Below are 144,179 nucleotides of genomic sequence, written 5' to 3'. Positions count from 1 at the left end.
TATAAAATACTACAATCAAAAGTGATATCTATATGAGTTCGAAGCACCTGTTCCTTCTCAGACAATCACTGAGAAAAAATGAATGAATAGTGAACAAACTAAAATATATGAACTAAACGTGATGGTATGTTTCAAAGAAAAAGTGAGTACACCTTAAATATACAAATGACTGAATAAGTCAGTGAGCATGACACCATAACAGTGTTTAAGGAAAAAGTCTTTTGAAAGCACACATATGATCTTCAATTGTTGAAGTGGAGCCAGAATCTTCAAAATACATAACACTCTTCACACATGGGCATTCATAAAAGGGTGGGTACTCTTACCAGAAAAGGTGGACCCTCAACCTCACCATACGGTGGGAGGGTCGTTCGAGCTTGTACAGACTAGCGTCTGGATCTGGGAGTCTCCCCTTCAGATGGTCAGAACCAAAGATAGCCTCAGGTGGTCTCGATTATCCAAGATAGAGTGTTAGGCAGGAATCAGCTCATCAGATATGCTCCAAACATCCCAATTGTTATGCAAAGGAAAAACATATAGAGGTGCTCCTCATAGTGTAAAAAAGTTTTTTTATTGCACTCACATGGCAAATTTCAAAAGTAAAAATAGTGAAAAGGCTTGCAAAGCCACACTGAAGGTAAAAAGCAAACAACAAGCTAAAAAAATCAGGATAAAAAACCACAGCAAGCTGGAAAAATAGCAGCAGATACTCCCACCTTAGGTAAGTATGGGAGAGTTTCCAATAAGTCAATAAGTCAACAGTGGAGTTACAATAGAACTATCACCCTACCGGTTTCGTCTCTATAGGACTTCAACTGGGGTTCTGACAGTCTATCAACTCCACTGCCATAAATACCTGTTTAACCAGATCCGTGACCGCCAACACCTGGTCCTCCTCGTTGCGATGGCGTGCGTTCCATACACATTAACATATCCTCATTGTGCGTTGCAGAGACCGGAAGTGGTCATAGGCAAGCGCTGATAGGACTAAGAGGATGTCTATCACTGTCCTGCCAGCGGATAGGAAGACGTTCCTATCTGGATTAACCAATAGGTATCAGTATACGCAAAGCGCAATGACGTCAGAACGTCAGCGCTGCGTTCCAGGATCATTCACAGACTGTGTGGGTTTCCAGGTCTCTCCCCTCTCCACCAATAGAAATGGTCCGGAGTTGGAGGTGTGTCAAAACCGTCAGCAGCACTCATCAGCTTTCCCATGCTAAGAGAAGCGTTAAGCACGTCAGCGCTGCGCTTCAATATGCGTTCCAGGGAGTTATTTTTCAAACAGTGTAACCTGTAGAAAATATATTGAATCATTTGTGTGCTAACGGAGGACATTTATTCCATAGGGGGGAAAAAAAAGGCAGATCATTCCAGGTCATCCTCACAGGCTAAAAGGTGAAATAAGTCCATAAATCAAAATTTGAATAAGTATAGCGCCATAGGGGTTGGAATTGGCTGACACGGAGATGGATTAAACACAACATCTAGTAATCTTATCCATACATAAACATCTATAAACAAAGAAAATATACATGTACAAATTGGTAAAGTAGTCCAAAAGGATGAATACATATATTGGAACTACATGTAATGTATATGCATCAAAAGTAAGGACAAAACATCAGTAAAAAAGGTATAACAATTTCTGATGTGTAAATGGGTGCCTTATTGTCCTGATCAGGACTGGTTTATAAACGCATTTACGTCCCATTCGACGCTGAGTCCGAATGGTGCGTAACTTTTGAGCGTATAGATCCAGAAGACCTCTAATTTAGAGACCCCCCTGGTGGAAGGCTCGCCTCTCCAGTGGGGAACAAATTTCTCAATGATGGCAAAGGTGGTACCCTCCAATTTTTTATTGTGTACCTCAAGGTAATGTCTTGGTACCGTATGCTTGTCACATCCCTTAAGGATCTTCGCAACATGCTCACCTACCCTTGTGGAAAAGCTCCGTATGGTCCGACCAACGTACTGTTTTCCACAAGGGCAGGTGATCAAATACACTATGTGCATAGATGCACATGTGGAAAACTGTTTCATAGGATATGTCAACCCTGTAACAGTGGACCTAAAAGAGACTACCTTCCTACGTCCATGTGTGTTATTCAGACATACCCTACATTTCCTGCAGGGATGAAAGCCTTTGGATAAAGGAAAAAAGGACGGCTTCACTGGTGGATCTATGACATTCGGAGCTACTTGATGTTTTAAAGAGGTGGCCCCCCTATAAATCACCATAGCATTGGTGGGTAGGGTTGGTCCCAGTAATTGGTCTTCCTTAAGAATTCCCCAATGTTTGTGAATGATGTTCTTAATTTGTTTGTACTGTCCAGAGAATGTGGTGAAAAAAGCATTCTTAAACTTTGGATTTTGAGCTATTTTAGTTTTTTCCACTGTAAGTAAGGTACGGTCAACCTTCCCAATCTGTTCTATTTCTGTATCTATCTTTACTCTTGAGTATCCCTTGTCCAAAAACCTCTGTTTCAAAACATCTGCCTGGACAAAAAAATCTTTGACATCAGAGCAGTTGCGTCGAATACGCAACAACTGACTTTTGGGAATGGAATTGAGCCAGGCCGGATGGTGACAGCTATCACTGGGAATATAGCTATTACGGTCCGTGTTTTTAAAGAACGTTTTGGTAGCTAGACGGTAATTCTGGACAAAAATTTCAAGATCAAGAAAATTGATGTTGCTAAAACTTGCCTCAACTTGCAAGCCTTTTCACTATTTTTACTTTTGAAATTTGCCATGTGAGTGCAATAAAAAAACTTTTTTACACTATGAGGAGCACCTCTATATGTATTTCCTTTGCATAACAATTGGGATGTTTGGAGCATATCTGATGAGCTGATTCCTGCCTAACACTCTATCTTGGATAATCGAGACCACCTGAGGCTATCTTTGGTTCTGACCATCTGAAGGGGAGACTCCCAGATCCAGACGCTAGTCTGTACAAGCTCGAACGACCCTCCCACCGTATGGTGAGGTTGAGGGTCCACCTTTTCTGGTAAGAGTACCCACCCTTTTATGAATGCCCATGTGTGAAGAGTGTTATGTATTTTGAAGATTCTGGCTCCACTTCAACAATTGAAGATCATATGTGTGCTTTCAAAAGACTTTTTCCTTAAACACTGTTATGGTGTCATGCTCACTGACTTATTCAGTCATTTGTATATTTAAGGTGTACTCACTTTTTCTTTGAAACATACCATCACGTTTAGTTCATATATTTTAGTTTGTTCACTATTCATTCATTTTTTCTCAGTGATTGTCTGAGAAGGAACAGGTGCTTCGAACTCATATAGATATCACTTTTGATTGTAGTATTTTATATATTGACACTAATCTTTTGGCACTACCATACAGACCTATATCTGATTTATTTCTGGTCTATGTGGTTGTATTCACCTCACAGGTTCACATACTTTGCGACTAGAGTAGTCGGTGATGCCGATCATTTGACTATCAGGTTCACTTTATTTATATTCTTTTAACGGTTTATTCATTCATTTTTGGCGCTACATTTTTTCACAACATTTTCACCTAGTATCCACTTTGGCATGTTGGCAGCCTGACTCACGACACCTAGTGGTTTGCGCAATATTATTTTATTACTGTTTTTTCTTATTTTTGGATTTTTATATTGCAGCACCCATACATTTACACCCCAATGGATATTTTTGATTATCGCAATAGTCGGATTTTGAACACCGATGGGGTGTTTACAATCTCAGATAACAACTCAGAGATAGGAGGTTTATTCATTAGGTTGAAAAACTTGATGACCTCAGAACTTCACCTACAGTGGGACCTAGCGTTCCTACAACAGTATATTAAGGAACGGATGGTCCCTAGAGGACTGAGATGGGATATTCACCCTCAGCAAGGTGAAGCCGATCTTACATCTTGGTATCAATTTTTTAATAATCAGGGGATTTCTTTACTCAATTTTTTAAATGATAAGAAAAAACTTAAAATGGAAGTTTTAGATAAAGAGATCAAAGATATTAAAGAAAAATTACTAAACTCAAAAACCACACCTGAATACAGCACCCTTTCCTTAAGCTTGAAAACCCATCTAGAAAAAGAAGAGCGAGACCAGAAGACAAAAAAACAAAAGAAATACACAAGAGATGTAACAGACTACAAATCAGGTGTAGTTTTTAGGTGGCAAAGTTCCATTAGTGGAGGTGAAGAGGCCGATTCCCAAAATCTGGAAATGGAAGTATCACAACCATCTTCCAGGGAAGGGAAAATTTTGGCCCTTTCCCAACCAGGTCCATCCTCTGACCTTTTGGGTAGGAATGATAGTTCAACCTACAGAGGAACAGGTCCTAGGACCCCTAATCCTCCTTTAAAAGGACACCCTAACAGAGGTAAAGGTAAGGGACCTAGAGGTAGGTCTAAGAATCCAAGAGATACCTCTCAGGATCCGCGCACTTATGATTCACCACCTTGTGGGAGTCGGAACTACTATGAGTACCCACATGGATACTCCCAATCCACTCCTGGTCGAGGTGGGAGACCTCCTCCACCTAGAATGGATTATTCGTATAGACCATTGAATCATCCATATGGCTATAATGAAAGAGAGGAATATCAACATGTGAGATCACCCTATACATACAATCAGAACCAACCTAGGTCTGAATATCAAGGGGATTTTCACAGGGACCAGGAAGACTACCCCAGGGGAAGAAATCCAAACGGGGATCGAGAGGGGGGCGACGAGCCCGGACGAAAAAAGAGAAAGGTCTGAGGGGAACAGGTATTTTTAACTTGAGCAAAGTGGTCCTTACTGACACTGAGAAAGCAGTGTTAGATAAGGGCCTCAAATATGTCCCTCCCAAAACTTTAAACAAATTCCACACGTTTATTGATGTACAAAAATACATCAGGAAATTAAATATACAACGCTATTTTATTAGCAATCCATGTAGGTCCAACCTTCCAGATACATCTTCTCGGATTGTTCATACAGGACTTTCCAATCCTTCTGTTTTCAATCCTTCTTGCCCTATGGCCCCCAACGTCCGGATATTTAGAGATATGGTCCTTAAAGACTTAGATGTATTGCCCTTGAAGAAAACTTTTGTTGATCCACATATCAAACTGGGTTTAAAAAGTCTGTGTGAACATAAGGATTTGGTTATCCGTCCGGCGGATAAGGGGGGAGGGATTGTAGTATTGGACAAGTCGGCTTATCATGAGGAAATGTTACGTATTCTTGGAGATAGTAACACATATATGAAACTACCCTCAAATCCCACCTCCAGAATTAAAACCTCGCTGAGCAAAATACTCACTAGAGGAGCTCAAAGTGGGATTTTGGACAAGAAAGAACATGCATACCTCATGCCGAAGGTCCCCCGTATCCCCACCATGTATTTTTTACCAAAAATACACAAGGATATTGTCAACCCTCCCGGGAGACCCATCATAAGTGGGATTAATTCTATAACTTCTCGAATAGGGAAGTATATAGATTATCACCTGCAACCCATGGTTAAGAGCATTCCATCATATTTGAAAGATACTAGGCACACTATAGCTCGCCTAGATGAGGTCGTGTACAGTGGAGACATTTTGCTAGTCACAGCGGACGTGTCTTCCCTGTACACGAGCATTGCCCACCATTTAGGGTTCCAGGCAGTGGAGACTTTTCTCCACCGTAACACCAGCATCCCTACTGTGCAGAAGTATTTTGTTATGGACCTACTTAGGTTTGCTACCAGTAATAATTACTTCTGGTACGATGGAGACTTCTTTTTACAACTAAAGGGAGTGGCTATGGGGGCCAAGTTTGCCCCCAGCCTTGCTAACATTTTCATGGCCAAATGGGAGGAGGATGTCGTCTATGCCTTCAACAGGCCGGAGATTCTTCTCTGGGCCAGGTATATAGACGACATCCTCCTCCTATGGAAAGGCGACTTACAGTCGTTGGATCTCTTCATGGCTACCTTAAATAGAAATGAGGTGGGGATCATCCTTACTTATGAGGCAAGTTTTAGCAACATCAATTTTCTTGATCTTGAAATTTTTGTCCAGAATAACCGTCTAGCTACCAAAACGTTCTTTAAAAACACGGACCGTAATAGCTATATTCCCAGTGATAGCTGTCACCATCCGGCCTGGCTCAATTCCATTCCCAAAAGTCAGTTGTTGCGTATTCGACGCAACTGCTCTGATGTCAAAGATTTTTTTGTCCAGGCAGATGTTTTGAAACAGAGGTTTTTGGACAAGGGATACTCAAGAGTAAAGATAGATACAGAAATAGAACAGATTGGGAAGGTTGACCGTACCTTACTTACAGTGGAAAAAACTAAAATAGCTCAAAATCCAAAGTTTAAGAATGCTTTTTTCACCACATTCTCTGGACAGTACAAACAAATTAAGAACATCATTCACAAACATTGGGGAATTCTTAAGGAAGACCAATTACTGGGACCAACCCTACCCACCAATGCTATGGTGATTTATAGGGGGGCCACCTCTTTAAAACATCAAGTAGCTCCGAATGTCATAGATCCACCAGTGAAGCCGTCCTTTTTTCCTTTATCCAAAGGCTTTCATCCCTGCAGGAAATGTAGGGTATGTCTGAATAACATACATGGACGTAGGAAGGTAGTCTCTTTTAGGTCAACTGTTACAGGGTTGACATATCCTATGAAACAGTTTTCCACATGTGCATCTACGCACATAGTGTATTTGATCACCTGCCCTTGTGGAAAACAGTACGTTGGTGGGACCATACGGAGCTTTTCCACAAGGGTAGGTGAGCATGTTGCGAAGATCCTTAAGGGATGTGACAAGTATACGGTACCAAGACATTACCTTGAGGTACACAATAAAAAATTGGAGGGTACCACCTTTGCCATCATTGAGAAATTTGTTCCCCACTGGAGAGGCGAGCCTTCCACCAGGGGGGTCTCTAAATTAGAGGTCTTCTGGATCTATACGCTCAAAAGTTACGCACCATTCGGACTCAACGTCGAATGGGACGTAAATGCGTTTATAAACCAGTCCTGATCAGGACAATCATTTAAGGCACCCATTTACACATCAGAAATTGTTATACCTTTTTTACTGATGTTTTGTCCTTACTTTTGATGCATATACATTACATGTAGTTCCAATATATGTATTCATCCTTTTGGACTACTTTACCAATTTGTACATGTATATTTTCTTTGTTTATAGATGTTTATGTATGGATAAGATTACTAGATGTTGTGTTTAATCCATCTCCGTGTCAGCCAATTCCAACCCCTATGGCGCTATACTTATTCAAATTTTGATTTATGGACTTATTTCACCTTTTAGCCTGTGAGGATGACCTGGAATGATCTGCCTTTTTTTCCCCCCCTATGGAATAAATGTCCTCCGTTAGCACACGAATGATTCAATATATTTTCTACAGGTTACACTGTTTGAAAAATAACTCCCTGGAACGCATATTGAAGCGCAGCGCTGACGTGCTTAACGCTTCTCTTCGCATGGGAAAGCTGATGAGTGCTGCTGACGGTTTTGACACACCTCCAACTCCGGACCATTTCTATTGGTGGAGAGGGGAGAGACCTGGAAACCCACACAGTCTGTGAATGATCCTGGAACGCAGCGCTGACGTTCTGACGTCATTGCGCTTTGCGTATACTGATACCTATTGGCAGGGATGGACTGGCCATTGGGACTACAGGGAGTTTCCCGGTGGGCCGATGGCTCAGTGGGCTGGCTTCAGTGACAGCGGAATGCCGCGTCCCTCTGCTCCTCTGTCTCTCCCTCCCCACAGCGCTCACCTGGGGGGAACAAAGAAGCAGGAGGAGGACTAGAAGAGCAGGGACGACGACAGAGGTGCATGGGGGGAGGGGACAGACAGCTGACTCAACATCTATGGCCTGGGAGTTTCTCATTTCTGCCTAATCTTGTCCCATAAGGGGGGGGCACCAAACTGATTCTTTGCCCGGGGTAAAATAATGTCTAGCTTTCCCACTGGTACTGCCTATAAGAGTACTAGTACCAGACATTCTACTCTAATAAAGTAGAACGGCTAGTGGCTAGTGAAGAGGAGGCTTGGGTGGCGGGAGTTGTCCGGCCGCCATGGGAGAGACCTGTCAAAGTGGGCCAGTCTGGATGAAGTCCAGGGCCAAATTTCTGTCCCAGTCCAGCCCTGCCTATTGGTTAATCCAGATAGGAACGTCTTCCTATCCGCTGGCAGGACAGTGATAGACATCCTCTTAGTCCTATCAGCGCTTGCCTATGACCACTTCCGGTCTCTGCAACGCACAATGAGGATATGTTAATGTGTATGGAACGCACGCCATCGCAACGAGGAGGACCAGGTGTTGGCGGTCACGGATCTGGTTAAACAGGTATTTATGGCAGTGGAGTTGATAGACTGTCAGAACCCCAATTGAAGTCCTATAGAGACGAAACCGGTAGGGTGATAGTTCTATTGTAACTCCACTGTTGACTTATTGACTTATTGGAAACTCTCCCATACTTACCTAATGTGGGAGTATCTGCTGCTATTTTTCCAGCTTGCTGTGGTTTTTTATCCTGATTTTTTTAGCTTGTTGTTTGCTTTTTACCTTCAGTGTGGCTTTGCAAGCCTTTTCACTATTTTTACTTTTGAAATTTGCCATGTGAGTGCAATAAAAAAACTTTTTTACACTATGAGGAGCACCTCTATATGTTTTTCCTTTGCATAACAATTGGGATGTTTGGAGCATATCTGATGAGCTGATTCCTGCCTAACACTCTATCTTGGATAATCGAGACCACCTGAGGCTATCTTTGGTTCTGACCATCTGAAGGGGAGACTCCCAGATCCAGACGCTAGTCTGTACAAGCTCGAACGACCCTCCCACCGTATGGTGAGGTTGAGGGTCCACCTTTTCTGGTAAGAGTACCCACCCTTTTATGAATGCCCATGTGTGAAGAGTGTTATGTATTTTGAAGATTCTGGCTCCACTTCAACAATTGAAGATCATATGTGTGCTTTCAAAAGACTTTTTCCTTAAACACTGTTATGGTGTCATGCTCACTGACTTATTCAGTCATTTGTATATTTAAGGTGTACTCACTTTTTCTTTGAAACATACCATCACGTTTAGTTCATATATTTTAGTTTGTTCACTATTCATTCATTTTTTCTCAGTGATTGTCTGAGAAGGAACAGGTGCTTCGAACTCATATAGATATCACTTTTGATTGTAGTATTTTATATATTGACACTAATCATTTGGCACTACCATACAGACCTATATCTGATTTATTTCTGGTCTATGTGGTTGTATTCACCTCACAGGTTCACATACTTTGCGACTAGAGTAGTCGGTGATGCCGATCATTTGACTATCGGGTTCACTTTATTTATATTCTTTTAACGGTTTATTCATTCATTTTTGGCGCTACATTTTTTCACAACATTTTCACCTAGTATCCACTTTGGCATGTTGGCAGCCTGACTCACGACACCTAGTGGTTTGCGCAATATTATTTTATTACTGTTTTTTCATACTACAAGAGCTTGTCAGAGACTGCGGGCATACTACAGGAGCTGGTCAGAGACTGCAGGCATACTACAGGAGCTGGTCAGAGACTGCAGTCATAGTACAGGAGATGGTTAGAGACTGCGGGCATACTACAGGAGATGGTTAGACTGTGGGCATACTACAGGAGCTGGTCAGAGACAGCAGGCATAGTACAGGAGACCGTCAGAGACTGCAGGCATACTACAGGAGCTGGTCAGAGACTGCAGGCATAGTACAGGAGATGTTCAGAGACTGCAGACTAAGTACAGGAGACTTTCAGAGACTGTGGGCATACTACAGGAGCTGGTCAGAGAATGTGGGCATACTACATGAGCTGGTCAGAGACTGTGAGAATACTACAGGAGCTGGTCAGAGACTGCAGACATAGTACAGGAGACGAGTCAAAGACTGCGGGCATACTACAGGAGCTAATCAGAGACTGCGGGCATACTACAGGAGCTGGTCAGAGACTGCGGGCATACTACAGGAGCTGGTCAGAGCCTGCAGACATACTACAGAAGATGGTCAGAGACTGCAGACATAGTACATGAGACGGTCAGAGACTGCGGCATACTACAGGAGACGGTCAAAGACTGTAGACATAGTACAGGAGATGGTCAGAGACTGCATACATACTACAGGAGATGGTCAGAGACTGCAGGCATAGTACAGGAGACGGTCAGAGACTGCAGACATGGTACAGGAATGGATATTAAGGGGAACCCTGTGCCAAATAAAATAAAATGGCGTGGGGTTCTCCCCAAAAATCGCAACCCTGCGGCAAAATAAAAAAAATGGTGTGGGGTTCCCCCCAAAAATCCATACCAGACCCTTATCCGAGCATGCAACCTGGCAGGCCGCAGGAAAAGAGGGGGGGGCGAGAGAGCGGGCCCCCCACCTGAACTGTACCAGGCCACATGCCCTCAACATGGGAAGGATGACCCCATGTTGATGGGGACAAGGTCCTCATCCTCACAACCCTTGCCCGGTTATTGTGGGGTCTGCGGGTAGGGGGGTTATCGGAATCTGGAAGCTCCCTTGAACAAAGGGGACCCCCAGATGCCAGCCCCCCCATGTGAATTGGTAACGGGTACATTGTACCCCTACCATTTCACCCAAAAAAGTGAGAAAAACTGAAAAAGAAAAACTGAAAAAAAACACACACACAAAGTTGGGACAAGTCTTTTAAAAAAAAAATTCCACAGCTGTAATCCTTCTACGAGTCCGACCCGCCGCTACGAACGATACCGCCTCCATAGGAGGCTCCCGGCCGAATGACAGCTGTTTTATAACCGAGGGCCCACCCGTGATGTGGACGGTGACTCCGCCCCCTCTGATGCAATGGGAGTTTCCGGCGGTTTCCCCCTGGTGTGCCCCCTCTGACGCGCCACGGGAACCCCCCATTGCATCAGAGGGGGTGGGATCACCCATCCACATCACAGGTGGCCCTGCCCTCGGTTATAAAACAGTTAGATCTCCATGCCAAAATTAAAAAATTGGTGTGGGTTCCCCTCAAAATCCATACCAGACCCTTATCTGAGTATGCAGCATGAACCTCGGTTACACCCCACGGCATTTTTTTTTATTTGGCACAGGTTTTCCCTTAATATCCATACCAGACCTGAAGGGCCTAGTAATGGAGTTTGGGGGACCCCCACGCATTATTTTTTTTGGTTCGGGGTTCCCCTTAATATTCATACCAGACACAAAGGGCCTGGTAATGGACTGGGGGGGGGACCGAGGGCATACTACAGGAGACATTAGACTGCGGGCATACTACAGGAGCTGGTCAGAGACAGCTGGCACAGTACAGGAGACCGCCAGAGACTGCGGGCATACTACAGGAGTTTTTTCAGAGACTGCAGACATTGTACAGGAGATGGCCAGAGATTGCAGACATACTACAGGAGACGGTCAGAGACTGCAGACATACTACAGGAGACAGTCAGAGACTGCAGACATGGTACAGGAGAGGGTCAGAGACTGCAGACATAATACAGGAGACGGTTAGAGACTGCGGGCATACTACAGGAGATGGTCAGAGACTGCAGACATACCACAGGCAATGGTCAGAGACTGCAGTTCCTATGAATGCAAGTGTATAATGGCTGACTGGCCCACTCGCCTGACCCAGCGATACAGCAACAACGGTTCCTCTGATTAGGAGTCGGCTCACTCTGGGTTGCCTGTGGCGACTCTGCTGGTTAGCGCTCAGATCTAGATTCTGGCAATGACTCTGTTCCTTTCTTCACCAGGGATGGCGCTAGGGTGTATGGCTTTCCCTCTGGTGGCGCAGGGCAGCGGGGTTCTCTCTCTATGTTGGCATCCCCTCAGCACTGTCCTCTCCTTATAGTCCTGGGTGCACTTCCCTGAAAGATTTCCCGGGCTCCTGGCTCTCTTTCTCTCCCTCTCCCATTCAGCTGGGCATGCTGTGTGGTCTGCAGTTTCTGGTTTACAATAGGGCCGGAAGTCCTTGGGACTATATGTCCCATAATCCTCTTCTATGAAGGAGGGAGAAGAAACATAGTGGGAAGCTGTGCTGGCAAGCACCGCTCACTAGTACAGCAGCGTGTGGAGGAGAGGGGGGGTGAGAAAAACCCATGGCTGCACTCGCTCCACTCAGAAACACGGATGCTCTGATATCTGCCTGCTTCGCTCTCCTCCTCTGACAGGAGGAGGGAGGGGGATGGGCAGGAAATACAGAGCATCCTCTTCCTGTTCATAACAGTGGCGGCAGCACAGTCTCTCCTCCTCTGATATTCTCCTGTTAGTTGCCGGTGGAGAGAGCAAGCGGGATGGGGACCTGCAGCACATGTGCTCTGAGTCTGGACACAAGCAAAGAGAGAAGACGGGAGGGGGGGAACTCTGGAGCTTTGGTACCCCCACCTCTACGGCGCCTGGGTGTGCTGCATCCCACGCACTAGCCCAGGATCGGCCCTGTGGAGGACTGCCAGCAGAGTTACCCAGTGTGCCGTGAAGGAACCGTAATGTCCCTGCCCATGCCTGCTGGACCCTGAGTCAGCGGTAATATGAACCTTACTGTTAACCACCCTGTCGAACAAGGCCAAAACATTGACTTCCGCATGATGGTAAAGAGCCGCAATGGCCTTTCGTTAAAAGAAATGCCGTTTTGGAACCTGCCACTGTGGTACAGCACATTCCACAAATTCACATAAGGGGACAGAATCTACCAGCTGAAAAGGGAGAAGTTGTCATGCTAGAAATTTGAGCAAGCTAGCATTTAGATGCTGAGCATGTGGATATTTCTTTTTTTGTGGTTGAACTGGATAGACTTGTGTCCTTTTTTTCAACCTGACTAACTATGTAACTATGTCTGGGACCAAATTTCTTTTTAAGGTTCAGCAACTGGGGTAGGGAAATTTGACTACTGAAACCAACTGGTGGTGTACTGCTAACAGATTGGCTGCAAGTACTTGTGACACCTATTGCTATACCATCACTCCTCTCAGGTTTTTAAGAGGACTGGAGGAATAGTAGAGTTCGAGATCCCAGATGAGGAACAAGGAGAAGTTTGCCTTTTTCTATGATGAGGGTCTTTCAAGTGTTGTTGCCAACGAACTGCATGGCAGGTTGTCATATGTCTGGTCAAGCATGTGGTGCCCAAGTGGCTGCTGTTCTGGCCACGCTTAATCCGCTTCAGACATAGCTTGCAAACAGCAATGGTGCGAACTGGTGCACAGGTGTTGAAAATGGCCCACACCAAGGAACTTTTAGAAGTCAGCGGGCAGTCAGCCATTCCCTGCACCTGCTGAGCTTTGCGGTGTGATGCAATAGGGTGGCTGCCCTTAAGCTTACCAATGGAGGACATTCTGCCTCGTTGGAGTTGTGCCTACTCTTCCTCCTGCTTCTCACTTTCTTCCTCTCTTCTCTGAGGCACCCAAGTACAGTGAGTGACCTCATCATCCCCTCCCTCCTCGTCACTGGAGCAACCTTGGCAGTAAGCTGCAGCTGGGGCAACATGACTGCCAGTTTATTGTCCTTCTGTGGCATCCCCTCTCTCTAGGCTCACATTACTCCCTTTCTCAACTTGGGAACCAACATCGGAGCCTTCAAATCGCTGCACATCCTCCAGCAGCATGTAACCGACACTGTGGTCGAATAATTCTGGGGACTCCTCCATGCATGATGGTGGGGCTACAGAAAGTAACTGTGGACAAGGAGCCGGTGGAATAGGCTGCATTGGCAGCTTTGGTGGAAGGCAAACTACTCTGAGCCTGGGTGACAGAGGATGAGGAGGATGAGGACGGGTTCGTTATCCACTCCACCAACTCTTCTGCATGTTGTGGCTCAATAACATAGCCAGCAGCAGAAAAAAAGGACAAGCGTGCCCCACGGCCACCTGCAGAGGATGCACCATGTCCATGACCACCACTATTGACACAGAGGCTGCTTTTCCCTCTTTTAGTGGCCTGTGAGCGTCTGCCTCTCCTTTTTTTTCTAACACCGCACTACACTGTATTATATACTGTGTACACTGCCTGAAGTGTATTAGAAACTGTACACCACTGAATGCACTGTATATATAGGCTACACTGAATGCAGAGTATATATATATATATATATATATATATATATATATACATAAGAGTCCGCTTGATCACTACCCTGTTCTCTCAAAATCTGGACTTAAAAACGAAACTTGCACAGATTCTGAATAAGTGCTCATTTAATATTATGACCTTGACGGTGCACTTCCTGCAACAGGAAATAATCACTATTAAACAAGAGATTACTGAGTTGGAGAAACAACTGAAGCAATGTTCAAACCAGGATGAATTGACTGACTTTAAAAAAATCAATAGTGAAAAACTTGATGGATTTCAGAAGAATCTCCATTTACGGAAAAGAACAAAACTGGAGCGAGATCGCGCTGCGAGGCTTATAATAACGATAGTAATTCGGATCAGACCGGTTATAAACTCTATCGAACCAAAACATTCAGGAAAGGCCAACGGAAACAAACTTCTAATTCCTCCTTATCCATTGCCTCTACTGGATCATCAGCAAATGTAACAACTACTCATTTTTTACCTCCGGAATAATTGATTTTGGACCAGGAGAGGAAGTAAGAGACGCAAGAAAGAGCATGGCCAGAGGAGTGACTACAAGACGACAGAATCGTCAGAGACGGTGGACGATAATGTGGTATATAAGGTTTCTTTCATTTATCTAACTGAGATTGAAATACAGGTTTTAATCAAGGGTTTGGGATTTTGTCCTAAGGAGAAGATGAATGATTTCGTTTTAAAACAGGATCTTTATTGTTTTTACATACAATTAATATTTAAAGCGGGAGTTCACCCATTTGTAAAAAAAAAAAAAATTCTCCCCTTAGCTTCCTGCTCGTTCGGTCTAGGGGAATCGGCTATTTGTATTAAAATATGAGCAGTACTTACCCGTTTTCGAGCTGCATCTTCTTCCGTCGCTTCGGGAGCGGGCGTTCGGGAGCGGGCGTTCCTTCTTGATTGACAGCCTTCCGAGAGGCTTCCGACGGTCGCATCCATCGCGTCACTCGTAGCCGAAAGAAGCCGAACGTCGGTGCGGCTCTATACTGCGCCTGCGCACCGACGTTCGGCTTCTTTCGGAAAATCGTGACGTGATGGATGCGACCGTCGGAAGCCTCTCGGAAGACTGTCAATCAAGAAGGAACGCCCATTCCCGAAGCCCATACCCGGAAGCGACGGAGAGGATGCATCTCGTAAACGGGTAAGTACTGCACATATTTTAAAATAAATAGCCGATTCCCCTAGTAAAAACGAGCAGGAATCTAAGGGGGAAAAGTGCCCTCTAAGGGTGAACCCCCGCTTTAAGTCGTATTTTGCATGTCAACCTGCTATTATGAACAAAAAGAGTTTACCATTATCAATTAGGAATTTAGGTTTAAAATCTAAAAGTACTAAGGTACCTGCTACCTCCTATTCTGTTATCGAAGTGTTAATTGATAAAGTTGATAGTGAGATAAAAACATTTTTAGATACTAGAAGTAAAATTGATCATAGACCGAACAATCTGAGTCGGGAAGAAATTACGGCATTAACCTCCTTGTCGGCTCGGCAAGATATAGTTATTAACCACTTAAGGACCGCCGCACGACGATATACGTAGACAGAATGGCAAGGTTGGGTACAAGGGCGTACATGTATGTCCCCTTTAAGAAGCCCAGCCATGGGTCACGAGAGCGCCGCCGCCGGCGCGCTCACGAGTCGGTCCGAAGCTCCGTGACCGTGCCCGCGGGACCCACGGACCCGATCGCCGTTGGTGTCCCGCGATCAGGTCACAGGAGCTGAAGAACGGGGAGGGGTGAGTATAACAAACATTCCCTGTTCTTCTCTGTGGCAGTGTCAGTGATCGTCTGTTCCCTGTCATAGGGAACGACGATCAGTGACATCACATGTACAGCCACGCCCCCCTACAGTAAGAAACACACATTAGGTCACACTTAACCCCTACAGCGCCCCCTGATGGTTAACCCCTTCACTGCCATTGTCATTTTCACAGTAATCAGTGCATTTTTATAGCACTTTTCGCTGTTAAAATTACAATGGTTCCAAAAATGTGTCAAAATGTCGGATGTGTCAGCCATAATGTCACTGTCATGAAAAAAATTGCCGCCATTACTAGTAAAAAAAAAATATTAATAAAAAATGCCATAAAACTATCCCCTATTTTGTAAATGCTATAACTTTTGCGCAAACCAATCAATAAACACTTATTGCGTTTTTTTTACCAAAAATATGTAGAAGAATACATGTTGGCCTAAACTGAGGAAAAACATTTTTTTTTATATATTTTTTGGGGATATTTATTATAGCAAAAAGTAAAAAATATAGATTTTTTTCTTAAATTGTCGCTCTATTGTTTATAGCGCAAAAAATAAAAACCGCAGAGGTGATCAAATACCACCAAAAGAAAGCTCTATTTGTGGGAAAAAAGGACACCAATTTTGTTTGGGAGCCACGTCGCACCACCGCGCAATTGTCAGTTAAAGTGACACAGTGCCGAATAGCAAAAAGGGGCCAGAACCTTAACCTGCATAATGGTCCAGGTCTTAACCGGTTAAACCAGCTGACAAGGGGGGAGCCATTGTGATTATGGACACTTCGAAGTATGAACTGGAAGTATTGAAACAATTGACAGATGTTGGCACTTATGCCCTGTACACACGATTGGTCAATCCGATGAAATCGGTCTGATGGATTTCTCCATCAGTTATGCAATGAAGCTGACTGATGATCAGTCGTGCCTACACACCATCAATTAAAAAAACGATCGTGTCAGAATGCGGTGACGTAAAACACAACGACGTGCTGAGAAAAATGAAGTTCAATGCTTCCAAGCATGCGTCGACTTGATTCTGAGCATGCATGGATTTTTAACCGATCGTTTTTTTTCTATCGGTTAGGTATCCATCAGATAATTTTAAAACAAGTTCCAATTTTTTTAACCGATGGATAAATAACCAATGGGGCCCACACAGGATCGGTTTGGTCTGATGAAAACGGTCCATCAGACCGTTTTTATCAAACAAACCGGTTGCGTGTACGCGGCATTATACGAGGAGGTGGAGACTCAGCTCCTTGCACAGATGGAAAGGGCTGCAAGGGCTGGGACGGTGATAATAATGGGGGATTTTAACTACCCAGAAATTGACTGGATTACTGGCACTTCTGGGACAGTTAAAGGACAAAAATTTAAAAACCTATTGCAGGACAATTTTATGGTGCAGTTTATTGAGGCCCCAACTAGGAATGATGCTCTGTTGGACCTGATAATCTCAAACCATGCAGAGCTTATTACTAAATGTTCAGATAAAGGAACACCTGGGTAGCAGTGATCATAACATGATTTCATTTAATGTTAACTATAAGCAAGAAATACATACAGGAAATATTAAAACACTAAATTTTAAGAGAGCAAATTTTCCAAGGATGAGGGCTGCTCTCCAGGACTTGGACTGGAAGGGACTATTGGCACAGATGAACACAGAACAGAAATGGGAATTCTTAAAAAAGACTGTGTGGAACCTCACTGCAAAGTATGTTCCCATGGGCAATAAGTTTAAAAGGCTAAAAATAAAACCTATGTGGCTCACAGTCAAAGTTAAAAAAGCTACAGTAGGTGAACCCGATTTTGTGTCAATCTCGCTCTCTTTCTCGGCGAGATTGAGCACCTACGAGCCCCATCGCGGGAGCCAGCGCCGAGCTGGCTTGCCGCGATGGAGACAGAGCCGTCATAGAAGCGACGGGAGATCCGACTTGGATTCCCGCCAATTCTACACGTGTGCGGCGTTTGTTATGAATCCTGAGGGGGAAGTCCCCGCCGTATTTTAAATAAAAATCCGGCATGGGTTCCCCCCTCAGGAGCATACCGGGCCCTTAGGTCTGTTATGGGTTGCAAGGAGAGCCCCCCTACGCCGAAAAAAACGGCGTAGGGGGTCCCCCTACAATCCATACCAGACCCGTATCCAAAGCAGAAGGGAGTGGGGACGAGCGAGCGCCCCCCCCCCCTTCCTGAGCCGTACCAGGCTGCATGCCCTCAACATGGGGGGGATTGGGTGCTCTGGGGCAGGGGGGCGCACTGCGGCCCCCCCACCTCAGAGCACCCTGTCCCCATGTTGATGAGGACAGGGCCCCTTCCCGACAACCCTGGCCATTGGTTGTCGGGGTATGCGGGCGGGAGGCTTATCGGAATCTGGGAGCCCCCTTTAATAAGGGGGCCCCCAGATACCGGCCCCCCACCCTAAGTGAATGAGTATGGGGTACATCGTACCCCTACCCATTCACCTGCAAGAAAAGTGGTAAAAACACAAATAAACCACACAGGGTATTAAAATAATTTATTATTCTGCTCCGGAGGCCTCCCTTGTCTTCTTTATTAGCTCTTTTACCAGGGGAAGCTTCTTCTTTGATGTCTTCGGGTGGGTGGGGGCCGCCGTCTGGTTCTCTTCCACCGCCGGGGGGGGTCGCTTTTAAAAAAGCCCCCACCCCCCGGCGGGTTTCCTCCGGCGTCTTCGGCGGGGGGGCTTCTTCTTCCGCTATCCCGACGGGTCTTCTCCGCTATCCGGGGGGTCTTCTCAACTCTCCGGGGGTCTCCTTCTGTCTTCGCCGCTCTCCGTTGTTGACTCGGCGCACCCCGGTTCTTCGTCTCGCTGTCCGGTGTCTTCTTCCGTGCTGTACGTCTTCTCCTTCCGTGCTGTGATGAGTTCTTCTTTCGTGCTGTGACGTCATGTTCTTCACTTCTCTTCTTCTCCCGATGTTGACACGCCGGCTTTCCTCTCTGCAATGACGGGTGCGCGGGTGCATCGGACCTATATAGGCCTCACAGTCCCATCATGCTCTGTACCTACCCATGTGATACCTACCACGTGGGTAGGTATCACATGGGTAGGTACAGAGCATGATGGGACTGTGAGGCCTATATAGGTCCGATGCACCCGCGCACCCGTCATTGCAGAGAGGAAAGCCGGCGTGTCAACATCGGGAGAAGAAGAGAAGTGAAGAACATGACGTCACAGCACGGAAGAAGAACTCATCACAGCACGGAAGGAGAAGACGTACAGCACGGAAGAAGACACCGGACAGCGAGACGAAGAACCGGGGTGCGCCGAGTCAACAACGGAGAGCGGCGAAGACAGAAGGAGACCCCCGGAGAGTTGAGAAGACCCCCCGGATAGCGGAGAAGACCCGTCAGGATAGCGGAAGAAGAAGCCCCCCCGCCGAAGACGCCGGAGGAAACCCGCCGGGGGGTGGGGGCTTTTTTAAAAGCGACCCCCCCCCCGGCGGTGGAAGAGAACCAGACGGCGGCCCCCACCCACCCGAAGACGTCAAAGAAGAAGCTTCCCCTGGTAAAAGAGCTAATAAAGAAGACAGGGGAGGCCTCCGGAGCAGAATAATTAATTATTTTAATACCCTGTGTGGTTTATTTGTGTTTTTACCACTTTTCTTGCAGGTGAATGGGTAGGGGTACGATGTACCCCATACTCATTCACTTAGGGTGGGGGGCCGGTATCGGGGGGGTCCCCTTATTAAAGGGGGCTCCCAGATTCCGATAAGCCTCCCGCCCGCATACCCCGACAACCAACGGCCAGGGTTGTCGGGAAGGGGCCCTGTCCTCATCAACATGGGGACAGGGTGCTCTGAGGTGGGGGGGCCGCAGTGCGCCCCCCTGCCCCAGAGCACCCAATCCCCCCCATGTTGAGGGCATGCAGCCTGGTACGGCTCAGGAAGGGGGGGGGGCGCTCGCTCGTCCCCACTCCCTTCCTGGCTGGCCGGGTAGCGTGCTTTGGATACAGGTCTGGTATGGATTGTAGGGGGACCCCCTACGCCATTTTTTTCGGTGTAGGGGGGCTCTCCTTGCAACCCATAACAGACCTAAGGGCCCGGTATGCTCCTGAGGGGGGAACCCATGCCGGATTTTTATTTAAAATCCGGCGGGGACTTCCCCCTCAGGATTCATAACAAACGCCGCACACGTGTAGAATTGGCGGGAATCCAAGTCGGATCTCCCGTCGCTTCTATGACGCGCTTGCTGGGATGTGCTGTCACTATTCCAGTGAGTGCGATGTCGGCGAGATCTCGGCACCATGTCGCCGAGAATCAGCGCGATGCTGTCGTGCTAAAAACACAATATCACAAACACCTACTGTATAAACAATAAGAAAGTAGCTTTTAAAAAATATAAAAATGAAGGAACACTAGTGTTGTTTAAATGTTACAAAGAATATAACAGGATATGTAAAAAGGAAATCAAGGATGCAAAAATTTAAAACGAACGACAGATTGCAAAAGATAGTAGGACAAACCCCAAAAAAATATTTAAATATATTAATAGTAAAAAGGTGAAGTCTGAGCATGTAGGCCCCTTACAAAATAATCTAGAGTGGGTGACTGGGGACAAAGAGAAGGCAAATTTATTAAATGCTTTCTTCAGCTCTGTGTATACAATGGAGCATGGGGGAGCTCATGTCCAAAATGGGGGTGGGAGTGACACAGCCCCAAATCCACAATGGCTCAAAAGTGATATGGTCCAGAAATATTTAGACAGAATAAAGGTGGATAAAGCACCTGGACCTGATGGCATCCATTGAAGGATCCTAGGTGAGTTGAGCTCTGTCATTTCAAAGCCACTGTATCTAATATTTAGGGACTCATTAAAGACAGGAATAGTACCACTGGATTGGCGCAGGGCCAATGTGGTGCCCATATTTAAAAAGGGAACAAAGTCTTTACCAAGTAACTATAGACCTGTTAGTTTAACTTCTATAGTTGGGAAGATACTGGAACGTTTAATAAAAGACCACATGGATGAGTTCTTGCTGGAAAAAAAACTATTTAAGCAGCAGACAACATGGATTAATGAAAGACAGAAGTTGTCAGACAAACCTGATTTCCTTTTATGAAGAGGTAAGTAAAACCCTGGACAGAGGCGTGGCTGTGGACGTGATATATTTGAATTTTGCAAAAGCGTTCGATACAGTTCCGCACACACGGCTCATGTGTAAGGTAAGGTCTACAGGATTGGATATATCAGTTTGTAAATGGATAGAAAACTGGCTGAAAGACAGAATTCAGAGAGTCGTGGTTAATGATTCTTACTCTGAATGGTCCAAGGTTATCAGTGGTGTACCCCAAGGTTCAGTGCTGGGACCCTTACTTTTCAATATATTTATAAATGATATTGGGTCTGAGATCAAAAGTAACATGTCTGTCTTTGCAGATGACACCAAGCTATGCAGTGGAATAACGTCCTTGCAGGATGTCTCCAATTTACAAGCCGACCTCAATGCTCTGTCTAATTGGGCGACTAAGTGGCAGATGAAGTTTAATGTAGATAAATGTAAAGTTATGCACTTGGGGGCTAAGAATATGCATGCATCATACATACTAGGGGGAGTACAACTGGGGGATCTGTAGTGGAGAAGGATCTGGGGGTTTTAGTTGATCATAAGCTCAATAATGGCATGCAATGCCAAGCTGCGGTTTCCAAAGCGAGCAAAGTCCTTTCTTGTATTAAGAGAGGTATGGACTCCAGAGACAGAGATATAATTTTGCCCCTGTACTAATCATTAGTAAGACCTCATCTGGAATATGCAGTTCAGTTTTGGGCACCAGTTCTCAAAAAGGATATCGGAGAACTGGAGAAAGTGCAGAGAAGGGCAACCAAACTGATAAGAGATCAGAAAGATTAGAAGAACTACATTTATTCACTCTTGAGAAGAGGAGAATAAGGGGGGATATGATCAACATGTACAAATATATGAGAGGTCCGTACAGTGAACTTGGTGTTGAGTTATTCACTTTACGGTCAACACTGAGGACAAGGGGGCACTCTTTACGTCTAGAGGAAAAGAGATTTCGCCTCCAAATGCGGAGGGGTTTTTTCACAGTGAGAGCTGTGAAGATGTGGAACAGACTCCCTCCAGAGGTGGTTCTGGCCGGCTCAGTGGATTGCTTTAAGAAGGGCCTGGATTCTTTCCTAAATGTACAGAATATAACTGAGTACTAAGATTTGTAGGTAAAGTTGATCCAGGGTAAATCCGATTGCCTCTTGGGGGATCAGGAAGGAATTTTTTCCCCTGCTGTAGCAAATTGGATCATGCTCTGCTGGGGTTTTTTGCCTTCCTCTGGATCAACTGTGGGTATGGAGTTGGGTGTATAGGATTGTACTGTGTTTTTTATTTATTTTTTTTATTTTTTGTGGTTGAACTGGATGGACTTGTGTCTTTTTTCAACCTGACTAACTATGTAATAACTATGTAACTAACTATGTAACTTATGTACTAAAAGATAGAGGTTTGACAGTGTGTGTATGGCCTGGTCTGGCCAATCCAATAAAGATTTTTAGGACAGACCAGGCTAATCCAATACTCACCTGGTCTGTCCTAAAAATGCTGAGGGGTTATGCTGTGCCTATAAGCACTAGGGGCCAGATTCAGGTAGAAGTGCGGCGGCGTAACGTATCGTAGATACGTTACACCACCGCAAGTTTTCATCGCAAGTGCCTGATTCACAAAGCACTTGCGATGAAAACTACGCCGGAGGCCTCCGGCGTAAGCCCGCGTAATTTAAATGGGAGTGTGCCATTTAAATTAGGCGTGCTCCCGCGCCGGACCTACTGCGCATGCTCCGTTTCGTAACTCCCGCTGTGCTTTGCGCGAAGTGACGTCATTTTTTCAAACGGCGACGCGCGTAGCGTAATTCCGTATTCCCGGACGGCTTACGCAAACGACGTGAATTTTTAAATTTCGACGCGGGAACGACGGCCATACTTTATACAGCAATACGATTGCTGTGTAAAGTTAAGGCACCAAAAACGACGACTAACTTTGCGACGGGAAACTAGACTAGCGGCGACGTAGCGAACGCGAAAATCCGTTGTGGATCGCCGTAACTCCTAATTTGCATACCCGACGCTGGTTTACGACGCAAACTCCCCCCAGCGGTGGCCGCAGGATACTGCATCCTAAGATCCGACAGTGTAAAACAATTACACCGGTCGGATCTTAGGGATATCTATGCGTAACTGATTCTATGAATCAGTCGCATAGATACTCTGAGAGATACGACGGAGTATCTGAGATACTCCGTCGTATCTCCGCTGTGAATCTGGCCCTAGGTTTTTCTTTTCTTATAGACAACTTGATTCGACAACTTGATTTAAGTCCAGTATAAAGTTTAAAAAAGGATTAAAGGAGTTCTGACACTAGCTTTAAAAAATGTTATTATTGATGAGATCCATAAGGATCCCATTAACCCTCCTGGACGCCCCATAGTTTCTGGGATGGAATCGGTGACAACTCCATTAGCACAAAATCTTGATAAGTGTATAACCCCACTACTAATTAATACGAAATATTATATACGGGATACAACGGATTTCCTTGATAAGATCAAAAATATCAAATTGTCATCCGATTCCATCCTAGTTACATGGGACGCTTTATACAGTGATTTCCCATGAGTTGGGGATTGAAGCTTGTCGACAGGGCAGCCATCAGGAATTATGGGGCCCCTTACAAAGCTTCAGGCATGGGCCCCCTGGAGCAGAGAACCGGGGGGGGGTGCTGCCGCCTGAAATTGAGAAGGGGGGGTTGCCGCGAATTGAATTAAATAAATAAATAAATAAATAAATATATAAATATATATATATATATATATATATATATATATATATATACAAATTATTTTTTATTTTTTTTATAAAAAGAAATGACAAAAAAGGGGGGTTGCCATCCAGGGCCCTGGAAAAAGAAAAAAAAAAAGAAATAAAATAATATAATTTTTTTTTTTTTTTATAAAAAAGGGGGGTTGCCATCCGGGGCACTGGGACCTCTGGGCCCTTTAATAATCATCATAATAATAATCATCATAATAATAATAATAATAATAATAATAAATACATACACTGTGTGTGTGTGTGTATATATATATATATATATACACACACACACACAGTGTATGTATTTATTATTATTATTATTATTATTATTATGATGATTGAAAAAAAAAGACCCTTTAATAAAAAAATGTTTTAAAGGGGGTTGCCATCCGGGCCCCTGGGGACCTCCAGGCCCCTTACAGGTGTACTGCCTGTACCCCCCTGATGGCGGCCCTGCTTGTCGATGACTGTTGCGACAATCAGATTTGTACAATGGCCTTTAAATTGATTTCCTGTTGGAACTATTAAAAATTGTTCTTGAGGAGAACAATTTTCTCTTCAAAGAAATCCATTATTTACAACTGAAAGGGGCAGCGATGGGTTCCATTGTTGCACCCACATATGCAAACACATTCATGAATATGATAGAAACGTCCTTTATATGTAATAACAGTATGTTCCTGGAATATTGCCAGGGATAGTATAGATTTGTGGATGATGTGTTTGCAGTGTAGGGTGGCGACATTGGAACCCTATTATTATTCGATCAATATCTCAATTATCTCATTCCTGGTTTGTAGTTCAATATGGTGTACAGCGGGACTGAGATTCCCTTTTTGAAAACCATAAAAAAAATTAATCAGATGAAAATTGAAAGCGATCTGTATGTTAAAAGTACTGGGCCGGATTCAGAAAAGAGATACAACGGCGTATCTCCTGATACGCCATCGTATCTCTGAGTGCGGTCGGTCGTATCTATGCGCCTGATTCAGAAAATCAGTTACGCATAGATATCCCTAAGATCCGACTGGTGTAAGTGTCTTACACCGTCGTATCTTAGGCTGCATAATCACGCTGGCCGCTAGGTGGCCCTTCCGTATAGTTAAGCAAGGAGATACGTTACGCCGGAGGAAAGATACACTCAGGTATCTGAATCTGGCCCACTGATCGTAATCAATTGTTACACTTTGATAGTTTCCATCCACAAGGGGTGTTCAACTCCATTCCAAAGAGCCAATTAATGAGAGTTCAGAGAATAGTTAGTGATCCACAATGTCATGAGCAAAGATTAAATTAATTGGAGACTAAATAAAATTAGTAGAAAGTATCCAGAAACACTAATTCGAAAGGAACTTCTAATCTTAAAAAATCAGATAACAGGCATACCAAGAGGATCCCATTCGCTACACAATTTCATCCATTTTCACATATTGTTTTTAATATTGTTAATATTGCCTTCATATAGAAAGGGCAGGACATTAAAGCGGAGTTCCGGCCACAAATTGAAAAAAAAAAACTTTTTAAATATAAATACCCCTGTAATACACAAGCTGAATGTATTCTACTACAGTTAGTCTGTAAACTAAGGTCCATTTTGTTAGGTTATTACAGCATTTAGACACTTTATAAAACAGAAATTGACTGGGGCCATCTTAAGTGTGGGCATCATGAAGCCAGACTGTATGACTTCCTGGATTTCAGCCTCGCACATGCTCAGTGCTGTACAAGCAGTGTAATGGTTTCAGATCAGTTTTCAATAGCAACGGGAGTGTCAGAGGAAGTTACCTCCCCTTATCTATGCAAAGCAAACCTCTCCTCCCCTCCTCCCCTCCTCTCCCCCCCCCCTCCTTCCAGGAACCAGTAAATATAAGAAATAATTTGTTCCTGTGCAGATATATCTACATAACAAGATTATATACATCTCTTGTTATATATGTGGTGTGTATACATATACCAGACATGTGCACTGTCAATAAATTCATTTTGTTAGTGCGGTGATGTTAGTGCGGTGATGTTAGTGCGGTGATGTTAGTGCGGTGATGTTAGTGCTGCGATGTTAGTGCGGTGATGTTAGTGCGGTGATGTTAGTGCTGTGATGTTAGTGCTGTGATGTTAGTGCTGTGATGTTAGTGCGGTGACATTAGTGCGGTGATGTTAGTGCGGTGGTGATGTTAGTGCGGTGACATTAGTGCGGTGACATTAGTGCTGTGATGTTAGTGCTGTGATGTTAGTGCGGTGATGTTAGTGCTGTGATGTTAGTGCGGTGACATTAGTGCGGTGATGTTAGTGCGGTGGTGATGTTAGTGCGGTGACATTAGTGCGGTGACATTAGTGCTGTGATGTTAGTGCTGTGATGTTAGTGCGGTGATGTTAGTGCGGTGATGTTAGTGCTGTGATGTTAGTGCTGTGATGTTAGTGCGGTGACATTAGTGCGGTGATGTTAGTGCGGTGGTGATGTTAGTGCGGTGACATTAGTGCGGTGACGTTAGTGCTGTGATGTTAGTGCTGTGATGTTAGTGCGGTGATGTTAGTGCTGTGATGTTAGTGCGGTGATGTTAGTGCGGTGACAGTGCGGTGACAGTGCGGTGATGTTAGTGCGGTGTCAGTGCGGTGACAGTGCGGTGATGTTAGTGCGGTGACAGTGCGGTGATGTTAGTGCGGTGACAGTGCGGTGACATTATGTGCAGAGTGGGGGGAGGTACAGATGATCAGGCATACAGAGCACATCTCTGTCTGTGTAGATCTGTATGTGAGAACACTGATCATAGTACAGCCCGCCTCCCTGCACTAGACTTGTAACACACAGTGCAGAGCGATGTTTCTATGTACAGGGAGGCGGGGCTGTACAGGGAGGCGGGGCTGTACTATGCTCGGTGCTCTCACATACAGATCTATCAGACAGAGATTCGCTCTCTCTGCCTGATGATCTGTATCTCCGTGCATCGGAGACAGACTGCAGATGGGCGGGTGGTGGAGGGAGGAGGACGGGGGCGGCGGTGACGGCGGTGACGGACAGGTGGAGGAGCTAGGACGGGGGCGGTGCTAGGACGGGGGCGGTGCTAGGACGGGGGCGGTGCTAGGACGGGTGGAGGAGCTAGGACGGGGGAGGAGTTGGAGAGGGAGAAGAGGAAGGACACCACCTCTATGGGCGGCACTGCCCTCCCTCCCTCCCGCCCCCCGAGATGTTCATCCACGGCTGCGATGTTCAGCCCAGCCTCCTGGGATTGAAGACACACATATCCCAGGAGGCATAGCAGCGCTGGATGCGGCGGGGGGGGCCATTCCGCCGCGGCGGGGGAATAAGAGACTCACAGATAAAAACGTGAGTTTTTAAAAGACAAAAATAAAACATCCCAAATGTATTTAAGGGGGCAGTGTAAAAACGAATGCAAAGAAGTTGTAAAATAGGGTGGAACTCCGCTTTAAGAGACTGATTGGTGAGATCAGACCAATTTTTTCCTTCCATTCACAAAACAACTTTTTTAGGACCTAAAAATATGGGATAATTTCCATGTTTGTCATGTATCCAGTGTAATTCGATGATAAAAGGTAAAACAATATCACACCCACACAAAGGTTTTAATATTCCAATTAAGGGACATTACACCTGCCAGTCATCGTATGTGGTTTACGCTATAAAGTGTCCATGTAGATTATTATATATTGGAGAAACTACTCAAAAGGTCAAGGATCGTACAGCCAGACATAAATATTCAACTAGAGATAAATTAGTGCAATTACCACTGGCTCGACATTTTGTAGAGAAGGGACATAAAGTTTCTCAGTTGAAATATATGGTGTTAGAAGGCATTAACCTCTTGACCACTGGGCACTTAAACCCCCTTCCTCACCAGACCAATTTTCAGCTTTCGGTGCTCTCACAATTTGAATGACAATTACTCAGTCATACAACATTGTGCCCATCTGAAATTTTTGTCCTTTTTTTCCCACAAATAGAGCTTTCTTTTGGTGGTATTTGATCACCTCTGGGTTTTTTATTTTTTGCGCTATAAAAGAAAAAACACTGAAAATTCTGTAAAAAAAAAAAAAAAATCTCGTTTCTGTCATATTAGCAGGTATTGCGGAGTGTGGGGGGTATTGCGGAGTGTGGGGGGTATTGCAGAGTGTGGGGGGTATTGCAGAGTGTGGGGGGTATTGCAGAGTGTGGGGGGTATTGCAGAGTATTGATGGTACTGCAGAGTATTGCACAGGGAGGGATGGCACTGCTGACACCCCGCGCTCCCCCCCTCCTCTCACACCGATCGGTACAGAGAGGAGAGGGAGGAACCGGCGTCATTACATGACGCCGGTTTGTTTACAAGTGATCGCTCCGTCATTTGACGGAGCGATCACGTGGTAAACTGCCGCTATCAGCGGCGATTTACCGCAATCTGTGATGCGCCGGGTCTTCTAGACCCGGCGCTCACAGATGATTCTGGGAGCGTGCCACAGGGGGCGCGCGAGTGAAGGATTCTGGGAGGACGTCCCAGGGACGTCGTCCCGGAATAACTCAACCGCTCTGTAGACGTCTTTTGTCTATGGAGCGGTTGGGAAGAGGTATTACATTTACGTTACACCGCCGCAAGTTTTACGGGCAAGTGCTTGATTCACAAAGCACTTGCCTGTAAAGTTGCGGCGGCGTAGCGTAAATCCGCCCGGCGCAAGCCCGCCTAATTCAAATAGGGCGGGGACCATTTAAATTAGGCGCGTTCCCGCGCATGCTCCGTCCTTAAAATTTCCCGACGTGCATTGCGCTAAATGACGTTGCAAGGACGTCATTTATTTCGACGTTAACGGAAATGGAGTCCAGCGCCATTCACGGACGACTTACGCAAACGACGTGAAATTTCAAATTTCGACGCGGGAACGACGGCCATACTTAACATTGGATAGACCACCTAGAGGGCAGGTTTAGTTTTACGCCGCGTATCTCTACGGAAACAACGTAAATTTACAGCGACGGGCAAAGCGTACGTTCGTGAATCGGCGTAACTAGTCATTTGCATATTCTACGCCGACCGCAATGGAATCGCCACCTAGCAGCTGGCCTAGAATTGCAGCCTAAGATCCGACGGTGTAAGTCACTTACACCTGTCGGATCTTAGGGAGATCTATGCGTAACCTGATTCTATGAATCAGGCGCATAGATACGACAGTCGTATCTCAGAGATACGACGGCGTATCAGGAGATACGCCGTCATATCTCTTTTATGAATCTGGCCCTATATATATATTTTTAGCAGAGAATCTAGAAAATAAAATGGCGATTGTTGCAATATTTTATGTCACACGGTATTTGTGCGGCGGTGTTTTAAACACAACTTTTTGGGAAAAATTTAATTTCATGAATTAAAAAAAAATGAAAAAGTAAAGTTAGCCCAATTTTTTTGCATAATGTGAAAGATGATGTTACGCCGAGTAAATAGATACCAAGCATGTCACGCTTTATAATTGCACGCACTCGTGGAATGGCGACAAACTGCGGTACCTAAAAATCTCCATAGGCGACGCTTTAAACTTTTTTTTACGGTTACCAGGTTAGAGTTACAGAGGAGGTCTAGTGCTAGAATTATTGCTCTCTTTTTTTTTTCTCATTTATTTTTATAATATTAAATTGTGTTTTTATTATTTTTTTAAATTTTATTGCTGTCACAAGGAATGTAAACATCCCTTGTTACAGTAATAGGTGGTGACAGGTACTCTTTATGGAGGGATCGGGGTCTAAAAGACCCCTAATCCCTCCTCTACACTTCAAAGTATTCAGATCGCTGAAAACGGCGATTCTGAATACTGTTTACTTTTTTAAATCCGGCGCCATTGGCAGCCGGGAAACCCGGAAGTGACGTCATGACGTCGCTTCCGTGTTTTCAATGCGGAGACTGAATAAAAGCCGTTTACGGCTTTGTTTCAGAGTGCGCCTGGACGATGGAGGCGCCGGATCGGGGATCGGGTCTCCCGGTGGAACGGGAGGCCCGGTCAGAGCGGCGAGAGGCGGCGGGAGAGGGGGATGTCCCCTCCCGCTCCTCCGGGATAACAACTGAGTGGCATTTAGCCGCATCGGTTGTTATGTCTGGATAGCCGATCGCCGGCTCTAAACAACGGTACCGGGTTGATGCCTGCGGCTGCAGGTATTATCCTGGTATAACCCCCGAAAGCCGAGGACGCATATATGCGTTCACTCAGCGTGAAAGGGATAGAAATAGGAAGAGGAGGTGATCGTGAATTAACTTTAAAGAAGGGTGAAGCTAACTGGATACATTTTCTTAACACTATTTCTCCAAAAGGGTTAAATACAGATTTTGATCTTTATTTATTTATATAATTTGTGATACGGTAAAATTGGTCCTCTTGGGTAATTAAATCATAAAGTTTATTTATATTTATATTTATTTTGGTATTTTTTTTGGATATATTTTTTAACACTGGGATGGTTAATGAAGGAATAACAAGATAGATATCAGCTTGATTAACCATTTCTGTATCAGTTGGTGTGATTTTCTTTGGATTTTTTTTTAAAAAAACACATGATTTTGAAGAAACTGTTAGGCCTCGTACACACGATCAGTCCATCTGATGAGAACGGTCCGAAGGACCGTTCTCATCGTTTAACCAATGAAGCTGACTGATGGTCTGATGTGCCTACACACCATCGGTTAATGAACCGATCGTGTCAGAACGCGGTGACGTAAAACACAACGATGTGCTTAAAAAAAACGAAGTTCAATGCTTCCAAGCATGCGTCGACTTGATTCTGAGCATGCGCGGGTTTTTAACCGATGCTTTTGCATACTAGCGATCGGTTTTGACCTATCGGTTAGGCGTCCGTCAATTCAATTTTAAAGCAAGTTCCTATTTTTTTGACCAAAGGATAACTAACCGATGGGGCTCACACACGATCGGTTTGGACAGATGAAAACGGTCCTTCAGTCCGTTTTCATCGGTTTTGACCGATCGTGTGTACGCGGCCTTAGATGTGTTCTGATCTGAAGAAGGGCATAAGCAATGCATGTGTGCCAGTAATGGAAATATTTTTACTTTAAGACTTTAAGATGTAACTTTGCATATAAATAAATATATATATATATATATATATATATATATATATATATATATATATATATATATATATATATATATATATATATATATATATATATATATATAAGAAGGCCAGTATGGTGGCCTGAGTTTATGGGAGGAGCCCGGAGGGTATTTAAGCAGCCCACTCACACATGCTCTTTGTCGGTTCAGTGTGCGGTACTACACGTCACTGGGCCGACTCTTCCCAGCTCACCTCATGTCCGTGAGTCTGCGCATTCAATTGCATTCGACACCCTCCCGCCCTTCCCTTTTTCAGGGCACTTCTCAGCATATCCTTCTTCAATTAACTACCCATTACTTACTTTGGGTATGCCCCCTTTTCTTGGCATACTGACCAGACCACCAAGGCACACTTCAGGTCTATTTATGTTGTAAGTCTTGTCGCGTGTTTATGTGATCCACATCTCTCTCGGTCAGAGGGTAACAACCATAAATATATATACTGCTCAAAAAAAGAAAGGAACACTTTTGAATCAGAACTCCTGGGATATTGATCTGGTCAGTTAAGCAGCAGAGGGGGAGGGGTGTATAAAGAGGGGGTTGTTAATCAGTTTCAGCTGCTTTGCTGTTAATTGAAATTAACAAAGGTGCACTAGATGGGCAACAATGAGACGACCTCCAAAACAGGAATGTTTTTTCAGGTGGAGGTGTCTGACATTTTTATTCCCTACTCATCTTTTCTGACTGTTTTTCACTAGTTTTGCATTTGGCTAGGGTCAGCGTCACTACTAGTAGCACGAGGCGATACTTGGACCCTATAAAGGTTTCACAGGCAGTCCAACTCCTCCAGGATGGCACATCAATATGTGTCATTGACAGAAGGTTTGCCGTGTCTCCCAGCACAGACTCAAGAGCATGGAGGAGATTCCAGGAGATAGGCAGTTACTCTAGGAGATCTGGACAGAGCAGTAGAAGGTCCTTAATCCATCAGCAGGACCAGTATCTGCTCCTTTGTGCAAGGAGGAACAGGATGATAACTGCCAGAGCCCTACAAAATGACCTCCAGCAGGCCACTGGTGTGAATGCCTCTGACCAAACAATCAGAAACGGACTTCATGGGGGTGGCCTGAGGGCCTGACATCCTCTAGTGTGCTCTGTGCTCACTGCCAGACACTGTGGAGTTTGATTGGCATTTTCCATTGAACACCAGAATTGGCCGCCATTGGTGCCCCATGCTTTTCACAGATGAGAGCAGGTTCACCCTGAGCATATGTGACAGACGTGAAAGGGTTTGGAGAAGCCACAGAGAACTTTATGCTGCCTGTAACATCGTTCAGCATGACTGTTTTGGTGGTGGGTCAGTGATGGTCTGGGGAGGCATATTCATGGTATCGGGATGAAATCCTTGGACCCATTGTCAGACCTTACGCTGGTGCAGTGGGTCCTGGGTTCCTCCTGGTGCACAACAATGCCCGGCCTCATGTGGCGAGAGAGCATGCAGCCAGTTTATGGAGGATGAAGAAATTGTTACCATTACATGGCCCCCACTCTTACCTGACCTAAATCCAAAAGAACACCTCTGGGACATTATGTTTTGGTCCATCCGGTGCCGCCAGGTTGCACCTCAGTCTGTTCAGGAGCTCAGTGATGCTCTGGTCCAGATCTGGGAGCAAATTCCCCAGGACACCATCCGTCTTCTTATTAGTAGCATGCCCTGATGTTGTCAGGCATGCATACAAGCACTTGGGGGCCATACAAACTAATGAGAACCATTTTGAGTTGTTGCAATGAAATTTCAGCAAAATGGACTAGCTTGCTGCATAATTTTTTTGGGGTGTCTTAAAATTCAGCCCTCTGTAGGTGCATCCTTTTCATTTTCATCAAATGATGTGCCATCCTTTCATCCCTAATGCCGCATACACACCATCACTTTATGTGATGAAAAAAAACGACATTTTCTGTGAAGTAAAAAACGACGTTTTTGAAACTTCAATTTTCAAAGACGAAGTTGCCTACACACCATCGTTTTCTCACAATGTTCTAGCAAAGCGAGGTTACGTTCCACCACGTTTTTCCATTGAAGCTCGCTTCATAACTAGCTTCTGGGCATGCGCGGATGGAAAAACATCGTTTTAAACGACGTTTTTGCTACACGGTCAATTTCTGTGAAGTAAAAAGTGCACTTTTGAAAAACGACACATAAAATTGAAGCATGCTTCAATTTTTTTTGGTCGTTTTTTAGAAGACATAAAACGACGTTTTCCCCCACACACGGTCAATTAAAGTGACGTTTTTAAAAACGTCATTTTTTTTCATCACATAAAACGACCGTGTGTACGCGGCATTACACATTACCCAGTCCATATCAGTATAGATATCCAGCATGAGATTTTTGCCCATTGAGATCTGATATGTTTTCAAAGTGCTTCTTTAAATTTTTTTGAGCATTGTATACATATACTGTATATATATATATATATATATATATATATATATATATATATATATATATATATATATATATATTAATACACCGCCTAAAGTGTATTAGAAACTTTACACACTGTATTATATACTGTGTACACCACCTGCACTGTTTTATAAACTGTACAATAGCTGCACTGTATTATATTCTGTGTGTAGACCACCTGAAGTGTATTAGAAACTATACACCACCGAATACATTATATATATATACGCTACACTGAATGCAGAGTATATATAGCTATATTTATATAGCTATATATACTAGACTGTAGACATTGATACACTGACTGAACTGAAGTGTATTATTTACTGTACATCGCTGAATGCACTGTATATACACACTACACTGAATGCAGAGTATAATATATATATATATATATATATATATATATATATATATGCTAGACTATATACTAGACTGAATGTGTATATATATATATATATATATATATATATATATATATATATATATATATATATATTTATGGTTGGAGCCCTATGGCTGATACGGACATGGAAGACACAGACTGACAAGGACTCACAACATACAATGGGCCTGAAGTGTGCCCTGGTCTAATGAACGGTACGCCAAAATAAGGGGGCATACCCTGTTAAATGATGGATGTTGTGGAGAGGAATGAAATCTGGGAATTCCTTAAAAAGGGAATAGGGTGTGGGAGGCGTGCGTCGGAACCACGTCCTGGGACAGGAAACCGACGGAGCCCGCAGCCACGTGAGGGGGCTAAATAGGTTGCCGGGCTCCGCCCATAAATGCAGGCCGCTGCTTGGCCTTCTAACTTATGGTTGGAGCTCTATGACCGATACGGACTTGGAGGACAGAGACTGACAAGGATTCACAACATACAATGGGCCTGAAGTGTGCCCTGGCCTAATGGACGGTACGCCAAAAAAGGGGGGCAAAAACATACTGGTAGGGGTATGGCTTTATTGAGTCAGATCATTCACTGAGCAAGTTTGGGAAAGGCTTGTACCATCTCCGCCTGAGGGTTAGGGATGTACCGGGTGAAGCAGGCGGACTTCCACCTGCCTAGCTTCTTGATGACATGGTCTTAGACCTCGTGTCGAGAGACGGCTAAGGCTGCTCTGATGCGAAAGGAGTGACCCGAATACTGAGTGGAATTGAGGTGCAGTCGCCGTAGAAGGATCCTCACGTGTTTGATGACTTGGCTGGTGCTGAGTGGTTTGACCGGAAAAGGGATTAGAGGAGTAGAGTCTGATTGCGCTGGTAAATGTAAGAGTAGGCAGTTCAATACGGTTACTGGGCACCAGTTGTTACCTGTTTTGTATATGCCAACATCTATGCCAGGGCCTGATTGCTGGGTTTTGGACATAGTAAGATGGAGCATGAAGCAGTCTTGATGGCGGACCAAGTGTCGTCTGCGCAGAATTTGTCCGGTAGGGGTTGCTGTAGGCAAGCTCGGTCGGAGGAAACCATAATATGCCAGGTAGATGGCCGCTAGGGATGGGCCGGACACCCCCCTGTTCGGTTAGCACCAGAACTTGCGAACACACCAAATGTTTGTGTGAACTTTAGAATCCTATTAAAGTCTATGGGACTCGAACATTTGAAATCTAAAGTGCTAATTTTAAAGGCTAATATGCAAGTTATTGTCCTAAAACGTGTTTGGGGACCTGGGTCCTGTCCCAGGGGACATGTATCAATGCAAAAAAAAGTTTTAAAAACTTCTGTTTTTTCGGGAGCAGTGAATTTAATAATGCTAAAAGTGAAACAATAAAAGTGAAATATTCCTTTAAATTTCGTACCTAGGGGGGGTGTAAAGTTAGCATGTGAAATAGCGCATGTTTCCCGTACTTAGAACTGTCTCTGCACAAAGTGTAATTTCTGAAAGGAAAAAATGTCTTTTAAAACCGGACTTGCGGCTATAATGAATTGTCGGCTCTGGCAATTCAGAGCGAATTCATTCATAAAAAAAATAAAAAATAGCGTGGGGTCCCCCCAAATTCCATTACCAGGCCCTTCAGGTCTGGAATAGATATTAAGGGGAACCCCGCCGTCAATTTTTTTTTTTTAAATGACGTGGGGTTCCCCCCAAATATCCATTCCAGACCCTTCAGGTCTGGTGTGGATTTTAAGGGGAACTCCACCCCAAATAAAAAAAAAAATGGTGTGGAGTTCCCCCAAAAATTCATACCAGACCCCTTATCCGAGCATGTTAACCTGGCCGGCCGCAGAAAAGAGGGGGGACAGAGTGTGCCCCCCCTCTCCTGAACCGTACCAGGCCACATGCCCTCAACATGTGGAGGATGTCCCCATGTTGATGGGGACAAGGGCCTCATCCCCACAACCCTTGCCCGGTGTTTGTGGGGTTCTGCGGGCGGGGGGCTTATCAGAATCTGGAAGACCCCTTTAGCAAAAGGGACCCCCAGATCCTGCCCCCCCATGTGAATTGGTAATGGGGTACATTGTACCCCTACCATTTCACAAAGGTAGTGTAAATAGTTGGAAAAACACACACCGTAGAAAAAAGTCCTTTATTAATAAAAAAAAATCCAGCGGTGGTATAATCTACTCGTCCCAGCTCCCCAGAGGGGGAGTGTGACTCACTTTTGAGGTGAAGACTGGGAATTGGTGTAGGGTGCACTACAAAACCTATCCTAGAAGCACACATCACCGTAGAACTATACCTGTTTTTCTGGACTTTTTAGGGAGTTGGACTCCATCCAATAACTAGCGCTGTTTTATCAATTGGACTTTGGTTCTTTTAGCTTGATACTTTGTTTTAACTAAATAACCTGCCTGCTTAATCTAATTCAAGCTATCTCGTCTCTGTCCACGCCAACAACACTACACGCGGCTGCTATGTCAGCAGCCTTATATAGTGTAGGGTGTCCCCCTGAGCTATGATTGGCAAAAGGCACCCTGCCTTTGGACAATTATGGCTCTCTCCGCAGAGCGCGCTGTGATTGGCCAAAGCATGCAGTAAAGGTGCATGCTTTTGCCAATCACCATACAGCAATGCACTGCAATCTCGCAGTGCATTATGGGGCGTTCCGCAGCACTCAAATTTCCTGCAAACACCCCATGGCGAACACCTGATGTTCAAGCTCATCCCTAGTGTACTATTCTTCTTCTGCACTACCAAAATAGGGGATGTGTATAGGCTTCTGGACTGCAGAATGACTCCTGACCTCTTCAGCTCAGCCATATGTTCTCTGAGATCCTCCAGGTCACTGAGCAGTATCCTCCGGGCCCGCTCTCAAAAGGGCTTGTCTTGCAGCCAAATTCTGTGTTTGGCGCTCTTAGCACAACCCACATCAAAGTCGTTTATAGAGAAGATTCTCTCCCACCAAGACAGTTAGAGTCACATCTTCTTTTGATATTCAGGAGGTAATGTCTCAGTACAAGACTGAATTTCTCTCTGCAGTCGTTGGCACTCTCCCTCACCATCAACTTCCACAGTGGGGTATAAATTTGTTGTATCCGTGCTATGGCAAAGTGTATTTAGCTGCTGCCTCCCCTCTAAGTCCCTGAGCCCAGGGCTAGTGTAATTATAAGAAAGACATTGTGGGGTGTGTGGTGCTGCCTACCAATTGGTGTTACAAGTGAAACACAATAAATTGAGGTAAAAGTGTTTTGTGCAATAAATGTGATATGAATCCCTATGTACTGTTCCTCATCAGCTGTGAGGACACCATTAAGTGTAAAAAATGGATGTCTAGGCTCATTTCCAAGCTAATACATAGGGATCAGGTGGGATTTGTCCCCGGTAGACATGCGGGGGACAACACCCGTCGTACCGTGGATCTGATTGATCTTCTGGACAGAACCTCCCGCACGGCACTAGTTTTAAGTTTAGATGCTCAAAAGGCCTTTGATAGGTTGAGCTGGCCGTATATGTTTGCCACTCTTAAATTGTACGGTTTTAAGGGCCCTTTTCTGAAGGCTTTAGAGGCCTTGTATTCAACAGTCACGGCCCAAGTGCGGATGTCGTCCTTCCTGTCGCCTCGTTTTCCCATGACAAATGGGACTCGGCAGGGGTGCCCCCTATCTCCATTGCTTTTCATTTTATGTTTGGAGCCCCTTGCTGAGTCCATTAGATCCCATCCAGACATTCGTGGGGTGGTGATGCGACAGGGGGAATATAAATTGTCGCTTTTTGCGGACGACATCCTGCTCACTATTACCAACCCACTGATCTCTCTCCCTTCTCTATATAAATTACTATCTTCCTTTGGTGCCATTTCCGGTTATAAGGTTAACACTTCCAAAACTGAAGCGCTCCCCATACATATCCCGCCCACATTACTGTCTCAACTTAAGGTATCATATCCCTACAGGTGGTGTACTGAGTCCCTTAAATACCTGGGAATTCTCCTGACTCCCTCCTATTCATCTCTTTATTCTGTCAATTACCCCTCCTTAGTTTTAGACATTAATAAATCTTTGATGACCTGGACGAAATACCCTCTCTCCCTTCTTGGCAGGATTAACGTTCTAAAGATGTCCGTCTTACCCAGATTGCTTTACCACTTTGAAACGCTACCGGTCGCTATACCCTCTCCCCAGCTGAAAGTGCTTCGGCGTAGTTTCCTAAGGTTCATATGGGGCGGCGGGGCTCACCGCATAGCGAGCTCGGTGGTATTTGCTCCCACGTGTAGGGGTGGTTTGGGAGCTCCGGATATTGTAAAATATTATCATGCCTCGCACTTGAGAGCGGTTGTTTCCTGGTCCTCGCTACACGCTCCGAATCAATGGGCCGCTATTGAAAAGGGGGTGCTGTATCCGATCCACCCTTGCTCGTTGATTTGGGGCGCCCCTCTACCCCTAGACCCTATTTTTAAACGACAATGCACGGCTCCAATGGCTTTTACTTTAGCCATTTGGCATAAGTGTCTCAAAAGCCACTCCCTTGCCTCACCCTGTCCTCCATTGGCGAATGTTTTGTTTAATCCAGATATACCTGATAGCATCTCATTAGGTAGGATATCTCCGTGGCTCAGTGCACCACTATTTCAACTTCGAAGTCTGGTCCATCCTGTCACACGGAGATTGTATAGCTTTGATGTTTTACGTAAAAAATTCAACATACCCAATCACCTCTTTTATTTTTACCTGCAGGTTAGGCATTTTTTTCAATCCAAATCTTCTACCCTGACCCTTGATAAACCAACGGCTTTTGAATATTTATGTGCCCAGGGCCCTCACCAATTGCACCTAATATCCTCTATCCACTGTATCCTCCATGAGTCAATTCCTCTTTCTGAAACCACGCATCTCTATATGAGAAAGTGGTCACACATATTGGGTAAGCCTATCACGGTCCAATCCTGGGATAAGATTTGGTCCTCTACCTTTAAATCCTCTAAATGTGTGATCCATCGGGAAATGTCTATTAAAATTCTCATGTTTTGGTATAAAACCCCTGATATCATACACACTTATGTTCTGCCGCATTGTTGGCGTTGTGGTAATGATATTGGCACTTTGTTTCATATTTTTTGGAACTGTTCCCGAGTTCAACCCTTTTGGCGAGAGGTGAGACAGCTGGCTCAGGAGGTGATAGAAGTGTCCCTTCCGTTTGATCCATTACACTTTCTTTTGGGCCTCCCATTCCCAGGTCTGACCAAAGGTGTTAACCGCTTGGCCGCCTATATTTTATTGCCCGCCAGGAGGCTCATACCATTGTGTTGGTTGTCTGGTGCCCCGCCTCCATGGCCTAGATTTCTCCACCTGGTTGCTGAAATCCGGGGGATGGAGTACTTGACAGCCTCTGTTAACGATTCCATACCACAATTTGATAAAATCTGGAAACCCTGGGATCTCTCGAGATATGGGCCCCTGGTGTCGTTGCCCTCGCCCTAGTATATGTATTATGTTTGCTCTTCCAATATTTGCCTAAGAGTTGTTTGTTTTATATGATCTTGTTAAGTCATGCAGACCACTCCTGTGTTCTGCGTCCTTGGACACTATGTATATGTTATATACTTCCATGTTCTTTCTTTGTACAATCTCGATATTGTCATTGTGTTGATCTTTTCAATACTTTGTATCTTATAATATTGTAAGGTCTTACTTGTTTTTTTTTTGTTTTCTATAACTCAATAAAAAATACAATTTTGCAAAAAAGTGTAAAAAATGGTGCCCTTAGTGCATCCACCCCTCACTGGATGGACTATTTATTAAAGTGGTCGCTGGTCGGGGTATGCTCTGAAGTGTTGTCTGTAGGCAACAAACCTCCTGGATTAAGACCAAATGGTCTGTCTCCCAAGTGAAGCCTCTAATGTGAGTGATAGTGGTCACTACTATATTGCAGTGAACAGTGATACAATACCTCCAATAAATTGATATGTGAAAACTATCTCATAATGTTTAAAAACAAAAACAAAAAGTGTATAAATACAAAAATTATATATATATCCAAATACACAAATATATATGTATATATTAGCCTTCAGTCCAGAAGGGCACTGTTTAAAGGTAAGGGATCAATTCCAATCAGTCCTCTGCCACACCATGTGGGTCACCACTGTCGGAACGCAGTGTTAATGCTTAAAATGCAAAAAGATGACAGGTAAAGTCTATAATCTTAGTGAAGGCGGTTTCTCTATATTCTCCAAGAAAACAGAATATCATAGGCAACGTGACTTTAGTGAGTGTCTTCGGTAGCTGTTATACAGATCAGGGTGACTTTTGTGCTTCCCCTTTTGGTTCCCCACTCACCAGATCCAGTCACCCCTGCAGGGGTAATCAGCGAGAAGTGAGTGTATTTTCCTCTCTATGCCTGTTTCAGCTCCATTCAGTCCCTGATCATCCTGAATCGCCGCCCAGTTATGCTGGAACCGCTTCCTGGTATCAGCGTCTTGTATCCTGGTATCTGGTATCCTCACAACCCAAATGAAAAATGAACTGCCATAGCGTTGTCCGATTGGATTTTTTATTAAAAAAAATGTATATTAAAAAGCGATCCAATCGCATAAATGCCAAAGGGTTAAAATTTAAAAAAAGCCTTAAGGCTAAGTCCACAGTATGTGATTAGCAGCGGGTTAGTGTGCTTTCCACCGCTCTGCTCACCGTAACAGGAAGTGCCGTGCTAGCGCAGGGCTCAAGATTTCAAATCCTGAGCTACTAGTCAGGCCTTAAGGGTTACTCGCCACCAGTTGACCAAACTGATCCCTACCCTGCACCGCTCCTAATTCCCCCCCTCCCCCCTAAACATGCCATCGTAAATTATCTCATGAAATGACACTTAAATGTTTTATGCAGAATTAAAGTTACAAAAATAAATATTAACAACAACTTTATCAGTGCAGCCTCATCTGTGCATACCATTGCAGTCTCCGCTCACTGTGCCCCCATTGCAGCCTCAGCTCACTATGACCCCACTGCAGCCTCCGCTCACTGTGACCCCAATGCAGCCTCCGCTCACTGTGACCCCAATGCAGCCTCAGCTCACTGTGCCCCCATTGCAGTCTCAGCTCACTGTGACCCCACTGCAGCCTCCACTCACTGTGACCCCAATGCAGCCTCCGCTCACTGTGACCCCAATGCAGCCTCCACTCACTGTGCCCGCATTGCAGCCTCAGCTCACTGTGACCCCACTGCAGCCCCCACTCACTGTGACCCCAATGCAGCCTCCGCTCACTGTGACCCCAATGCAGCCTCCACTCACTGTGACCCCAATGCAGCCTTTGCTTACTGTGACCCCAATGCAGCCTCCGCTGACTGTGATCCCATTGCAGCCTCCTCTCACTGTGACCCCATTGCAGCCTCCGCTCACTGTGACCCCATTGCAGCCTCCGCTCAATGTGACCCCATTGCAGCCTCAGCTCACTGTGACCCCATTGCAGCCTCAGATCACTGTGACCCTAATGCAGCCCTCAGCTCACCTGTACAAGAGGATGATCACAAGGAAGCGAGCATGCAAGAGAAAAAATGCGGGATTACAGAGCGAATAGCCCGCTGTTACAGCTGAGTTTACATTACAATTCTCTCCCCTCCGCTCGTGGTTACACACAGCCCCGCCTCCTGACCCTGCGCCTGTGATAGACAGAACACGCCCCAGCATTGGACTGGCATTCTGTCTATCACAGGTGCGGGGTCAGGAGGTGGGGCCATGTGTAACCATGAGCGGAGCGGAGAGAATTGTAATGTAAACTCAGCTGTAACAGCGGGTTATACGCTCTGTAATCCCCTGGCTTTTCTCCTTCCTCCGTGATCTCTTCCCCTATTATAGCAAGCGTGCATGGGTTACTCCCTCAGTAGGCATGTTTGGACTGATTGGGCCCAATGATTTTTAATGCATCCCTCGCCTTTTGAATTAGCATGTCTCATATGCCCCCTGTGGCCAATGGAGAGACTTGCTCTTCATGTCCCGCTTACCATTGCAAAGCAGATATTGCTTAGTAAAACATTAAACACAAAAATGTAATCAGTTCATACAACCTTGATATGTATATGAGAGAGCTTACTATATTAAGGATATGTTCCTAATATTAATCAATCCAACTCCCCCACTACGTTTGGGATAAACTTTGGAAATTAAAATGTGCACATTGTAACTCAATAGTTTAAAGGGGGCTGCGGATTTGTAAGTGCATTTTTGTAGTGTATTTTCTATGTCCAAATCAAAGTATGTATGGTAATGATAACTGAATATATGTTTCTGACTTGGCTATATAAGTCTTAGTGGGTCCACCCCAGATAAGGTCATTATGGGCCATAAAGATGATGGATATATTTGGGCCATTCCTTTGTGATGGGCACAATTTATGCTATCCCTATGGCTGCCTTGTTTTAAAATATGGGCAGTAAGTTGATAATTGGAAACGAAGGGATGTAATTGTAATGGAACATCAGCTTTTTTCCTCTGCTGTAAGTTAGTGTACATCACTTAACTAACCTTTCAAGTTTTACAGACACGTTAGTTCAGAAGTTAGATATGAAGCAGTTCAAATCGATATTCAGGTTGAGGCCCTCAGGCGCAAGGGACCCCAACCTGTGTATCCACCTTAAATTTTGTGAAAATAGAGCAGCGCTGCGTATCTATAAATCTTATATAAACAAATAATTAAACAAACAATTTATGAAACAAGAAAATAAATAAATTATAAAAAACAGTTCATGTGTAGGTTTCCAAAGCTGTCACCGCTGTGAAAAATCCTATTTAAATGGATCCAATATTCAGTGCACACCACCACCTGCTAAAATGCTTGCTTACCTCAAGGAGTATAAAACTCATAGACAGATCACTTCATGTCTCCACCACGATCAATCCACTTTACCAATGGTAGCAATTCCTACAGTATCCGTGATGTCAAGCGAAGCACCGTGGGTCTAGATCTGCGGTGGAAGAGCTAGTGATTTAATACATGCTGGGCCAGATTCAGAGAGATCGGTGCATCTTTAGATAGGCGTAGCGCATCTCATTTGCGTTACGCCGTCGTAACATTGAGAGGCAAGTACAGTATTCACAAAGCACTTGCTCCCATATGTATGCCGGCGTAACGTAAATGGGCCGGCGTAAGCCCGCGTAATTCACAGTAGCAAGGCAGTGGGCGTGTTGTATTATAATGAAGCGTGACCCCAAGTAAATGCATGGCCGAACGAACAGTGCATGCGCGCGCATTCTCAGAATCACGTTGAATTTACTCCCTAAGATACGCCGGCTCCATTCATATGACGTGAACGTAACCTACACCCAGCCCCATTCACGTACGACTTACGCAAACAACGTAAAATACGACGGCTGTTTCGACGTTTCCGACGTCCATACCTTAACATGACTTACCCCTAGTTTATGAGGCGTAAACTTACGCCGGACATACGCCTTACGTAAACGGCGTAGCTTACTGCGACGGGCGCAAGTACGTTCGTGAATCGGCGTATCTAGCTCATTTACATATTCGACGCGTAAATCAATGGAAGCGCCCCTAGTGGCCAGCGTAAATATGCACCCAAGATACGACGGCGTAGGAGACTTACGTCGGTCGTATCTTGCCAAAATTCAGGCTTATCTGCTTTACTGAATAAGCGTATAGATACGACGGCGCACATTTGGACTCACGACGGCGTATCTGGAGATACATCGTCGTAAGTCCTTTCTGAATCCGGGCCGCTGTTTTTATTGTTATTTCTTATAAGTGTAACTTTTTAGGGGGACTTTTTTAATAAATTCAAAAGCAGAGAACACTATGGTACTTGTGTTTTTTATTTCATGTCCTTAACCCCTGGAAATATAAGTGGAATTGATTATTAAAAAGCGAATGGAAGAAGGTGGTGTTTGGAGACAATTTATACGTTGATTACCCACACAGAGGTGCAGTCTGGAGACTGTAGGAATTGCTACCATTGGTAAAGTGGATTGATCGTGGTGGACACATGGGGCTGGATTCAGGTAGCTGCGCCCCTTCTTACGGCGGCGCAGCGTATCGTATTTACGCTGCGCAGCCATAAGTTTGAGAGGCAAGTGCTGTATTCACAAAGCACTTGCCTCCTAACTTACGGCGGCGTAGCGTAAATGGGGCCGGCGTAAGCGCGCGTAATTCAAAAGATGATGAGGGGGCGTGTTTTATTCAAATTAAGGTTGACCCCGCGTATTTTACGTTTTTTACGAACGGGAAATAATCCCAGTGCGCATGCTTGAAATTACGACGCAAATCGTCATTGCTTTCGACGTGAACGTAAATTAAGTCCAGCCCTATTTGCGAACGACTTACGCAAACAACGTAAAAAATTCAAATTTCGAAGCGGGAACAACGTCCATACTTAACATTGGCTGCGCCACCTAATAGCAGGAGCAACCTTACGTCAAAAAAGCCTAACGCAAACGACGTAAATAAATTGCGCCTGGCGTACGTACGTTTGTGAATCGGCGTATCTAGGTCATTTGCATATTCTACGCCGAAAACAACGGAAGCTCCCCTAGCGGCCAGCGTAGAATTGCACACAATTCTACGCCGCCGTATTCAAGTTACGTTGGCGGAGGAAGCCTATTTTTTTTAGCGTATCTGCCTTTGAGAATCGGCATAAGATACGCCGGCGCAGATTTGAAATTACGGCGGCGTATCTGGAGATACGCCGCCGTAACAGCTACCTGAATCTAGCCCATGGAGTGATCTGTCTATGAGTTTTATACTCATCCTTGAGGTGAGCAGGCATTTTAGCAGGTGGTGGTGTGCACTGAATATTGGATCCATTTAAAAAGGATTTTTCACAGCGGTTACAGCTTTGGAAACCTACACATGAACGTTTTTTTATAATTTTTTTTTCATAAATTGTTTGTTTAATTATTTGTTTATATAGGATTTATAGATACGCAGCGCTGCACTATTTTCACAAAATTAATATTGTAGTAGGTGTGGTGTATCACTATAAGTGTTCAGCAGCTGTGTAGACACTTAGGGCCAGATTCTTGTACATCCGCGTAAAATTGTGCGGGCGTAACGTATCTGATTTCCGTTACGCCTCCGCAACTTACACGGGCAAGTGCTGTATTCTCAAAGCACTTGCTCCGTAAGTTGCGGCGGCGTAGTGTAAATCGGCCGGCGTAAGCCCGCCTAATTCAAATTTTGATCAGGGGGGCGTGTTTTATGTAAATGTACTGTGACCCAACGTGATTGATGTTTTTCCCGAACGGCGCATGCGCCGTCCGTGGAATTTCCCAGTGTGCATTGCTCCAAAGTACGCCGCAAGGACTACATTGGTTTCGACGTGAACGTAAATGACGTCCAGCCCCATTCATGGACGACTTACGCAAACGACGTAACTTTTTCAAATTTCGATGCGGGAACGACGGCCATACTTAACATTGTTACGCCGCACTTATGCCACCATATAGCACAGGCAACTATACGCCGGAAAAAAGCCTAACGTAAACGGCGTAACTGTACTGCGTCGGCCGGGCGTACGTTCGGGAATTTGCGTATCTATCTAATTTGCATACTCGACGCGGAATTCGACGGAAGCGCCACCTAGCGGCCAGCATAAATATGCAGTTACGATCCGACAGTGTAACACAGTTACGCCAGTCGGATCTACGGGAAATCTATGCGTAACTGATTCTAAGAATCAGGCGCATAGATACGACCGCGCAACGCAGAGTTTTTCACACAATGTGTATCCACCTGGTCTCGTTTTGGGAGACCAGGATTTTTCTATTTGCTCCCTCCAATGTTCCTTGATTATATCTACTCCATAGAAGGTTAGCCCTGAGGGGTCCCTATGATGCACTTCATCAAAGTGCCTGGAGAGGCTGTGTTTTGGGAACCCCTTCCGTATGTTTCTTATGTGTTCCCTAATCCTAATGCGTAGGGGTCGGGTAGTCCTCCCCACATATTGGAGCCGGCATGGGCACTCTATCACATAAGTGACATAAGTGCTATTGCAAGTTCTCAGCTCTTTAATCTGATATGTTGCTTCTAGATTTGAACAATGTTTTTTTCCTAGGTTGTTTTTTACGTATTCTGCACGGGAGGCACCTCTGACATCTATAAAACCCCCTCAGATCAGGATAGATTTCTACTGGCTTTGGGGCATCTATCACATTATGTACCAGATGGTTCCTAATTGTGGGGGCTCTTCTATAAATTAACCTTGGTTTCTGTGGCAGGATTTTTGATAGGGTTTTTTCTTCTTTCAGGATATGCCAGTACTTTTTAATTATATGTTTCAGTTGTTGGTATTGGTTAGTGTACCCTGTGATGAAAGCTATATCCATGTGGTTATTTCCCTTTGTTTTGTCTTTTTTGATCAGCAGTGATTTTTGATCGGTCATTTTTGTTCTCTCTTTCAATCTGACCAATTAATTTTCTTGATATTTCTTTAAACCTTCTGATAAGGGTGTCTGCCTGTCTTTCGTAGTCTTCCACACGGTGGCAGCTTCTTCTCACCCTTAACAATTGTCCCTTAGGGATATTGCCCTTCCATCGTAGGTGATGGCAACTGGAAATGGGTATATACCTATTCCTGTCTGTTTTTATTAAGAATGTTTGGGTCTGTAGTTCTCCTCCTTCTTTAAAGATTTATAGGTCTAAATAGTTAATTTCATCCTCATGGTATTTCCCTGTAAAGGTGATCCCATATCTGTTATTATTCAATCTTGTCAGAAATATTTCAAAGGTTTCAGCTGTTCCACTCCATATAATCATCAGATCGTCTATGTACCTCCTGTACATTAAAATCTGGGGTATGTTTTTACTGTATACATACCTTCAAATGGTGATAGAAAATAACTACTTTTGGTACAAAAAAAAGAGTACTACCTACAGACATAATGAGTAGCAATGGGGGCACGCTTGGGAGGAGGAGTATATATATACACACACAGTGGGGGTGATCTACTAAAGGCAAATCCACTTTGTGCTACAAGTGCACTTGGGAGTGCAGTCGCTGTATATCTGAGGGGAAGATCAGAAAAAAGGGGAAGCTCTGCTGATTTTATCATCCAATCATGTACAAGCTAAAATGCTGATTTTTATTTTCCTTGCATGTCCTCCTCGGATCTACAGCGACTGCACTTTAAAACGCACTTGTAGTGCATAGTGGATTTGCCTTTTGTAAATAACCCCCAGCATCTTACATACATGAGTACACCCCTCACATTTTTGTAAATATGTTATTATATCTTTTCACTGAAGAAATTACACTTTGCTACAATGTAAAGTAGTGAGTGTACAGATTGTATAACAGTGTAAATTTTCTGTCCCCTCAAAATAACTCAACACACAGCCATTAATATCTTAACCACTGGCAACAAATGTGAGTATAACCTCAAGTGAAAATTTCCAAATTGGGCCCAATTAGCCATTTTCCCTCCCATGGTTATGTGACTCGTTAGTGTTACAAGGTCTCAGGTGTGAATGGGGAGAAGGTTTGTTAAATTTGGTGTTATCGCTCTCACTCCCTCATACTGGTCACTGGAAGTTCAACATGGTACCTCATGGCAAAGAACTCTCTGAGGGTCTGAAAAAAAAAATTGTTGCTGTACTTAAAGATGGTTTAGGCTATAAGAAGATTGCCAAGACCCTGAAACTGAGCTGCAGCCTGGTGGCCAAGACCATACAGTGGTTTAACAGGACAGGTTCCACTCAGAACAAGCCTCGCCATGGTCAACCAAAGAAGTTGAGTGCATGTGCTAAGCGTCATATCCAGAGATTGTCTTTGGGAAATAGACATATGAATGCTGCCAGCATTGCTGCAGAGGTTGAAGGGGTGGGGGGTCAGCCTGTCAGTGCTCAGGCCATACCCCATACAGTGTATCAAATTGGTCTGCATGGCTGTCATCTCAGAAATCCCAATAATTTACACTGTTCTACAAGCTGCACACTCACTACTTTACATTGTAGCAAAGTGTAATTTCTTCAGTGTTGTCACATTAAAAGGTATAATAAAACATTTACAAAAATGTGAGGGGTGTACTCACTTTTGTGAGATACTGTTTATATACATACATACATACATATACAGTGCAGGGTATATAGTGCAGTGCAGAGTATATAATACAGTGTATTGAAGTGGTTAAGGGGAACCCTATGACAGAATAAGGAAAACAATGACATGGGGTCCCCCCAAAATCTATACCAGGCCCTTTGGGTCTGGTATAGATTATAAGGGGAACTTCACGCCAACATTCTAAAAAAAACATTGGCATCTGTGCTGCCAATCAGTGGCACCTATCAGTGCCACCTATCAGTGCACATCAGTGCTGTAAACCAGTGCCCATCAGTGCTGACTATCAGTGCCCATCAGTGCTGCCTGGCAGTGCCCATCATTGCACTGAGTGCAGGGATGAGGAGATGAACTCAGCAGCCAGGCATATTGCCCATGGGGGACCGGCCTGGTGGGGAACAACTGAAATCTGTTGATGTTCATTAATGCCACATGCCAATCTCCAGTATAATAGGTAATCACCACCAATAGGGAATCTAAGATATTGAAGGGAGACGGGTAGCACTATTCCTGTTTTCAGATAGAGTACTGAGCCCTTAATTTTCACACGATTGGATTTTACCGTCGGAAAAACCTTGGATGTTTTTTTTTTTTTTAATAAACATTTTATTGAAAGTTTTCAACAATACAGCAATATCCAAAACATATACATGTCAGTCATATTTCAAATTAAATCTTATCAGGAACTTATGGTATTTAAGTAATCATTACAGAAAATTATGTCATATAAGTTAAGTCAATGACAATGGTATCTTATACATGGGTCAAGTCCTAATAACAAGAGTTCAATTTGTGAATATTGAAGCCCACATTGACAGGCGAGTATGAAACACCGTAGCTCCGAGCTGAGCATTCGTGACAGGAGCCCACCTCTGCCCTACCCACCCCTTAACGGGGACATTCTGTGGGCAGCGCAGAGCAGGGATGGGAAAGAAGAAGGAGAAAAAAAAAAAAAGGGGAGTGAAGAAGGTACCTAGCTAATAAATCTATGGGAGGATGCAATCTCTAGTGTCATGTTCAAGTTTTTCCTAAGTACCAGATGGTACTTGTGTAGGGGGGTTTCTATATTGTGTCCAGCAAGACCATGTTTGTCTGTACTTCTCGTGTGTGTCTTTAGTTTGGTGGATAAGGCGTTCCATCTCCTCTATTTTGTCAGCCCGTACATGCCAGTCTTCAATTGTCAGGATGGTTTTAGACTTCCAGTATAAAGGAATGCATTGAGTGGCTGCATTTATAAGGTGGAATGTTAGTGATTTCCGGTATTGTTGTCTTGGGATGGGGGTATGATGAAGCAGGAATTGCGCTGGGGTAAGGCTTATAAATATTGTAGTTATTTGCACAATGTGTTCATGTACCTCTTTCCAAAATTGGACTAGTGAAGGACAGTCCCACCAGATGTGCAGAAACGAGCCTTCCGCCCCATCACACCTCCAACAAGACGAGGTCACCGTCGGGAAAATTTTGTGAAGTTTTTCTGGTGTTCGGTACCACCTAGTACAAAGCTTATATTGATTCTCTTGTGCTGAGACATTGATAGATCCTTTGTGTGTGTGTTCCCAGATATTGTCCCAGTCCTCGTCAGATAAGGACATAGAGAGATCCTTGTCCCAAGCTGAGCGAGTATTTGAGGAAGGAGCTGACTCCGGTATCAATAGTGAGTGTAAAGTGGAGATCAAATGGCGCCTTGGTTCTTCCCCAGTGCATATTTGTTCTAAGGGCGTGAGATCTCTGCACCATTTCCGATGTGTCTGGGTTGGACCTAGAAAGTGTTTGATTTGAAGATATTTGAATACGGACATGTTCACTTGGGGGAGCGAAATAGTTAGATCTGGGTAAGCTAATAATTCACCATTGTGAAAAAATTGCTGAGCTCGAATGGCCTGGGAATTGGGGTCTGTCACAGGATGTTTGTAAGATAAATTCGGAAGAAAATCTGGGTTGTGAGATAAAGGTGTCAACGGGCCCGGTGAGGGGGTTAATTTTAGGGAGCGACATATCACCTTAAAGTTTTGGAGTGTAGGACCTATTAAAGGGTGGTTCATACAGTCTGTAGGAATCGAGCGCTGTTCAATCCATGGCAAATGGGTAATCGGGAAAGAAAGGAATGCGTTTTCCAAAGCAATCCAATCCTTGTTGCCTCTGTGGAGATGCCAATCTACAAGTCTAGTGAGTAGACAAGCTTTGTGGTATAGGGCTAGGTCCGGTATACCCAGACCCCCCCTGTGTTTTGGTTGAATCAATTTAGACCAGCTCAATCTAGGTGCTTGGCCTGCCCAAAGGAATGTTCTGCAATGTTTTTTGAAGGTCGTAAAGAAGGTTTGAGGGATCATGATCGGGACCGCCTGAAGAAGGTATAGAACCCTCGGAAGGATATTCATTTTGAGAATTGCTGATCTGCCAAACCAAGAAAATCTACCCTTGTTCCAATCTAATAGGTCTGATTTGATGGTTGAAAGATTTGGTAGAAAATTTAGTGCAAATAACTTACTTAGATCTTTAGGGATCTTAATGCCCAAATATGTAATGTAGTCAGATTCCCATTTGAAGGGGAAGTTTTGTTTACATAAGTCAACTACAGGGGTTGGCAGGGAGATATTCAGAGCTAGCGATTTGTCAAAATTAATTTGCAGATTTGATAGAGTGTTGAAAAGTTTAAAATCAATCAAAAGATTAGGGATTGTGGTTATCGGATCTGAAAGGAACAGCAAGACATCGTCTGCATAAGCTGCTGTTTTGTATTGCTTTCCCCGGATCTCGACACCCTTGATGGCATCATTTGCCCGAAGTTTTCTGAGAAAGGGTTCCATCGTGAGAATGAAAATAAGGGGAGATAAAGGGCAACCCTGACGGGTTCCATTAGATATGGAGAAGGCGTCCGATAGGTGGCCATTGACCCTAACCCGGGCAGTGGGGCCAGAGTACAGTAATTGGATCATTTGGATAAGACGTGGTGGCAAGCCCATTTTGTCTAAGACCGCCAGCATGAAATCCCAGGCCACTCTATCGAACGCCTTCTCAGCATCCAGTGATAAAAAGAAACCATTTGTTTTTTTTGAGGAGGACAGCCAATAGTGTATGTTGAGAGCTTTGATGGTATTGTCCCTGGCCTCTCTGCCGGGGACAAAGCCTACTTGAACGGTTGTGATAAATTTGGGGAGTAGTGGAAGAATACGGTTGGAGAGTATTTTGGCATACAATTTGACGTCAACGTTTAGTAACGAAATCGGCCTATAGTTAGAGACAAGTGTGGCATCTTTACCTGGCTTGGGAATCAGGGCTATATGGGCCTCTAAGAAATCTTTGGCGCGTGAAGGGGAATCCGGGAGGGTGTTAAAGGAGGACAGGAAGTTGGGGATTAATATATCCGAAAAGGCCTTGTAGTAGCTAGCTGGCAGACCATCTGGACCGGGGCTTTTCCCCGGTTTAAGTTGGGACAATGCTAATGTGACTTCTTCAGTGGTGATTGGGGAGCCCAGGTCCGCAACGTCTTCAGGGACTGTGTATGAAGGGCAGAATTCCGATAGGAATTCCACTATCAAGGTCTTCCTGTCAGGCTCTGCGATCGGCTGACGTGAATTCTGTAGGTTGTATAAGCCCGATAAGTATTTTACAAAATGGTCTGCAATTCCATTGTTCGTAACAATAGATTCCCCAGAGGTGTCAGTAACATTATTGATGGTGTGTGATGCTCTTTTTTTTTGTAAAGCCGCTGCCAATAGTTTGCCTGATTTGTTCCCATATTCATAGAAAAGTTTGCTGGTAAGCGTATGTCTGCGGGCAAGCCTTTTCTTAATTTCCCCCAGGAGCTCTTCACAGGCTTTTACTAAATCGTCGTGTGTTTGGGTAGCTAACGTTCGCTTGTGTATAAGTTCCAGGGTTTTGACCTTGTTTGACAATTCTAGAATACGCGCTTTTCGCAACTTGGCTCGTTTGGCCATGACTGAAATGAAATGTCCTCGCACCACGCATTTATGAGCGGCCCAGACCAATGGAGCAGAAGTGTCTTCAGATATGTTTTCAGAGAAATAGTTTGAAAGAACCTTAGATATATCAGTGATGTTATTGTTGTCCATTAAAATGGAGTCGTCCAGTCTCCAAATGTACGATCTGGGGCGGCTAACAGGTAACGAGAGCAGAATCGTGATCGGGTGATGGTCTGACAACAGCATTGGGTCAATTGTGGCATTAACTAGGGAGGTAAGGTCAGTTTGTGTGAGAAAGAAGTGGTCTATTCGTGAGTATTTTTTGTGGAGTGGTGAGAAATATGTAAAATCTTTCACATTAGGGTGAAGGGTTCTCCAGGTGTCGTGTAGGGTCAAGGTAGAGAGGGTGGTTTTGATAGCTTTTAGCGCACTAAATTTTAAACAGGTGGAGCCATTGGATGTGTCAAGATCTGGTTGTAAGGGAACATTAAAATCCCCGCCTAAAATAAGGGTACCCCTCTGGAAAGACGTTAGTTGATAAAGGGTTGACCGAAAGAAGGTTACTTGTTTCGTGTTGGGAGCGTATATATTGGCTATCGTGTACATCGCGTTATGTATGGTACCTCGTAGGAATATATATCTTCCCAGAGGGTCTATCTGTGTTTCTATGACTTGAAAAGGACAGTGTCGAGAAATTAAAACCGATACTCCTTTAGACTTCGCTTCGCTATTAGGGGCATGAAATACTAGCGGAAAGTTCTTGTCAGTTAATTTGGGAATTACATCTGCTCGAAAATGCGTCTCTTGGATAAATGTGAACTTTTTCTCTTTGTAGCGAGAAGAGTAAGCGTGAACGTTTCTCGGGAGTATTCAGTCCCCTAATGTTTAAGGAGTATAGTTTAATTTGACTTAAAGGTCCCCCCTCTGTGAGATGGGTGAGGGAGATGATACCGGAGTCATGTCTGTAAGGTATTGATCTGAAAAGTGAGAAAAAGGGATTGGGATGTGGGGAGGCCGGGATGTAAATAATATAAGTTTCGTAAAAAGTTAACCAAATAAGGAGCAATATTAATAGAATGGGCCAACAGGCCTGTAGTTTCTAGTTACCGATTAAGTGGTGGGGATATTCCACTCACTTTTTATTTACAAAGGGTAATCGGAAAAGTACGGTGGATGCCAGACCCCCAGGACCTTAAAAGAGTCCCAGAAGCACCAGAGCACCACCGTAGTGGGGTTGACCAGGACCAGCAGAGGCCAGTGAAATATTAATAATTATTCTATAGCTATAAAACCAAAACTATGTTTCTTAACAGGCCAAAAAATTTAACCAATTTCGCCACGTCACCCCAGAAATGATTCAGGCTGAGAGAAGACAGGATGCCTATTAGAAATGCACCAGATGCCAATTATGCCAGTTGAGGTAAAGTGGGTACGACCAACTGGTTAAATTAGAATGGTAAGCAATCTCTCAGTGTGAATCTTACATTTCTATTAATTCAAAAAATGTACTACTTACTTACCGTATAATAAAGCAGATAAAAGGAGAAACTAATCAACTAATTAAACAGATACTATAAATTCACTATTAAAACAATTATTAGTATTCTCATTTTCTGGGCCTTGACCAATAATGCTTGGTGACTTCCCATAAGGGGAGAGTATTGGTGACAAGGGTGTACTGCCCCAAAAAAAAAAAAAAAAAAAAAACTTGGTCAGGACCTTTTACCTGCTACCTTAATTAATCATGGATGTCGAGGCCCCATCAGAGTCTTATAAGGTAGAAGTGTGAATAGAGAGTCTACTATATTCTTGTGTTACACCTGTGAGAACATAGCTGTATTAGGTAGTAGGAATGGGGGAAGAGTCTTGTAATCGTACTACCCCAAGTATGGAGGTCATCAAAGAGTTATCAGGTAACCCCGGAATCCAGAAACCGCAATCAGGGGTATCAGTCTCTGTGATCATCAAGAGCTAGGTGGTGCGGATATACCAAGGTTGGTCAGGGGGAGTTGGTTAGCCCTGTATCTGGGGCAAGCTGGGGGGGCAGTGTTCTTTTGGTCGAGTAGCCTCTTTGGTGCATGCAAAACAGTCTCTGAGGTCTGCAGGTTTCTACTGTTGACCACAAGGGGAGGCTTATTCGGTCATGCATAAGGACACCAATCAGCAGTGGAACTTGTTTAGGTGATCAAGTAGCCTTTTTCTTGAAGAACACGGAACAAAGAAGAAAAAAAAAAAAAAAAAAAGTACCTCGAGCAGGATGTGATGAAACTTTCAAGGTTTGATAGGTATATGAACCTATGTCTGACCATTCACTCGATGTGATCTCTTCTAGCCCTTCTGGCTACCGGTGGGGTCATTTGGTCTTGCTCCCTTCCTGCTCCGGGGGAGTTCTGGGGGAGTCTTGAGTTGGAGGGGGATCTTGTCCTGCGAAACCTGGTAGCTTGGGTTTCCATAGGTGTTTCGGGTGGTTTCCCCCTCCTCCCGACCGAACGGCGGTAAGGTGCATACCAGTCAGGCACTGAGATTGGGGGCAAGCCCAGTGTTTCGCAAAATCTAGGTAGGTCTTCTGGAACTCTCAAAGAGGCATTGCGACCTTGGTTGGTGGCCGACAGACAGAAGGGGAATTTCCATTTATACCTAATATCTCTGGACCGTAAGGCTTCCAATAAAGGTTTAAGATCGCGCCTGTGTTGCAGAGTGATTCCTGACAGATCTTGGTATAATTGGACAGAGGTTTCCCCGCAATACAATCTCTGTCCCCTGGCTTTGTTCAAAATTTCTTCTTTTAATTTGAAGTCTGACTGTTATGTATCACGTACCTGGTAGCCAGAGCCTGATGGTAGGAGGAGGCCTCTCTTACAGCTCCGGCTCGTGAGCTGCCGGATTGGGGACAGCAGACTCAGGAGCCTGGCGGGGTAGGAGTGCCGGCGTGCTGGGTAGGTGAAGTAGGTGCTGACTTCCTCTGGAAGGGTAGGCTGGAAGATGATTGGATCAATGACAGCAGACGGAAGCAGAGTCAGGTAAGCCGGGTCACAACAGATGGTTCAGGTAATCAGATGCAGCAGGCAGAAGAGTAATCAGGGTACAAGCAGGAAGGTCTGGCAACGGTAGGTCAATCTGAAGAGGTGGTCAATGGAAGCCGGGGTCAGGATCGGAGAGGTACGGATGGTCAAACAAGCCGGGTCACAAGTTCAATCAGAAGTTCAAATCAGGTAAGCAGGTTCTCAGGTTCAAGTTCAATCAGGGACTGCAGATCAGACAGCAACTTGCAGGAAGCAAGGACTGAGCTTTTAAAGGCGTTTTGGCGCCAAGGAGGGTTCACGTGCCGCTGACGCACGCGCACGTCCCGCTGATGCACGTGCACGTCCCGCTGATGCACGCCGCTGTCTCAGCCCAATGCTGGGCTGACGATTTTGGAAGGTGAGTCCCTGACATTGCCCCCCCCCAAGGGGCAACCTCCGGATGCCCAGTCGGGCCACTTTGTCAGGGTGAGCGAGAAAAAATGCACGTATTAGTTTTTTGGCATGGATATTACCTTCGGGTTCCCAGGAATTGTCTTCTGGTCCATAACCTTTCCACTTGATCAGGAATTGGTTTTGTCCTTGTCTTTTCCTACAATCCAGGACAGTCTCTACCACGAATTCCTCGTTGCCATCGACATGGATCGGTTCGGGAGGTTTGGACCCCCTATTAGGAAAAGGATCCGGAACTGCGGGTTTTAACAAAGAGACATGGAACACAGGATGCACTTTAAGAGAATCAGATAAGGATAGTTCATATGAAACTGTATTGATCTTTCTCTTGACCGGAAAGGGTCCCAAGAATTTTGGTCCCAATTTCTTGGACGGACAGGCTAGTCTAAGATTGTTCGTAGAAAGCCATACCTGGTCTCCTGGTCTCAGATCTAGCTCACCTCTCCTTTTTCTGTCAAAGAACCTCTTACTGTCAGCCTGGGCCTTGGTCACCGTCTACCGTAACAGTTGGTTATTGCGGTTGAGGAACTCCATAGTGCTCTGTACAGCCGGAACTGAGGACTCTGAAAGAAAGTCTGGTAAAAAGGTTAAGTTGAAACCATAATTGGCAAGAAAGGGAGATTGCCCCGTAGCAGAATGACTGGCGTTATTGTACGCAAATTCTGCTAGGGGTAACAGAGACACCCAGTCATCTTGGGAGAACGTTGTAAAACACCTGATGTACTGTTCCAAAGTCTGATTGGTTCTTTCAGTTTGCCCATTGGTCTGAGGATGATAGGCCGAGGATAGAGCAAGTTCAATCTGTAGCGTCTTGCAGAGAGCTTTCCAGAACCGAGAGGTAAATTGAACTCCTCTATCTGACACGATGTTGGAGGGCACCCCATGTAGTCTGACGATTTCTTTAATGAATACACGAGCAGTCTCAATGGCAGAAGGTGTATTCTTTAAAGGAAGAAAATGGGCCATTTTGGTCAAACGGTCCACAATCACAAAAATGACAGAACAACCCTCAGAGCAGGGAAGTTCTACAATAAAATCCATGGCGATCATTTTCCATGGTCGATCGGGCACAGGTAGTGGTTTCAGTAGCCCCCAAGCTTGGTTTCGGGGTGTCTTGTTCCGGTTACAGATAGGGCAAGATCTGATATAGGACTTGCAAAAATCCTCCAAGCCGGGCCACCAGAAGGTGCGGCGTACTAGTTCCAGGGTTTTGCGAACCCCAAAATGTCCTGCCAGTGGGTGATCGTGCAGATGTTTTAAAACTTCGACTCGGGTCTTTTCAGGTACAAAAATTTGGCTTCCTTTCCAAAATAATCCATCTCTGGACTCTAGAGAAATATTGGGAGGTTTTGAAGATTCAGAAGACGCTCCTCTAAGTAATAATATAAGATCGGCATGTAATAGCAGAAAGCTGTTTTCTGGAAGAATGGTGTCAGGGGTAGAGGTGTCCTTTGGGTTGTCAAACATTCGGGACAGAGCGTCTGGCTTGACATTCTTTGATCCAGGACGGTAGGTGATGTGGAAACAGAAACGGGAGAAGAAGAGAGCCCAGCGGGCCTGTCGAGGTTTCAATCGTTTAGCAGTTCTTAAATATTCTAGGTTTTTGTGGTCCGTATAAATTAGCACTGGATGTGCAGCACCTTCCAACAGGTATCTCCACTCTTCTAATGCGGCCTTGATGGCCAATAATTCACGATCACCTACGTCGTAATTTCTCTCCGCAGGGGAGAGTTTTCGGGAGAAGAAGCCGAGGTGTACTAAGTCCTTGTTCCCAAGTCGTTGAGATATAACGGCCCCTACAGCGACTTCAGAAGCATCCACCTCAAGGAGAAAAGGTAGAACCGGGTTGGGGTGACTGAGGATCGGAGCAGAAGTGAAGAGTCCCTTCAAGGTGTCAAAGGCCTTCTGAGCCTCGGAGTTCCAGTGGAAACGGAAATTTTGTCTGGTGAGCTGTGTAATGGGAGCAACGATGGAAGAAAAACCTTTAATAAAGCGTCTATAGAAATTTGCGAATCCTATAAATCTTTGTACCCCCTTTTTATCTAGAGGTACTGGCCAGTCCAGAATGGCAGACACTTTCTTTGGGTCCATCTCGATTCCCGTCGGGGAGATCACCAGACCCAGGAACTGAATGGTGTGTAACTCAAATTCGCATTTTTCTGCCTTTGCGTATAAGCCATGCAGGCGGAGCCGGTTTAAAACTCTGCAGACATGCTCCCGATGTTTGTCTAACGAGCCAGAGAAAACCAGTATATCATCCAGGTAGACGATGACGAAGATGTCTAAAAAGTCTCTAAACACGTCGTTGACAAAATGCTGAAAGGTAGCAGGAGCGTTGCATAACCCAAAAGGCATGGCGAGGTACTCGTAGTGGCCATACCGAGTGTGAAAGGCAGTTTTCCACTCATCACCGTCTCTGATGCGAATTAAATTATAAGCCCCCCTCAGGTCCAGCTTGGTGAAAATAGTGGCGGATCTTAGTTTTTGGAATAATTCAGGTATTAGGGGCAACGGGTATCGGTTTTTAACCGTGATGTTGTTGAGTTCCCGATAGTCGATGCATGGGCGAAGGGTTTGATCCTTTTTGGCAACAAAAAATATTCCAGCACCCGCCGGTGAGGTGGACGGCCGAATGAACCCCTTGTTTAGGTTTTCGTCAATATAAATTTTCAGAGCATCTTGTTCTTTCTCGGATAATGGAAAGATGCGCCCAAAAGGAATCTCAGCCCCAGGAAGCAGTTCTATCGGGCAGTCATAAGGACGGTGAGGTGGTAGGGAGTCGGCCCCCTTTTTGCTGAACACATCGAGGAACTCGTGATAATGTTCCGGGACGGACTGGAGTAAACTGGGATCGGTGTTCAGGCATAGCAGAGTGGGAGAAAAACTAGGTACTTTAGGTAAACAATATTCTTGACAGTACCGAGAAGGAAATCGTAAAGTTCCAGAGGACCAATCAACCTGAGGGTTATGAATCCGGAGCCAGGGAATGCCAAGAATCACAGGAAATAGAGGAGAGGAGATCACATCCAAAATTAATAATTCTGTATGATCAGCGGAAGTAGTAGCAGGTAGAGGAAGGGTTTCTTGTGTTACTTGTCCTGATTTAATGTGGGATCCATCAGCTAGAAAAACAGAAAGTCTGAAGTTCTTTCTTCGAAGAGGAATATTATGTAGGTTGGCAAAGGCGGCATCAATGAAGCAGCTGCAGGCCCCGGAGTCAATAATTGCGTTGACCGGAATCGTTCTTCCTTGGAGCTGTAAAGACAGAGAGAGAGCAAGGTGGTTTGTATTGACTGGGAGAGCGGAAACGTTGAGAGAAACAGAGGAACGGCACTTACGCATCTTGGTGGGGCAGTTGGCGACATAATGACCGGGCTCACCGCAGTATAGGCATAGATTCAGTTGACGACGGCGTGCTCGTTCTTCTGGAGGCAATGTGGGTCGCATGACTCCGAGTTGCATAGGCTCAGAAGTATCTGGAGGAGAGCTAGCAGGACTTGGGCAGACAGGTGGTTGATATCGGGATGCAGGCATGGGTGCTTTGGTAGTGACCCAAACTGGACGACTTAGATGAGAAGAACGTTCGGCCCGTCGTTCTCGTAGACGTCGATCAATCTGAATAGCCTTGTCGATCAAATCTTCTAAGGTATCAGGAACCCCCGATGCGAGCCAGTTCATCTTTTAAGGCCTCTGAAAGTCCCAGGCGGAACTGGTGTCGCAGAGCTGCGCTGTTCCACTGGGTGTCCGCACTCCAGCGGCGAAAGTCCGCGACATAATCCTCCACTGCTCGGCGGCCTTGTTGAAGTGCGAGCAGGGCGGCCTCGGCAGTGGTAGTCCGCTGAGGATCATCATACATTTGTGCCATGACCCGAAAAAAGGCTAGTAAAGTCTCTGTGTTGGTGCCATTTTCTTCCAATAATCGGTGTGCCCAGGCTAGGGGCTCTCCTTGAAGAAGAGAAACCACGAATCCCACTTTAGTGGCTTCTAGGGAAAAAGTCCTTGTTTGAAGGGCAAAATATAATTGACAGGCATTACGGAAATCCCGGAATTTGGAACGATCCCCGGTGAATCGCTCTGGCATCGGAACTCTGGGTTCGGGCGGTAGCATAACTACGGATGGAGCAGAGGCCGATGGAGATGATCTGGCAGCGGATGTAGGAGCTGCGTCTCCGGATAGGTTCTGTACTTGACCTTCCAGTCGCATGTAGCCGTCCTGTAGGTTCTTTACAGCTTGTGTGAGGGATGCGAGGTGTTTACAAATCTCCTCCATGGCCGGGGCCACTCCTGAAGGCTCTGTCATGGCTGTCTGATACTGTTATGTATCACGTACCTGGTAGCCAGAGCCCGATGGTAGGAGGAGGCCTCTCTTACAGCTCCGGCTCGTGAGCTGCCGGATTGGGGACAGCAGACTCAGGAGCCTGGCGGGGTAGGAGTGCCGGCGTGCTGGGTAGGTGAAGTAGGTGCTGACTTCCTCTGGAAGGGTAGGCTGGAAGATGATTGGATCAATGACAGCAGACGGAAGCAGAGTCAGGTAAGCCGGGTCACAACAGATGGTTCAGGTAATCAGATGCAGCAGGCAGAAGAGTAATCAGGGTACAAGCAGGAAGGTCTGGCAACGGTAGGTCAATCTGAAGAGGTGGTCAATGGAAGCCGGGGTCAGGATCGGAGAGGTACGGATGGTCAAACAAGCCGGGTCACAAGTTCAATCAGAAGTTCAAATCAGGTAAGCAGGTTCTCAGGTTCAAGTTCAATCAGGGACTGCAGATCAGACAGCAACTTGCAGGAAGCAAGGACTGAGCTTTTAAAGGCGTTTTGGCGCCAAGGAGGGTTCACGTGCACGCGCGCGCTCCCGCTGCGCACACGCGCGCGCCGCTGACGCACGCGCACGTCCCGCTGATGCACGCCGCTGTCTCAGCCCAATGCTGGGCTGACGATTTTGGAAGGTGAGTCCCTGACACTGACATACAACATATTATATCCCTTGGGGGATCTGTATCTCTACCTCTTGGGCGCAAAGCACGGTGTATTCTCTCAAAGTCAATGAAGGTTTGTGGGGGTTTACCTACAATGGAGTTGAATAGGGTAGTAACTTCTCTTTGGATCTGGTCACCCTCAATTATTTCAGGCACTCCTCTCACACGAAGGTTCCGGCGTCTTCCTCTGTTGTCTAAATCTTCCAGCTGTCGATTAACTTCCCTCAGTTGGAGGGTATGGTCATCTATCTTTCTGGTAGATTTTTGGAGAATTACTTCGTGTTCATCCGTTATCTGTTCAGTGGCTGACACCCTGTCAGAGAGGGAGCGCAGGTCTATACGAAGTTCTGCTATCGCGGCAGCTAGAGTGTCTTTGATATCTGCAGCTACTGCTCTTAAGTACAGTATATTAATCTGTGGCAACCCGGCACTCCCAGTATCCTCCATACCTCTTAGTGTCTGAGGGGATATTTCTGGTTCAGGAGCTGTCAGCACTATATCTATGGGTGCTTGCGGGGGGGCTGAAAGTGAGCTATGAGTTGAGCCCCGGTGGGTAGATGCCCTGTTCCCTCGGGGATTGCGAGGCTGAACAGTAGTATTATGCCCTGCTATTCCGGTGTTTTCTCTGGGGGACCGGGAGCGGGAGGTCGAGGAATGGCAGGAAGAGGTTCCCATACTAACCGGTACCAATACTAGAATACTTAGGCAGTTTATGCGCTCTTGTTGTATAGAGATTGTGTTACGTTCTTGGGGAGTCTGGTGGAACAGAAAAGGGGGGCAAGAGGGTGCCTCTGAGAGGAACAATATGGCCGCCGACACAGGATATGGGCCGTATTTGCTGCCTTCAGTGCAGATTTTGCCGGGCACAGTATGCCACAAAAGTCTCTCCAGGCTACTCGGTCCTCAGCTCATAAGGTGGTGGGGTATTGAGTAGAGAGGGGGATTGTAACTGACCTCTAGGAGCTGCCACAGAGAGGACCAAGATGGCCGCCGATACTGGAGATGTGTGAGGCTAGTGTCCTGTCAGGCTGCTGTTGGAAGGTGAGGAGTGCCTTGGTGATGTCCTCGGGCTGTCCACTCTCTGTTCCATTAGGTGGAGGGATGTACAGGAGCAGGGGAGCTCGTAAATCTCCACCGGGAGCCGTCACTGGGGGGGACCAAGATGGCCGCCGACGCTGAATAGAGGCCGGATTCGCGGCTCTTCAGGGGAATTTTGCAGGGTATGGAGTACCTCAGCGGTGTCTCCGGGTTGCCTTGTCTCCGGTCCGGCGGGCGGTGGGGTGTTGAGGAGCAAGGGGAGTCCCGTACAGCCTCAGAAAGATATCCCCGAGAGAACCAAGATGGCTGCGACTAGGCCGAAGCCGCGGTCTTTCCTAGTGAGCTTCCCCCGGCTTCAGCACTTGTACTCGCGGCGGTCTCGGGCAGCGTTTTTTTTTTTTCCTAGGTAACTTCACTGCAGGCAGGGATGGTCTATGTAGCTAGTGGGGAATTTTGTGGACGGAAATGGAGTGTTATTCTGTCACATAAGCTATTGTGCTTGTCTGAGGTGACAGGAGCTAAGGATTTAGTCGTCCATCTTCCCTGCTGGTCCGGCCACGCCCCCTTGGATGGTTTTTGCGACGGAATTCCCGCTTAAGCTTGGCTTGCATACACATGGTCACACAAAAGTTCTCTGAACATTCGTCCGTCAAGAAAACGTTGACGTACAACACTATGACGAGTCGAGAAAATGAATTTCAATGCTTCTGAGCATGCGTCTAATTGTTTCCGAGCATGCGTCGGATTTTTTTCTGTCTGAAAATTTGGGAACCAGCTCTCAATCTTTTGCTGGCGGACATTGCGACAGCAAAAGTCAGACGGAGCATACACACGGTCGGAATTTCCGTTCAAAAGCTCACATTAGACTTTTGCTGGCGGAATTTCCGATCGTGTGTACGGGACATTACTCTTTTTCAGCTGCCTGCTGTATGGTCTTTTTGGAAACAAATTGTGGTATCCCCTTTTTTTTTTTTTACTGTAGTTGTTTGCTTATTAACCCTAAAAATTTCCGAAATTTAGCGAGATTCACCCTACTTTACTGACATAATGCTGACATATAATCACACGTATAGGTTGGACTTGATAAACTTGTGTCTTTTTTCAACCTCACCTACTACGTAACACCTACTATGTAACTTTAATGGAATTTGCCGTAAGGTGCAGGTTCTCCAGAATGTAGACAGCAGGCAAACCCAGACTTCTACAGGAACAATTTTTTACCAGCTGCTAAAATCCAGTGTTTTGGCTCATAACCATAACAAATCCTAAATGTTAAAATGCGGTTGAGTTATTAGGTAACACGTTTCCAATTAATCAGATACTGAAAACACCATAGATGTTTTTTTTCTCTTTAGAAAAGGCAAAATGTTAACAAAGAAATAAAAAACAAAAAAAAAACCATCCGATTGCTGGTAAACAGCTATTTTGTGTGGCTAATAGCTACCTTATATCGTACTCCAAGATTATATATAGAAAGTAGTAGTAGTAGCCAGATCTTTGCATTATATTACACATCAGGTAGTCGTGCCTCTCAGGCATTTATTTTTAATCACAGTACCAGGAGGTTCCTGAAATGTAAAACTACATTCTTAAGTACTGTGGGCAATACAATTTTGCAAATTAAATGTTGATTGGACCCCAAAGCATTGTTCATGGTTAAGCATACTGTGCCTTTTCAGCAAATGAAAAGAAGTCGCACATGCTGTTAATTAACATGTAAAATGTTTGTTCACGTTATATAAATTCAGTTCCAATGAAATTGTGAGGTTTTGCTTACTAGGGAGTAAATGTTTGTAATCTTCTCCTTTAAGTGCTCTAATAGTAACTGTTGTTCTTTATTGTTTTGTTAACACAACATAAGCTTTTTTTATGTTTGAAAAGGCCAAGTTTTGCTATTCATTTTCAGTACAGAATTAATGAAAGATTCCTTGTGAGACATTTTAAAGCTGCAAGAAAATCAAATGTGGGCTAAAGCTTTAGACCACTAAATAAAATAAATTAGTTCAATAGATACCACATGTAACAACAACACTACTTATAAACAGGGCCGGTGCAAGGATCTTTGACACCCTAGGCGAATCCTAATTTTGCGTCCCCCCCCCCCCTCCCCGCTGCGCCCCTGACATCACTTTACTCTGCCCTTGCAACACATGTGACCTATCTGACACCCCCCTTATCTGACCCCCCTTACCTGACACAATAACCCCCCCTCACCTGACACACTGACCCCCCCTCACCTGACACACTGACACCCCTTACCTGACACATACACTGACCCCCCTTACCTGACACACTGACCCCCCCTTACCTGACACACTGACCCCCCCGTACCTGACACACTGACCCCCCCCCGTACTTGACACACTGACCCCCCACCCCGCACCTGACACACTGACCCCCCCTTACCTGACACACTGAAACCCCTTACCTGACACACTGACCCCCCCTTACCTGACACACTGACCCCCCTTACCTGACACACTGACCCCCCCTTACCTGACACACTGACCCCCCCTTACCTGACACACTGACCCCCCTTACCTGACACACTGACCCCCCCTTACCTGACACACTGACCCCCCCCCCCCTTACCTGACACACTGAAACCCCTTACCTGACACACTGACCCCCCCTTACCTGACACACTGACCCCCCCTTACCTGACACACTGACCCCCCTTACCTGACACACTGACCCCCCTTTACCTGACACACTGACCCCCCCCCCTTACCTGACACACTGACCCCCCTTACCTGACACACTGACCCCCCCTTACCTGACACACTGACCCCCCTTACCTGACACACTGACCCCCCTTACCTGACACACTGACCCCCCCTTACCTGACACATACACTGTGACTGGCCCACCTGACTCTCACACACACCACACAGACAGCACCCCCACTCGGCACTCCACAGACAGTGTAATGTAGTTCGGAAGGGATCCGTCCTCCTCCTACCTCGGCTGTTTGTGGCTTCATCGTCATCGACCATCATCCAGTCTCTGCTCAGGGGCCAGGCTAGCGCCATCCTCCCGCTCCACAGTGTCCCCGCCGAGACCAGGCCAGCGCCATCCTCCCGCTCCACGGAGGTCAGCTGCTCCTCTCAATGCTCCGGGCTCCCATCTCCATTGAGCCCCGCCCCTCCGCTGCACATATAGACACACAGCGCTGCACCAGAGGGACAGGCTAGAGCAAAGGAGTCCCGGAGCAGCGCTGTGTGACCGGTCTAGAAGATGTAACAGTGCAGCGGGGCGCTCAGCGGGACACATGAGGGATTAGTGGTGGCGGCGCACAACGAGCGCTCAGGAGAGGAGAGCCGAGCTCACACAGAACAGGGGCTGTGGTTGCGCCCTAGGTGGTAGTGCGCTCCAAGCGGCTGCTTACTTCGCCTAGTGGTAGCGCCGGCCCTGCTTATAAATGAAAACTAGAAATGACTGAACTATGGGCTGGATTCAGAAAGTCCGGCGTAAATTTGTGCGGGCGTAGCGTATCTCAGATACGCTACGCCGCCGTAACGTATCTCAGATACGCTACGCCGCCGTAACTTAGTGAGGCAGGTTCTGTATTCAGAAAGAACCTGCGCCCTAAGTTAAGGCGGCGTAGCGTATGTGGTCCGGCGTAAGCCTGCGGAATACAAATTTCCCATGCAGTGGACGTGTTGTATGGTAATGAAGGCTGACCCCACGTTAATGACGTTTTTGACTAACGGCGCATGCGCCATCCGTGAACGTATCCCAGTGCGCATGCTCCCAATTATGCCGCAAATGCTTTCGACGTGAACGTAACTTACGTACAGCCCCATTCACGGGTGACTTACGCAAATGACGTAAAATACGACGCTGCTCGTACGTTTACGACGTCCATACCTAACATGACCTACCCCTGCTTTATGAGGGGTAACTTTACGTAGGAAAAAGCCTTACATAAACTACGTTAAAAAATGCGCCGGGCGTACGTACGTTTGTGAATCAGCGTATCTACCTAATTTGCATGTTTCTCGCGTAAATCTACGGAAGCGCCACCTAGCGACCAGCGTAAATATGCAACTAAGATACAACGGCGTAAGAGGCTTACGCCAGTCGGATCTTAGCAAAATGACGGTGCATCTTGTTTTCTGAATACAGGAAAAAGATACTCCAACGCATCCTAGAAGTTACGCGGCGTATCAATAGATACGCCAGCGTAACTTCTTTCTGAATCCGGGCCTATGTATTTAAGCAAGCTTTACTGAAAACTCTAATAAGAGTTGAGACAAAATTATTCTTTTAAATATGAATTGCAGTAAAAAATGTAGTTCATTCAATATGTCATAAACTGTAATTTGTAGACACAATAAGAACATGTGACCAATTTAGCACCCATTCATACTTTTACTTATGAATCAGCTGAAATTCAAGCAAGTACCTTGTGGCTGGACAAAAGTTGATTTAAAAATTGACAGAGGCAGATGGGAAATTATTGACTGATTATTGACCAAACACTGACTGCATTCTATTAGATGCAGTTACTCTTTGCAGTGCCAACAGCCACAGGAACCATGGCTGCCAAAATTTGCACTCAAATACAGTTGAGATTCTTCCATCCACATGCTGTTTAGTAGGGATGAGCCGAAAACCCCCCCGTTCGGTTCGCCCCAGAACCATTGACGTCTATGGGACTCGAACGTTCGAATTCAAAAGTGCTTGTTTTAAAGCCTAATATGCAAGGTATTGTCGGAAAACGGGGTTGGGAACGCGAGTCTTGCCCCAGAGAAAACGTATCAATGGAAAAAAAAAATTCAAAAAAGGTTGTTTTTTCTGGAGCAGTGATTTTAATGATGCTTAAAGTGAAAAAGAAAAAGAAAAATTCCTTTAAATATCGTACCTGCTGGGTGTCGATAGCATGCCTGTGAAGTGGCACGTGTTTAGAACTGTCCCTGCACAAAATGAGATTACTATAAGAAAAAAGTCATTTAAAACTGCTTGCGTTTCAGGGGGCGTGGCTTGCGCGCGACCGTGATGGCCGCTTGAGTGAGTTGCTCCGACGGATTACCGGGGTTTAACGGCTAAACGATCGTGTTGAACACTGATACCGTAAGAAAAAAAGGTACGGTTACATAGAACGGAGTGGTCCCGATGTTACCACGCAAAAGGAAAGATCAGAAACAAGCTAAGAAGCTAGTTAACTTCTTTGAAATGCTGGATCATGCGGGAGACCTGTCACAAGATGGCGGAGGTGACGCTGTTTCACTGAAATCATCGCCATACACAGACCTACCTGATAGTAATCCCAGCCCTCAGGTCTCTGAAATCCATCAGGATCAAACACCAAATTCTCCACTACGCAGTCCTTCCTCTCATAGCCCTGCTAAAACAAAACGGAGGATTGATGACGCAGAGCAAATTCAGCAGTCAGACATGACAGCAGTTAGTCAGGATATGACAGGCCCCAATACTGCGTCATCAATATATAACTACCCCACATCAGGAATGCCAGTGATGGATACGAATATAAAAGAAATGCTTATCTCTCTGCAAACATCCCTTATGTCAAATTTATCCGTCATGATGAATACCTTTTCTATTGAATTGAAAGGTCTAAACGACAGGGTTCTCAATGTTGAACATAAAATGGAAAATCAATCTGAGACTGTTAATGACCTGGTTGAGACTTGTAAGGAACAAATGGAGGAAAACCTATGGGTCAGAGCTAAGCTTGCGGACCTGGAGGACAGATCAAGACGATGTAACGTGAAATTGAGAGGGGTCCCAGAATCTATTACCCCAAATGATCTACACAGATATGCAAACGATTTGATCGCTGCTTTACTACCAGATATCACACAAATAGAACGCATGGTAGACCGGATTCATCGCATACCTAAACCCAGACATTTGGATGCTTCTGTTCCCAGAGACATACTAATGAAGGTCCACTTCTTTCCTACTAAGGAAAAGCTGCTTACAAAAGCCAGGGTCTTGAGAGTTTTGCCTGAGCCATATAAAGACATTCAACTATATGCTGATCTGTCACAACACACTTTGGCTCTGAGAAGGCAGCTGAAATCTGTAACAAAAACTTTGTATGATCATAAGATACCATCAGGCCTGGACTGGGAGTAAAAGCCAGCCCTGGAAAACATTTCATACCAGCCCCATAGCATTATTATACCAGCCCAACATCATAACGTCATAATTTTTTTGTTCATAAAAGAGAAAACCATACATTTTAAATAAATATTTAAAGAGCGTATTATATAAAGATAAGACAGATATGAAAGCACATAGGGCTAGGGAGATTATATATATATATATATATATATATATATATATATATATATATATATATATATATTACACAGTGGAACCTCGGATTACGAGCATAATCCGTTCCAGGAGAATGCTCGTAATCCAAAGTGCTCACATATCAAAGTGAGTTTCCCCATTGAAGTTAATGGAAACGAAAATAATTTGTTCCGCATTGACTTCAATTGAATGCAATACCGCATGTGGCCAGAGGTGGGGGGAGCCGGAGAGCATCGGAGACACTCGGAAATGTCACTTGCCACTTGTCACCAGATTCAGCATGTCACTTGCCATCCGTCCCCTGCCACCAGATTTAGTGTGTCACTTGCCACCCATCCCGTCACCAGATTCAGCGTTTCACTTGTCACTTGGACTGGGTGACAGCAGGGGGACTGGGCGACAGAAGGGGGACTGGCTGACAGCAGAGGACTGGGCGACAGCAAGGGGACTGGGCGACAGAGGACTTGGCAACAGCAGGGGACTGGGTGACAGAGGACTGGGCGACTGGGTGACAGAGGACTGGGTGACAGAGGACTGGCTGACAGCAGGCTGGGTGACAGCAGGGGACTGGGTAACAGAGGACTGGGAGACAGCAGGGGACTGGGTGACAAAGGGCTGGGTGACAGGGGACTGGGTGACAGGGGACTGGGTGACAGGGGACTGGGTAACAGCAGGGGACTGGGTGACAGCAGGGGACTGGGTGACAGAGGGCTGGGTGACAGCAGGGGACTGGGTAACAGGGGACTGGGTGACAGGGGGCTGGGTGACAGAGGACTGGGTGACAGCAGGGGGCTGGGTGACAGAGGACTGAGTGACAGCAGGGGACTGGGTGACAGCAGGGGACTGGGTGACAGCAGGGGACTGGGTGACAGAGGACTAGGTGACAGCAGGGTAATGGGTAACAGGGGACTGGGTGACAGAGGACTGGGTGACAGCAGGGGACTGGGTGACAGCAGGGGTCTGGGTGACAGCAGGGGTCTGGGTGACAGGGGACTGGGTGACAGAGGGCTGGGTGACAGAGGGCTGGGTGACAGGGGACTGGGTGACAGCAGGCTGGGTGACAGAGGACTGGGTGACAGGAGGGGACTGGGTGACAGCAGGGGACTGGGTGACAAGAGGGCTGGGTAACAGAGGACTGGGTGACAGCAGGGGACTGGGTGACAGGGGACTGGGTGACAGAGGGCTGGGTGACAGGGGGCTGGGTGACAGGGGCTGGATGACAGGGGACTGGGTGACAGGGGACTGGGTGACAGGACTGGGTGACAGAGGACGGGGTGACAGAGGGCTGGGTGACAGAGGGCTGGGTGACAGGGGGCTGGGTGACAGGGGGCTGGGTGACAGGGGGCTGGGTGACAGAGGGCTGGGTGACAGAGGGCTGGGTGACAGGGGGCTGGGTGACAGGGGGCTGGGTGACAGGGGGCTGGATGACAGAGTGCTGGGTGACAGGGGGCTGGGTGACAGGGGGCTGGGTGACAGGGGGCTGGGTGACAGAGGATGGGGTGACAGAGGGCTGGGTGACAGAGGGCTGGTTGACAGAGGGCTGGGTGACAGAGGGCTGGGTGACAGGGGGCTGGGTGACAGGGGGCTGGGTGACAGGGGACTGGGTGACAGAGGACTGGGTGACAGGGGGCTGGGTGACAGAGGGCTGGGTGACAGGGGGCTGGGTGACAGAGGGCTGGGTGACAGAGGGCTGGGTGACAGAGGATGGGGTGACAGAGGGCTGGGTGACAGGGGGCTGGGTGACAGAGGGCTGGTTGACAGAGGGCTGGGTGACAGAGGGCTGGGTGACAGGGGGCTGGGTGACAGGGGACTGGGTGACAGAGGACTGGGTGACAGGGGGCTGGGTGACAGAGGGCTGGGTGACAGGGGGCTGGGTGACAGAGGGCTGGGTGACAGAGGGCTGGGTGACAGAGGATGGGGTGACAGAGGGCTGGGTGACAGGGGGCTGGGTGACAGGGGGCTGGGTGACAGGGGGCTGGGTGACAGAGGGCTGGGTGACAGGGGACTGGGTGACAGAGGACTGGGTGACAGGGGGCTGGGTGACAGGGGGCTGGGTGACAGAGGGCTGGGTGACAGAGGACGGGGTGACAGAAGGCTGGGTGACAGGGGGCTGGGTGACAGGGGGCTGGGTGACAGAGGGCTGGGTGACAGGGGGCTGGGTGACAGAGGATGGGGTGACAGAGGGCTGGGTGACAGAGGGCTGGGTGACAGAGGACGGGGTGACAGAGGGCTGGGTGACAGAGGGCTGGGTGACAGAGGGCTGGGTGACAGAGGGCTGGTTGACAGAGGGCTGGGTGACAGAGGGCTGGGTGACAGGGGACTGGGTGACAGAGGACTGGGTGACAGGGGGCTGGGTGACAGAGGGCTGGGTGACAGGGGGCTGGGTGACAGAGGGCTGGGTGACAGAGGGCTGGGTGACAGAGGATGGGGTGACAGAGGGCTGGGTGACAGGGGGCTGGGTGACAGGGGGCTGGGTGACAGAGGGCTGGGTGACAGGGGACTGGGTGACAGAGGACTGGGTGACAGGGGGCTGGGTGACAGGGGGCTGGGTGACAGAGGGCTGGGTGACAGAGGACGGGGTGACAGCATGCTGGGTGACAGGGGGCTGGGTGACAGGGGGCTGGGTGACAGAGGACGGGGTGACAGAGGGCTGGGTGACAGAGGGCTGGGTGACAGGGGGCTGGGTGACAGGGGGCTGGGTGACAGAGGACGGGGTGACAGAGGGCTGGGTGACAGAGGGCTGGGTGACTGGGGGCTGGGTGACAGAGGACGGGGTGACAGAGGGCTGGGTGACAGAGGGCTGGGTGACAGGGGGCTGGGTGACAGAGGGCTGGGTGACAGAGGGCTGAGTGACAGAGGGCTGGGTGACAGAGGACTGGGTGACAGGGGACTGGGTGACAGAGGACGGGGTGACAGGGGACTGGGTAGAGAGAGATTATACAGTCCAGATTACAATTTGCAGGGGCAGCAAAGGTGACAGAGAAAGGGGGTGCACCATGCAACCCCCCTCTCTCTCTGTCCCCTTTGCTGCCCCTGAAAATTGTAATCTGGACTGTATAATCTTTCTCACCATTGCATGGTCAACACCCCCCCCTCTCTGCACCTACCCTTTCTTCCCCTGCAAATTATAAACTGTATAATCTCTCTCTCTCTCTTTCACCATTCCATGGTCAACCCCCCCCCCCTCCCCTCTCTGAGATTATTAGACAGTTTACATTTTCCAGGGGCAGTACGGGTAGGTGGCAGAGAGAGGAGGGGGGGCCTGGGGGGGGGGGGGTGCACCGTTATATGGTGAGAGAGAGAGTCGAGAGATATACAGGATTTCTAATTTTTTTTTCCTCACCTTGTGCTCCAGGGGTGGCCGGGCCGCGCGTTATCTTCTTCTCCTGTGCGGCTGAAGACACGTGACTCTGCACTGGGCGGTGCTGGCGCCACACGGGAAGAAGGAAGAACATCTGATGTTCGTTTCTTCTCCTGCTCGGCTCCTCCCCTCCCTCAGACACGTGACACGATCGCTCCAGAGTCCAGACAGTCCACACAGCCGCGAAAGTGCAGCGGCGAGCATGGCGGCCGCAGATCGCCGCCGGCCGCTGCTGCATTTAAAAACATACAGGCATACAGGAGTGAGGTGAGGGACATTACATGACAGTCACTGGAGAGGGCTAATTGAAAAGTGGCCCGGCCACACAGGCAGCTAAACTGATTGATTTTTGACAGACAGCAGGCGGCCTACCGGGAATTTTCCTGCTATCCCGGTAGGCCAGTCCGGCCCTGGATACCATACAAGTGGAAACATCCTGCAACATTGTTGATCACCAAAGATGAAACAACCACTGTTGTGTCTAAACATCAGGACGGAATAAGACTTTTACATTCCTGGGGAATAGTTCCTGCAATCTCTCCTGTGGAACAAAGAAACAAAGAGGGATCAAGAATGAATAGCAACATACGCGAAGGCTACCTTCTTCCTAAGGAAAAATGAAGAATGATGGAAGACTAATATATTCCTTTTTTTTCCCTTTCCTTTTTATCTCTTTGATATATCTACATACACCCCCGGTGTCTGTTACGCATCTTTTGTCATTCTTTCTTATTTCTGAACATTTCCCCCTCTCTTAGTCGGATGATTTTTATACCCGACTTCTATAGTCCCTGTTAAGTTAATTTCTTAATAGGGATTATAATATATTACTTGTTTGTTTCGTTGGATATTTATTTATTTATTTGTTTATTTGTTTATTTTGTTTGCTCTGTTTGTTTGTTTTGTTGCTTTCTTTTAATCTTTTTTGTTTTCGTTTTTCTTTTTTAGTTTTTCAACAAATACTCGACTGATCTCATCGGTGTAAGTCACATCTGTTTTCGTGTCAACTTATCATTTCATTAGTTTTTTTTTCTCCCACCGAAGATCCTATTGATTTGTGAGTATTTTAATATCTAAGACCCACATCTTGTCATTATGTCCATCAATTTTCTCTCTGTTAACACCAACGGCTTGAACCATCCAGCTAAGAGGTCTTCTTTATGGAAAACAGCACTTTCTGATGGATGTGACATTCTTTGTGTACAGGAGACTCACTTTACTCTAGATAAAGCTCCACAGTGTAAGCATAAAAATTTCCCTCATGTTTTTAAAGCCGAGTATACGTGCAAACAGAGAGGTGTTTTAATTGCCATTCGGGACACCTTGACCTTTAATTTGTTGAAATGTTACACAGATCCAGGTGGTAGATATATCATACTGGTATGCACACTAGATAATATAACATACACTCTTGTGAACGTCTATGCACCAAATGTCAGACAAATGAAGTTCCATAAGAAAGTTTTAAAAAGAATACGTGAAATGCAGTTGGGTCACCTTTTGATATGTGGTGACTTCAACCAAGTCCCGGATGTAAATATCGACTCTTCCACTAGTGCCAAGAGATTTGCTTCTCCACTATCAAAATTATTTTCAGAAAATGATTTATATGACATATGGAGATGTTGCCACGCGGCTGAGAGGGACTTTACGTTCCATTCCCTGCGTCACAACACATATTCCCGAATAGATCTGTTTGTCTCTGACAAGTGGCTACTTCAGAATATAATTGATGCGCGCATTCATGGTATTGCCTGGTCGGATCATGCCCCTATTAGTATCAAATTGAAAAATGCAAACTCTTATCAAAAATCCTACATGTGGCGCATGAATAATTACCTTTTGCAGCAACCTGAAAATATAAAAAATATATCTCAGAAAATCAATGAGTTCTTTTCGGACAACGTGGGTTCTGTATCCGACCCGGCAATACTGTGGAACGCGCATAAGTCTTTCATAAGAGGTCTTTTTATACAACTAGGCTCACAAGCTAGAAAAAAACGAAACAAAAAATTTGACGACATAACTGAAAAACTGAATACATTAGATATGATAAATAAAAATAACCCTTCACCCACCCTTCAATCTGAAATTTTCAAATTAAGACATGATCTACGCTCCATGTTCATGGAGTCTTACGACTTTAGACTCAGGAGATTAAAAGCGAACTCATGGTGCGCATGCGCGGGCGACGGCGATGGCTGACTGAGCCGTGAGCTCTGCACCAGGCTAGCACCGCGGCGCCCGTAGCTTGGTACACGGCTACCTACGGGTCTAGCAAAGACCACGGACAGACTCCTAAGAATAGCGGGCACAAGCTGATACCCCCCGCTCCGCTGAAAATCGGCGCTCTCTGGCCATTTTTGGACGCTGGGAATTCGTGAGGTAAATCCAAGATGGCCGCCACGCGGCTGCCTCAGGCCCCATCGCACACCCAAATTGATCAGGGGACACACAGGTCAGTGCTACCCTGCTCCCCCCAACAAGCCACCCCTGAAGCAATGGGGATTTACTCACAGCTGGGCCTGGACTGCAATGGCGGCTTAAAGTGGAAGTAAACTCTCCTATTGTTTTCAGCCAAGGAAGTTGCCATCTTGGCCTCTGTTTAATCTGCAACTGCCACAATGATGCACATGTGATCAGTTATGAAACCAGCTATTGGATGGTTTGACAGTTTGGTTGAGAGCACAAGCAAATGTGACATCTAGCATTATACAGGATTTCTAATTTTTTTTTCCTCACCTTGTGCTCCAGGGGTGGCCGGGCCGCGCGTTATCTTCTTCTCCTGTGCGGCTGAAGACACGTGACTCTGCACTGGGCGGTGCTGGCGCCACACGGGAAGAAGGAAGAACATCTGATGTTCGTTTCTTCTCCTGCTCGGCTCCTCCCCTCCCTCAGACACGTGACACGATCGCTCCAGAGTCCAGACAGTCCACACAGCCGCGAAAGTGCAGCGGCGAGCATGGCGGCCGCAGATCGCCGCCGGCCGCTGCTGCATTTAAAAACATACAGGCATACAGGAGTGAGGTGAGGGACATTACATGACAGTCACTGGAGAGGGCTAATTGAAAAGTGGCCCGGCCACACAGGCAGCTAAACTGATTGATTTTTGACAGACAGCAGGCGGCCTACCGGGAATTTTCCTGCTATCCCGGTAGGCCAGTCCGGCCCTGGATACCATACAAGTGGAAACATCCTGCAACATTGTTGATCACCAAAGATGAAACAACCACTGTTGTGTCTAAACATCAGGACGGAATAAGACTTTTACATTCCTGGGGAATAGTTCCTGCAATCTCTCCTGTGGAACAAAGAAACAAAGAGGGATCAAGAATGAATAGCAACATACGCGAAGGCTACCTTCTTCCTAAGGAAAAATGAAGAATGATGGAAGACTAATATATTCCTTTTTTTTCCCTTTCCTTTTTATCTCTTTGATATATCTACATACACCCCCGGTGTCTGTTACGCATCTTTTGTCATTCTTTCTTATTTCTGAACATTTCCCCCTCTCTTAGTCGGATGATTTTTATACCCGACTTCTATAGTCCCTGTTAAGTTAATTTCTTAATAGGGATTATAATATATTACTTGTTTGTTTCGTTGGATATTTATTTATTTATTTGTTTATTTGTTTATTTTGTTTGCTCTGTTTGTTTGTTTTGTTGCTTTCTTTTAATCTTTTTTGTTTTCGTTTTTCTTTTTTAGTTTTTCAACAAATACTCGACTGATCTCATCGGTGTAAGTCACATCTGTTTTCGTGTCAACTTATCATTTCATTAGTTTTTTTTTCTCCCACCGAAGATCCTATTGATTTGTGAGTATTTTAATATCTAAGACCCACATCTTGTCATTATGTCCATCAATTTTCTCTCTGTTAACACCAACGGCTTGAACCATCCAGCTAAGAGGTCTTCTTTATGGAAAACAGCACTTTCTGATGGATGTGACATTCTTTGTGTACAGGAGACTCACTTTACTCTAGATAAAGCTCCACAGTGTAAGCATAAAAATTTCCCTCATGTTTTTAAAGCCGAGTATACGTGCAAACAGAGAGGTGTTTTAATTGCCATTCGGGACACCTTGACCTTTAATTTGTTGAAATGTTACACAGATCCAGGTGGTAGATATATCATACTGGTATGCACACTAGATAATATAACATACACTCTTGTGAACGTCTATGCACCAAATGTCAGACAAATGAAGTTCCATAAGAAAGTTTTAAAAAGAATACGTGAAATGCAGTTGGGTCACCTTTTGATATGTGGTGACTTCAACCAAGTCCCGGATGTAAATATCGACTCTTCCACTAGTGCCAAGAGATTTGCTTCTCCACTATCAAAATTATTTTCAGAAAATGATTTATATGACATATGGAGATGTTGCCACGCGGCTGAGAGGGACTTTACGTTCCATTCCCTGCGTCACAACACATATTCCCGAATAGATCTGTTTGTCTCTGACAAGTGGCTACTTCAGAATATAATTGATGCGCGCATTCATGGTATTGCCTGGTCGGATCATGCCCCTATTAGTATCAAATTGAAAAATGCAAACTCTTATCAAAATCCTACATGTGGCGCATGAATAATTACCTTTTGCAGCAACCTGAAAATATAAAAAATATATCTCAGAAAATCAATGAGTTCTTTTCGGACAACGTGGGTTCTGTATCCGACCCGGCAATACTGTGGAACGCGCATAAGTCTTTCATAAGAGGTCTTTTTATACAACTAGGCTCACAAGCTAGAAAAAAACGAAACAAAAAATTTGACGACATAACTGAAAAACTGAATACATTAGATATGATAAATAAAAATAACCCTTCACCCACCCTTCAATCTGAAATTTTCAAATTAAGACATGATCTACGCTCCATGTTCATGGAGTCTTACGACTTTAGACTCAGGAGATTAAAAGCGAACTCATGGTGCGCATGCGCGGGCGACGGCGATGGCTGACTGAGCCGTGAGCTCTGCACCAGGCTAGCACCGCGGCGCCCGTAGCTTGGTACACGGCTACCTACGGGTCTAGCAAAGACCACGGACAGACTCCTAAGAATAGCGGGCACAAGCTGATACCCCCCGCTCCGCTGAAAATCGGCGCTCTCTGGCCATTTTTGGACGCTGGGAATTCGTGAGGTAAATCCAAGATGGCCGCCACGCGGCTGCCTCAGGCCCCATCGCACACCCAAATTGATCAGGGGACACACAGGTCAGTGCTACCCTGCTCCCCCCAACAAGCCACCCCTGAAGCAATGGGGATTTACTCACAGCTGGGCCTGGACTGCAATGGCGGCTTAAAGTGGAAGTAAACTCTCCTATTGTTTTCAGCCAAGGAAGTTGCCATCTTGGCCTCTGTTTAATCTGCAACTGCCACAATGATGCACATGTGATCAGTTATGAAACCAGCTATTGGATGGTTTGACAGTTTGGTTGAGAGCACAAGCAAATGTGACATCTAGCATTTCTGGCATGCCGGGGAATGTTAACTGTTTTTTTAAACTATCAAATAGATGGGTTTACTTCCGCTTTAAGCAAACCCATAATGACTGATTTGTCTCCTGCTTCTCAGGGCATTATGGCGTCTATGCAGCAGAATCCCCTCAGTCATGACGCACTTTCTCTGGGCCGGCCTGACCTAATGGAGGAGCTATTTCATAAGTTATCATCTTTATTGGACAAAGGACTATCTCAGACTGCAGCTAAGATTACAAGTGACTTAAAGGCTGACTTTCACTCTCTGGGTTCCAGAATTGAGGCTATTGAATGCAAAATGGAGGACACAATTTCTGCTACATGCCAGGATTACAGCCACATACAAACACTCCAAGACCAATTAGATGTGGCAATGATTCGCATAGACGACCTTGAAAACAGATCGAGAAGGTTGATTATTAGAATTCGAGGACTTCCCGAGACCATCCTCAATGTCCCTGAAGCAGTGCAGGACCTGATTAAAAATCTCCTCCCTAACATCTCCCCTCAGCGATTGGAGCTGGATAGAGCTCATCGGGCTCTAGGGCCCCCCAGGAAGGATGGCACTCCACGGGACGTCATAGTCAAACCCCATCACTATTCTGTCAAAGAGGAAGTCATGAGGCAGGCTAGATCTGCTCAGGTCATCATGTGCCAGGGACATCAGGTACAACTTTATACTGATCTGTCTCCTTCCACTATTCAAAGACGAAGGTCACTGAAGCCCTTACTTCTGGCTTTGACTCAAAAATCAATCAAATATAAGTGGGCTTTCCCGTTTGCAGTAAAGTTTTCAATCAATAGCAAACCATATGCCTTTTCCACCGTTCCAGAAGGGGAGAATTTACTTCTTCGCCTGAAGATAATCACTCAGGAGGCTGAAATGGACACTTCCAATGTTGACCAAAGTTCTCACAAACACGCTATCCCTACCAGCCCTCCATCTCCCCTGTGGCAGAAGAACAAGAACAAAAATGCCAGGGACAATGAAGCTACCTGAAATGGTGATTTTCCGGTTAGAACTGTCTGTTCCTGTATGCCTCATCGTTGGGCATTGGCTAGGCTGAGCAGGCCGATTGGATTTTCTTTTTGGATATTTTTGCAACCTTTTTTCTGTTTTATCCTAAAATCTTATGGTCCGGTTGCTTTTTCCTTTTTTTTTTATTTTTTTCGACTACTTTAAATTTCAGCGACACAGCTGGGCTCACCGTTCTTTTTTCAATCGGGTTCCTCATGTTGCCTTTTTTCTATATTATCCATATAGGTCATTATATGCTTATAGTGGACTGATGCTGTTCCGACATTGGTGTCCTCTGGTGGTCGGCGCGGGCTCCCCTCGCCCCGCTTTTGGGGTGGTGGGTGCCCGGGGTGACTGCTTGGGGACACCTCTTTTCTAAAAAGTGGTCTTTTTTATTGACGTGTACCGTTCAATTATCTTTCAGGTCATTACTTTTTTCTCTGGGCGCCCAGTCCCGGCCTGGACTTTATGCGCCTCCAGCCAGCCTTTGGACACCTTATGGTTTCCGAGGGGTGGACGGCTCGCTCTGATTTCGGAGGAGCTGACAATGGTTTTGATATTCTCGGCGATCGGGGTTTCTCCCCCCCGGCGCTTTGTTTTTCACTTCAGGGAGATCTTATTACTTCTATCCTTTCCTGTCCTCCCTCATCTTTCCCTATAATCCTTATTTATCCACAAACATGCCTAATAATTGCTATGCTTACAGGTTCTTCATTCCTTCGAACTACCCTTAGGGGTACAGCCCTTGGGACTATGATTGCTTTTGAAACCAGATTCTTCCGGGACCCGAGAATGCTAAGGGTGAGTGGGGGTCGCCTTAGCCGAGATGCTGACTCCTTGCTTCATGGCTAGCATGTTAGATTTGAACCTCCGCATTGCCTCCCATAATGTTCAGGGCATAAACTCTCCGATCAAACAGAGAAAGGTGATGGACCACTACAAATCATTGCATCTTGATATTGTCATGCTGCAAGAGACTCATTTTCCTATCCGATATAGCCCTACTTTTCTTCATACATATTTCCCTCAGTTCTATTTAGTTAGCGCCGAAAACAAAACCAAGGGGGTGGCAATTTTATTTTCAAAGAAATGTGCCTTTGTCAAATTACCTGATATCACTGATCCAGACGGGAGATTTCTATTGGTGAAAGGCAAGATAGGGGATTAATTATTCTCTTTTGTATCTTATTATACCCCTAATAGAGGACAGGCTCAATTTTTAAAAACAATGCTCGACACTCTATCCCCTGAATTGGAGGGAACCATAGTTTTTGGAGGAGACTCCAATACAGCTCTGGATCAGGGGCTAGACAAAACTAAACCGCCTGGGTCTGGACTAACACGCCCGACAAGAGAAAGTCTTAAATTTGCTAAAGTTTTACACGACCATGGCTTAGCCGATACTTGGAGAGAACTCAACCCATCTAAAAGAGATTATACTCATTTTTCTCATCCACATCTTACATATGCCCGTATAGACCATATCCTTACTCCCTCTACCACTCTCCCGGCCGTTCTGTCTGCCTCCATCAGGGATTCTGTTTTATCTGACCACTCCTTGGTAATCATATCTCTCAAGTTAGGTGTCCTGGAGGGTTCGCGCACGTTCTGGAGACTGAATGAGTCCTTGCTTTCTGACCAAGCTAGAATCACTGAAATAGGCGAAGCTCTTAAGGAATACTTTCAACTTAATGACACAGGGGAAGTTTCTGAAGAAACGCTTTGGGCAGCCCACAAAGCTTTTATCAGAGGGAGGCTCATTCAGATCTCCACGCGACTAAAACGGGACAGGGCAGCTGAAATAGAAAAATTGGAAACTGAATATTTCTCCATTAAGGCCAGGCACAAACAGAACCCCTCCAGAGTTCCCTCATCTAAGATAGACAACGCTAGATTAGCCCTTAATCTCGCTCTTACAACCTGGGCAGAAAAATCAATCAGGTGGAGTAAACACAAATTCTACACCCAGGCAGACAGAATTGGCCCCCTTCTCGCGTCCAAACTTACCCCTAAATCCAAGCTCCTTTCCATGCCTAAAATTAACATAGGAGGACACACTTCATCTACCAACCCAACCAAGATATTAGATGCTTTCCATGACTTCTATTCATGTCTTTACGAACCCCACACCCTTTCTTCTACCGATTTAACATCACAATTCTTGGAAGGACTCCCTATACCCACCCTGTCTACAGCTCACAGAGACTTGATGGACTCTCCCATAACTAATGAGGAAGTGTTGGTGGTAATCAAGGGTCTCCGCACTGGGGCCGGATGGCCTATCTATTCCCTACTACAAAGCTTTTTCGGACATTCTGGTACCGCACATGACCAGGTTTTTTAATTCAAAAGCCAGGGGAGACCCTTTTGATTCCCAGATCAACACAGCCTTTATAACAGTAATTCCCAAACCGGACAAAATCCCAGAAGACATCACTAACTATCGTCCGAGCTCCCTAATTAATAATGATCTCAAGGTTCTCACTAAAGTCTTAGCCAATAGATTAGCAGGGTTCATTGGGCAGTATGTCCACAAGGACCAAGTGGGGTTTATACCCGGCAGACAAGGTCCAGACCAAATTAGACGAGCAATAGATCTGGTATCGATATTACAGACCAATTGGACGGGAGGGATTCCCCAGAGGGTATTTTTGTTGTCACTGGACCTACAGAAGGCCTTTGACTCTGTTTCCTGGCACTATATCTTCAGCATACTTGAATCTTGGGGTTTTGGGACAAGATTCATGGGAATTATTCGGGCCCTTTATGCGAACCCTAGAGCGCTGGTTAGGATTAAAGGCCATTACTCCGCACCCATTAGAATTGGTAGGGGCACTAGACAAGGCTGTCCTCTATCTCCCCTCATTTTCGCCATTGCTATTGAAACTCTGGCAATTGCTGTACGTCTGGATCCCAATGTCTTAGGAGTCCAATGTGGAGATCAAACTCACAAATGCGCCCTTTTTGCGGATGACATTTTACTGTTTTTGACCTCCCCCATTTCCACCCTTCCTAACTTATGCCGTATTCTAGACAAATTTTCCAAAATATCGGGCCTTTCGGTTAATTTTTCCAAATCACAGGCACTTAATATATCTTTATCCTCTGAATTAGTAGAGAACCTTAAACAATCTTTTAATTTCAGTTGGAGTGATTCTTCAATTCAGTACCTGGGCGTTGTCCTTGCAGCTAAGACGGAGGCTCTTTACAACCTTAATTATCCCCCCTTATTTAAAAAATTAGATGCTGATCTCACTATGTGGTCTAAATTTAACCTCTCATGGCTGGGAAGAATCAACTCTATTAAAATGACCCTGCTCCCTAGAGTTCTCTATTTCTTCCGCTCCCTTCCTGTCCCAATAATAGGAAATCACCTAAAATCTTTCCAAAGTAAATTACTTAGGTTTGTATGGGGTCCTTCGGGCCACCGAATACCACAGGGACACACTGTATCGCCATAGAAGCAAAGGGGGTCTGGGCCTGCCCGACCTTCATAAATACTTTCCTTCGGCCAGAATGGCACAATTTTCCACCTTATACTCCAGACTTAATGTACCGGATTGGGTCCATATAGAACAGCTAGCTATTCCCCCTGCTTCCCTGGATTATCTCCTTCGGTCCCCTGTCAGATCCTGTCCATCTATTCTTTCCCCAATATTGTCCCAGTCTTTTGCCCTATGGGATCGCCTAAGGCACAACACCTGTCTAACATCTTCTACCCGTCCTTTAGCTCATATATTTAATAACACTGATTTTCCACCGGGTCTACGTCCCTCAGAGTTTAAGTGGTGGATGGATAAGGGACTATATCGGATAGGACAGTACTTTACTTCTAGTGGTCCCATCTCTCAGGATTACTGCATTCATACCCTAAAGCTTCCTGACTCGGAGAGGGAACACTTTAAGCAAATTTCAAAGTTCTTGCATAGCATCTGGAAGTCCAGACCCCTTCCGCCTGACTTCACTTCTTATGAAATTTGGTGCGAACAGGCCGATGGGCGGAGGGGAGGCATCTCGGTGATCTACTCGGCCCTCACTCACCCTACTGATAAAACGTCATATATGTTAGCTTGGGAATCTGACTTTCAATGTAACATTAGCTTGGAGACTTGGCACAAAACTTTTTTCAGATCATTTCGGGGCATTCAAGGAGTCTCCTTAATGGAGGCAAGTGTTAAAGTCATCACCAGATGGTACCTTACCCCATCCAGACTGGCCGCCATGTTCCCTAATGCGGATCCCCTCTGTTTTCGGGGGTGTCAGCTGCGGGGCACCATGGCCCACATATGGTGGGAATGTCCTAGAATTCGCCCATTCTGGAGGTCTATTGTTAATATGATTTACAAAGTGACTGGATGCCGGATCCCTAGAACTCCCAAAATTGCCCTCCTGAATGCTCATGTCCCACATCTTTCTAGATCTACACAAAAGTTAATACACTTTATTTTACTGGGCACCAAGATTGCAATTGCCAAATCTTGGAAACAGCCCAGGCCGCTTGTTTCGGTAGTCAAACAGAAAGTCTCATGGATTATGGTCCAAGAAAAATTATCCAGTATACTAAATGACTCCTCCGTAGTGTTTCGTGAGACTTGGGCTCCTTGGGCTGACTATGTTGGCATTCCCCTTACCCCTGGACCTGCATAGGCTTATATGGTCGATTGTTTCTTGATAAGCAGTATACTCCCCCTCCTCACCTTACCCCCTTTCCCACTTCTTTCTTTTCTTCTATCCTTCCTCCTTTACCTCTTTAGCTATCCCTGTTGATGTTAATCTTACTTATTACCTACTTAAGCAAATTTTGTAGGGTTATGGTTCTAAGATATCATTGCTTTTTATTTGTTTTTTATTTATTTTATTTTTTTCTTGGGGGAACTCATTTTATTACCCATGAGTGGTTTAACTCACCCTGCCCACATTGGTGTGAGAGGTGCGGGCTGGGGGCGGGGGGTGGGAGGGGTCTGGGACCTAGCGCTTAGCACAGCAGGTTCCCAAAAGGGGTGTTGAGGGTTAGAGTCCCGGACCAGACTAGGGACTGGCCCCTTTCTTAAAGGGTATTGACATTATCAGTCTGACGGTTCTTATATATTCTCATATTAACCTGCTTTTCAGACTGTTCCATTCCCTGATCCCCCCCGGGATCGGTTATTATGGTCTACTTATTAATTTCTGCTATTACTGCAAAATGTTATGAACTTCCTCTAGATGCATATGTTGTGTTTATTGCTATGAAATTGCTGTAACCTTATTGAAAATCTCAATAAAAACTTATTGAAAGTAAAAAAAAAAAAAAAAAAAGCGAACTCATATGCCACTAGTAAAGCTGGAACAATGATGGCAGATCGTATTAAGGGATATATGACTAAAACTACAATTCCTCATCTTATTGATCCTATCACTCAAGCCAAGATAATAAATCCTCAGAAAAGAGCTGATGAATTTAGTTCATATTATAGCAATCTTTACAACCTTGATAGAGATAGCAATACCCATCAACCTTCTATTAATGAGATTCAATCTTTTCTCTCTCAAATTAATTTACCCAAAATATCAGAAGAAAATCTGAAACTACTTAATGCTCCCTTTAATGACTTGGAATTATCAAACACCATTGATTCCCTCCCTAGAGCCAAGGCGCCTGGTCCGGATGGTTTCACTGGTGAATACATTAAATTATTTAAAAAATTACTGATTCCCCATCTGAAAGATATGTTTAACCACTCTGCCTCAACGTCTTCCTTTCCAAATGAAATGTTATCTGCACTAATAATAACACTTCCCAAACCTGGAAAAGATCCGACATCTCCCCCGAATTTTCGCCCTATTTCCCTACTTAACATCGATACTAAAATATTTGCCAAAACAGTTTCAAATAGACTTGTCAACATACTTCCTGACCTAGTACATATAGATCAGACTGGATTCACCAAAGGGCGTCAGGCATCTGATGCGACCAGACGACTAATAAATGTTATTCATAATGTGAATATTACAGGAACGCCTTCTCTGCTTCTATCTTTAGATGCAAAGAAGGCGTTCAACAGGATTAATTGGAATTATTTGTCATTAACTCTTCGGAAATTTGGCTTTGAGGGCCTTATTCTAAAATCCATACTGGCCCTCTAATCAAATCCCAATGCACGTGTTTTGGCTTCCAACTTATTATCTCAACCTTTTCCTATTTCCAATGGTATCAGACAGGGTTGCCCTTTGTCCCCCTTAATATTTAATCTACTGATGGAACCTTTAGCTGAACATGTCAGATCTAACTCCAAAATATCAGGAGTGACTATAGGATCACAAACCCATAAGATCAGCCTATTTGCTGATGATGTGATATTAATGTTGACCTGCCCATTCACTTCCGTAGCTGAAGTACAAAAAATATTTTTTTGGCTCGGTGAGATATCATAATATAAAGTAAATACATCTAAGTCATCAAGCCTTGATATAGATACAGACGCAGTGACGAGTAATCTTCTCCAACACCACTTTCCCTACGCTTGGGCAAATACTGATATCCCAAATGTTACCGGTCCCAAAATATAGATTAAGGAAACCGATGATTGTAGACGTACTGATGTGATGTGATCATCTCGGCGGGTACTGCAAGAATACACGAACAGGAAGATATGTGACCATGCTCTTTTTATGACTAAAATGTGTTTTCACTTTTATATAACAGTACATACAGTTTTTTTATAGTTACATGTTCATAATCATTAATATAACAATAGTACATATTGGACTGAAACACTCCAAAACATAGCTGCAACAATGAATACCATTATATTTTAATACACATACATTTTCCTTTTATTCCGTGTTATAGACACTTATTTGTATCTCTATGGTACACTTTAGCTGTGTGATAGTGAGAGTTGCATAGCATTGCTTTATAAATATATACATTCTGAAGCAATTCTCTCTTTTGACCACTAGATGGCGCACCTTGCATAAATGTACAAGCAGTGTATAACCTTTCCATGTAGCTATTAATCCTCTAATTTTAACATGTGACTTCTAATATATGTAACTTTGCATAAATCAGGTTGAAATATACCCATATATAACAGTCTAGTGCTTGCAATAAACATTTACTCCGACCAGTATGGTTTTTGAGACCATTTTCACTGCTCTCAACACATGCTGCTCTGAAAGTCTAATCACAACAAAACTATTGCACAAAATCTACTAAAACTTTCTCCTGCAACTGCTCCAGATGTTTAGGAATCTTTCTAGTACAGTTTAGTAAGACTGAGAATGATTTAAAGTACATACCTGCAAGAATACACGAACAGGAAGATATATGACCATGCTCTTTTTATGACTAAAATGTGTTTCACTTAGTCACATGATGCCTGTGGCCTTATATAGACTCTGTTCGGGTACCCTCTCTGCCATCTACTGGTTGTTTTATAGAATAGCAGGATAGCAAAAAATAACAATACAAATAAATGAATGTAGTCTATGGGGTGCCTGTTTTGTCTTTCATGTGATACCCCAGCCCGTCACACTCTCCCCTCCTTTAGTTAATGGCTCCTGACATTACACTTAATTGTTCTCTGAACTCTATTGAGTGATTTAAGAAACCCAAATAGGTACTTGCTGCCACCACGGAGCTATGTTAACTACCTGGTATGTCATGGGAGTAGCTAGCATTGTAGGAGTTTGTACGGTGTGAACCTGACTTGGTCTGTAGGTTGGCTGACCTAGTGTATCATATGTAAAGATCTCTTTAGACTTAGCTTGCCTGGTAGATCTTCTTACAGGAGTTGAGTCTTCTCCATCAACATCATTCTCCATTAGCATATCTTGGCTCACAGGCAAGTCTTGACTTAATGGGGGTAATTCTGCAGTGTCTAGTTCCACCATGTCTGAAGCCCAAACTTGGTCGCCAACTACTGTTCCATCAGTTTGTTCTTGTTCAAGATTGAGTGTGGAAGTTGTAGGATAGATAGATTCCTAATGGCGGTTTCTGTACGTTTTGAGTGTTTTGTTGAGGCACAACGTGATCATGACTTTCTGTAGTCTCCGGTACATAAGAATAATACCATCTTTCATCATCGGAACCTTCCTTCTCCTGGTTCAGATCCATGCTAGTCTCTTTCCTGTTACTTGATTGTCTTTTGTTCATCGGTACTCTTGGAATGTGTCTTTCAATGGGTAGGTCATTTACTGGCAGTAACAGATTTCTGTGCAGTACTCGAATAGTCTTTTTACCACTTTCAGGCTGAATTTTGTACACAGGCCCATCTTTGATTCTTTCTACTACTTTGTGTACTGATTCTTCCCAGTATGAACGAAGTTTACCAGGACCTCCTCTTTCAGAAAGATTTCGTACTAAGACCCGATCACCCGGTTGGAGAGGTGCTCCTTTTATCTTCTTGTCATAGTACTTCTTCCCTTTGGCAGATGATTTTTGGCTATTCTCGGATTCAATCTTGTAAGTTTCTTGCATTCTGGATGCCCATTTCTGAGTAAATGTTGGTTGACTTTCTGATTCCTTTTCCAAATTTAGATTGAGCATTAGGTCAATCGGCAAACGAGGCGATCTCCCATGCAATAGAAAGAATATCCAGTGGCTTCATGCCTGGTGCAATTGTATGCATGAACCATATGTGGAAGATGTTCTTTCCAATCTGACTTTTTCTCTTCCTCTAAGGTACGAAGCATCTGTAACAAAGTACGGTTCAGTCTCTCCACTGGGTTACCCTGTGGATGGTATGGTGTAGTTCTTGAATGAGAAATCCCTGCCAATCCTTGCAATGTCTGAAACAAGTTGTTTTCAAATTCTCTTCCTTGATCATGGTGGAGTTTCTCTGGATATCCAAAACGTGGTATGAAATCTTGAAAGATCTTTTCTGCTGCCGTTTTTCCAGATTTGTTCTTAGTTGGATACGCTTGTGCAAAGCGTGTGAAATGGTCTACCATTACGAGTATATACTCATATCCTCCTTTGCTTCTCTCCAAGTGGAGGTAATCAATGGATACTAGCTCCAAGGGTGAACTGGTAGTAATCCCACCCATAGGTGCTCTTTCTGGGATATTTGGATGCTTTTGTTTGATGCAGTTACACGTCTTCAGCACTTATTCATCAATGTCTCTTTGCATAAATGGCCAGAAAAACCGTTCACGTGCTAGGTGGATTACCTTGTCAGTGCCAATGTGACCCATGTCATCGTGAAGACTTCTTAAGACCAATGGTTTTAGCTTTTCTGGTAGAACTAGCTGTTTTCGGGTTCCAGAGTGTCGATATAGGATTCCTTCCTCCACTATGAGTTTGTTCCATTCGTGTATCAAACGTCTTGTTTTACTGGTCATACTCTCCTTTTCTTTGTGGTTTGGAGTCCAATTGTTCTCCTTAAGCCAGACCACTTCTCTAATGTTGGTATCGTCTTCTTGTAATGCTCTGATATTCTCCGAGTCATTGGGCAGATTGTCCGTCCTTTCAGCAATTCTTCTGCCACATCACTTTCTGAGTGAAGAGTCAATGAGGCCACCCATGGTGCCTCTTCTTCGTTGATAGCTTTGCTCCCTTGCCACATAGCTGACACAACTTCGAATGGTACAAGCTCTGTGTACTCTTTCAGATTCTCAGTGAGTTCCACCGGAAATCGTGACAGTGTATCCGCGTCAGCATTCTGTTTACCTGGCCTGTACTTGATATCGAAGTGGAAATCGGCCAGCTCACCAACCCAGCGATGACCCACAGCATTCAGTTTGGCGGTACTCAAGACATATGTCAATGGGTTGTTGTCTGTATAGACTGTGAATGTTGGAGCGTAATACAGGTAATCTCTGAATTTGTCACAGATTGCCCACTTGAGAGCTAAAAACTCAAGTTTACCAGAGTGGAGATGAAAATTGCGTTCCGCTGGGGTCAATGTTCTGGAGCCAAATCCAAAAACACGAAGGTGTTCTCCTTGTCGTTGGTACAGTACAGCACCTAGGCCTTCATTGGAAGCATCAGTGTGTAAGATGAAGGGTAAGTCAAAATCAGGGTATGCTAGTATTGGTGGATTGGTTAGCATGTCCACCAATCTGACTACCACAGCTTGATGTTTGGGTGTTCATTGGATCGGTGTTTTAGATGGCACTTGTGTTTTATTTCCGTCTCTCTTTGTAGGTTCCCCGCGCCGGTTTTTGGTGATGGATGTAGCAGATTCTTTCTCAGTGTTCTGCAAAAGTTCATACAGTGGTTTAGCAAGTCGAGAGAAATCTTGAATGAAGGACCTGTAGTAGCTCAGGAATCCTAACCTTGTTCTGACTCCTCCAACTGTTTTTGGTTCTTTCCTTTTCAACTGCAATACCGCTTCAAGATCATTTGGGTCAATTTTTATGCCTTCTTCTGACACCATTCGCCCAAGGTATCGAATCTGTCATTTAAAGAGTTCACACTTCTTCTAAGTTTGATACCATGCTCGCGCATTTGACTAAGCACTTGCCTAAGATCATCGACATGCTCCTGAAAAAGTTTTGGAGTAGCAAAGTACGTCATCCAGGTATGGAGAACAACATTTGTCTCTGATGCCCTCTAGTACATTCTCCATGCATCTCTGAAAAGCTGCTGGGGCATTAGTTAATCCGAACGGAATACGATTCCACTCCAGGAGTCCCCAGGGGGGGCTGAAAGCTGTCAGGTGTCTGGAGTCTTCATGCACAAAGCCTTGATGATACGCACTACCCTGGTCCAGGATTGAGAACCATGTAAATCCTCCTAAGCTATCCAGCGGATCTTGTATTCTAGGTAGTGGATGTCTATCTGGAATAGTCTTCCGCTTTAACTCCCTAAAGTCCACACATAGTCGTAGGCTCCTGTCCTTCTTCCGAACACAGAAAACTGGTGACGAGTATGCGGAAGAAGATTTCGTTACCCAACCTTGGTCAAGAAGGTTTTGGACATATTCTTTCACTTCCTGATATAGGGGTTTCGGTATCGAATTGTAGCGTTTCTTGGACAGGAGTTTCATCTTTCAGATTTATCTTCAGTTTCAGGTTTGGAATGCTTCCTATGTCTCCCTCATCTCGAGCAAAGACATCTGATTCGTCATATAACATTTGTCTCGCTATCTCCTGTTCTTCTGAGAGATTATCCAAATTGACAGGTGGGTGCCACTTAACAAATTCGTTAGTGGGTAGCTGATTTTCAGCGTCCACTTGATTCAACTGGTTTACATGAAACATTCTTTTCTTCTGGTCAATTCCCTTTACATCGTCTTTATTTGGAGAAAACGGTAAAATCTCAGCTGCTGGAGAAATGGTACCCAATACTGTTCTGGGCGGAAGGTAGATATCATGTTCAGCATGGTTCAGTATGGGTATCTTCACTAGTTTAGAGAAACCGTTTGGTACATCTACCACTGAAGGAAATAGTTCAAGTCCTTCTTCAACTGGATATTCTGGAAGTGGTTCAAATGGCATGATTCCCCCTTTCGGCCATGCTCTAATTCTGCATTTGACTTCACCAAGCTCGCCTCCTTTGATCTGGAGTCCTTTCTTCCCCACTTTGACCACACGACTATCAGATATTTCTCCTGGGTCAGTTGCTTGACTGACAGCATTGACAATGTTATTCGCTACACTCTGTCTTACTTTCATGGCTTCACTTGGCAAGATAGTCAGGTTTTGGGTGCTGTTTGATCGGTCACGGTTTTCTCTAATCAATTCTTTGATAACATTAAACCCAAGGAGTGGATTGTCGTTACAGCAGTCGCTCACCAGTATTGGCACATGGATGGCTGAGTTTCCATGTCCACTACTTTCGAACTCCAGGAGGACTTCAATCCATCCAATGAATGGAATGATCAAACCATTTGCAGCTGTAATGGATAAGTTGTCGTCACAAAGTAAATCTTGTATGTGTCTAATAGAGACACCGGGTAGGAACTTTTCTAACCAGGCCTTCCCGACAATGCTGACCTGAGCTCCTCTGTCCATCAACCGGAACCCCATTCATCCGACAAGACAATAGGCATTTTCCTCCAATTAATTGTGCGACGCGTTGTTTGGAGCATCCATTCTCTTTTGGGGGTGTTCTAGTTGACCGGTGGGTGAATACCCTATTTATCTTAGCATTGGACAGATTATTTGAGGTGGTCACTGATTGTCCCTTTCCCAGTGACCGTCTGTCGTTTCCCGACTGCCTTCTTTTCTTCAAGCAATCAACTGCTCTGTGTCCTGTCCAGCCACAGTAGAAACAATGGTAGCAGTTCTGACTCTCTCGTTTGATGCAATCATCACACCTGGGCTTGCAGTGAGCTGTATCTGGAACTTGAACATTGGTTAGTGGCTTAGTCATTCGGTTTTCAACAACAGGAGTTTGCTTCATCATCTTCTCCAGGTTCTTCGTGAGAGCCGAAACCTGTGTTGTTAGTTCCATTAGTGCAGTGTGATTTGCTCTAGCATCTCCCTCAACTCTCTTTTGCACTGTTTCTTTTTCACTATTCCCTGGTGTCTGTGACGAATGAACAGTAATATGTTTATGTTTAGGTGCACTGTTTAAGCGTCTCTGCCTTTCTGTTTCTTCATCAACTGACACATAAGGCTTGATATCTCGTCTGACATTACAATTTTTCTCGTTTAGTCCCTGATACAGTGTATGAAGGAATACGCCTTGCACTAGTTTTTTGTCATAGTTAAACTCTAGCCTATCATGTTGTGATGTAGACAGAATTTTTTTTTTCAACCCTGCTAGCCTGTAAACAAATTGTTGTGCTGTCTCTTTTTCTTGCTGTGTAGCATTGCTAAGTTCCTGAAATAACTCAGTACCACTTCTTTCTCTCATATGTGACTTCAAAAACTTTTTCAATTCAACAACAGTAAGATCCTCTTTGTCAGTCAACATATCTTTAAAATTACCAGGTTTGATTATCCTCAACACTGTGCGTATAATTTCAGATTCAGGGAATTTTTCACTTAGACCCTCGTCAATCTGACGGCACACACTACTGTAACTCATGTCCGAACCATGATCTGAAATTACACCACCATGCATTTTGAATTCCCTACGTGGCAATAAAGCAACAACATCAGTTAATCTCACCACCTCCGATCCCTGTTCAGTCCTTGCAGTCCCACTACTCATTTCTTTAGCAGTGGCTGCAATGTTCACAGTTGGTGTCCTTTCCTTATTGAGTTTCAGTTCATCGATCTTGTCTTGGATGATGAGCAGGTAAGACATGCCTTGATCTTCTAACTTCGCCAGCTGATCACTTCTCATGTAGTCTTCAATAAATTCAACGAATTCCATTTCGTTTGCACCAGTCACTGATGGAACGTCCACGTCTCTTTCATCATTCAGCGTAATAGCGAGGCTATACAGCGGTTCTTTACTCAGCAGATGAATTTGTTTCCGGATATCCCACATCAGCGCACGACGAGGGGATGCCATCTATGTTGCACTCTGACAACTTGCACTCACATGGCAGACGACACTCGCGACTCTCCTTTAGCTCTGCAGTCGACTCACGCTCGTCTCGCGTTTTCCTCTCACTGGTAACACAACGAATCCCGGACGAGCCCCCAAAATGTTACCGGTCCCAAAATAGAGATTAAGGAAACCGATGATTGTAGACGTACTGATGTGATGTGATCATCTTGGCGGGTACTGCAAGAATACACGAACAGGAAGATATGTGACCATGCTCTTTTTATGACTAAAATGTGTTTTCACTTTTATATAACAGTACATACAGTTTTTTTATAGTTACATGTTCATAATCATTAATATAACAATAGTACATATTGGACTGAAACACTCCAAAACATAGCTGCAACAATGAATACCATTATATTTTAATACACATACATTTTCCTTTTATTCCGTGTTATAGACCCTTATTTTTATCTCTATGGTACACTTTAGCTGTGTCATAGTGAGAGTTGCATAGCATTGCTTTATAAATATATACATTCTGAAGCAATTCTCTCTTTTGACCACTAGATGGCGCACCTTGCATAAATGTACAAGCAGTGTATAACCTTTCCATGTGGCTATTAATCCTCTAATTTTAACATGTGACTTCTAATATATGTAACTTTGCATAAATCAGGTTGAAATATACCCATATATAACAGTCTAGTGCTTGCAATAAACATTTACTCCGACCAGTATGGTTTTTGGCACCATTTTCACTGCTCTCAACACATGCTGCTCTGAAAGTCTAATCACAACAAAACTATTGCACAAAATCTACTAAAACGTTTCTCCTGCAACTGCTCCAGATGTTTAGGAATCTTTCTAGTACAGTTTAGTAAGACTGAGAATGATTTAAAGTACATACCTGCAAGAATACACGAACAGGAAGATATATAACCATGCTCTTTTTATGACTAAAATGTGTTTCACTTAGTCACATGATGCCTGTGGCCTTATATAGACTCTGTTCGGGTACCCTCTCTGCCATCTACTGGTTGTTTTTATAGAATAGCAGGATAGCAAAAAATAGCAATAAAAATAAATGAATGTAGGCTATGGGGTGCCTGTTTTGTCTTTCATGTGATACCCCAGCCCGTCACACATACTTAGGTATTCATTTAACCAAATCTACTAAATCGCTATTTATGCATAACCATATACCCCTTAAAAAGAAATTGCAATTAGATTTAATAAATATGGGAAAACACAAACTCTCATGGTGGGGTAGACTTTCAGCATTCAAGATGATTCATCTACCTCAGGTCTTATATTTATTTAGATGTCTGCCCATCCCGATTCCCATTTTTTTTTAAATCACTTCAAACTCTTCTTTCCAAATTTGTATGGAGGGGAAAGAAATCCAGATGCGCCCATCATAAACTGATAAAACATAGAATGTGGGGAGGTGTAGGTTACGTTGATTTTCAGGACTATTTCTGTAGCTCAGTTTTAACACAACTAAAGGAATGGTTTCAATCCTCCCCAACAACAACCTGGGAATTGATTGAATCTTCTTACTGCATCCAGAAACCAACAAAAATGTGGTTATTTGTAGCACAGATAGGGTTTAAGATCCATTCACATCTTCCACCAACGATGAAAGTTTCCATTTCAACATGGCTTAGGTTTTTGAAAGCTACGGAACACTCTGTTCCCAAAGTTAAAGTAGATATTCCTTTTCAGGTTTTACAGCTTGTTATGAACCAAGTTACCTTAGACGAATGGAGCACACACGGTATTGTACTTATTCAAGACCTTTACTGTAGAAACGAAATTAAATCTTTTGAATGCATTAAATATGAATATAATCTGCCTCAAACATGCCACAGTCACTATAAGAAGATAATAGGATACTTAAATCACTTAGCCTCTAATAATCTTTACATCTACGCATATGCATGGTCCTTTTTGACATCTCAAGTTTTAAAGAAAAAAGTTATCACCCTCTTTTACAACATACTTCAGGAAAAGAAAGTGTTTTCGAAATTCTCTTCCCACTTGCAATGGGAAAGGGAATTAGAACATTCCTATACATGCGACCAATGGCATATTGCTTGTAAAATGAATCAATCCGCCTCCAAATGCGCTTCCTTATGGGAATTGTCAGTCAAAATAACTTTAAGATGGTATTATACACCCAGCGTCTTATCCAAATTTGGTAGTCAACACTCCGATGAATGCTGGAGACTTTTTTGGAGCTAGAGGTGATTTACTCCATATTTTTTGGAACTGTCCTAAATTAAAAGATTACTGGGAAAACATATTCAGTATATTAACAGGTATGACAGACACTAAGATAGACCCTGATCCGGCACTGGCTTTATTATCCCTGGGTATAGACAATTTTCAGGTCACCCTGCGCAATTCTATTGTCCACCTATTTCTTGCCGCCAGACTATCAATCACCAGAAGATGGAGAGATTCTTGCCCTCCATCTGTGATTGAAGCTGTTGATCTTACGAATCTCCATATGACATATGAACGTTTATTGGCTTTATCCCAAAATACTTTACAAAAACATGATATTTCATGGGCCCCTTGGAAAAAATGGTTCAACCACAATGATTAAATGTCCTCTTTGATGTTCAGTTTCTGAAAGTTACATTTTTGAAAGAATTCTTACTCCGAATATGTGAGTTACAAGCACATAGTCGGGAGAGATAATTCTTCATCAATTTTATTTCTTATCTTGAATGTTAACTATTTTATTTTATTACTAAATTTCAGGACGGTAATAATTTGATGTGCTACTTTTAAAATTTGATGTATTCTTTCTTACATGGAACCAATTTAACAAACAAGTCCATATATATTGATTCTTCATTTTATTTCTTATATCAAACGATATTGTATGTTTATGTTTGAAATATTTACACGTACAACCTGCTTGTATATGAAATTTGAAATACCAATAAAAACTATTGAAACAAAAAAAAACTGTTTGCGGTTTAAATGTAATGTCTGGTCCCTGCAATATGGATGAAAATCATTGAGAAACATAGCATGGGTTTCCCCCAACTCCCCCCAGATCATTAAAAGCCCCTTTGGCCCTATATACTTTGAATAGAAGTATATAGGAGGTGCAAACAAGACAGGGACTGTAGGTTTGTCGTTAAGTAGAATCTGTTTGTAATTGTGAACTGGTACTTTTTTAAAGTGTAGCTCCAGTCATAAAATCTATTTTTAAGCTTTTCTGAAAACATAGAGAAGGGTTATCACCCCTGTAACATTGTTTTTTCTGTCTGTGTGCATCTGTTCAGAAGATTGCAATTCACTTTCTGTCCCAATGACAAATGATTTTTTTTAAATTAGTTTTATTTTGTGAAACATAGATTGGTGATAAAGCATCAGTGGACAGTAGACACCTCTTATAGAAGAGAATTTCCTAGGGGTAGATTTCCTCTCACTTTCTGTTGTCTCTTTCTGTTTGCAAGTAAGAGTCGTTGGATGTTTGAAAGTAGGGGCCTGTCGTATATACTCTGCATACATTTGGGCCCTAGGTGTTGGTGTTGCCACAACACTGTAAGCCCTCACATTTAGTCTTGGTGGGCGCTTGAACGCCCTGCTGTGTGAACTATTATATCAAGAACTGTAATTACATACCATTGTTGGACAGTGGTAAAAAAATTGGGCCTTTGGTGCTGGCGCTGGTTCCACAACACTGTAAGTCCTCATAGTTACTCTTGGTGGGCGCAGGAATGGGCCCTGGTGTGAAATATTAGATCAAGAATTGTAATTACATGCCCCTCTTGAACAGGGGCAGAAAAATTGGGCCTTTGTTGGTGGTGGTTGTGGTGCTGGTGCCACAACTCTGTAAGCCCTCACAGTTACTCTTGGTGGGCACAGGAATGGGCCCCGCTGTGAAATATTAGATTTAAGAATTGTAATTACATGCCCCTGTTGAACAGGGGAAAAAAATTGGGCCTTTGCTGGTGGTGGTGGTGGTGCTGGTGCCACAACACTGCAACCCCTCACAGATACTCTAGTTGGAGCGCAGGAATGAGCCCGCTGCAAAGTTTTGCATCAAAAATTGTAATTACACGCCCCTGTTCAACAGGGGCAGAAAAATTGGGCCTTAGGCACTGGTGCTGGTGCCACAATACTGCAACACCTCACAGATACTCTAGTTGGAGCGCAGGAATGAGCCTGCTGAAAAGTATTGCATCAAAAATTGTAATTACACGCCCCTGTTGAACAGGGGCAGAAAAATTGGGCCTTAGGCACTGGTGCTGGTGCCACAACACTGCAACCCTTCACAGATACTCTAGCAACACGTTGTCCAGGACCAGGATTTTGTAACCTCCCAGTATCTGGGAACGCGTTGCACAGACCTTTCTGCAAGGTCTCCCGAAGATGTTTCATCTTCTGCTCCCTCTGTGCCGGCAAGATAAGTCATATGACTGGGTAGTTACCACACCAACTTGCAATTCCTTGACCAGCGGAGAACTTGTTTGGTAAAATTCCCTACAGTGTTCCTTGCAGTGGGAGGATGTAAAATCTATGGTTCGTGCTCCCCAGTCGATAGAGGGATTGTGAGTGGAGAACCAAGGAATGACTAAAATGATAGGAAATTTGGGCGATGTGATCATCTGCAAGCTGATGGTCTCACGATGGTCAGCCTCAAACTGGGTTACCAGAGGAACTGTTTTATGGGTAACAGGTCCTGAGGATAAGGGTGAACCATCAACTGTCTCCATCTCAATAGGAGCAGATGTATTTCTGGCTTGAATGCTATTGCGGTGGGCATACTCTATGTCCATAAAGTTTCCTCCAGCCCCACAGTCCAGCATAGCAGAGCAGGGGATTTCACGGCCCTCAGAAATTAGTTTAATAGGGATGACAAAATGAAACAGTGGAGAATTTACTTTATTTTCTTTGAGAATCAACGGGGAGATAGACTGGGTAATCAAGTTTATTTGTTCAGGCAGGATCACATCAGTCGCCGCAATTGTTCTTCTAACCTTGTTAGGACAGTTAAATGCGTAATGCCCAGAGTCCCTGCAATATAGACAGAACGTCTTCTTTCTTTCTCTTGAAAAAAAATTGATCTCTTAATTGCATCAACCTGCATAGGTTTAGCTGTGTCCAAATCTGGAGAAACTCTTGGATCCTTCTGAACAAATTGAGTAGCAGTAAAACACATGCCCCATTACTTCCAAACATTCCCAGCCTCTCCTTGCTCCTTTCTGTAAGCCTCTGATCAACTTGGATACATAGTTGGATGAAGGCTTCAAGATCATTAGGAGTCTCTACTCTGGCAAGCTCATCTTTTACCTGTTAAGAAAGCCCTTGGCGGAATTGACTCTTTTGGGCTGCTGGATTCCAATTGGTATCTGCCATCTGAATTCAGCTGTGTACTCAGCGAAGAGTTTACCCTGCCGTAAACTATGCAACTTTGCTTCAGCCGTAGCACACTGGTTAGGATCATCAAAAGATTGGAAATTATTCAGCATGGCACTGTCTTGTTCAATATAAGGGGAGGCCCTGGCTAGAGCTTCCCCAGTCAGGAGGTTGATAACAAACATTACCTTCTGTCTTTCAGAAATGAATGCAGCGGGTCGCATTTGGAAATAGATGTGCCACTGGTTAAGAAAACCTCAGTAAGTGAGGAGGTTTAGGAGGGGCGGGACACATCTGTGTGAGAGGACGTGAGATGTGAGAGGAGACAGGAGATGGAGCTCCACTGCTGACTGCCGACCCCTATCCTTGTCTAAGATCGTTTTCCTCCCTTGGGAAGACAGAAACTATGATATCCCCGGCTAGATAACTATGATACCCCCGGATAATTCCAGCTAAGCTTTCCTGAATGAACTCTGTCTTTACCCGGCCTGGCTGGATGCTGATTGAGCTGCTTCTGTTGCAAAGGCTTTTCGTTAGCGCCATCATCTGTTCCTCTATCAGCTGTCCCGCTATCGACATCAGACAATAGATATCTGGCACCTGCATCCCTGCTCATCCGAACGGCTGCCACAGCTGATACGGCCTCGCTAACTTCGGCTTCGGCTCACGGCTTCTGGTGTCTCATTTTTGGCTGTTGTGCTCTTATGCTCTTGGCTCTGGGCTTCTGATTCCCAGCTCCCGACTCCCGGTTCCTGGCTCACGGCTTGCGGCTTGTGGAATCCAGTCTCTGGCTCATGGCTCCGGGCTTATAGATAGAGGCTACCGTTTTTCAGCCCACGGCTCCCGGCATATGATCCCCCTCCCTTCAGCTTTATCTTCCAGCTCTCGGCTCCTGGACCTCGATTTCCGGTCTGAAGACACTGGTATACAGTCTACACACAAGCTACAGCTTACGGATCTCGGCTCTTGGCTCCCCACTCCCAGTACATAACCTGGGGGTCTCCTGCTTAATTTGTGATCTATTGCTGGCTTCCAATCTCCAGCTTATAACCTACAACTTACGGCTCTGCTATCTGGTACACTATTCTTGATCTTGACTGTATGGCTCTCGGTTAAATATATCATATTACATATCAGACTTTATATCATGTAATTTGGAAATTGTATTTTTTGACCTTGAACCCTGGGCCTGTTTGACTATATTGGTTGTACCGGTTATACTGCAACTGTGTCCCCCTGTGCTTCCATTTATCTCTCGAGTGCTTCCAGTGTCTACATCTTCTCGTTATACTGGGCTGCATTTTAGTTGTGCTCATCTTAGCTATTCTTGTTTATTTTATTACTATGGACAGTGCAATGTGTTAATTAACTGAAGCGTTATTGGAAAAAGTTTCTCAGGCTACTAGGACAGCCCCTCATTACCATTCATACCATGCCACACAACCAGAATTAAAGACTTTTATATGCAGTTTATATAACTACATATAGCCTATACTTTCTGCTCGGTTCTTCACACTAACTACAGCCAGCTGATTTGGTGAACTAAAATAGAAAAAATTATCAGAAGCCGCTTGGTAGCGTGAGCTGTGAGATCGCGCGACATTGTGAACTTATTAGCCTGTAAAAATGAGAAACAAGAAGAATGCGGGGGGCAAAGAACACCCTACTAATGAATGTCCACAGAGCAGTTCAGATAAAAAGCACCAAACTAAGACTCCAAATAAACAACAAGAGATAACAACCCGGCTTGAAAAATTTGCACATACCCCTAATGTAACTAAGGATGAAGTACAAGCTGCTATCTCCAAATCAATTCAGAACCCACAGGAATCAGTTAAGGAAGGGGAGATCACTGGAGCAGGGATACTGTACACTTAGGTAACACCAGTGAACCTCCCAGATGAAATAGCGAGAAATGTAGCCTCAGAAAGTGATTTTCATGATACATCAGTTAGATCCTAATGTATTTAACACTTAAAACAGCTCAAATAGCCCAAACATGGAGCAGGTAATTACATTAACAGATATTATGAAGGCTATTAACACCTGTAATAGCTATGTGAACTCTCTATCATACAACCTTGAGGGAATAAGGGGAGACATAAGCTTGCTTAGACAAGATATCCATACAATTAAAGAATGAATAATTGGTGTGGAAGAAAGAATAAATAGCTATGAAATCTGAAAAAAAAACCACACAACTATCCCTATATGATTCTCGTTTGGAGGATTTGGAAAATCGTCTCCGACTAAACAATATTAGGGTAGTTAGCCTCCCTGAACGATTGGAAGGTAATAGGCCAGTAGAATTTATAGAAAAATGTCTTAAAGACACCATGGGAGCAGAGTACTTTTCTCCCCTTTTTTCTGTGGAACGGGCCCATAGAGTCATTGTACAATCTCCACTCATGGGTGAGCAAGTAAGACCAATAACTTTTATTTTGAAGATGTTGAATTATAAAGTCAGAGATATGATATTGCAAAGAGCCAGACAACTAGTAAACATAAGGATTGAGGGCTCAAAGATGATATTTTTTCCTGACTTCTCAGCAAATGTACAGTGCCAAAGGGTGGGATTCATGGAAGTAACGCGACGTTTGAGGCAATTGAAGCTGTCCTATGCTATGCTATTTCCAGCTAGACTCATGATAATACTTTTTTTACTCAGTGACTCAGTGGCTGGATAACTATCCAGGGCCAAATTAACTCTTTAAGACATTTTGGATTCCTTTTCCTTTTTTTCTTTTTTTAATAATAGCTGGGAGTGGGAATGGGAGGAAAGTAGGTAAGAAGGAAGGACAATTGTAGAAATAAGGGGGTCAGTGTGGACTCTATCTTTGGGGTCCTCTTGCTCATATAGCCCCTATGAATGTTTGTGTCTTATTGTCTCTGTTTGTCTTATATGTTAGTTTGTGTACACCTTTTACTAGACATTGGCCTATCAACCTTATCCCTTTGTTCCTGCCTCCGATCTGCTCTCTTTCTCTCCCTTTCTATCCCTCTCCCCTGTCTCCCTATTTTGGAACTTTATGGTTACCAAACTATGGATGGAACAACCTGGGAAAAAATTAAGATATAGCTTGTAATTTGATTATAACTAGAGTTAAAATGTATACTGATATTGTTTTACAATCCCTCAGAGGGACACAATAATTTCATGGAATGTTAGAGGTCTGGGTACTCCATCTAAACAGCAAGCTATCTTTATGTCATTGATGAGATTTCTATCCTCTATAATCTGCCTCCAGGAAACTCATTTACTTCCTCACACTTTACACTATTTAAAGATTTTTTTTTTAAAACTCAATTCCACTCGACATATACATCATACTCCAGAGGAGTATCTATACTTATATCTAATACAATTGATTTCCAATGTAGGCAGGTTAACAACTTAAAGCGGGAGTTCACCCGAAAAAATGTTTTTAACCTTAGATTGATGTTCATTTTGTCAAGGGGAATCGGGTAGTTTTTTTAAAATCGAAGCCGTACTTACCGTTTTAGAGAGTGATCTTCTCCGCCGCTTCCAGGTATGGTCTTCGGGACTGGGTGTTCCTATTTGATTGACAGGCTTCCGATAGGCTTCCGATGGTCGCATACATCGCATCACGAGTAGCTGAAAGAAGCCTGAACGTCGGTGCAGCTCTATTCGGCGCCTGCGCACCGACGTTCGGCTTCTTTCGGAAAATCGTGACGCGATAGATGCGACCGTCGGAAGCCTGTCAATCAAATAGGAACGCCCAGTCCTGCAGCCCATACCCGGAAGCGGCGGAGAAGATTGCTCTCTAAAAAGGTAAGTACGGCTTTGATTTTAAAAAAACTACCCGATTCCCCTTGACAAAATGAGCATCGATCTAAGGTTAAAAATTAACTTTTCGGGTGAACCTCCACTTTAAGACCCACACCTTTAGGCAGCTAAAGGACCCGGCCAGGTTTTGCAATTCAGCACTGTGTCGCTTTAACAGACAATTGCGCGGTCGTGCGACGTGGCTCCCAAACAAAATTGACGTCCTTTTTTCCCCACAAATAGAGCTTTCTTTTGGTGGTATTTGATCACCTCTGCGGTTTTTATTTTTTGCGCTATAAACAAAAATAGAGTGACAATTTTGAGAAAAATTCAATATTTTTTACATTTTGCTATAATAAATATCCCCCAAAAATATATAAAAAAACATTTTTTTTCCCTCAGTTTAGGCCGATACGTATTCTTCTATATATGTTTGGTAAAAAAAATCACAATAAGCGTTTATCGGTTGGTTTGCGCATAATTTATAGCGTTTACAAAATAGGGGATAGTTTTATTGCATTTTTATAAAAAAAAAATTTTTTACTATTATTGGCGGCGATCAGCGATTTTTTTCGTGACTGCGACATTGTGGCGGACACTTCGGACAATTTTGACACATTTTTGGGACCATTGTCATTTTCACAGCAAAAAATACATTTAAAATGCATTGTTTATTATGAAAATTACAATTGCAGTTTGGGAGTTAACCACAGGGGGCGCTGATGGGGTTATGTGTGGTCTCAAGTGTGTTTACAACTGTAGGGGGGTGTGGCTGTAGGTGTGACATCATCGATTGTGTCCCCCTATAAAAGGGATCACACGATCGATGATGCCGCCACAGTGAAGAACGGGGAAGCTCCCCGTTCTTCAGCTCCGGGGACCGATCGCGGGACTCCAGCGGCGATCGGGTCCGCGACCCACAGCTGGGCATTATACAATCACGTACAGGTACGTGATTGTGCCCAGCCGTGCCATTCTGCCGACCTATATCGGCGTTAGGCGGTCCCTAAGTGGTTAAGAAGGATGGTAGGGGCCATTTTATTTTTATGCATTATTTACTGGCTGGACAAATATGTGTGTTGGTGAACATTTATATTCCGCCGCCCTACACTCCGGAAATATTGAAGGAATTTATTTTGTTTGCATCCGATAAACCAGATAGTCCATGGTTATTAATAGGGGATTTTAACAATTATATGGCTCCATCAATGAATAAATTCTATTTACCTGATAAGCAATATCCTCAGGGGACTACGGCTTTTGCTAAATATATAGCGGAAATGGGGTTGCTAGTACACATGTGCACAGCAAAAATTTTAGTTTATTTCTGTTTCGTTTCTGTTTGTTTATCGTGATTCGTAATGAGTCGTAATTTCATAAGACGTTAGTTATCGTATTCGTAATCTTTAGTATTTTCGTAACACTCTTTTTTCCGTTTCCGTTTTTTTCTGTTCGTTTATTAATCGAGATATTATTTTTGTTATATTTTGTATTCTGCCGCGTTCGTATTTTTAAAATGATTTTATTAGTTCCTTCGTTTTTACGTAGTTTAATTTCCGTTGTTTTGCTATTCGTATTTACATTATATTTTCCATCATGCCGCGTTCGTATTTTTGTAAGAAATATATTTTCGTTGCTTTATGATCATTCGTATTTTCGTGTCTAATTTCCTTTGGTTGTAAAAACGTACTTTTGTAGATTTTATTGCATTCGTAATTCTGTTAGAATACATTTTACGTTTATTCGACACACTACTCGTCGTAATTTTGTAATTCGTACTTTACTGTGATTGACTTGACTGTCTTAGGCCGAGTACTCACGGCAGGACATGTCCGATGAAAACGGTCTGCAGACCGTTTCCATCGGACATGTCTGGCTGGGGCCTGCCCGGGGACTTCTGTTCGATGGCTATACACACCATCGAACAGAAGACCGCGCGTAAACAATACGCGGGGCGTGTCCGCGGTGTCGACGCGTCGATGACGCGGTGTCGCCGCGACAATGACGCGCCGGCGTGGGCGGCCTGCCTTGAAAATGCTTCCACGCATGCGTCGAAGTCATTCGACGCATGCGAGGGATGGCGGGCGGCAGGACATGTACGGTAGGTCTGTACAGACGACCGTACATGTCCGGCGGACAGGTTTCCAGCGGACTGTTTTAAAGCAAGTCCGGGAAACAGTTGTTTGCTCAGAAACGGTCTGTCAGACAATTGTTTGCTGGAATCCTGTCCGCGCGGCTGTACACACGACGGAACATGTCTGCTGAAATTGGTCTGCCGACCAGTTTCAGCAGACATGTTTGGTCGTGAGTACGGGGCCTTAGTTAGCACACACACCCTGTCTAGAATGAAGTCTGAAGTAGAAGAAAACTAAAATATGTCAGATATTACAAATACAAATCTAGAAATTCGATGCACTGCAGTCTAACACAGAAAAAGACACAAGGTGTCAGGAGGTAATGAGAAAGAAGCTCATTGGGGGAAGGAACAAACCTCTTCAGAGGAAAGGGACAGCGCTCAGTGGCTATTGGTCAATGTCCAGAAATATTTCAGTACTAACGAAAGCTAATTTACATTATTTCATATTTTCGTTGTTTTCATTTCCGTTTTCCGAAGATTCGTAATTTTTTTTTCGTTAGTTTTGATTATCGTTTTTTATTCTTTTTTCGGCATTTTCGCTTGTTTTCTTTTCGGTCTTCGAATATTAGTAAGTTTGCATTTTCGTTCATTTTGTTTTTCATAATTATTATTTTTTTTGGGTTCGGTATTTTCATTGTTTCTATGTTTTCGTTTCTTTCATCTGTCGTATCTTCATTGTTTTTCATATTTGTTATTTTGAAAATATCGTTATTTGTTATTAATTGCGCTAAACCGTTCGTTCATTCGTATATGATAACGAATCAACCAAAATAACAAAAATTGACGCAAAACGTATTCGTAACTTAAAAAATTGCACATGCCTAGTTGCTAGATCATTGGAGATTGCGAAACCCAATGAGTAGACAATTTTCATGCTTTGAGTACACATAAAACCCTATCCAGAATAGATCTGGCCTTGGTGTAACGGCTACCCGGGCTAGTGAGAGGGTATCAGCCGTTGGAGACGTCCTTTTGCCTAGCAAAGTGCGATATGCAAGTAAAACCGGTATCATTCCATCCCCAAGATCCAGAGAGAGAGAGGGTCCCCCATCAAGAACGAGACGAGGCTGCGTGTTGAAGGGTCAAACAAGACTGATTTAATGGGACATTTCCCTTAGCTTATATGTGCTTACAACTGTGACAGGAACAATGACAATCTCCGCCCCCCCTTCACACAGATACTTTGAAATAATGACATCTCCTTGAATCAATCAGTCTCTAGACGTTCCGGCACCGAGATCCACTTAACATGACCTGGCCGGGCACATTCCTTTCTCAATAGAATTCAATTAACCTTTAGAACAATACACACTCACAGATCATCACGTTAGCATACACCTGGCAGGAGGCTGTTAACTGGTAATACACAACAGAGCGTCAATTAGCATTTAGCAGTGAAAAAGTCACTCTACAATTAACCCTTTGAGCTCAGTAACAAGTCATGCAGTCCTCTGTAGGCAGAATAGTTCATAGGTCCGTTACACTACTCCCCTTTTGTGGAACACTCCAGCAGACCCGGATTGATCCTTTTCGGGTCAACTTGGGGATGTCCGGTCTGCTGTTAAGGTAAAAGTTCCGTTTGCCTGGACAGTCCGTCGGCATTCCCATTGAATCTGCCGGGGCGGTATTGGATATAAAAATTGTAGGGTTGTAGGGCCAAGCTCCATCTTAGCAAGCGCCCATTATCTCCGGCTACCCGGTTCAGCCATACTAGTGGGTTATGGTCCGTGATCAGGGTGAATTCCTGACCATACAGGTAGGGTGTGAGCTTCTTTAAAGCCCAAACCAGGGCTAAACATTCCTTTTCCACGGCCGCGTAGCTCACTTCCCTGGGTAACAATTTTCTACTCAGGTACGCAACAGGGTGTTCTCCTCCATCCTCCCCGATCTGGCTTAGAACTGCCCCCAGTCCGTACATGGACGCATCTGTATGAACGACAAATCTTTTGTTAGGGGCAGGGGCAGATAGAACAGGTGCGTTGATCAATGCTTGTTTCAAGGTTTGGAATGCTGTTTCACAAGCGGGAGACCACAGGACTACTCTAGGCAAATTCTTCTTGGTCAAATCCGTCAGGGGTTTGGCAATGGTACTATAGTCAGGGACAAATTTTCTGTAATACCCCGCTGTCCCTAGAAATGCCAGTACCTGGGTCTTAGTGTGGGGTGTTGGCCAATTGGCTACAGCCTCAACCTTAGCGGGTTCTGGTCGTTGTTTCCCACACCCCACTATGTGTCCCAAGTACTGGACTTCTGCCATCCCGAAATTACATTTTTCTGGTTTCAGGGTTAGGCCCTCGGCCCTAATCTGATCCAGTACAGCCTCAACATGCCTCAAGTGTTCCCCCCAAGTCTTACTATAGATTGCAATGTCATCCAGGTACGCGCAAGCAAAATCCTGGAAGCCATCAAGGAGGCGGTCCACCAATCGCTGAAATGTGGCTGGGGCGTTCTTCATCCCAAATGGCATGACCTTGAACTGGAATAAGCCAAATGGGGTGACAAATGCCGACTTAGGGATAGCCTCCTTGGCCAGGGGAATCTGCCAATACCCTTTGCACAGATCAGATAACGTCCCCTGGCAATACGATCTAATAGCTCGTCTACTCGGGGCATGGGGTAGGCATCTGTCACGGTTTTGTCATTGAGGCGTCGGTAATCGACACAGAATCGGGTTGTTCCGTCCTTTTTGGGTACTAAGACAACGGGCGAGGCCCAGGGGCTGTCAGATGGTTCTATGGTCCCCAGTCTTAACATTTCTTGTATTTCCTTCCTCATCTCCTCTTTTACTGCCTCAGGGATTCTGTAGGGAGTCTGTCTGAGAGGGTTTTGTCCTGGGGCCTCTACGTAGTGAGTCGCTAAGAGAGTGTACCCGGGCTCCTGGGAAAATGTCAGTCCTTTCTCAGTTATCAATTGTCGCATCTGTCCCTTTTCTGCGGGAGGTAAGCGCTCCCCTAGCTGTATCGTATTGAGCAGAGTTTTAGGTTCCGAATCTGCTAATAGATCTGGGATGGGTAAGCTGTCAGGGTCTTCAGTGGCTGGGATACATATTGCTGCTACATCCTCTGGTCTTTCCTGATACTCTTTTAATAAGTTTACATGAAAGGACTTCTGGACCCTTTCATCTTGGCTGCTGGCAATTACATATGTAGTATCGCAGACTTGTGCTACTACTTTGTAAGGGCCCTGCCATGAGGTCTGGAGCTTATTCCCTTTGACAGGCCTAAGCACCAGCACCTTCTGGCCCACTTGAAACGTTCTCTGACGGGCGCCCCGGTCGTACCAGTGTTTCTGTCATCCCTGGGCCGCTTGGAGATGGTCCCGTGCCATCCGAGCTAAATGTTCCATGCGGTCCCGCATTTCCAGCACATATGGCACGATGGGGACACCTTCATGTTCTGTCTCGCCCTCCCAGTGCTCCCGGATGAGGTCGAGGGGGCCTCGCACTCTCCGTCCATAGAGCAGCTCGAAGGGGGAGAACCCTGTGGATTCCTGCGGTACCTCTCGATAGGCAAACAAGAGGTGCGGCAAAAATCGCTCCCAGTCTCTGTATTCCGCCGTAAAGGTCCGCAGCAATTGTTTGAGGGTACCATTAAAGCGTTCACAGAGACCGTTGGTCTGAGGGTGGTATGGTGAACTAAGCAGGGTCTTAATACCGCAGACCTTCCATAACTGTTGGGTTAGGTCTGCAGTAAACTGGGTCCCTCGGTCGGACAGGATTTCCTGAGGGAACCCCACTCTGGTGAATATCCCGACGAGCGCACTGGCAACAGTGTCCGCCTGGATATTCGTCAGGGCGACGGCCTCCGGGTAGCGGGTAGCATAGTCTACTACGGTAAGAATATATTTCTTACCCGAGGGACTGGGGTTAGGTAGAGGTCCCACTAGGTCGACTGCTACCCTGCTAAATGGTTCTTCGATCACGGGCATAGGTGACAGTCGAGGCTTAGGGTGGTCCCCTCTTTTTCCTACCCGTTGGCATACGTCACAGGTGCTGCAGTAACGTCGCACATCCTTCGAGATCCCCGGCCAAAAGAAAGTCTGGGTGATCCTGTAGGTGGTGCGGTTACCCCCTAGGTGCCCTGCCAACGGAATGTCGTAGCGGATTCGGAGAAGTTCCAACCGGTACTTTCTAGGTACCACTAGTTGGCGCTTTTGCGAAGGGACACCGCCTCTCTTTCTGCCCTCGGTCAATCTGTATAACCTGTCACCATCCCATATAAAACGTTCCAGCTCATCCCCTCTACTGTCTGCTAATTCTCGATAATTTTGAAGGGTGGAGTCCTCCCTAGTTTCCCTCCCAAATTCCTCTGGGGTGTCCCAAGCTATGGGTCTCTCTACCGTAGTGGGGTTACATGTCGGTTCTTGGCTTACCTGGGTCTCCTGGCCTGTTGTAGGATCATCTGTGATACGGGTCTGTGAGCGGGTGGTCACGGGGCAAGCCGCAGTCGTTGTAGGTAAATACGCCGAAGTCAGAGGGCCAATGTCGTTGCCCAGCACAACCTCGGCAGGTAGGTTGTCCATGATACCAACTGTGGTCTTTCCTGACCCGGCTCCCCAGTCTAAGTGCACCCGGGCGGTGGGTAAGCGAAATACAGCGCCCCCTGCGACCCGGATGGCAACGGTGCGAGTAGACACGTTCTCTGGCTTTACCAGATGTTTTTGAACCAGAGTGATAGTGGCCCCGGTATCTCTTAAGCCTTGTGCTACTTGTCCATTCACCCGTACCTCCTGACGGTGATGCTGACGGTTATCTGAGGAGGCAGCTTGTATTGGGTCTGCCTCATACAAAATTCCCAGACATTCCTCCAGGCCCCCCTCGGTCTCTAGGCAGTGGGCCGCAAAGGGACGTGATGGAGTGACCTCTGTGTTGGGTGTTGTGCGTCTCCAGTTGTTATTTGTAGCTCTCAAAGGGCAAAAACGAGCAATATGTCCCGTGTTGCGGCAGTGATGGCACGTCACCCTAGACGAATCCCGGGGATAGTTGTTAGGCCCCTGAGGACTTGGTGGTCCTGGTGGAACTGGAGCCCGAAACTCTGGGCGTGGGGTGACGGTTGGAGTACGCGGTTCTACCTTCTGAGCCAGCCGCGTAGTACCCTGGCTTACTTTCCTTGTTTCCGCATACTCATCTGCTAGCCGAGCCGCCTCGTTTAAGTTAGCGGGACGGCGATCTCGTATCCCAGTCTTGTACGTCCGCGGCCAGGTCTTGGAAGAAATGTTCCATTAGGAACAGCTGCAACACTTCCTCCCCGGTGTTGGCCTTGCACCCTTGGACCCAATGGGATGCCACCCTTTATAACTGGTTGGCCCATTCCATGTGGGAGTCCACAGCCTTCTTCTTGGACTCCCGGAAGTGACGGCGGTAGGCTTCTGGCATTACGGCATATCGGGTTAGCAGCGCCTTTTTAACTTGCTGGTATTGTAAAATATCCTCTGGAGTGAGAGCCCGAAAGGCTTCATTGGCTTTGCCCGACAATTTCCCCGACAAAATAGTGACCCATTGGTCTGGTGGTACCTGGTGTAGTGAGCACTGCCTCTCAAAGTCCGCCAAATATCCATCGATTTCCTCCTCACTTTCTACAAAAGCTTTAAATGTAGTGAACGGTATTTTCTGTCCTGTAGCCGCGGGTGGGGGAGTAGGAACTGCATGTGTAATGGGCTGTCTCGCTCTTACCAGTTCCAGTTTTTGTCCCCTCTTAGTTTGTATCTCTTCCCGTGCTTCCCGGAACAGCTGGTTGATTAGTTCCACGGACGTTTCTGGATACAAGGATAATCTCCGCTGTACAATCCCAGTAATTACATCTTCTTCGCTGACCGGTGCAGGGGGCTCAGTTCCTTCCATGGATCCATCCATTTCGTCCAGCTCCAGCAGGTCAGCTATCAGCTCCCTCCGTGGTCTGTTGCTGGCGCTCCTACCACGACTCTCCAATAGATCTTTTAGTGTGGGTCTTTTCAGCCTGGCGTAGTGCGACTCCATTCAGAACTTGCTCTTTGGATAAAAGGACCATCCCGCTTCTGCCAACCAATGTAACGGCTACCCGGGCTAGTGAGAGGGTATCAGCCGTTGGAGACGTCCTTTTCCCTGGCAAAGTGCGATATGCAAGTAAAACCGGTATCATTCCATCCCCAAGATCCAGAGAGGGAGAGGGTCCCCCATCAAGAACGAGACGAGGCTGCGTGTTGAAGGGTCAAACAAGACTGATTTAATGGGACATTTCCCTTAGCTTATATGTGCTTACAACTGTGACAGGAACAATGACAATCTCCGCCCCCCCTTCACACAGATACTTTGAAATAATGACATCTCCTTGAATCAATCAGTCTCTAGACTTTCCGGCACCGAGATCCACTTAACATGACCTGGCCGGGCACATTCCTTTCTCAATAGAATTCAATTAACCTTTAGAACAATACACACTCACAGATCATAACGTTAGCATACACCTGGCAGGAGGCTGTTAACTGGTAATACACAACAGAGCGTCAATTAGCATTTAGCAGTGAAAAAGTCACTCTACAATTAACCCTTTGAGCTCAGTAACAAGTCATGCAGTCCTCTGAAGGCATAATAGTTCATAGGTCCATTACACTTGGGTTCCCATTTTTTATTACCATATCTCTGTGAGATTAAATATGAGGCTAGAGGTATATCAGATCACTCTCCTCTGGTCTTATCTTTTTATATCAGGACTAATACGGGGGATAGAAAGGGGTAAATTATGCGCTAATGGTACAAAAAAAAAATGATAAAGTGAATTGAGTAAGAAAAGCTGCAACACAAAAAACATGTGATAATCATGTAACAAAGTGGGTAAAAAATATTATATTATATTGCGCTAAATAATAATTTTGACTAAATGCATAGACAAAGATGTTAGTAGATACTACTACCACCTTAATACGGGGGATAAGCTATGGAAGGTGAATCCTTATTGGATGTTACTCTTCTCTCCAGAGGACATTAAATTAGATCTTACTACCTTTCAGGAAATAAATAAATCTACTGTATCGCCTTTCATTTACTGGGATGCACAGAAAGCCTATCTCTGGGGCATCCTTATTTCACAGATATAAAAAAAAGAAGCAATTTAGAAAATGGTAAAAAAAAAACTAGCTGACAATATGATGCAAGCTGAAGCACTATATGTAGCTAACCCTAATAAAGCTACCCAAATAGAATGGCTGCATAGCCAAGAAAAATATGCACAAGTAGCCATAAAGAAGGCAGAAAATAAACGTTTATTTTGCAGCAGCCTTACTTTGAGGAGGGACAAGGAACAGGGCATATATTGGCTTATGTTGTAAAGGCACAGCGACCCTCATCCTTTATAACTGAAATACAATCATCTGTACATAAGAAGACTGATAATACCACAGAAATCTTGGAGGTATTTCGGGCCTTCTATTAGGATTTATACTGTATACAAGCAGGATGAAGGATCAGGAGGGGGATATGAAAAAGTTCTTTCACTCTATTAAGTTACCAATATTACTAGATGATGAGAGAGAGTTATTGGCGAGACCATTAACATTGGAAGAGTTGAGGATTGCAGCAGCCAATTTACCCAATAATACATCTCCTGGATCGGATGGTCTGCCAGGGGAAATATATAAAATATACGGGGATGTACTATTACCTGATCTGCTTGAAGTTTTCTACCACGCCATCGAGGTGGGGTCCTTACCCCCTTCGATGAATGAAGCAGAGATTATTGTTATTTTGAAACCAGGCAAAGATCCAATTAGTCCCAATGCATATCGCCCAATCTCCTTGCTCACATTAGATGTTAAACTTTTGGCAAAGGTGTTGGCAACTAGACTCCCAAAGTTCATTTGCAAACTAATTCACTGTGATCAGTCAGGATTTATTCCTAACAGATCAGCAGCCAACATCAGACGACTGTTTCTAAATTTACAATTACCCATAGACAATACTGGAAATAGAGCCATTATGTCTTTGGATGCAACTAAAGCATTTGATAGCATAGAGTGGGAATTTCTATGGATCTGTCTAAAACACTTTGGACTAGGGCCAAGATTTATAAAATGGATACAACTGCTATATACAGTAGTACCCCGCGCGCAAGAGATTAATGGATGCACTTCACTACCCTTTCTGTTGAATAGAGGAACAAGGCAGGGTTGCCCCTTGTCTACGTTCCTTTTTGCACTAGCCGGAGAATCTCTGGAGGAGGCTATTCGTGTTTGTGCCGATATTGTGGGGTTTTCGGAGATCTATAGCCAAAGAAAAAATAGCATTTTTTGCAGATAATGCCCTAGTGTTTCTAGGGGATACACACACATCTCTGTCTACAGTTCTCACAATCTCACTTTTAGTTCTTATGGTACATTATCAGGATTTAAAATCAACTGGGATAAATCAGTAATAATGCCTATTGATCCGATATGATTGGAACTCCCACATCAGGCCCACAAGATGAAGCATGTCTCATCATTTAAGTACCTAGTGGTGATAATTACCCCAAATGTTAATGAATATATAGATAAACATATACTTCCTTTTTGTGGTTGAACTGGATGGACTTGTGTCTTTTTTCAACCTGACTAACTATGTAACTATGTAACTAGGTAAATTTAGACATCAAAGTAAAACCTGGTGTAAATTCCCATTGACTATGATAGGAGAGCGAATCTGGTGAAAATGGTGTTGCTGCCCCAATTGTTATATTTATTACATATGCCCCAGTTGAAGAGCCATCGCTCGAAACATGTCGGATACATAGCCTGCCACAGCTATTTGTTCACCACGCTTTAATACTCCTTCGTGATCACTTGTACCTGCCTCTTCAAAGGGCCAGTACCTTATTGTTTTTATCTGATTTTTACTTTGTCCATCCCAATAAAGGCTTTTTTACCTCCCATTGGGATTAACTGCACTATGTGGAGCCTCCTTTTATTTTTTACATGTCCCTCTATGTGAATCTGCTCCCTCATTGCATTCCATGAGGAGTTCCCTTTCCATTCACCATATCCCGGACGCACAGGACTGAGGACACTGGACCACTGCGATATCCTTTGAAGCCTTCAACGCTCCTTCCATGGACGTCAACACCTCGAGGATTTCGTATATGCTTGATTGACACACCGCCGCTGGCGAGTGTGTCCACTACAGTAGGTGACCGCGATATTGTGTCAATCTCGCTCCCTTTCTCGGCGAGATTGACCAGCTACGAGCCCCATCACGGGAGTCAGCGCCGAGCTGGCTTGCCGCGATGGAGACAAAGCCGTCATAGAAGCGACGGGAGATCCGACTTGTATTCCCGCCAGTTCTAGCTGCGGCATTTGGTATGCATTCCTGAGAGGGAGAACTCCACGCCAATTTTTAAATAAAAAACCGACATGGGTTCCCCCCCCAGGAGCATACCAGGCCCTTAGGTCTGGTATGGGTTGTAAGGAGACCCCCCTACGCCGAAAAACCGACGTAGGGGGACCCCCTACAATACATACTAGACCCGTATCCAAAGCACGCTACCCGGCCGACCAGGAAAGGAGTGGGGACGAGCAAGCGCCCCCCTCCTGAGCCGTACCAGGCCGCATGCCCTCAACATGGGGGGGTTGGGTGCTCTGGGGCAGGGGGGCGCACTGCGGGGCCCCCAACCCCAGAGCACCCTGTCCCCATGTTGATAAGGACAGGGCCTCTTCCCGACAACCCTGGCTGTTGGTTGTCGGGGTCTGCGGGAGGGGGGCTTATCGGAATCTGGGAGCCCCCTCAAATAAGGAGGCCCCCAGATACTGGCCCCCCACCCTAAGTGAATGGATATGGGGTACATCTTACCCCTACCCATTCACCTGGAGGCAAAGTGTTAAAGTAAATAAACACACGACACAGGGTTTTTAAAATAATTTATTAGTCTGCTCCGGGGGCCCCCCTGTCTTCTTTAGCTCTTTTACCAGGGGGGCTTCTTCTTCCGCTCTCCGGGGGGTCTTCTCCTGCTCTCCGGGGGGGTCTCCTCTGCTCTGCGGGGGTCTTCTCCGCTCTCCGGGGGTTTTCTCCACTCTCGGGGGTCTTCTTCTATCTTCGCCGCTCTCCGCTGTTGACTCGGCGCACCCCGGTTCTTCTCCCGCTGTCCGGTGCCTTCTCCTTCAGGGCTGGCCGCCGTTATCTTCGTGTGTTAGCTCAGTTACTAGCAGGCGGCCAGCCCGCTCTTCTGTGACGTCTTCTTCTTCTCTTCTCTTCTCTTCTTCTGCCTTCTCCCGATGTTGACATGACGCCTCTTCTCGCTGCAATGACAGGTGCGCGGTTTGCATCCGACTTATATAGGCCTCACAGTCCCATCATGCTCCGGTACCTACCCACGTGGGTAGGTACCACGTGGGTAGGTACCGGAACATGATGGGACTGTGACATCATAAGAGAGGCCTATATAAATCGGATGCAAACCGCGCACCCGTCATTGCAGCGAGAAGAGGCGTCGGGAGAAGGCAGAAGAAGAGAAGAGAAGAAGAAGACCTCACAGTCATTCGTAGTAAACATTGTTCGTCAAAAATACAATGTTTTCCGCAGATCCAGGTAAACCACATGTGGTGAATGCCTATTTGTCTTAAAACAACGTTTATAAACATTGTTGTCTAGATGATGTGTTTGTTAGTAGAATGTGAAATGCAAACCTGATTCAGTGTAAAGGAGAGGACACTCAGTAGCTGGTTACACATCTGTACTCAGGAACACCTGTGTGGCCCACCAGAACAACCTTTTTCGGTGTCACACACAGGTGCTACCGTGGATACTTTGGGGGTGCCTCCATGTGGTGTCACAAAAAACTCAGTATTCCAGCTTTGTGAAAAATCCCATAATCTTGTGTTCATTTTGGGACTGTGCCAAAACAGACAATTGTACCCCACTTCCAAGCAATGTTTTCAAATTCTGCCCTCCAATATCTGTGTGCTGAGTATACTTTTTGTTTCATTTTCTTAGAGATAGAAGACTGGGAGGACACCAATCAGAGGAGGCTAGGAAGCACAGACCACATAAAGAACCCCAACCTCAGCATGTGGAGGAAGCAGAGGTGGAGGAAGGAGAGGTGGAGGAAGCAGAGGTGGAGGAAGGAGAGGTGGAGGAAGCAGAGGTGGAGATTATCACAACAGGTCAGTGTCTGTCACCACAGCTTCAGGTAAAGAGATGTAGGCCTGCATATTTATAATACCGTTTTTATTTATTTTTAGGGGATGAACATGGTGGTGTTGCAGAAAAGACTACTCCTTTCTCAAGTGCTAGTGCACAAATCTTGATACAAGAAATAATGGAATGTAGTAGTGAAATTGACATTATGAGGAATAGGATGAATGTGATTGAACAAAAATTTAAAAACATCATTGACATTTTGGGGCGAATAGTAGACTTTTTTGTTATGCGCCAAAATTTTGCACTTGATATTCCACAAGCCAACATTTGAAGATTCACACAGTGTGTCAACATGTGCTATCTGCCATCACAGGATATCTATGTCCATGTTTGTGGGTGCAACCCCTTCCTCGCTACTCAAGTAGGTGAAAGGAAGGGTTTGCAACCCCAAAACATGTCCATTGATCCCCCATGATGGCAGATAGCATATGTTGCCATTTGGCATGGGATCAGGATATAAATACCCATTTTGCCACACAAACTGTGTGCATCTTCAAATTTTGGCTTGTTCAGGGGTGACATCACCCCATCTCATGTGTTTCTAAGGTTGAACTTTGTAAGTTCCATTGTTTTTAGATATTTGCTTGTTGAAAACCATGCCTGGTTAGGCAAACCAAAAAAACATGGTTATATTTTTATAAAATACATTTTATAACGCACAAGTTGTGCAGAGTAAAAAAAATGTTATACTCAACAATGTGTGGCTTCTTCTTTCTATGCTCAATACCAGTTTGTACATTTAAAAGTGCTTGTTTACTGTGACAATTGTGATTATTTACTAAAATAGAGAAATACACTTGGCATTACAAGTGCACTAGGAGAATCTGGGAGACAGATAACACAAACAATAATGACCAAACAAGTTTTTAAAAGAGCAAATTTTTGGTTTATTTTTTGGTTAAAAAATCAAAGATTGTCTGGCATAGCGATGGCCCCCCTACCTGTAAAGTACTCCACGTACTTGGGGGGGCAAGCCAGTACGGCCAGTGTCTAGGCCGGTCATTGATTGTGTTTTAGAAAGTCCGGCCTCAGGCTTAACATTTGTGATATAAGATGAAGAATGGCTGCACAAAAGTTGTGAAGTATGCAGCAGGTGAACACAATGTGATTTCAGTTTGTATTCCGCCATGTGGATGGCTGTCAGGAACAGGCGGAACCAGCTGGCCATTATCCCGAAGACATTCTCAACAACTCTCCGGGCTCTGGCCAGCCGGTAATTAAAAACCCTCCTCTCCGGGGTGAGGGTCCTCTGGGGGATAGGCCGCATCAGGTGTGGTCAGAGCCCGAAAGCTTCATCCACAATAAAAACAAACGGAAGTCCCTTAACGTTATCTGCATCAGGTGGCAGTGCCAGGCCACCAGTCTGCAGACAGTGGGAAAATTCCATCTGTGCGAATACTCCGCCACCAGACATGCGGCCATTCTTCCCCATGTCCAAATACATAAATTCGTACTGTGCCGACACCACCGCCATTAACACAATACTATTAAAACCTTTGCAGTAAAAATAGTACGACCCAGAACGGGGTGGTGGCACTATGCAGACGTGTTTCCCATCAATTGCCCCCTCCGCAGTTAGGAAAGTCCCACCGCTCGGCAAATGGGATGCCACAGTCTCATTCAGTGGCGATGAAGTAAACTGTGAGTCAAACAAGAAAAAAAAATTGTACTTTTGCACATAAACATTGCAAACAGATTACAAAAATACATTCTTGTCCTACATCAGTATAACATTTATTGGAATCAGTATTTAAAGCCAAAAAATATACAGCCCACTTATCAGATTCCCCACCCCCCATTGTAAAAAGTTAAGGGGGGATTCTAGCTGAGTTTGGGCCCTCCAAAAAAAAAGCCTCTAGCACTCTGCCTTAATGAATGAGAAACAATACATTTGGACACATTTTAGGGGGGGTTCTAGCTGAGTTTGGGCCCTCCAAAAAAAAGCCTCTAGCACTCTGCCTAAATTGATGAGAAACAATACATTTGGACACAATTTAAGGGGGGGGGGGTGGATTCTAGCTGAGTTTGGGCCCTGCAAAAAAAAAAGCCTCTAGCACTCTGCCTAAATTGAATGAAGGACAATACATTTGGACACATTTTAGGGGGGGGTCAGAACTACAATGGAGCAGGCAAAATACATTGTTTACAGACTAGGCTAGGTGTGTTTGGGCCAAGCATAGCATGCTGGAGAGGTTAGTGAAGGGAAATATTCATGTAGGCCAAAAAAGGAGCATTAAAGGCTTACAGCATGCATGGGGATAAAGGGGACATTCACAGCATATTACAATCATGGTAATTAGGAAAGGATGAAAGAAATACAATACATTAGCATACATTAAATACATAGAATGTGATGTTAAAGGAGAAAACTTACCTTAATATTGTCCTTCTGCATGACTTGTATGATGGCAGAACACGTCTCTGGGATTATGATCCCAAGAGCCTGGGGGAAGATGCCTACTTGAGGACCTGCAAGCTTCTCCCAGTCGCCAGTACCTTAACGTGGCAATGAGCCTCTGCTCGGCAGTGATGGCTTGGCACATCACAGTGTCCTGCCTCGTGATATAGGGGGACAGCAAATCCAACAGATGGTGAAAAACAGGGTCCGTCATACGGAGAAAATTCTGAAGTTATCAGGGGTTATTCTCCTGGATTTCCTGCAGCAGAGGCATATGAGAGAATTGGTCCCGCTGGAGCAAAACCAATTCTTGGCCCATGAACTCTCCTCGCCTTGTTATGGACTGAGCTCGGGTTACAGTATTAACTGCAGCACCACAGGCCCATATGCAGCACGAACTCGAGAATGAGACGTATTCCACAGGGCTAAAAACGCACCCAGGTACAGCAAGGCCTATAAAGAACGACCTGAAAACCAGAAAACGAGCGGACAGAATGCACTGCAAAACAGATACGACCTGACTATACGCACTGAAAGACAGATACGAACCACAAGCACCAACTGAACACCATAAAACGATCTGAAAAGTAATGGAGACTGAAAAGCGCAGAATCGGCTTTCACCAAAACTTTTACTAACTACGCGGAACACGAAATCAGCAAAATCAGCCCAAAGGGTGGTGCCGTGGGATTGGAATTTCCCCTTTATAGTGCCGTCGTACACGTTGTACGTCACCGCGTTTGGACACGATCTGATTTTTGACCGATGTAGGCAAAACTGATGGAAGTCAGCTTCATCGGATATCCGACGAAAAAATCCATCGGATTATATTCCATCAGATATCTGATCGTGTGTACAGGGCTTTAGGGTTCGACTCCCTTTACATTTGTCACTATGCACATCTTTTCTTCTCTTTTTCCTCTACACACCGACTCATTTCATTTTTATTTAAAACTTCATTTGACAAATTATGAGCCTAGGTGTAGGAATTTCTGAAGGATTTAGGAAATCTATAAAAAAATGTAAAATCTACACAACAAGAATTCATAAATGAACATTAACTATAGATGGGCTAAATGACAAGGGCATTAATGATATTATAACAGCGTTTATCAATATGACATTTTAATATTACATTATGTTTTTATACAAATGGTGTTTTTTTTCTTCTTTTTAATTTACACAGGTGTTCAAGATTCGCACATTATAAAACTTGGGCCAAATATATATATATACAGTTGTTTTTTAAATTATTCAACCCCCCAATGCTGTAAAGGGTTTTAGGGAATTTAGTGTACATTTGTAATTGTATTCAGAATGAAATCCTACAAGGACTTCTTAAAGAACCATATGCAGCTAAAATGACATCAATTGGTTTTGTAATACAGTAGTAAATGTTTCTTTTGTGAATTCTTCATTTACACAATTATTCAACCCCTTAAAGACTACCACTCTGAAGAACAGAGGTTCAATGAAGTGTTTTCAATCAGGTCTTGAAAACACCTGTGGATGTCAGGGAGCCGCAATAAAGCCTAATAAGCACCAATTAGGCAGCTTTAAAATGACTGTGATACTCAGCTCCTTCTAGACATTTACTGGTGTGGTTACAAACATGGTGAAGTCAAGAGAATGGTCCAGGAAGACTAAAGAAGAGGTGATTACTCTTCACAGGAAGGGCAATGGCTATAAGAAGATTGCAAAGATGTTAAACATACCAAGAGACACCATAGGAAGCATCATTCGCAAATTCAAGGCAAAGGGCACTGTTGAAACGCTACCTGGTTGTGGCAGAAAGAAGATGCTGACTCCGACTGCTGTGCGCTACCTGAAGCGTAGAGTGGAGAAAAGTCCCAGTGTGACTGCTGAGGAACTGAGAAAAGATTTGTCAGATGTGGGTACTGAAGTTTCTGCTCAGACAATACGGCGCACACTGCGTAATGAAGGCCTCCATGCCAGAACTCCCAGGCGCACCCCCTTGCTGTTTCCAAAGAATAAGAAGAGTCGACCGCAGTATGCCAAAAGTCATGTGGACAAACCACAGAAGTTTTGGGATTGTGTTCTGTGGACTGATGAAACTGTTTGGGCCCATAGATCAATGCTATGTTTGGAGGAGGAAGAACAAGGCCTATGATGAAAAGAACACATTGCCCACTGTGAAGCATGGCGGGGGGTCAATCATGCTTTGGGGCTGTTTTGCTTCTGCAGGTACAGGGAAGCTTCAGCGTGTGCAAGGTACCATGAATTCTCTTCAGTACCAGGAGATATTGGATGACAATGTGATGCAGTCCGTCACAAAGGCTTGGGAGACGTTGGACCTTTCAACAGGACAATGGGCCATATCCACAAAAGAGATACTCCGGCGTAAGCCGTCGTATCTCTGGTTCTAACTTTGGAACTGATCCTCAGAAGCACTTTTCCTAAGTTAGGCAGAAGATCCGACATCTGTAAGGGACTTACCATGCCGGATCTTAGGATGCAGTACCGCATCCGCCACTGGGGGCATTTCGAGTCGAAATGCCTCTTCTAGTATGCAAATTAGCACTTAGGGCGATCCTCAAAGCTTTTGTGCCTAGTTTTTTCGCCGTAAGTGTTAGTTTGCCTGGTGTAAAACTAGGGCTGCTTTTACAAAGTGTAAAGTTAGTCACACCTTGTAAAGGCCCATTCAAGCGACGGCATTTGGTATGCATTCCCGAGGGAGAACTCCACGGCAATTTGTAAAATCCAAACCGGCATGGGTTCCCCCCCAGGAGCATACCAGGCCTGTAGGTCTGTTATGGGTTGTAAGGAGACACCCCCTCCGCCGAAAAATCGACGTAGGGGGTCCCCCTACAATCCATACCAGACCCGTATCCAAAGCACGCTACCCGGCCGGTCAGGAAGGGAGTGGGGACGAGCGAGCGCCCCCCCCTCCTGAGCCGTGCCAGGCCGCATGCCCTCAACATGGGGGGGTTGGGTGCACCCTGTCCCCATGTTGATGAGGACAGGACCTCTTCCCGACAACCCTGGCCGTTGGTTGTCGGGGTATGCGGGCGGGGACTTATCGGAATCTGGGAGTCCCCTTTAATAAGGGGGCCCCCATATACCGGCCCCTCACCCTAAGTGAATGGATATGGGGTACATCGTACCCCTATCCATTCACCTGTAGGCAAAAAGTAAAAGTTAATAAACACACAACACAAGGCTTTTTAAAATAATTTATTATTCTGCTCCGGATGCCCCCCCTGTCTTCGTTATTAGCTCAATTACCAGGGGGGGCTTCTTCTTCCACTCTCCGGGGGTCTTCTTCCACTCTCCGGGGGTCTTCTCCGCTCTCCGGGGGGGGGTTTCTTCTTCCGCTCTCCGGGGGGGGGCTTCTCCGGACTCCGGGGGGCTTCTTCCATCTTCTCCCCTCTTCCGCTGTTGACTCGGCGAACCCCGGTTCTTCTGCAGATGTCCGGTGCCTTCTTCTTCAGCGCTGGCTGCCTGCTATGTTTGTGTGTTAGCTCAATTAGTAACAGGCAGCCGGCGCGGTCTTCTGTGACGTCAGGGTCTTCTGTTCTTCTCCCCTCTTCCGATGTTGACTCGTCGCCTCTTGTCGCTGTAATGATGGAAGCGCGCCTTGCATCCCATTTATATAGGCATCACCGTCCCATCATGCTCCGGCAGGTACCCACGTGGTGGGTGCCTACCCACGTGCACCCACCACGTGGGTACCTACCGGAGCATGATGGGACGGTGATGCCTATATAAATGGGATGCAAGGCGCGCTTCCATCATTACAGCGACAACAGGCGACGAGGCAACATCGGAAGAAAGGAAGAGAAGACCCTGACGTCACAGAAGACCGCGCCGGCTGCCTGTTACTAATTGAGCTAACACACAAACATAGCAGGCAGCCAGCGCTGAAGAAGAAGGCACCGGAGAGCTGCAGAAGAACCGGGGTTCGCCGAGTCAACAGCGGAAGAGGGGAGAAGATGGAAGAAGCCCCCCGGAGTCCGGAGAAGCCCCCCCCCGGAGAGCGGAAGAAGAAACCCCCCCCGGAGAGCGGAGAAGACCCCCGGAGAGTGGAAGAAGACCCCCGGAGAGTGGAAGAAGAAGCCCCCCCTGGTAATTGAGCTAATAACGAAGACAGGGGGGGCATCCGGAGCAGAATAATAAATTATTTTAAAAAGCCTTGTGTTGTGTGTTTATTAACTTTTACTTTTTGCCTACAGGTGAATGGATAGGGGTACGATGTACCCCATATCCATTCACTTAGGGTGGGGGGCCGGTATCTGGGGGCCCCCTTATTAAAGGGGACTCCCAGATTCCGATAAGTCCCCGCCCGCATACCCCGACAACCAACGGCAAGGGCTGTCGGGAAGAGGTCCTGTCCTCATCAACATGGGGACAGGGTGCTCTGGGGTGGGGGGGCCCGCAGTGCGCCCCCCTGCCCCAGAGCACCCAACCCCCCCATGTTGAGGGCATGCGGCCTGGCACGGCTCAGGAGGGGGGGGCGCTCGCTCGTCCCCACTCCCTTCCTGACCGGCCGGGTAGCGTGCTTTGGATACGGGTCTGGTATGGATTGTAGGGGGACCCCCTACGTCGATTTTTCGGCGGAGGGGGGGTCTCCTTACAACCCATAACAGACCTACGGGCCTGGTATGCTCCTGGGGGGGAACCCATGCCGGTTTTTTCTTTGAAAAGTGGCATGGAGTTCTCCCTCTCAGGAATGCATGCTGAGCGACGCTGTAATTTTTTTTTTTAAATTATTTGTTTTCCCGGCGCGTCTTTTTTTTCACCCGTCGCAACTTTAGTGTCCCGTCGCAATCCACAAAGCCGCCCGGCGTCAAATACGTTCGCGCGATGCACGTCGGGAAAATGACGTCACACGCATGCGCAGTACGGCCGGCGCGGGAGCGCGCCTCATTTAAATTGTAAACGCCCCCCGGAGAGGAGGAACGCCTTACGACGGCGGCACTTAACTTACACGGCTTGAAATTTTTACGTAAGTGCTTTGTGGATCAGGCACTTAGGTAAAAACTTTAAGTCAGTGTAACTTAACTGCTGAAAGTTAAGTTACGCCGCCTGGCTGAGGATTTGGCCCAATGATCCCAAGCATACCTCCAAGTCCACCTCTGGTGGGACTTAAAGAAAGCAGTTGCAGTGCGCAAGCCTAAGAATGTGACTGAACTGGAGGCTTTTGCCCATGACGAATGGGCGAAGATACCCGTAGATCGCTGCAAGACACTTGTGTCAAGCTATGCTTCACGTTTAAAAGCTGTTATAACCAGGGCCGGACTGGGAATGAAAACCAGCCCTGGAAATAATTTCATACCAGCCCCATAGCGTTATTATACCAGCCCAACAGCATAACGTCATTATTTTCTTGTTCATTAAAGGGGAAATCATACATTTTAAAGCACATTTGAAGAGTGTATTATGTATAGATTCGACACATATGAAAGCATATAGGGATATATGTACATATATATATATATATATATATATATATATATATATATATAGAGAGAGAGAGAGAGGAGAGAGAGAGAGAGAGACAACGAACAGTTAAAAGAGGTAGCTTAAAGCAAAATTTCACCCAAAAAGTGATGTTCTGCTTGTCTGCCTTCTCCCCCTTTTGGCACTTTAAAAAAAATGTTGTGGGTTGATTGGGGGCAACCCAAGCAGGACAAGCCCCCCCCCCCCCTGCAGCTTTCTGGTTACACGGCACAGGCCCAGACCAGAACTTTTCAAAGTGCATCGCAGTTTGCACATGTACAGTGGGAATCTGGCTGTAAAGCACAGCTGGTTTTTCCAAGGGTAAGCATTCCAGTGCCGGGAGCCAGAGGACCAACAAAGAGCCAGCTTGGTAAAGAGTGCTGAATCCTTACAGGTAAGTGTCCCATTATTAAAGGTCTGCAGCTACAGGATTTGTAGCTGCTGACCTTTTAATTATTTGTTTCATTGCTGATGGGGACCTTGCTGATGGGTACACCAAATGATGGGGACGCCGCTGATGGGGCACCGCTGATGGGGACACCGCTGATGGGGACACCAATGATGGGGACGCTGCTGATGGGGACACCGCTGATGGGGACACCGCTGATGGGGACACCAATGATGGGGACTCTGCTGATGGGGGACACCGCTGATGGGGGACCACCGCTGATGGGGACGCCGCTGATGGGGGCACCGCTGATGGGGACACCGCTGATGGGGACACCAATGATGGGGGACGCTGCTGATGGGGGCACCGCTTTTTCTGATGGGGACACCCGCTGATGGGACACCAATGATGGGAGACGCTGCTGATGGGGACGCTGCTGATGGGGACACCAATGATGGGGACGCTGCTGATGGGGACACCGCTGATGGGGACACCGCTGATGGGGACACCAATGATGGGGACGCTGCTGATGAGGACACCGCTGATGGGGAGCACCGCTGATGGGGACAACCGCTGATGGGTACACCGGTGTCCCCATTTGTGTTGTTCCCATCAGCAATGTCCCCATGTCCCCATCAACAGCATCCCCATCAGCAGTGTCCCCATCATTGCTGATGGGGACACTGCTGATGGGTACACCAATGATGAGGACGCCACTGATGGGGACACCGGTGTGTCCCCATCAGTGGTGTCCCCATCAGCAATGTCCCTATCAGCAGTGTCCCCATCAACAGCATCAGCAGTGTCCCCATCATTGCTGAGGGGGACGCTGCTTGATGGGGACGCTGCTGATGGGGCAACCGCTGATGGGGACACCGGTGTCCCCATTTGTGGTGTCCCCATCAGCAATGTCCCCATGTCCCTATCAGCGGTGTCCCCATTAGTGGTGTCCCCATCAGCCAATGTCCCGATCAGTGGTGTCCCCATCAACAGCATCCCCATCATTGCTGATGGGACACTGCTGATGGGTACACCAATGATGGGGACGCTGCGATGGGGACACCGCTGATGGGGACACCGGTGTCCCCATTTGTGGTGTCCCCATCAGCAATGTCCCCATCAACAGCTATCCCCATCAGCAGTGTCCCCATCAGTGGTGTCCCCATCAACAGCATCCCCATCATTGCTGATGGGGACACTGCTGATGGGTACACCAATGATGAGGACGCCACTGATGGGGTCACCGGTGTCCCCATCAACAGCATCCCCATCAGCAGTATCCCCATCATTGCTGAGGGGGACACTGCTGATGGGTACACCAATGATGAGGACGCCGCTGATGGGGTCACTGGTGTCCCCATCAGCCGTGTCCCCATCAGCAGTGACCCATGTCCCCATCAACAGCATCCCCATCAGCAGTGTCCCCATCAGCAGTGATCCCATGTCCCCACTGCTGATGGGCACACCAATGATGGGGACGCCGCTGATGGGACGCCGCTGAGGGGTATGTCGGTGTCCCATCAGCCATGTCCCCATCAGTGGTGTCCCCATCAACAGCATACCTATCATTTGCTGATGGGGACACTGCTGATGAGGGACGCCGCTGATGGGGGACACCGCTGATGTGTCCCCATTAGCGGTGTCCCATTAGTGGTGTCCCCATCAGAGGTGTCCCATCTCCCCTGTAGTGTGGCTTCTCAGTGTTGTGCAACACAATAACATGATCAGCATCTTACCTCTGTACTAGATCATTTCTTGTCTTCTGACAGCTACCGTCTCCGAGGCGCGGAACCTCCCCTCTTCCCGCTCGCTGTTTGAAGTTGCGATCCCACGAGTGACGTCACAGGCGCGGCACCTCCCCTCTTCCCGCCCACTGTTTGAAGTTCGAGCCGAGACTCGAGAGACAACACAGGCGTGGCACCTCCCCTCTTCCCGCCCACTGTTCGAGCTTCTCCCTCACTGGTGCGGTGCTAACGCGGCCCCTCACGGGCAGATGGAACGGGGAAAGCAGCACCACCACACCGCGGCGTTCTGACGTTCTGCTGCTCGGCTCCTCCCCTCGGGCACATGATCACTCTGCATCTCCTCAGGCATGCGCGCGCCAGATCAGATGCAGTACAGCGGCGATGGCGGCCGCGGCTCTCCGGCCTGCCGCTGCTTTTTGAATGGTGACAGGCAGGCAAAAGCGGCCTCAGGGGACTGAATGAAAAACGGCCTACCGGATATTTCCCGGGATCCCGTAGGCCAGTCCGGCCCTGGTTTATAACTGTAAAAGGATGTTGTACTAAGTACTAAGATTGAATGTCACTTGGGGGTTGAATAAAACTGATAATGATGTGAGCACAGAAAGACATTTGTGGTTATTTCATTATAAATGTTATGTTATATTTGTCTGACCTACACGTGCCTCTTTGATTTAATTGTAAGCAGGATGACTGAATGATCAAAATCAATGACAAACTGGCCAAAACAATCAATTTCAGTGGGGGTTGAATAATTTTGAATACAACTGTATAATATCTTCACCAACACATGTGTTAATTATTCAATTATATAAATAACATAATTTTTCTATATATTTACATATTTATACTTAAGATTTTGTACTTCTTTCATGTATATGCACCCTTTGCATATTGTTCACATACATTGGTTTGTTGTTTTATGTATCCACAGATGTACACCTAGTTTGAGATAGTCTTCATACTAAGCATTAAAATAAGTCTTTTCAATCAATTTAAACATGTTTAAGCCTTTTCCAGGCACTCTTTGATGTACTCACATATTTCTTAATTTTGGTTTAGATTGCTCACTACGCAGGTGCACTCTGTCTTTGGGGTTTGTGGGATTCAATTATGTGCTTAATGTCTTCACGCTGTGATTTATATCTCTGATTGGTAGTCTCTCACGATTTTCTTTTAGCACGCCTTTGATTCCTGCATACTCCAGCTATGAGTAAGCCATTTGTCCCTGTATGTCCACTTTTTGCTATTGACTGTATTTTGGATTTTATACTTTTGGTTTAGAAAATAAAGACGCCTTAACGGAGTGCGGCAGTCCAGGATGTTTTCCTTTTCCTTTAGGCTGCAGGTACTGGAACAGAATCATGACAAGAATCATGATCAAGGTTAGGAGCAGCACATCAATAACCAGGTACAAGGCACACAGGCAAAACACTGATCCAATGAAGGAAGCTAGGGAAGGGGTTATATACTTTACCAGTAGCCAGCATTAGGTGGACATTGATTACTGGGATGACCTGGCTACTGGGGTACACCCGTTGGTGGCCACTGGAACTACATCCTTCTGCTCTGGGAACCACGTGCCACCAGCAGGTAGTCCAAGTCCTGACAAAGGGGTGATTTCTCAGACTCAGATTTGGAATATTGTGGATTTCAACTTCTTTGTGGTGTCCCAGCTGAATTCATGTCATAGGAGGAAATACGTAAGCATTTTATAGTTGAATAACATAAAAAATATATATTCTACAGTTCCGACACACTAAAGTACTATATTTTTTCACATTTTTAAAGTATTATTAATATTAAAATTTGTAAATTTAATGTGCACATTTAATACATATGCTTCAGAAATGTATCATGTTTTGGAAGATACAAATAATGATGTTCTTAAAGTAAAGTAACATCAGTGAGAATACCATGCATGCTGGTGCCCTCATTTCATCCTGTTCAAAAATTAGCTAATGTCATGCTTCGTACCTTCTGATACCAGCAGGTGATATTCTCTGGTTTCTATGGGCTATAAAATTTATGCATAGGAGCCTCACTTTTGTTGGCAATACTCTTTATCCAGATGTGTACCATTGCACTCTTCCCTGCAAAGTAATTATTGATAAATGGTGGATCTTGGCACTTAGGAAGGTGTTCTGTACAAAAACAGATGAACATGTCATAATATGGGGTTTAGAAGATCTACATCTTCCTAAAAAGATTGCAATAGAATCTGGTCCTCCATAGTGAGACTGATTTTTTACTGCCATGTTCTGCAGGAACCTTGATTTGCACATTTACCAAGTTTATGTTGTGATTTGTTTTCTACTAGCAAGTTTAAAATCTATCTTTGCAACCAATACAACATTTTTTTTAACATCAAACATTGAGTACAAAATGGGACAAAAAATATCTCTTTGTGAAGGTCCCTGATTATTTAGTATCATTCACTTACATAGTCACATAGCCCCAGATTCACAAAGGAGATACGACGGAGTATCTCAGATACTATTCATAGAATCAGTTACGCATAGATATCCCTAAGATCCGACAGGTGTAATTGTCGGATCTTAGGATGCAGTACCGCGGCCGCCGCTGGGGGGCGTCGGGTATGCAAATTAGGAGTTACGGTGATCCACGACGGTTTTTCGTGTTCGCTACGTCACCGCTAGTCTAGTTTCCCGTCGCAAAGTCAGTCGTCGTTTTGGGTGCCTTAACTTTAGTCAGCAAACGTATTGCTGTCTAAAGTATGGCCGTCGTTCCCGCGTCGAAATTTAAAATTTCACTTCGTTTGCGTAACACGTCCGGGAATACGGAAGTACACTTCGCACGTCGCTGTTCGAAAAAATGACGTCACTTCGCGCAAAGCACGGCGGTAGTTACGAAACGGAGCATGCGCAGTAGGTCCGGCGCGGGAGCACGCCTAATTTAAATGGCACACGCCCATTTAAATTACGCGGGCTTACGCCGGAGGCCGCCGGCGTAGTTTTCATCGCAAGTGCTTTGTGAATCAGGCACTTGCGATGAAAACTTGCGGCGGTGTAACGTATCTACGATACGTTACGCCGCCACACTTTTACCTGAATCTGGCCCATAGTTACATTGTGAGGTTGAAAAACAGACACAAGTCCATCAAGTCCAAACCTATGTTTGGGATTTTATGTCAGTATTATCTTGTTACCCCTTCATGTGTGGTCGTTCAGGTGGTTATCTAATAGTTTCTTGAAACCATTGATGCCCCCCGCTGAGACCACCGCCTGTAGAAGGGAATTCCACATCCTTGCCGCACTTACAGTAAAGAACCTTCTATGTAGTTTAAGATTAAATGTCCTTTCTTCTAATTTTAATGAGTGGCCATTTGTCTTGTTAAACTCCCTTCTGCGAAAAAGTTGTAAGCCTATTGCGGGGTCACCAGTATGGTATTTGTAAATTGAAATCTTACACCCTCTCAAGCGTCTCTTCTCCAGAGAAAATAAGTTCAGTGGCCGTAACCTTTCTTCATAACTAATATCCTCCAGTTCCTTTATTAGTTTTGTTGTCCTTCTTTGTACTCACTCCATTTCCAGTACATCCTTCCTGAGGCCTGATGCCCATAACTGGACAGCATACTCCAGAGTCTTGTAGAGCGGGAGAATTATTGTTTTATCTCTGGAGTTAATCCCCTTTTTAATACATGTCAATATTCAGTTTTCTTTGTTAGCAGCCGCTTGGCATTACATGCCATTGCTGAGCCTGTCATCTATTAGGACCCCCAGGTCCCTTTTCATCCTAGATTCCCCCAGAGGTTCTCCCCCCAGTATATAGATTATATTCGCATTTTTGCCACCCAAATGCATTATTTACAATTTTTCTACATTGAACCTCATTTGCCATGTAGTTGCCCTCTCCATTCATTTGTTCAGATCTTTTTGTAAGGTTTCCACATCCTGCGGAGAAGTTATTGTCCTGCTTAGCTTAGTATCATCTGCAAATACAGAGATTGAACTGTTTATTCCATCCTCCAGCACAGAACCCTGGGGGACACCACTACCCACCCCTGACCATTCTGAGTACCCCCTATTTATCACCACCCTCTGAACTCACCATTGTAGCCAGTTTTCCTTGTACTCATCCTATGGTCCATGCCAACAGACCTTATTTTGTACAGTAAACGTTTATGGGGAACTGTGTCAAATGCTTTTGCAAAATCCAGATACACCACGTCTATGGGCCTTCCTTTATCTAGATGGCGACTCACCTCTTCATAGAAGGTTAATAGATTGGTTTGGCAAGAATGATTCTTCATGAATCCATGCTGATTACTGCTAATGATACCGTCCTCATTACTAAAATCTTGTATATAGTCCCTTATCATCCCCCCCAAGAGCTTGCATACTATTGATGTTAGGCTAACTGTTCTGTAATTCCCAGGGATGTATTTTGGGCCCTTTTTAAATATTGGTGCTACATTGGTTTTTCTCCAATAAGCTGGTACCATTCCAGTCAGTAAATATTAGGAATAATGGTCTGGCAATTACTTGACTGAGTTCCCTAAGTACCCTCGGGTGCAAGCCATCTGGCCCCAGTGATTTATTAATGTTAAGTTTCCCAAGTCTAATTTTAAATCTGTCCTATGTTAACTAGACACGTGCGTTCCCGTTCGTAACGAATGGATTTTCGTACAAATTTGTATTCGTATTCGTACATTCGGATCAATTCGAACATCCGAAAAGCTGAAAGATCCAAAATACGAAAATTACGGAATTACGAATAAGCAAAACAACGAACAAGGGAAAATACGAACGTATGATTGGACAATCTTACTAAAATACGAAACACTGAAAAAGCAAAAGAACGAAAATGACATCTATAACGAACGATTTGCATTCCGTATTTTATATCCTTTGTCTGTTTGTATTTTCATTCAGATGTTCGTATTTTTATTTGTGTGTTTTGTAAATCCGTTTCTTTGTCTGTTCGTAAATATGTGTACTTGTATCGTTCTTTTGAATGGGCACTGGGCAGTGTAGTTAGTGAGTGATGTATCTTACTTAATATCTTATCCAATCAGCTTGTCTCTTTTGTGCTGAGTCACATTGTACAGTGTAAAGCCTCGTACACACGATCGGACTTCAAACAAACTTTTCCATGGATTTTTGTCTGAAGGGAGTTGGCCAGACTTTTAAAACCGAAAAAGTTTGTCCGATAGAGCGTACACACGGTCGGATTTTTTGGAAAATGCTTATTTTGACATTTGTTGGCAAAAAGTCTGACCGTGTGAACGGGGCTTAAGAGAAAGTATATCTTAATATGGATTAACCGCGTGTTGCTATGTATTTACGAAAGTACAAAATTACAAATCCATTAAACGAAAATTATTATCTAACAAAATTACGAATTTCGAATCAACGAAAATTAATTAGACAGAATTACGAAATCATTCAGTATAAACGAAAATAAAACTGCTACGAAAATACGAACGGGTCCGAATAGGAAAACTTGTGTCTTACGAAATACGAACGGGTCGGAATAGGAAAACTTGAGTCTTACGAAATTAAGAATCTTTACGAACCTACGGAACGAGACGAAACGGAACAAAAAAATACGAACATTTTTGTTGTGCACATGTCTAATGTTAACCATGGAGGTGCTTCCTGTGATGTGTCATGAGGATAAATACTGCAGCTTTGGTTACTGAAGCCCCCACGATTCTATCGTAAAGACTGAGGAGAAGAATAAATTCAATACCTTTGCCATCTCCCCATCCTTTGTAACCACTTATGTTTTTCTGATTAGAGAGGATAGTAGTTATGCATTGGGATATATTTCAATATAAATGTGCATTCTTGCATTAACCCCCCCGGCGGTATTCTCGAGTCTGACTCGGGGTTACATTTTTGTGCTGCGATCGGTAACCCCGAGTCAGACTCGGGCTCGCCTCGCTGAATCCACAGGCATGGTTTACTTACCTTGTCCCTGGATCCAGCAATGCCACTGCGCTGTGTGAGCGAGCGGGTGCTCGCTCGATTCACACAGTGCCTCTGTGTGCCGCCGATCTCCGTTCCCTGCAACGTTACGATGCACGGGGGCGGAGAACGGTGCCAAATTCAAAAAGGTAAACAAACACCTTACATACAGTATACTGTATCTTATAGATTACAGTACTGTATGTAAAAAATACAGCCCCCCCTTGTCCTAGTGGTCTGCCCAGTGCCCTACATGTTCTTTTATATAATAAAAACTGTTCTTTCTGCCTGCAAACTGTAGATTGTCCATAGCAACCAAAACTGTCCCCTTATGTCAAAAATGGTTTTAGAGCAGCTAGAAAACAGCGATAATAAATTATAATCACTTGCAGAATTGTGCAATAGCGATTTGTGGGGAAATTCGTCATAAAAAAATAAAAGTAATGACAGCGACAATTCTGCAATTGAGCAAATTTCTGTGATTTTGAGTTGATTACATTATTGAATATTTTATTATAATTATATTATTATTATTTGTTATATTTATTTATAATTATTTTATATATTATAATTTATAATTTTGTTTTTTAAAAAAATTCATACCCGGGATGCCTACTAGACTATTGTTTGGTCAGATTTAAGTGAGTTATTCCTAAAAATTACAGGCCTACAATATAAAACGCCAAATTTCCTTGCAAATAATGGTACCGCTTTCAGCACCTAAAATCTGAAATAATCATGCCGCTAGGGAGGTTAACCAAGATAAGCATCAATGTAATTTGTAATTTACTAACAGGCTGTTCACTTTGCAAGATAATTTTTACTTTGGAAGGGGATTTTCTCTTAGCTTGGTTAATGTGCTGAAAATTCACATTGCAAAAATTACGTATAAAGAAAATAAAAACATAAACAAGATTTTTTTGTTTGCACACAGTGAATAGATGGAAGTCAGCAGAACTTCACCTCATTCACTAAACTAGGGGAACAATACCCCTGCAAAGAGATTTTGATAAATCAGCGCAGTTGAGTTTGTACTATCAATTGTTTACCTCATTTTTTCCATAAGTTACAAAATCAGTGTCCTTTTTCTTTTTTCTAAACTTGCATTCTTACTTATCTACATTCAAATGCATGTATGTACAATATGTATTGGTCTATGCTGATTATAAGTGATGTAGCTCAAATCTCACATTTCAAAAGTAGTTTAAAACAAAACACTTACTTGTATTATTTTTAGATGTAGGCAACAGCATATCTCTGCAATTTTCTTACACAGATGGTGGTGTATTTTTATAGTGATCATGATGCAACTGATGCCTGAAGAAAAAAAGGCACATCTGCCCTCAGACTGCCAACACTCCAGGCACTCCTTGTTTTAGATCTAACAACCAGGAACACATTTAAAAGGTGTAAAGAAATATACATTAAACCAATTTTCAAAAACACAATATTTTATTTGCAACTTCTGGATCATAGCTAATGAGTTGAATATACCTAAACTGTTAAGTTTATGTTAAGTGAGTCAGTGAGTTAAGTGAGTGAGTTAAGTGAGTGAAACTTAAATTAAGATATCAGTCATCGATCTTTCAAAATCACCTATATTTGCATAGTGCTTTTTATATAATGAGGTTGATTTGCCAAAGGCAATTAGGCTGTTCATTTTGAAGGGAATTGTCCCATAGCTTAGCATAGTAAATTTGATGAAATTTTATTTTGCAAAGAATACCCAATCATACCAGGAAAAGTAAAACTAAATAGTATTTTTGCTTACGCATATTTGGATGATGGAAGTAAGCAGAACTTTATCTTACTCACTAAGCTAAAATAAATTCCTTTGCAATGTGAAAATTCTTTTGTGATGTGAATAACCTTTGTAAACCAATGTATCAGTAAATGTGTAAAGCTAACAAAATGTGTGACGACAAATACAAATGCCACAAATCCAAATTTTGTTTGTGCCTTGGTTTTGCCAGTGCTGCTGATTGGCATTGCACGTCTAGGGTTTTTTCGCCTTCCTCTGGATCAACGGGGGGGTTAGTTGGGGGTCCACCCATGGCTGCTCATCGGGACCACCACTAAATCCTCACTGTCTTTGATTACTATCGCGATCAAACACTTTACCACGATCACCATCCTCAGCGATTCTGTGATTATGGTTAAGTTGCAATACTCTGCAAAAACCATTTGGGGTCTAAGGACATCCACCCCAACATTACCAGTCGTCATAAAACAAGTTCTAAGGAAAGAGCAACTGTTAAGAACAGATCGACGATCGACAGTCAAAGATTCCAAGTCTACACTTCAGCCAAAACATATATCATGCGCCTTGATCAACACAAGATCGGCAGTAAAGCACCGACAGGAAATGCACAATTTCATCCTTTAATACAACATTGACTGCCTATTCATCACAGAAAGCTGGCAAACAGCCGACTGTAACACCATTCTTGGTTAATTGGTGCCAGAGAATTATCGCATTCTCACAGAAAACAGAGTGGGGCAAAGAGGAGGAGGCCTGGCGGTGATCTAAAAGGCTCACCTCTCGGTCACTAAACCAGACCTTCAGACCTCACTTCCATTCATGGAAACCCTCACTCTGCAATTCCAAACAAATCCCCAGGACACTGTTCACATACTACTCTGCTATAGACCACCAGGACCAAAAACGCACCTCCTTACGTTATTGACAGAATTCATCTCCACCTATTCCTTAAATATCAAACATTTCCTGCTACTTGGGGATTTCAACCTCTGGGCCAACTCCTCATAGGACCCCGTCGCTGACGCCTTCATTGACCATTTGGAAGGATTAGGTCTGCAGCAACTGGTATGTGGACCCACACATATTTCAGGCCACACGCTCGATCATATCTTTAGACAAGATTTGGAAATTAACATATTGGGAAATCAGCCCTTACCATGGACAGATCACCATGCAATAAAATTCACTACAAACGCCCCCTTAAAAAAAAAAAAAAACCCGTTGACAACACACTGGACAAGATCCAAGGAGAAGCTCTATTCGGTACTCTTCTAAACTACATTGCACAACAAAATAAAAACAATTGATCAACATCAAACAGCGACAGAAACACTCAACTCCATCAACAAGGCTCTACTACAGACAGCAGACATAGTAGCGCCGAAACGCAGAACGTGAATCCAGGAAAAACAACTCCAGCTGGTTTGATGACCAGCTGTCGTTGTTGAAGCAGGAGCGTAGAAGAGCGGAAGCTGCCTGGAGAAGAAGCTCTACAGAGGAAAACCACATTATTTACAAGGTAATAACAAAAGAGATCTTTAAGGCCAAAAAATATAATTTTTCTAATATCAGCACAAATGCCCTGAACCGCTCCTGCGAACTCTTTAATTTAGTCGCTCAGTCCATGTACCCAGCCTGCCTAGAGGCTCCGAGTTTTGAATCACAAGAAGTTTGCTACGAATTATTGGATTACTTCATTAACAAAATTGAAAAAATCTGTGAAATTATTCAGCAAAATAGATCCCACATCGACTCCCCTTTAAACCAAGAAGCTAATATCCACACAAATATGCCGCAATCAACTAAATTCACTCTTAACCCCATCTCTATCGACACCACTAAAAAAATCATTAATACTCTGCGAGACAGCACAGCGCCTAATGATATTATCAGCACCAAAAAAAGAAAAAATGTAGCGCCAAAACTATATAAATATAACCACTAATTGGTTATGAGGATGTGACCTCCAAAATTAGAGTTATGTTTGGGTAAACAAACTCCGTGAAAAAGATCATAAATAAATAACAGAGCTATGATAATAACTCTAGGTGCTAATGGTGAATATACCTGGGTGGTAATATTAAGGCACACAAACAAACAAAAGAAAAATCTTAAGTGACACAGTTATACATATGTGTAGCTATAAATGTGAACAAACACAAAAGTGAAAATGTTCTATGTAGTGGGAAGGGGAGGTCTCCTAAAGCTTCCCAAGAACTGACTGATCGTTCCTTCAGTTGAAAGCACCTCTTCCACATCAATGGAGAATCCTTTCCCTCAGAAATTGCACATCTTCAAAAGGACATTCCTTGGCATATAAAAAATAAGTTACCCTTACCAGCTTTAGTTGACCCACAGCTCACCGTATGGTGGGTAGGTCCTCAGAGCTTGTATATGCTGGCCGCCCTTCAGTTGCACCAATGGATGGGTGGATATCCCAATTTCCGATGCTTCGGATGGATCCCAGAAGGAAAGTTGATAACACCGGCCTCAGGAACGTCACATGAGATGGTAAGGAGGGGAAACTCCCAATTTCATGAAGGATATGAGAAAAGAGGGAAAAAACACCTCCTCATAGTGTAGAAATTTATTTTAAAATTCTTGATCAAAATATTGACACAGCAAAGAGATGATCCAAATCTCATTAAAATAATTGCACAGCAAGGAAATCGTCCAATGTATAAAAAGTTTGAATATAAAAAACCCAAAAGATAAAAAGTTCCACACGGCCCATCAGAAAAAACCACAGCAGGCAAGTAACTTGAATAATGGCACAATGGTGGTGATATGAGTCAAAATAACCGACCGGTTTCGTCCTCACAGACATCAACAGGGCTATAGAACTGACCCCCACCTCCACTTGCGCCTATAAATAGCCATATGATTAACTTACCTGTGATCTACACCTGCTACATCGCTCCCATCGGGCGTGTGTCTCACCCACTGTTACATTCTCTTCCTGCGTTCCAACCACCGGAAGTGGAATAACAAGAACGCAGTTGAGGAAACCAATCACAGTGCTCGAGTGTTTGATGTCATCTCATCCCGTCCCACATGGTGACCTCTGTCCAATGTGAGGATGTGAGACAGGGGCCGCTCCGCCTCGCACTGCCCAGCAAATCCGAGCCACAGATCTGACGTCCCTGACTCGACCGCACAGGGGGCGGCGGTAATGTGAGCGCCGTCACATGGCCACGGCGATATGCGTGTCAGCAAACGTCGGACGTGATGACGTATGCGCTCCATCTCGTGCGTCCCACAGGGAATCATTGATGAAACGAGAGGTATAAGCAGTAGCTTTAAACCCCTATGGTGGAACGAATCCTTGGCAGTAAAAAACATTGCACTGGATCCCCGGGTGCGTGTATACAGAACAGATCACAGATACTTTACATCTACAATTAAATAAGTGATGCAAAGAATCATAATATAGAAAATACATGGGTGTATGATATTAATACAAAGCCATCCACTATATAGCTCAAAAAACAGTAAAGGAAAGAGAAAAAATTTCTGGTATGTAACTATGGTAAATACTCAGGACTGGTTTATGAATGAGTTCACGTCCCACTCCACGTTGAGGCCGTGGGGCGTGTAACTTTTTAACTGGTATATCCAGTATACTTCTAATCTGGATACACCACTCATACCTGGTTCACCTCTCCAATGAGGGACAAAGTAGTCTATAATTTAGAACAAGGTCCCCTCGACCTTTTTATTGTGGTGTTCCAAATAGTGTCTTGGCACTGTGTGCTTGGGGTACCCTGCCAAGATCTTGGCAATATGTTCACCTGCCCTTGTGGAAAAGTTCCGTATGGTACGCCCCACGTACTGTTTTCCACAAGGGCAGGTGAGAAGGTAAACAACATACCGAGTGGCACATGTTGAAAATTGTTTTATGGGGAATTCAACCCCAGTAACCGTGGATCTAAAGCTGGTAGATTTCTTCTTGGTAATGTTGTATGCACACACTGTGCACCTCCTACATGGGTGATATCCTTTAGAAAGAGGGAAAAAAGTGGGTTTAACTGGGGGGTCCGGGACATTGGGCGCAATCTGATTTCTCATTGACATTGCCCCTCTGTAAATTATGGATGCATTATTTGGAAGAGTAGGTCCCAAGGTGGGATCGCTTGTCAAAACATTCCAATGCTTTTGGATGATTGACTTGATTTGTTTATATTGCATGGAGAATGAAGTGAAAAAAGAGTTCCTGAACCTATTCTCCTGTACCGTTCTGACTTTCTCTCTTGTCAGAGTTGCCCTATCAATCATTGAAATTCGTTCAATTTCTTCCTGGATATGATTCTCAGAGTATCCTTTATCTACAAAGCGATTCTTGAGAATATTTGCTTGTTCTTTGAAGTCCCCCAAATTAGAACAGTTCCGTCTAATTCGCAGAATCTGACTACGTGGGACGGACTTCAACCAGGAGGGATGGTGGCAGCTGTCAACCGGGATAAACCCGTTACGGTCGGTTTGTTTAAAGTAGGTTTTAGTTTGTAGACTATTATTATGCACAAAAATTTCCAGATCCAAAAAGTTGATGTTAGAGGTATTAGCCTCATATGTTAAACTGATTCCAACTTGGTTATCATTTAGGTACCTCATGAAAGTCTCCAGAGACCCACGGTCTCCTCGCCATAGGAGGAGGATGTCGTCTATGTACCGCGCCCAGAGAACTATCTCCGGTCGAGCGGCAGCACAGACGACATCCTCCTCCCATTTGGCCATGAAAAAATTTGCGAGGCTGGGGGCAAATTTAGCCCCCATCGTAACTCCCTTGAGTTGCAAATAGAAATCCCCAGCGTGCCAAAAATAATTATGCGTGGTGGCAAACCTGAGGAGATCCATTATAAACAATCTTTGCTAAATGGGGAGATCAGGTGACCTATTGAGAAAGCATTCCACAGCTTGAAAGCCCAGATGATGGGCTATGCTGGTGTAAAGTGAAGCCACATCAGCTGTAACAAGAATGATGTCATTAGTGTATATCACCTCCTCAAGTTTAGCAATGGTATGCCTAGTATCCTTGAGGTAGGAGGGGATGCTTCTCACTATAGGTTGGAGGTGGAAATCAATATATTTCCCCAATCTAGAAGTGACAGAGTTAATGCCACTAATGATTGGCCTCCCTGGAGGGCATGTGTTGTGTTTGTGAATTTTTGGCAGATAATATATAACAGGGATACGAGGTACCCTAGGTACCAAAAAACACTGTTCCTTGTTATTAAGGATGCCTCTCTGTACACCCTTCTCCACCAATTTTTTTAAAGAGTAGGTGTAACTACTGGTGGGATTAGATGGTAGTTTGACATAGGTCATGTCGTCCTCCAGTAATCTTGACATTTCTGAATTATAAGCGGACTTGTCAAGAACCACTATCCCCCCTCCCTTATCCGCTGGGCGGATAACAAGGTCTTTTCTCTCGCATAGGGATTTCAAACCATTTCTAATGTTAGGGTCAGAATGAAACCTTTTTAAAGGTAAATCATCTAGGTCCTTCAAAACCAAATCCCTGAAAACTTTGATACTTGGTGCCAAAAGACAAGGAGGGTTAAAAAGGGAAGGGTTTGAAAGGCCCGTATGTTTAACACCCGTTGATACGTCCGGGAGGTTTGGTCTGGTGGGATTGGAGATAAAGTATCTCTGGATACTCAATTTTCTCGTGAATTTTTGTACATCTATAAATGTCTGAAACTTGTTGAGCCCTTTCGGAGGAACAAACTTCAGACCTTTATCTAGAACTAATCTTTCTGCATCATTAAAGGTGGTAGTGCTTAAATTAAACACCCCGGTACCTGTTATACTCTCGGTCTTTTTCTTCCGGGCGCGCCGCCCCCCTCTCGACCCCCGTTTGGTTCTCCTCCTTTGGGATAGTTGCCCTGTCCCTTGTGAAAATCCCCCGATTGGGTGTAATTAGGTTGAGCTTGATTATAATTATAGGGGGGTCTATCAAAGTGGTCTTCCTCTCTTTCTAGATACCCATATTGAGGGTCATAGTGTCTGGGTGGGTAATCGTTCCTAGGTGTGTAGGGTCCGCCCCCACCCCTACCTGGTGTCCCATATCCCCTTGGGGGGTAATAATGGGAATCATTCCCTCTCCGAGGTGAGTAGTCGTGAGTATGATGTTCACGGGATGGGTCTCTTGAGCGATGTGAACCCCTTCTCGGGCCCTTACCTTTCCCCTTATTCCTTGGGGGGCCCCCCTTGAGGTTGATTAGGGGTTCGGGGACCAGAATGGTAACTATACCCAGTATCTCTATTGGGGGGACCCGAAGTCGGTATGGACTGAGAAAAGGTGAGGACTTTGGCCTCGCTCTTAGATGGTTGGGAAACATCCATCTCCAAACTGGAGGGGCCTATACCCGTCCCAGTATTCTCCTTATTTTGCCAACTAAAAACCGAACAGGATGTATAGTCGGCAGAATCTCTCGTATACTTTTTCTGTTTTTTATGTTTCTGTTCCCGCTCCTCTTTTTCCAGATGATTCTTCAAACTGGTGGATAATACGATGTACTGGTGGGTTTAGAAGGAAGGAGTTTCTCCTTAATTTCTTTAATTTCTCTATCTAAATTGAACATTCTGTTTTTTTTCCTATCAATTAAAACATTTAAAAGGGATACGCCCTTAAGGTTAAAAAACTGATACCAGGACTCAAGATCAGGATCTCCCTTTTGGGGGTGTACATCCCATCTCAACCCTCTAGGGACCATGTTCTCCTTGACATATTGTTCCAAGAACGCTATGTCCCATTGGAGGTGAAGTTCCGAGGTCATTACGTTCTTAAGTCTCATGAAGAGACCACCCGTTTCCGAATCTGTTTTCAGAACAGTAAATATGCCTTCAGTGTTAAGAGTGCGACTAGTGCGGTAGTCAAACACATCCATTTGTGTATGGCAGCAATATATGAAATCCAAGTGCAGTAATCAAATTTAAAAAGAATATATTGCGCTAAACAAATCTAAGTGTGTATATAGTGAATAGGCAGCCGACACACCAGTGGATAAATGTAAACAGACAAAAAAAGAAAAAATGTAGCGCCAAAACTATATAAATATAACCACTAATTGGTTATGAGGATGTGACCTCCAAAATTAGAGTTATGTTTGGGTAAACAAACTCCGTGGAAAAGATCATAAATAAATAACAGAGCTATGATAATAACTCTAGGTGCTAATGGTGAATATACCTGGGTGGTAATATTAACCACTTGCCGTCGCCGCACCGTCGAAATACGTCCACAAGGTGGCTCTGCTGGGCGAGAGCACGTAATATGACGTCCTCTCTCCCAGCCGCCACTAGGGGCGCGCGCGCGCCCCCCGCTCGCCCCCGACTCCCGTGCGTGTGCCTGGCGGGTGCGATCGCCGCCGGGCACACGCGATCGCTCGGTACAGAGCGGGGACCGGGAGCTGTGTGTGTAAACACACAGCTCCCGGTCCTGTCAGCAGGGGAACTCTGATCTTCGGTTCATACAATGTATGAACCGAGGATCAGTGTTTCCCCTAGTGAGGCCACCCCCCCCCACAGTAAGAACACACCCAGGCATACTTAACCCCTTCCCCGCCCCCTAGTGTTAACCCCTTCAATGCCAGTGGCATTTTTATAGTAATCCAATGCATTTTTATAGCACTGATCGCTATAAAAATGCCAATGGTCCCAAAAATGTGTCAAAAGTGTCCGAAGTGTCCGCCATAATGTCACAGTACCGAAAAAAAAAATCGCTGATCGCCGCCATTACTAGTAAAAAAAATATAATAAAAATGACATAAAACTACCCCCTATTTTGTAAACGCTATAACTTTTGCGCAAACCAATCAATAAACGCTTATTGCGATTTTTTTTAACGAAAAATATGTAGAAGAAAACGTATCGGCCTAAACTGAGGAAAAAAAATGTTTTTTTTATATATTTTTGGGGGATATTTATTATAGCAAAATGTAAAAAATATTCATTTTTTTCAAAATTGTCGCTCTATTTTTGTTTATAGCGCAAAAACTAAAAACCGCAGAGGTGATCAAATACCACCAAAAGAAAGCTCTATTTGTGTGAAAAAAAGGACGCCAATTTTGTTTGGGAGCCACGTCGCACGACCGCGCAATTGTCTGTTAAAGCGACAGAGTCCCGAATCGCAAAAAGTACTCTGGTCTTTGGGCAGCAATATGGTCCGGTGGGTAAGTGGTTAAGGCACACAAACAAACAAAAGAAAAATCTTAAGTGACACAGTTATACATATGTGTAGTTATAAATGTGAACAAACACAAAAGTGAAAATGTTCTATGTAGTGGGAAGGGGAGGTCTCCTAAAGCTTCCCAAGAGCTGACTGATCGTTCCTTCAGTTGAAAGCACCTCTTCCACATCAATGGAGAATCCTTTCCCTCAGAAATTGCACATCTTCAAAAGGACATTCCTTGGCATATAAAAAATAAGGTACCCTTACCAGCTTTAGTTGACCCACAGCTCACCGTATGGTGGGTAGGTCCTCAGAGCTTGTATAGGCTAATACCTCTAACATCAACTTTTTGGATCTGGAAATGTTTGTGCATAATAATAGTCTACAAACTAAAACCTACTTTAAACAAACCGACCGTAACGGGTTTATCCCAATTGACAGCTGCCACCATCCCTCCTGGTTGAAGTCCGTCCCACGTAGTCAGATTCTGCGAATTAGACGGAACTGTTCTAATTTAGGGGACTTCAAAGAACAAGCAAATATTCTCAAGAATCGCTTTGTAGATAAAGGATACTCTGAGAATCATATCCAGGAAGAAATTGAACGAATTTCAATGATTGATAGGGCAACTCTGACAAGAGAGAAAGTCAGAACGGTACAGGAGAATAGGTTCAGGAACTCTTTTTTCACTTCATTCTCCATGCAATATAAACAAATCAAGTCAATCATCCTAAAGCATTGGAATGTTTTGACAAGCGATCCACCTTGGGACCTACTCTTCCAAATAATGCATCCAAATTTACAGAGGGGCAATGTCAATGAGAAATCAGATTGCGCCCAATGTCCCGGACCCCCCAGTTAAACCCACTTTTTCCCTCTTTCTAAAGGATATCACCCATGTAGGAGGTGCAAAGTGTGTGCATACAACATTACAAGAAGAAATCTACCAGCTTTAGATCCACGGTTACTGGGTTGAATTCCCCATAAAACAATTTTCAACATGTGCCACTCGGTATGTTGTTTACCTTCTCACCTGCCCTTGTGGAAAACAGTACGTGGGGCGTACATACGGAACTTTTCCACAAGGGCAGGTGAACATATTGCCAAGATCTTGGCAGGGTACCCCAAGCACACAGTGCCAAGACACTATTTGGAACACCACAATAAAAAGGTCGAGGGGACCTTGTTCTAAATTATAGGACTACTTTGTCCCTCATTGGAGAGGTGAACCAGGTCTGAGTGGTGTATCCAGATTAGAAGTTTACTGGATATACCAGTTAAAAAGTTACACGCCCCACGGCCTCAACGTGGAGTGGGGCGTGAACTCATTCATAAACCAGTCCTGAGTATTTACCATAGTTACATACCAGAAATTTTTTCTCTTTCCTTTACTGTTTTTTGAGCTATATAGTGGATGGCTTTGTATTAATATCATACACCCATGTATTTTCTATATTTGATTCTTTGCATCACTTATTTAATTGTAGATGTAAAGTATCTGTGATCTGTTCTGTATACACGCACCCGGGGATCCAGTGCAATGTTTTTTACTGCCAAGGATTCGTTCCACCATAGGGGTTTAAAGCTACTGCTATACCTCTCGTTTCATCAATGATTCCCTGTGGGACGCACGAGATGGAGCGCATACGTCATCACGTCCGACGTTTGCTGACACGCATATCGCCGTGGCCATGTGACGGCGCTCACATTACCGCCGCCCCCAGTGCGGTCGAGTCAGGGACGTCAGATCTGTGGCTCGGATTCGGCTGGGCAGTGCGAGGCGGAGCGGCCCCTGTCTCACATCCTCACATTGGACAGAGGTCACCATGTGGGATGGGATGAGATGACCATCAAACACTCGGAGCACTGTGATTGGTTTCCTCAACTGCGTTCTTGTTATTCCACTTCCGGTGGTTGGAACGCAGGAAGAGAATGTAACAGTGCGTGAGACACACGCCCGATGGGAGCGATGTAGCAGGTGTAGATCACAGGTAAGTTAATCATATGGCTATTTATAGGCGCAAGTGGAGGTGGGGGTCAGTTCTATAGCCCTGTTGATGTCTGTGAGGACGAAACCCGGTCGGTTATTTTGACTCATATCACCACCATTGTGCCATTATTCAAGTTACTTGCCTGCTGTGGTTTTTTCTGATGGGCCGTGTGGAACTTTTTATCTTTTGGGTTTTTTATATTCAAACTTTTTATACATTGGACGATTTCCTTGCTGTGCAATTATTTTAATGAGATTTTGGATCATCTCTTTGCTGTGTCAATATTTTGATCAAGAATTTTAAAATAAATTTCTACACTATGAGGAGGTGTTTTTTCCCTCTTTTCTCATATCCTTCATGAAATTGGGAGTTTCCCCTCTTTACCATCTCATGTGACGTTCCTGAGGCCGGTGTTATCAACTTTCCTTCTGGGATCCATCCGGAGCATCGGAAATTGGGATATCCACCCATCCATTGTGCAACTGAAGGGCGGCCAGCATATACAAGCTCTGAGGACCTACCCACCATACGGTGAGCTGTGGGTCAACTAAAGCTGGTAAGGGTACCTTATTTTTTATATGCCAAGGAATGTCCTTTTGAAGATGTGCAATTTCTGAGGGAAAGGATTCTCCATTGATGTGGAAGAGGTGCTTTCAACTGAAGGAACGATCAGTCAGCTCTTGGGAAGCTTTAGGAGACCTCCCCTTCCCACCACATAGAACATTTTCACTTTTGTGTTTGTTCACATTTATAGCTACACATATGTATAACTGTGTCACTTAAGATTTTTCTTTTGTTTGTTTGTGTGCCTTAATATTACCACCCAGGTATATTCACCATTAGCACCTAGAGTTATTATCATAGCTCTGTTATTTATTTATGATCTTTTTCACGGAGTTTGTTTACCCAAACATAACTCTAATTTTGAGGTCACATCCTCATAACCAATTAGTGGTTATATTTATATAGTTTTGGAGCTTACATTTTTTCTTTTTTTGTCTGTTTACATTTATCCACTGGTGTGTCAGCTGCTATTCACTATATACACACTTAGATTGTTTAGCGCAATATATTCTTTTTAAATATTATCAGCACCAAACTGCTGAAAGAATGTGCCGATATTGTGGCAACCGGCGATCACGTACCTCATAAACCAGTCATTCAAGGGAAGGCATGGTGCCAACCTTGCTGAAACAAGGCATAATTAAAACCAATTCTAAAAAAAACACCCTTGGACCCCAAAGACCCAAACAATCGTCGACCCATAACAGGCCTAAATGTCTTCTCCAAGGTTATGGAGAAAGAAGTTGTACAACAGCTACAACAGAATTTAGACACCCACAAATTACTCAATCCATTTCAATCGGGCTCCTGTTCTGGTCACGGAACTGAAACAACACTTCTCAAAATATGGGATGACGCTCTCTAAGCAGCAGACGAAGGAGAATCTTGTCTTCTGATACTGTTGGACCTAAGCGCAGCATTTGATACTGTAGACCACAAAGTATTGCTGACTCGCCTAGCTGAAGTAGCTAGAGTCGCTGTCTCGGATTTACCCTGGTTCTCCTCCTTCTTGGAAAACGCGATCTCAAATAGTGAAACTGGGTCCTTTCACTTCTGAAAAACGTCAATGTCATGCGGAGTCCCTCAGGATCCCCCTTGGTCGCCCGTACTATTCAATATCTATCTCCGCCCTCTTTTTGAAATCATCAGTAACCAGAAGTTACTCTACCACTCCTCGGCGAATGACACGCAACTATATTTTCGCATCTGCAACAATAAGGATCATTATCTCGGACTAGAGAAATGCCTTACTTTGATAGAAAATTGGATGATGGATGTAGTGATCTCATACATGTCCAATAAATGTAGTGATATAGATGTATAGTATGATGACTATAAATTACGTTGTTCCGCAGCAACACAGGTTCTCCAGAGAACGCAATTTCAATTAACTTCCAATAACATACAAAGTCCAAAGTTCACAGACGATACAAATCCAACAGAGTATATAATTCATATCTCTTCCTAGACATGTGCCATATTTCTCAGTCACAAGACCAGCTTGAATGCCAGTTTCACTTTCTCAAATACTGGTCTCACACTGGAGGGAGGGGTTCTTCCAGGTCAACCAACTGTTTCCCTGAATGAAAACCCTCTCAAGTCTACCATCAATAAATACTTCCTTATGTATGTAAGGAAGTCATCCTTTGAGGTTAACAGGCCATCTCACACACACACCTAGGTAAATTAACATATCTAAGGGTCTTCAGCTGTCCCTTTGATCTGTGTTTGGCCACTAACCCTTTTGGTCGGCAAACACCTTTTGATGTGTAATTACAGGTTTGAAATCTGGCCCGGTCAATTTTGGACCTACAATATAATAATATAATATACACATATATATTAATATTACAACATATTCCCCCACTTGAGTTGGTTCTAACTACTAGAACTGACTCATAATTCACACAACAAACATCATTATGGCTTGAGGTACTGTATGCTTTACAATGGGCTCATATGAAATATTAAGTTTGAGACTGGTTACATCTCACTTCACCAACCTCTAAAATACCCCCATGAAACAGTTATTAGATAATATAACTTTGGACCATGACTGGAAAAGGATTTCAGTAAACGTAAGTTGCCCGTATAGCTGTTAGGCCTCATTCAAAGATTGCTCCTTGTTTTGTATATCACATCAAGATCTTGAATATTCTGCAAAACAAGCTGATGTCCCCGTCCATTCTGACTTCATCACATCTCTCACATCTCACTGAAAAGTAAAGCTTGGTATGCCCTGGGAGCTCCAATCACATAAGTCCAGGTTCTCTCATCTCCAGACTCAAAGTTATCATTTTTAAGGATGCTTTTACACAAACACCAGCAAAATCCTGAATTCTTCCATCTTCCATCTTTGTAGTAAGAAGAACCCAATAATGTACAGCAGTCGCTTCCAAGGTCAAAAAGGTATGGATCCGGCAGTAAAAATTCTGTGCTGCAACTATTTCCTTGCACTTGACACCTTCAATCATTAATCCACCAATCAGGACACTTGGTTCCTTTAACATCAAAACCTTCATATTCTGAATTTGTTGATTGCCAGCGACAATTTTCTTTCGTAATGTGCTGTAGGCTGACCCCTCATTGCCTTTAATAGAGCTGTTCTTTGTATCATTTCAGTCCATAATTCCACCAGAATGGTATACCAACATATATGTATTCCCCCATGCGATGGTTTAGATATCATCAGCTTGACATCAGTGTTTATCAGATCT

Source organism: Rana temporaria, chromosome 4 (genome assembly GCF_905171775.1).
Source record: "Rana temporaria chromosome 4, aRanTem1.1, whole genome shotgun sequence".
Lineage (NCBI taxonomy): Eukaryota > Metazoa > Chordata > Amphibia > Anura > Ranidae > Rana > Rana temporaria.
Note: the sequence above shows the minus strand (reverse complement) of the source record.